This window comes from Dryobates pubescens, chromosome 6, assembly GCF_014839835.1.
Source record: "Dryobates pubescens isolate bDryPub1 chromosome 6, bDryPub1.pri, whole genome shotgun sequence".
In the NCBI taxonomy this organism is placed as follows: domain Eukaryota; kingdom Metazoa; phylum Chordata; class Aves; order Piciformes; family Picidae; genus Dryobates; species Dryobates pubescens.
In genome coordinates, this window is record NC_071617.1 from 21,467,410 (window position 1) to 21,599,370 (window position 131,961).

Consider the following 131,961-nt stretch of genomic DNA (forward strand, 5'->3'; position numbering starts at 1 on the left):
ACACAGCAGCCCTGTTACCAACCCTTTATGTAGGTTTCACTGCCTGTGTTTCTAAAGTTATCTAGATTCTGAAGCTTGACCAGGGAATGAATATATCACATACTCATGCCATACACTCTAAAAGCCAAGAAGTGCACTTCTCCCTTCCTGCTAAAGAGTAAAATAATCACTTTGTTGGGTTGGTTGGTTGGTTTTGTTTGTTTATAACAATGGAGATCCCTGACAAAGACAGTATGGAAATGTATAGTCATAAACCATCATCCAAAATCACAGAAGGATTTTGTTTGGAAGGGACCTCTGGATATCATCTTGTCCAACGCCTCTGCTAAAGTAGGTTTGCCTAGATCAAGTTGCACAGGAGTGCATCCAGGTGGGTGAACTACCCATGTTCACAATACAAAGCTTAGCCTTACTACACAAGTTTTCTGATTTATCTTCGATAAGGAAAACAATTCAGCAGTGAAAGTTACATCTACTTCATGCTTCAACATGTAAACCCTTGAAACCCTACCCTTTAAAAACATGCAATGGTGACACGACAACATACTGGTATTGACTTGAAGGAAAAGATAATGATATAGATGACCTGAAACACAGGAAGAACACAAAATCCCTGAAGGTGAAGAGCTGTGGGACAGATAACACTGGAGATGCCATTTCTCTTGTCCCACTATTCCAGGATCAGTCACTGCAATACTGCCTGCCTCATACACTCTCATACTGATGTGCTGATGGCTCTGCAGAGCTAGCTGTAGCTAGGATGTAAACTTTTTTTTTCTCTAGAAAATAAAAGCCCAAATGTGAGGAACAGCTCAATTACACATTTGATAGAACAAGCAAAAATCCATTTTACCTCTTTCCCCAAACATGTTTTTTCCACCCCAAGGCTGATTGGAGTTTATTTGCTTTTCAAATACAGCAGCCCTCCTCACATAGTCAATTAAGGCACACCAGTTGCTCAGCCTGTGTTAAGGAATGTATTTTGCTGGATGTGCAGTTCATCTGTTTATAGATGCTTCCCCAAGGGTTTCTACATAGCATCACTATGCCTCAGGAAAGCCCGAGCCCACACAGCAAATGTCTGCCTTGACAGGGTCCAAGAGGGAAAGCTATGTCCAGGAACACTCCACAACTCATAGTACTACAATATACATGGCACCAAAATACAGTTTAACCATATTAACCCTTAAACTGTGCTTACATTAACAGTACACAGAGTATAGCATCTATCACCTTCAACAAAGTGGGCACTCATTTTTAATTGTTAAAATATTGTTAAGATCATAAACCCTTAGAGCACAAAGTTAAAAAGTACTGTGTGTAGCTTATTACTTTATGAGTAAGTGAATGGTTCCCTGGACAGCTCACAACCTTGTCAGTGCCACTTTGTGGAATACATTCTTTACACTCACTTCGTAAGGATTAACTAGAGTAATACACGGGAAGCAAGACAAGCTTCAACAGAACAAAGGCTTCAGTAACATCTCCGGTCGTAAGAAACCAGCCCACTTTTAATATTGTTAATGCTTGCTGTTGAGTATTCTGCTGCTCCACAGATTGGAAAAAGCAAACAAATCACAAAACCAAATATTAGAATATTTTTTTTTTTTTAATTTTTATAAATAACTTATCTGTTACAAAGGCAGTTTACCCAGCTAAATCACAAAACCATCAACTCAAGATATCCAAATTAGGTTTTATTAATAAACAGGTAAAAACTGATTTGTCAATCTTCACATAGAACTGCAGATGAAGCTAAAAAATAAGGCCTCATTTTATAAACAAGATGCATTGGATGCAAGTGCTTTGGGTCTACTGCCTAATTACCTGGGATTGGCATTTTCTTCCCACATTAAAAAAAATGCAAAGCCTTCAAAACAAAGGCCTCTGTGCATTCACATAGATCACTTGTAAAACTCCTAATAAAAAACGTGTCCACTGGCAAACGTTTACAGTGGGTGACAGTCAACTTTGTCTCTTGCTACATTGTTAGCACTCCCTTCAGCCTCACACTAAGTGCTGCTACATAATTCTTTGCGTGCCATCTTTCATGCATACTGTACTGGAATTCCATTTTCTCGATCTTGGTTACATACATCCCCGATCGTGTGAGTATTTTCCTTTAAAAAAATAGATCATCAAAATAAAGAGATGCTTGAGGTTGCTTCAGTGTTCAAGTCTGTCTGATTTCTCTTTTCCAGCCTTTATTTCAGTTGTCCTAAATGCTGCTATCCTTGTTTCCTATAAATATGAGACTTCATCACAAAGTCAGGTTTAGAAACCGGCTGCCAAAACAGGAAAGCATTTAAAGTCCTTGAACAAAGCTGCATGATGCTGCTGCTGTTGATTTTGGCACTGTATGTACTTCCCCAGCGAACCTCTCTTCAGGAGTCTGCAAGATACCCAGCAGATGAAGCAAGCTTAAATCGGATGCTGATCTGTTGGTGGGTCGAAAGTTTCTCAGTATAAAGTTTCCTCATGGCAGACAAAATGCTACTTTGTGTCACCCACCGTAAAACTCAGTGTACAGAGTGAACTATATGCATAACTCTCTCAATTTTTTCCTGCATTTTTACCATGCTGCATCTGCAGGTCTTCACAGATCATCAGCATTTACAAGAGCAATGTACAGAATGAACAGAGGAAAGCTATTTTGTGCATAGTTTCTTATTAATGCTCTTATTTTAAGGCATCGCTTCTTTCAGATAAAAGCTTAAAAAAAGGGACATGATCGTGCTTAATCACTTAAAAGGGAAAAAAAAAGAAAGTTAACAAAAAGACTATTATTCTATACATACAGAAGTACAAGAAAATAATAAAGGTGAAGAAAAGAAATCACTTAAAGCAGGCTCTAGAGCTATGTACAGTAGGAAAAGCTTTGGGGTATTTCACCGTGTGTATTGTACAGACAACGCATGCAGTTTTTCCTTTTCATCTTTAGTGATTGTACTGATTTCTGGCTTCACAGAGATGTTTTTAGGGAAGACAAGGCAAAAAGTACCACTGATTTGTAAAGTTCTTCCCTTTATAGAAGGCACTATCTGGCAGCAAACAGTTCAAACAGTTCAACCTTTTTCCTTTTAGATCTCCTATGTGCATGTAGTGTTTCACTGAAAGCTCTGAAAACAAAAACGCTAGCACTCTATTCCTTTCCCCTGTCAGAATTCAGTAGTGACACTGGGGCAGAGAAGAAGACGGGCAACACCCAAGCACTGAACATGGTGTGTGTTACTGGGATACTGGTAATACTGTACATGGTTTAGGCAGCTGGCAACTGAGTCTTTCAGCAGATTACCTTTCAGCCGATCAATTTCAACTGCCTGTGACACAACACTGAGGTATTACTAGCTCTGTGGGCTGACATTTAACATTAGAAAAATACCATCACAAAATCCTAAGCATAAAGGCTTTTTTGCCCCCCCAATGACTGGATAGTTCCTGGTACATTTGCTATGGTTTAACAAAAGGAAATGGGCCTGTTGGCTCAGAAATGCCTGGGCATTTCACACTGTTCACAGCGATTTAAGGCTGGATGATTTAAGAAAGTACAGGCAGTACAACTCCACTGAGCTCCCTCATCTTCGTCTGTGTCCGGAACAGTCTTTGGTGCTTTCACAATGGACCTCTGATCTGTGACATGAAAGAGATAAGATAAACAGTTACTAATCAAGAAAAGCATGGAAAGAATTTTGAGATCATTTTTTTCAGTAACTGAGAGCTGTATCTTGCTCATCTGAGAACAGCAGAGTCATTACAAGTGACAGCTTTTTACCACCCCCTTGACTACGGCTTGATTACAAGTTAGCCAAATGGCACAAGGTGAAAGTACAAAAAGCAAGTTTCCCATCCTTTCCTTCTGCTTTCTTCCCTTTTGGCCTCAGTTCAAAGTTGTTGCATGAAAAGGAGATAAAGTTTAGAAATTAATCGGCACAGCAAATACATGTCAGGTTTAGACATCTGAGGTTATGGCGATGTCTAAAATTCACCCTGGCAAGAAATGAATGCTCTGTAACCTTCTGACATATTTACTATTTTGACCCTAAAATGAGTACCTGCAATTCTTTCTCAAAACAGATAAGCAGACACGTGAAAGAAGAATTCTAGCTCTGTCATACTATAGACTAGTCCTCCCAAGCATACAAGTGCATCTTTTTGCGTGCTGTGTTGGACAACAACCTTCAGCTATTATAAAGAGAAAGGATGAAGAGAGATGAACAAGATGAAAAGAGAAGGGAGTGGTATCTTGAGTTAAGGGTTTCCAGTTCAGGTAATTGCAGTCTTCTAGTCTTCCATTTCAACCAAAAAACATGTAATTAGCAACTAGCCAACTGCGACTGCTGCAAAATGACAGCAACAGCTTCAGGAATTAGAATCACAGCTGCAAAAAGAATTATTTTTCATTCTTTTCTTAACAGTGATAAATCTGGCTTAAGTTACAGTCCACATTATAGTTAAATGGAAATTTAAAATGATCTGGGAATTAAAGACAATGGAGAACTAAGATATAATAGTGCTACTTCTTAAAGAAGAAAGAGAAAAGCATGAAAGGACCTTCAGAGGCTTGAAAACCAGCCAGGGTTAACTTGGTATTTCAAGATAGGCTGTATCAAATTATGGAATGCATGTATTTGTGAGCTCCTAGAAGACAAATCAATGTAAATGTTAACTAGTCACAAAAAAATCTGTATTAGTTTTCTTTGTTGATAGTTCAGCTCTTATTTACTGTCATGAGAACTTGCGAGTTTCTTCATGGTTCACTGGTAAAATAGGTCAAATAGGACCATGCATGGATTTACCTTTACTCGGTATTTTCACTAACAGCTTGGATAATTAAGGACAAAACCCAAACCAACCAACACAAACAACACCTTATAAAGCATGAAGAACAGTATCAGTTTGGAGGCGCTACAAACAGAATGATGGACAAAAAAAAAATAGTACATCCAAGTCATCTTGATAACTTTGCAATACAAAATGGTCAGAAATCCCAAGATGAGATTCTGTAACAACCACATACACATGTATGTTGTCTGGAGAACGTCCTGGACAGAAAGAGTGCAGAGAAACATTAGAGTATTATCTGTTTAATCTGGTGGTCTGCCTGTAGGTCATAGTACGACACTACCACACACGAGTTAATTTCGTTCTCTGCAAACCATTCTGCTTTGTCTGACCTCTGATTAGGAAAAAAAATAAAATAAGTAATGTGCAAAACTTCAGTGATAAGCAGAATGTTCAAGACTGACTAATAAATTCAGCAATACTGATTGCCCTTTTGGGCAGTAATCCTTTCCTCTTCAACTACCTAAAACTGTATTTAGTAACAGTCAGAAGCAGCTTGTAGGTACTGTTGTCACCATTTGTAATATCAATTTTACAGTAGCCAACAAGTCTAGTCAAGATTAACAAAGCCTGAGTTATTGTAACATGTAAATAAACCTACTCTTCACCAGGGACAATGATGAAGTGATCTAAGCAAGTTTCAGTCTCCAAGCACTGTACCTCATATTTAAAGACAGAAGTTTCCATGTACTTAAACTACCTCCCAAATTATCATCCTTCTTCAGACACATTCCATTTACTATATTTCTCTTTCCTTAATGTATGAATGGGGAAGAAATGAGAGGAAACAGAAGAAAATTTACTGCCAATACAAATAAAATGCCAGGTTTGCATGCTTTGGAAGTAATCTATCTTATAATTACTATTTAAACTACATTCATAGAAAATAACTGGGTATTAGATACAAACCATTAATTAATTTATTAAGAAAATTAAATGATTAAACCCCTTTAACAAAGCATTAATATTAATAGAGTAATAAAGTATTAAATCCATATTCTACCAGTACAGTACCTTTGGGTTTTGGCGGCACCGGACCAAGAAATCCAATATTATCGTAAAAATTATGGATAGCGCTGGGATTAAAATGTGGTCCTAAAAATAAATGAGGAAAAAAAAGTGCAGCAGTTTAAAAATCCCAAACAACTTGGCCAGGAAAACATGTCAGGTTTGTTTTTTTTTGGGCAGGAATTCTGAAACAGTACCATTATTCAATTATTGCCTAGTCTATTAAGGTGTCAATAGAGACCTAAGTGAGATATTAGTTATGTCAACAACATCCTTTAAGAAATTTACTGTCCAAAGCGTGTATAAAGTAAATTCAGAAACAGAATCCAGCAGACCAAACTTCTCACATTTTTTCCTGCCACACCTACAGCATATTATTAGTAAATTTTACCTGAGGTTTTTTTTCTATTGTAACTGTATTGAAAAATGTGCTATCTACTATGCAGTATATTACATAGGCTTAGATTTAATACTTAGAGGAACTCCTAATCCCAATTTACTATAATAAACAGATGGAAAATCACATGCAATTTGAATATTCAAGGTGAAAGTTTTAGTGCAGCCTGAATTCGGTGCACCTGTCTCCTTTTCTCTTTATCTGCAAGTACATTGCCTGAATGAGACCTGCCATGGCTCAGGACTGCTCTAACTGCTCTTTGCTGCTTGAAGTGGAAAGCATTCCTCCCTTCCCCCTCACTACTTCAGTTCTCCCTTCCCAAGCCTCTCCCTCACATCAGCTGCAGCAAGCTTTTCCAAGAATGCAACATCTTTTGCTTGGCTAGTGAGCAAGATCATCTCTGCAAGGGTCTAAAAAGCTAATAGAGAGCCAGAGCACAGTTAAGTCGCAAGGACAGGGAAGCAGGAAAAGAAATGGACCTCTTGTTGGCAGCTCTTGAATTGGCTCAGCTGTCTCATACTTTCACCCTCATAACCAAAGGCTGTGTCTCTGCAGACAAGGAAAGTGGAAAAAGGAGAGCACATTTGAAATTACAACTGCTAACTCGAGAGGCTTAGTAAAAGACAGAAGTGGAAGACAAAGAGATGGACACCTATGTATGGCTGTATCATTCAGAAAAATTGTTTTCTTCCTTCTTTGATACTCAACCTAATTTCCCCCCACCAGCATTTATTAAATAAATGGCGTCACAACTTTCTCTTTTCTGAGCCAAGTATGAGATAGGAATAACTGTGGGACTAGGAAAAGCCAAACCAACAGCTTTAGAGGACAACTGCTTCCCTGGTTTCACCCAAACTAATGTGATGATTTTGCAAATTGTGTGCATACCCATAATTTATAACACAGATGCTTTTGATACATGCAGTGGGAAAAAAAATGATCAGTCAACATTTACAATGGTTGATGTACTAAGACATACTGTACCTCTTGCTTGAAAAAGATCAATCTCTTTGGTTAGGCAATCTATGTCTATCTGCAGCTGTCTGTTACAACTTCTTAACTGCTGCATTTCTTCCAGCTGAAAAAATAAATCTGCCTGTTAGACTAAATTTTACCATTTTATTATCAGTTGCCATTCACACACAGGTAGACAGCACTTAATTATTTCAGATGTGAAGATAAAATAATTTCCCTTTTCTTTTAGTTCAAGCATAATTTTACAAAAGGATTAGACTTACTGAATTCTTCCCTCTCTCCTTAGACTTCAGACCTGACTAAACAACTCCGGATTGTAGCCAGGACACAGCCCATGGTGCACCAGATTAATGACTGATCTGGCACTGAAAACTGGTGCATTACTCCGGTTTTTAATCATGGATGGAGACTGAAAAACGCTTTGTGTGGAAAGTGGTACAAGTTGTAGTCCGGAAAGTAGGTTATTATGCCTTTAATCATCTGGAAGGAATACCAGGTCAAACCTTTTGCAACTGCCTTTAACAGCAACACTTCACAAAGCAATCAGTGAACTGAAAGGTGATGGTTAAATAATGCATATTTGATTTTCACTCTAAACTACGCCGTTTACCAGTTTAATTGGAGCTCTACTGCCTGTCACTAGTATACTGTCAATATATAAGCAACTGTTCCTTGAATTCATTGTGAAAGACCACACTTGTGATTGAGATTTATAACCTAGAAGTTTCAACTTACTGATGGAATTTGGGAAACAGAATTCGATCTTTTCAGGCGCCTTCGTGTTAGATTATTCTCCATTTCATTGACCTCTGATTTTAGTTTATCCAACTTTTTCTTTTGAATCTCAAGTTCTCGCTGAAGTCGCTCCATCCTGGCCTTCTGGTGTACCAGTAAAGCTGCAATATATAAAGTCCCATTTTACCTATTCTTATTATCCTTCACATGGCAATAGCAGATAAAGATGAAAGTTTGTAAACTCTTTTGGCAATACAGATGAAAACACTGCGACAGACTGCTTTTCCATTCTCAAGAAAACTCCTGCCATAAACCAGGAAAGTGGTAGTTTTTTGAAAACAGCACAAATTCATTACAGGCAACAACAAAACACAATGAAAAAATCATACAATGCAACAGATAACCATGCAAAATTTAGTTGTAATTTGCAACAATGTTTTTCAAGAACCCGACTAATCTACAGGAACTACTACCAGAAACCAATGGCAAATGTTCCCTTGCATTGTATTCAGTCCAACAGGTAGTACAAAGATGATTTCAGAGATGGCTGCAATACAGAGCACTATATATACTAGACAGACATCACAATGTTTACTTTTATTGCTGCTTGGATTGGAATATAATCCGGTGTTCTTGTCATGGAAGACAACACCAGATGAAGCCAATACAGAAAATATTACAAGCAACACCACTGGCAAACACCAGTTTATATAGTATAAATAAATGTGTGTGCATATATATATGAATTCTGTATCTTTACCATAGAGGCTGGATCATATGCCATTTGATCCCTAAACCATAGCACAGAACCACTAACCCTGATCACTATTAGGTACAGAAAATGGCATGAGAACTAATTTAGAAATGATGGTTAAGTGTTACAAATCAGAAGCTTTTTAAACCTATATAGAATGTAAGTAGCAGAAGACACAATCAGATTCACACAATTCAAAGAGTGTATACTATTAAAGGTAGGTATACTATTGAGTATCACCACTAGGAGGTAACACTGCTCAAAGCAATAATCACCTTCTATAAAAATGAAAATAATTTTGTTAAACTAAATAATTTCAACTTCTGCACAGACATTCATCCATCCATTAAATTACTAATTCATAGCAACTGGGATCAGTTTCACAAACTATAGACACTTTAATAGCACTGTGGCAATAATAAAAAAGAGTAGCAATAACAAGGTATTTGTAAAAGATTGCATTTGCCTCACAAACTGTTGGACAAAAACTCAGGCTGGAAAGTGGCATTTAATTCACCACGATTTCTTTAGGTACCAAAAAATTAGAAGCATTTAAATTTGTTTGGTTAGGTTACCCAAATAGTAATAGAGGAAAAAACAGTACATCACAAAGATGCAACTTTCTAGATCTTTGGCAAGCAGAACTGCCCTCTGATGCAATTTTTGCCTGTTTATTTATTCACACATCCTATTTTGTTTTCCAGAGGTTCTCCAGAAGAAGCAACAACACTTAACTATTTTTCTACAGTGTTGCAGTGGCAAGGCCTGAGGAAGAAAACCCAAACGAACAAGCCTAAGGCTTTTGAGTCACGTGTACAAAAGACACTGAGATGACAAAGTTGCTTGAGCTTCTGGTTGTTTTCCTTAAATTTAGGCACATTTGCATAAGCAGGCACCTTTATTTGGGGTAGCCACTAGTCAGACAACAGCTAAAGCTGCAACACTTATGACCTGTAGGAGCACAAGTGTAGATGCATCTATAAAGAAAGGAAATCAAAGACTACTTTGCCTCCGATCTTGCAGGGAGAGTACAAGCTCTTTTTCCTTCTACACTTCATCTCTGGTTTTGGATAGCCTCTTCACTGCCTGGGCATCACCAATGAGACAAGTCACTGAAGCCCAGTGCAGCAACAGTGTGCTTTACTGATCAGATTCTGAGCTCTTCGGACCTGTCAAACTACGGATGGAGGATGCTAGTGAGCAGCCAGTATGCTAGACAAGGTAAGTGAAGAGCATCTCCAGGACACATAGTACGGCACATACTCAAGAGTAAGACTACGAGCAAGACTGCATTTCTAGAAGACTTTGCCCTGCCCTCTCTCTTTTTTTAAAGCTACTTTTGTAATGGGAAATAACCCAAACTTCTCATTTAGATGTTCTCCTACTTCTGTGGTTTAGATATTAAGCTATCATTACAGAACCATACAAGGAGTGGAAGGCACTGATGAATGCCCACAGCACTATTACATGCTCTTCATTTTCACATCATTTACCAGACACAAGCCATTTATTTTCCTAGTCACTTTATGACTACCATTATATAACTTCAAATCCTGTCTGATTTAAAACATTACAAAATCACAATTACAATTAAAGAAGACTCACTTCACATTACTATGCTGAACTACTATTAAAAATAACTTGGATAAAGGACTGGCAAGACATTGGTTTAAGTGACAGATTTCATACGTAATTTGGTAATTTTGCTTAAACATCAATGTGGCAGCTGCAGAAAAAATGGGTTGGCAGAGACAAAAATCTCCTCGTGTCCCACTGCATTATTTATTAATGGAAACTAGCAATTTAAGCATTCATCTCCCTCTAGTGTTGATCAGAGCAACTGATAACAAAGAATCTCTGATTCTAATGCTACTAGATCTAGTTTTCACTGTCCATAAGGAGGTATTTAATGGTCTTTTTGATACTCCTGTGCTTCCTGCAGGAGAAGAACTCCTCCTATGCAGGCAACACAGGCAGACCCAATTTTACTCTCCAAAGACTAACCTGGAGTATAAGGCAGAAAGCCACAGACATCCACTTGAAGTGTGTGAAAGAGGAAAGGGGAATAATGGCAATGCAACTATTCTATGGTTTGTGAAATGCTCTTGTTTGTGCACCTTGAAGCTGCACAAGAGTCAATCATTTCAAATGCATTTAATATGCAATTTTAACAGTTTGCATTGATTTTTTTTTGTTGTTGTCCCTTACACTTTTGAGTTTTTAAAACGGGGGTCACTTGACTGGGGCCTGATACACAGAGCCAAATATAATCGAAGCAAGAACTGTGCAAAATGTCAAGATACTAAATTAACTTATCAATTAACATGTGTATTAAAAACACAGAGTAAGAATTGCTAAAAAAGTGTACATTCACATAAATATCTACAGTTGGCACCAATGATTAACTCTTAATTGGGTATACCATTCCTCTCCCCCCCAGACTACAGAGGACTGTATGATAGTTGGTCAAAACCCTAGTAGTACTGAACTAAGGAACTTAAGTCTCTAGTACCATAGAAAATCATCTGTTTTCTTCATAGGATGCCTGCCCATTATACAGATGGAAACCTATATACAGAATGAGCAACTATTAAATAGTTTAGCCTCACTATTGCAACACGACTGCATGCATAGTGAGTATACATTACAAAAACATTTGAGTACAGAATTTTCAGTTTCTAATAGGACTTCACTGGTTTTCACCCATAACACACTTCAGTATAACGTAAACTATGTATTTACATCTCAAGTAATTATTTCCTATTAATAAAACAAATTATAAACTGAAATCACTTAAGTAATAGAAACTGATACTCTTGCACACAACCTCTTTTGCCTGTTCACGTGGGCATGCACCTAGCGTTACTTTTCTCCTCACAGTACTAGTAATTCTTAGTGACTTCATCAGTAGATGAGTGTTCTCACTATTTCCACAAGGAATCCCAGAGTATCTCACACTGGAATCGCAGAAGACACCAAATAGCAATTAGGAAGCACTTCTGAAAAGTTTAGTGACAGGGAGTTTCTTAGCATCATCTTAGCATTACAGAGTCAGTGGTGGAGATAAAAATCTAACATTCCTGAGTAACTGCACTGACTTTCATCTGAGTGGTACCCTACTCGGTTTCACATCATATAACCTCCAGCTCTGGCAGCAAACAAGACAGATCTGTGGTAGTCTACTACTACCCACTGCAACATACTTGGAAGGAAAAATAGAAATCTAATCATGGGAAAAGACTGGAGCGCCTACACACACTGTAACTGAAGCCAGTCTTCTCAGGTGGCAGGCAGCAGCATTTGCAAATAGGTCCAACACACCATCTATTCTCATGGGTTAGACTACGCATATGAATGTATTTCAACTGGAACAAAGTAAAGGAAATCTCCTTTGACACCAAAGCAACTCCACCTTCCACATTCCTTCTACCCCAAGCCAGTTTCAGGTCTCCCTGCCAAGATGAGGAGCATTCTGGGCAGAAATGGAAAAAGCTGATTAAAACACATTTTTCTCTAATCGTGGCCAGAGAAACTACTCATCTGTCCTGGCTAAGATGAAAACAGTACGTTAGCATGGAAAGCTTTTCTGCACAGACTGTGTAATCTATAAGCAGCTTAGAACAGCCTCCCCTCCCAATTGAAAGCATTGAGTAACTCAAATATGGTTTAGAAGTGTGTTATTTTTCCCCATTGCACACTAAGATTCAAGTTCAGAAGCAACAATTAGGACTTGCAGATATAAAGATCATACATATTTATTTAACAAACCATTTTTAAATGCTGCACTTTTTGCAGGAGCGATAGAGCAACACATGCCAGAAATCCCAAACACTTCTGTATGTGAAGAACTCCAGAAGCATGAGTGTGTTTTGTATGAACTAGTGAAGGATACAACAGCATATTCTACATTCTAAGGACCCTAGGGACACTAGGGTCCCTAAAGCTGCATCTACCCACATTATGTATCTACACTGTGTCTAAAACCTACATCTATGTCTTGGCTTCAGGAAGAACAGAGAAAGAGTGACTGGCCATTGGAATGGGCTGCCCAGGGAGGTGGTGGAGTCACCATCACTGGAGGTGTTTAAGAGGATACTGGATAAGGCATGGTGCCATGGTTTAGTTGATTAGATGGGGTTGGGTGATAGGTTGGACTTGATGATCTTAAAGGTCTTTTCCAACCTGGTTAATTCTATTCTATTCAGAGATTCACAGCCAGTCCACACTTTTGAGCTCCAGGGTGAATAGCAGGAATGGAAGCCTTGAGCTTGCCTCAACCTGACAAAAGTAGCTGCTGGTACCAATACAAAGTGCAGGGTGCTTGAGAAGCAATTTCATCATCTAGAAGAGTATCTAGAACTTACAGACAAGATTGTGATCGCTTAATTTTTAGGTATCTAGCCTTCTAGGACTAAAACAGCCAGCCAAGTCTCCCTTCTGAGTAACGAAAGGGAATACTACTTCTGGAGGGCAATTTGTTTTGCTTATCTACAGCCGAATCACTTTCTGAAGTTCTTTATTATTTGCTGATTGTAGAGGACAGTCCAAGATGATTAGTTTTTTTGGCTTTGACACCTAGTCTTGAGACACTTGAGTTAGGGTGAAAGCTGAAACAGTGCACAAGCTAAAATCAGGTTTTTTATTTACTTCATTACTATAGTACTCCAGACACAGACCAGGCTTCAAGTCCTGACGTCCTAGTCACAGAAGAAGCCAGTTTTTAAATGCTCAACTATTTGCTAAGTCCAAAGAGAGATTGTTTTGACAACCTATCCTGAATACTGCTTAAATATCCTAAGACTCACTCAGCATCTTCATACAAAAAATCCACAGGAGGGTTAAGAAATCATTGAGCTGGTAATAAAGGCATACAAACCCAAGAGAACAGAAGAAAAAGGTTAACAGGTTGGGTTGCTGTATCACATATATTACATTTTACCCTCCCATCACAACTGATACTAAAATAGCTTTCTTTGGTGTGGGGTGTTCCTTCTCACATTTTACAACATCAGGAAATATCAGGACTGAAAGCATTATTTTTGTCAGGCACACATTAGGAAACACGGAGGGCAACATTTCATCCCACTGATTGTTTTTGAAGTCTGCTTTTCTTCCTTCTTAAAATTTTGCAAAAAACAAAAGAAAAAAGGGAGCATTATTCAACAAAAACAGTATGTAAACTGATTCAAAAACCTGCCAGTAGACTTGCAACTTCAAATTGTTAGGACAAATTGAACAAGCTTGTATGTTTTTTTCAGAATAACACAAACATGAAACACGTAACATATCTACTTAAGACAAGCAGAAGAATTATCTCCAAGTATTCCATCAAATGTTTTCACCATAAAAAGAAATCTATGATTTCCTTATGAAGCTTTTTGATTTATTTAGGAAATTCTCATGAATGAAGCTGAGGACACTGTATTACCATCACAAAGGTTATCAATTGTTTCCTGTTCTGTAATGTAAAAATGAATTGACAACCTGGCTGAAATCTCTACTACTTATATTAAGAATATTACCTTGCGTGTAGGCAGCATCATCAGATCCCATACTCAATTTCCGTGCATCACTGATCCTATCCACATGTGCTAAAACAGGGTCAGTAAGATGCTGGATACCCTCTGGTTCAACATAGTGATCAGGAAGGTTTAGGAGGTTTGTAGGTTCAAATGTTGGGGATACTACCCCTGGGGAAACTGCAGGGGGCTTATTTGGAGAAACTGTAATTTTAAAAGTATATTTTGTGTTAGGCTGCGTAACCACCACTCGAGGAGAGGTTGCAGTGGTGCTGTTGCCCACTGCTCGACTCTTGGGTGGATGGTGATGAATAAATGCAGGACCCATGCTTACTTGACCGGACATATTCCTAGAAGTGGCAGATACTCCAGGATTTGTCGATATGAAAAGCGTGGGCTGGTTCCGCACAACTTGGTCATCTCCTGATGTGGCATTTGCTGAAATGTAGACCTTGGGCTGACCACGTGTGATCACTTCATCAGTATTTGGAGGACTGGCCGATATGTAAACAGTGGGTTGACTTCTACTTAATGTCTGGCTGTTGAGGGAAGAGGGAGTAGTGGAGGTGCGAGGGCCAGATGAACGCAACTTAGAAGAACTGTTTCTTTGTGGTGGTTCAAGTTTGATTTCAATTTGGTTTTTGCGAGGTCCTGTGGATATATTCTGAATGTTGTATTGGCTATGAGCAGAGGATTGTGAGCTACCAGATGAATGAATCATAGGTGCTTGTGGAGTAGTAGGAGAACTGATAGGCATATAGACATGAGAAGTCTGGTGGCCTTGCTGATTTGACTGTGTTGCGTGTTGTGATGAGGTATGTGGCGTAGTACTGGATGCTGGAAGAGTAGTCCAGGGACTTGGCTGCGATGGCTGGTAGACTTGCTGAGGATGCACGGGATTAAACTGAGATGCCCAGCCTGGCTGCTGCTGTGTCTGTCGAGCAGGACCACTAGGAGTTGTGATGTAAGGTCTAATATAGATAGAATTTCCCTGTGGACTGTTAAGTACAGGAGGAGGTACACCATGTATGTGCAAAGATGTAGGGGTATTGCGACCAGGCTGAATATTTGGGGCTAAAGTTACCATAATGGGGTTGAATCTGGGTGTTTGTTGAGACAAGTTAGATACTCCTTTGCTGCCTAGGTGAAATCCAAGATGCTGCCCTGGATTAGAAGTACTAACTGCATTAGCCATCCCAAAGACATTAAATCCTTGTGGAACCTGTGCAGGTGCTGTCTGTGGTTCCTGTTGAAACAGTTCATTGTTGGACTGACTGGTTTGAAGGTGTCCATCACTAACGCTGTGAGCTAGAGTCCTACTTCCATTCATTCTACTTCCATCTCTTCCATGGTGATACACATTCTGCGACTGCAAATCCAAATTAAGAGATGTCATGTGATTTCGTAGTCCAGGAATCCCAGAATCATCCGAAAAACTTAGGTCTCCTTCACCGTAGAGATACTTTGTGCTCTCCTGAGAGAGAACTGCACAACAGGCATCCAAATTATTGTTATTCTATAAAAGACAGATAAAAATGTAACATTACTGATACAATACTACCACAGTTAAGATATAGATGCATCTAATTATCATTGAAAAATTAACAATGCAGCATCAAAACAAAAGCATTAGGTAGCTGAGATAGCTACACATTCACAAGGGGTGTGTGTGTGAAGCTTACTATTTTGAGAACAGCAACTCAGTCACTGGCACCAAGAGCAGGGGGGTCTGCATTGCTTCTGAAGCAATGATAGGGAGATCTTGGACTTTGACAGGTAACACCATACAGTATAATACACAATGGGTGCATATTTTTGCTATTAATGCACAATTTAAGAACCATCTTCAGTAATGACCAAGTCTGTGGTTTGAGGGGAAAGTGACAGAAAGAATGAATTCACAGCACCTGAATATTACTGGTTAATAATTTAAAAACAAAAAATCAAAACACATTTATTTCACATTTTCCCAAATACTTCAACACTCATCATGCATTACCTCCTGCTGAAAATGGCAAGTGAATCTTACATAGAGAATAAACATGCCAGCTGACAGAGTTGTACATGACTTCAGAAGAAATGTAAAAATTCAGTTTGTACAAATGACTCTTTTGCAAGATGAAACTATTAATGGAAAACCCAGACGATATTTGTATTTTCATTTTAAACCACTGCTCACAAAGCTTTTAAATACTCCTATCCGCTCAAAGGTACTTTGTAAAACAGGATGACTTAGAAGAAAAACCGAAACCTAGCTGATTTTAAGAACATTTTGGAAACAAACTGCTAATCCCTCTTCTTTTTCTACATGTTTAGTTATTGTACTCTGATGTTCCCAATTTAGTTTCTGGTGTAAGGAGTTTTAGAAAAGAATGAACATGAATTAGTGACTTAGTTTCTTAATACTTTGCTCTGTCCGTATCACTTCTCTTACAAAGCACCCACACCCTCCTACCCCTCTGGAAAAAAAAAAGAAAAAGAAAAAGAGGAGCATCTGTTGAAGGTCCAGGTGTTATTAAAACTCATCTATCACGCAGTAACTGGTAAGTATGTGTACGATCAAGAACTGTGTGCACCAAGAAGTAACACCAATTAGTTAAAGGAATAATGCAAGCAGGAAAGCAAGATAAGCTGATCCATGCTACATGCTTTGTATCAAGCTACTTTTGTTAAACTAGCAGATAGTAGTTCTCATCCTTCAATCAAACAAGGTCAGAGAGTGTTACAGGGACAGCAAGACTGTCTGTACCATACAGATAAAAAAACCCAAAGCCCCCAAAAAACAACCAACCACCAAAAAAACCAAAGAGATAAAAGGAGAGACAACAACAGGAGAGTGAGACTTGGCTGAATTCCACTCACAAAACTAAAATTACATGTTCATATGGGCCAGATGACGTTCTGCATTTTTAACAATAAGATCCCAAAATAAAACCCAGCCGCAAAACCTTCCAAAATAACGGGATTCCCTACGGACTACCTGACTAAACATCTATGAGGGTTGTTGCAGAAAAATCTTGAGAGATAAGAAAATGGGTCAAATTGATGGCATACATATCAGCTCTAGTTTAGAATAAGAGCCAGAAGACAAAGTGATCAAATTGTGTTAGTAGTGAAGGAATCACACATGGACAAAATACTGGGTAAGACAAAACAATAGCCTTGTATTTGTTACAAATGAGAAAAGGAAGACAGAAAAAAGGCAAATAGATGGGATACCACATAAAAGCAAGCTAGAAAAATCTGAAAGGCAGATTTTGCATGAACTACAGTGAATTCAAACTATTAACAGAAAGGCCAACAGGGCAAGCTTGCAAGGCCCTTAAATTCAGCAAGAATGCATTTCTTTTGGACTTTTGTTTTGTTTGTTGTGGGCTTGGTGGTTTTTTTTAAGACTGCACCAAATCAATACCTAAATTTCAGAAATGTCAATGACCAAATTGGAGAACTTAAAGAGGAAATGGGGGCATATGGAGTCCCTGGCATCTTCTGGCTGGCAGAGTTTTAACCGCTTCTAGCTCTTTATAGATCACAGAACCGGTTGATGGCAGAACTGAGCATATTCCAGCAAAACAATACTCCTCATCTTAGCTCTGCCCATGTCCCAAGTGAGTTTAAAATGTTGGCACTCTGAAAGAGAAGGAAAAAAGAAGAAAAAAAAAGAAAAAAAAAAAAAACACCAAAAAAAAAGAAGAGAAGAATGTTGGAGGAAAATGAGGAAGTAAGAATAGGCAAGCAAGAAGGCTCAAGGAGCAGGTAGTTATAGGAATGCTCCAGACAAAAAAGAATAAAAGGAGGATGATGTCCAGACTGGGGATGCTGCAGTGACTCCTTTAAATGAGGAGAGCTGAATGCAGGGGGCTTGTTGGGAAGAATGGAGGGATGTAAAATTTCTCAGGAGAGCTCACTGCTGTCAGCCCAACAAAGCACTATAACCTTTTACTCCCTAGATTACAGATTTAAATTTCATCATATTGGATGTGTCATGGTCCTCTGTTTTTAGTACACTAGAAATTGTTTAGACATTCCAACAGTGGGCTATTCACCTCAAGACATGTATATTCTGTTTAAGTTGCTCATTATAAACATATAATGCTATAGAACTTCCTTCAAAAAGGAAGCTGAAAGTGTTTGGCTAAAAATAATCTAAAGAAGAGGACTGCATTATCTGTATACTTTTCCTGCACTATTAGCAGTGATCTATAACTTGTGTTATAAAAACCGCTTGTCTTTTCTCCTGGGATCTCTTATACTTCCTGACTTGAAAAAAAACCTTCACCCCAACACATGATACTCATACAGCAACTACTGTGTGGGCAAGGTGAATGCACCATTTCTTATAACATCCTTACCTTTGACCCAGACAATAGTTACTGCAGTTATTGGAAATTCCTTCCACTATGCTCAACGGCAAGAAGGCACAACTCAGGATTCAGATGCTGTTCCAGCAGTATTGCGAACATATTCAGAAGTATTCTCAAATGCTGTCTTCCAAACTTTACCACCAATCCAAGTAAATTGGTTGGCTTAAAGAGCCATCAAAATAACTAACCCAAACCCTCACTATCTCAGTAGCAATGCTAGAACTGAACTGAATCACAGAAACCAAATCTCATGAAATTTCAAAAAAAACACCAACACGGCAGGATTTTGTTGGCAACTTGTAGAAGCTCTCAGTTAACAAAACAGGCAGCTTTCTAGTGCAGTAAATTAGTGTAACATTGCACATATGGAGCATTAATTACACTACAGATTTTTTTTTAAAGTCCCTTAAGAAAACTGCCCAAAACACTTCCCTCAAAATCTAAACCCTTTTCCCTTATCTGTAAGTATTGGATGTACAGTAGTCTTTTCTTCAGTTATGAAGCCTGCTGATTGAATTACATTCAAGAGATGATTACAGATGCATGCACTCTGTCAAGTTCATTGATCTAGCTCAGCAAGCGGTTCTCATGTGTGAAGAACAAAACTGTACTAGTAGCGTAAGAACTAAATTACACCTAAAGAGAGCTATTTAAAAAAAAATGGCAATGTACAAACCTGAGAACAACTACATGCAGGTCTGGTTTGGTTTACTCTTCAACTAAGTAAACAACTGGGGAAAGCTTGTAGCCTCAGAACTTTGCCCTCTTGGAAAGCAAAACCAGTCCACTCACCAAACTGCACTTTTCACAGCTTCTTACTCTAGTAAGAGCACCATGATAACGTGTTGAAAATATGAACACTGACACAGTCACACTTCTACTCCCAGCAGTACAAGCAAGTGTATGTAACTAGATACACATATTTAAGTATGTATCTATGTTATAAATAAAAACACATACAACAAGCAACACAAACCATTATAAGAATGCTGAATCATAACCACAGATATGCTAGCCATAATCCAGGGACACCTAGTTTCTGGGAACTAATGACCCATCTTTTTTCCAATCAAGCTGTGTATACTGATGATCAGTATGACTATTCACACCATGCTCTAAAATCAACCAGAATACCCAAAGGTTGACTATATTAGATAATGAAAAAAATCCAATCAGTATGGATGCTTTGAGATCACTAGAAAATGCAAAGTAAGCATGTTTAAGCCTCATAGTTAGTCTATCAGAATTTAACTCTAGGCATTTAGGTATCCCTATGTGACACTTTGGATGGGCATATTAATTTATCTGCTTAAGTAACAAATGTGATGTTACAGAGCAAAACTTGATATGCAATATGGTCATGTAAGTATTCTGATAGTGGCAGTGCAGACTACAGATAGGTGGAGGTAGAAGTTAGCGATATGGCAGTCCATAGGCTTAGCACTAACTGCAGTTCCCATCAAAAATGCTTCCAAGCCTAACAGCAGCATGGACTCCAAAGCTACAAAAACCTCCAAGTTAAGCCTGTGTGGTAGCCAAAGCCTTGGAAGTACTGAGCAGAAGCACACACACAACATAGTGGATGCCAGGCTACAAGATTTAGGCTCAGTGAGCTATCACACTTCCAGTGTCCATATTACACTCCCAGGTTCTCTGCTGCAGAAGGTAAGTAGCACCACCGACACCAGCTCTGCAGGCCAAGGGAGCTGGGAGTTAAAAGTAGTGAGGCCAACTGCTAATTATCTTGAAATGTGACGGAATCCAGGTAGCAAAGCTGCTTCAGGACCTAGCCTAACACTTAAAGCACAACACTTGTCACCATGCCCCCCTCCAACAACAAACCAAGCTGAAAACATAAATACCCGCCCCACACACCATAGCAGCTTTTTTGGTACAGATTTATAGCACAGCTTTAAAATGTCACTATGGGACTCAAGCTGGCTTTGCATCTCTCCTTTTGCCACAGTTAGTTTTGGCTCTTGAGATGGTGAAGAGGCACAAGCATACTGATTGTAGAGCTGGTACCCTCCAGATACACACTGATTTACGGGCTAATTTTCCTTGGGCCACCCCTGATTAGACATGGAAAAAGAGAGGCAAATTTAACACTTAGCTTGCTGTGCAACACAAAACAATTGACTGTATTTGTCTCAGGAAAAAAAAAAAAGAAGAAAAAAAATCTGCTTTCAGAGGTGACATCCATACATAACAAAATAAGCAATGCTGCTTACTTGTACATCATTAACAGAACACTGACCTGTAACATGCATCTGGACACAACACCTTCAGGTACCTCAGGAAACTTCTGTCGCAGGTCATGTAAAACCTGAATATCAATTTGCTGGCTTCCTTGGGCCATTCGTATATTGCCTGGTCAGGATTGTTTTTCAACAGGCAGTTTTAGGCCTTAGTAAAGGGAGTACTCATCTCTTCTGTCCCAGCATTTTCTGGAAGAGGAAGGAAAGCCTTAAGACACTGAAGCAGGCACTTTTGATGTAACAAAAAGCAAGGAAACAACCCCAAAAAGCACCACACAAAACCCTTCTCCAATTATTAAATGTAAGTCTGTATTTTATGTCAGTGTTTTCCCATGTGACATCTCTGGCAACCTAATTGCCCTTCACACACCTAATGTTGAAAACTGACCATTTACAGACACACCTTCATCTATTATAGTTTAAGAGGAGCATTTTTACTTATATGAAATACAAATAAACACAAGGAAGTCCACAACAAAAATAGGAACACAGCCTTTGTTGCACTTTTGACTGCACCTACATCATTACTATCATTGCTATTGAGGATATTGTGGCTAGAATTCAGTGTTTCTAAGTGTCAGGATTTACAAGCAATAGTCTATTTTTCATTTAACAACTATACCTCAGAAATATTCTGAAATTATAATTCTGTAACACCTCGAGCTTCTTCACTTAATTCTCCTTCTGTTTTGAAGGAATTATGTATACTTATGAATAAGGTATCACAATTACCCAACTGACATGTGCATAGAAATGATCTGTCCTGATCATACAATAACCATAGGCTTTTACCAAGAATTTCTATCAAGTACATTTGGAAGAATGCATCTATGTATTAAGTAGTGGAACAGTATCTCACTCATTTAATACTACAAATAAATCAACTACATGGCTAATAAAAACCCAAACCAATCAACTCCACTGTTAGTTTACCCCTTCAGTTAGGAAATCTTATTTGAACATTACTATCAACTTATGCACTTTCTCCTCTCGTACCTGCTTAATTTTTTTCTTTGCCTCATTCAACACGCTCTGTTACCACACCTGCTGACTCATGGCAACCTGCAGCAGAGAACTGCTTCCACCACCACAAGGCACCTGTACATGCTGCTCCCTGGATCCCATCAGCCTGGATTCTCTTCCAACAATTACACTGGCACCCAGGCTTTATAAGTCAGCCTGCGTGCTTGTGTTTCTGTACTTCTATTCACAAAATGGAGACTACTGGCAAGTTAATTGGGGAGCATTATTCACAATTTTCTAGAACATTAACACCACTTCCAAGTCAAATGTAATTTAGTTCAAACATTTAACTTCTCTTAAGACTGAAAAGATGGGAGAGAAATTGGCAAAGAATTGACAGGAAGGCACAAAGCACAATTTTCAGCAGATATGACAGGAATAATATTATTCCAAGACCACTGAACCACTGTAAGACATGCTAGTCCTGAACCACTCTATTTTAAGACTTTCAATGCCTGTGTCTTCTCTGGAGTGATAAAGTTATCAGTAACTGAAATTGACCCAAATCAGAACATCTCCATTAATAGCTTAACAGCAAATCTGAGGAGTCGCAGAACAGTATGAAGCTTACACTTTCTTTTTAACCAGCTATTAACAAAAAACCTGCCCTGTTTAAGAAGAGAGGAAAGAAAACCACAGCAAATTAAGCAACAGTACTAAAAAGTCTGTGTTTACTCTTCATATAAATTTCCATCTTTTGTTGGCTGTATCAGTTTGGCAAAATAGCACGTTCACAGCTCTTACAGCCAAACCTGTTACTGAAAGCGTTTAAAACAAGGAGAACATTCCATATTGTCACTTGTGGTAGTTTTAGGATATGCATTTAAAATTTTTTCACATATCTTGAACTGAAAGTAGTAAAATGTAAATAAATCACTATTGCCTGTACAAAGGAAAATAATGATAATTCTAAACAATCCCATTGGAAGAGGTTAAGGACTTAAACTAATTGTACCAAATAATGTCTTGCTCTTCTCTCGCTTCTTCGCTCTGGGAGAGATACTAACTTGCTTCTGCTTGATCTTGGCTGCATTGTTTTGGCTAAGTCTAACATCTCTCTGCTCCTTTCTCTTGTCCCTTTTATGTACAGGTGGGTAAAGGGAGTAAGGGCGGTAAGGGGAGCAGGGGGGCGTAGGGCACAGAGGGAGAAGCTATTAGCTTCCCCTGGTCTTTGACCGGGGGGGATCCTTGTGCTGTTCATTACTTGTAAATACCTGTAAATATTGTAAATACTGTATGTTTTGTACATATTCATTGCATTTAATTGTAGATTGTAGTTTTGCTTGTAAATACAGCTTTCATTTGCTTCCAACTGAGCTGGCAAATTCAACACTGGGGGCAATTTTCAGCTCATCACATCACTCCAGCACTTTATTTCAAGAAAATATTTTTTTCAGTGTCTGCAGTCTTGATAAAACACACAATGATCACAGTTTACATTTGTTATTACGAACCAGCATCAAAATATTACAAGGGTTACCTTAAAATTAAAGTGAAAGTGCTACAGAGGCATTTTTATGCATCTTTATGAGGCATAAAATGACTTACGGGGCACAATCCAATGTCTGCAAAATCCAGTTATTTTCTGGTAGTGTGTGATACTGGGGAGACTGCTTATTTTTAGTCTACTACTGTACATCTCAGTTTGGGTGGCTAAGCAACAAGAAGATGCATGCAGTTAGTGCAGGAAGAGCTAGAATTAATATCTAATCTATAATTTTATTGAAGTTATTATAAAAGCTTTGTATGCTTCAACATGGTAGAAGATGATTATAGCATAATATGGGAGAAAAAAACCCACAATAGGCTCTGCTCCCACTATCTTAATTCACAGAAAAATACATTGCCTACAGGGCTTCGGAAAAAAAAGTGTGGGTGTCAGTCTCTATTACAATAGGTAACTAAAAAAGCTTCACTGACAATATAGCATATTAAAAATGCACTTGTGTCATATGAATATTAAGATCTCACTCCAAACACTACTTAAAGAAAACCCTACTGCAGAGATTGAAGATATTTAGATTATTAATATACTGAAATTAACCTTAAGGAAGTCTGAAGTAACAGTCCAGGGGGCTTCTTTACCCCACAGTTCCTGATGTTGCAAGGAACTATAAAAAAAGTCACAGCATCCATCTTGCTAGAGCAAAGCTTAACAGAATTAAAAGTTATTTTGACAGACACTTGCCTACAGAACCAAAACACAGCCTTGTCAGCCACAGCACTCAGAATCTGGCAGCAGAATACCCAGAAAATTGTTAGGAAGTTATATATACACCCATGGAAAACAATAGGTACAAATGCAAAAGTAAGCAGAGCCAAGACAGCCAGTAAACAGGCTGTAGAAGAAAAGGGTACCAACAGGAGGCAAGAGAAACTGCTGACAGCAAATTTTCAGCTTCATTCAAAGACTCAGGCACAAAATAAGGGCAACACAGCATTACAGAAGTAAACTGAGAAGACTATTCAATAAATTAATTATCAGCAGAAATTAAATCCAGCAATAGTGATCCTAGAGAAAGAATTCTTCCTAAAAACATCAAAAGCAGAGTTTATTTGCAGAAGAAAACTTTTAAATACTGTAGTGCAGTACAATATAAAGTTATTGTTGTGGCAATGCCCATTTACTAATCCATTTACATACTGGCTTTTAGCTATTTCAAAAAAAACCTTTAAGTGTGACTTTATACTGTTGAAGAGAGACATGGATAATGAAGATCCTAGTGCTCACTTATGCCAGAAATACTAAGTAACTGGAAGAATTAATTAACTGTGTTCTTTTAAAGACTACTGGCAAGATCCCCAGATAACTTAAAAGGCTTGGCAATTGTAACATAATGGAGCTCCTTTAAAGCTTTATTCTGTGAAAACTACTGATGCAAAAGTAAACAATGTGTCTTCCAAAGGCTACTCTGTCTCATGAGACCCAATTTCTTTCCAAAAACATTCAAGGACGACTCAACGTAAAATACAATTCAGATGCCAAATACCAGTCTGTTATAATGCTAGAGCAATAGCTAGTTAAGAAATAAGTAAATTTTAAAACGCACACTCTGTCAGATGAAAGGAGATTTAACGGAGATTTAACAGACCAAAGCCAATTCTTCAACACAAACCTTAAGCTCAGTGTCACAAAACACTTTTCACTTACAGTGCAAGTGTTCTTCAGAGTAAATTCTGCCAAATCTGGTTTTAGGAAATAATTCTACCTAACAAAAGCTAAACAAAGAAGCTGACAATCTAAAACGTTATCTGCACTTTTTCATTACTAAACTTCTCTTGCTACAAAACTTCACATACAGTCCGTGGCATGAGAAATATCAGAAGGTAATTGGGCTAATACTAACATAACTGCTGCATCAAACAACTCCAGTTGAATTTATGATGAACTCATAATGACTGAAGTCCCATTTATGGTCAGCTACCACTCTGGAAAGAACCTTTTTGAGTTCAAGAGAACAGCTTTTGGGAACAAAAGAGCACTACAATAGGAAACAGCATGTCATTAACTTTCCCCAAAATAAAATGAATGGAACCTTCATATCTGTCTTTGTACTTCAGAAACATCTAATAAGTAAAATTGTTGATGCTCTTCTGTAGTGTTAATTTCATCACATCTTACCTGTGTTTTCCATATGGGTAAAAATGCCATTAAATAGTCAATCTAAAACCTTGTTTTAGAAGCCTGGCTGTAAATATTTACTAAACAGAAACAACAAGCCATTTTCTTGTAGTATTAATGGTGCAGATTACAGATTTTGTGATAGCAAATTAGATGCAACAAGTTGCAACACAAGACTGGCAGAGGTTGATAAAGTGCCTGTTGAGATAGAAACCAAGTACCTGGCACTTTGACAGATTCAAAAAAAGAGGTAAAACTCCCAACCCAACAAAAACTCAACCACTGTACACTTACCTCAGATTCCTTCAGCAGGACTAACTAGCTCTCCAACTGTCCCAAACTATCCACCTATTGACTGGATAGCTCAAAAACCAATAAGAATGTTTTCTCATATCCCCAACTCCAAGCTTTCTTGAGCAGCACAAACCAAAACACAACACCAAAAAAAAGAGTAATTTCTAAGGGAGGAAATATAAAAACAAGACTACTCTACCATAGTCCTATATTCTCTCCATACAGGTGGTAAAGAAGTGAACTGGTAAGAATTCTAAAGCTTACACTCACATCAATAATGCTTTAAATGCATATTTTAAAAGAATGTGTGAGAACTAGATGATAGAAACAGGATTACTAAATACTCCTAGCAGAATATAGTTTCTCTAATACATTACTCAGCTTTTCTGTGGCTATTTTGAACCATTTCAAGTCACTCAGCCTCTTTAATTAAATCAGAATAATCATCTTATCAAAATCACAAGTTATTTTCTACTTGCTACAATCCATCTCCTAAATTAACAAATAAATGGTTAAAAAAATAAAATAATGTAATTGTAATTAGTTTCTGGTCTCATCCTCAACCAACTAAACAGTGATACTTCTATTTAAGTATTTGCCAGATCTCTGCTGTGCACTATTACAAATCCAAACAAAAATAGGAGAGAGTATAGAAACCTAATTTCATCACATGACCATAAAACAGGGGGGGGGGGGGGGATAAATTAGAATTACAAATAAGCATGACTAAAGAGTTCTCCCCTAAACAAACTGTTGGATTTGACCAAAAGACTTCTAGCAAACAATTAACAATGAGAAAAAAAAAAATAAATCATAGGAAGACAGTAAACTCTGCAACTGTTCAAAGAAATCTGTTTCTATGGAAAAACCAGTTTTTAGTGACCATACCTTGGAAGCACGAGTTTCTCTTTTTTTTTCTTCCTCCAAATTCATATAAATATACAGAACATATGCATATATGAAACCTTTAAAAGAGGTTTAATCTGTCAGGTATTTCCTTGGGAAGTATGAGCATTTACACTATTTCTAAAGGAAAACTAGGTAGTTGAGGTTGTACTTCTTCATGTTCTACAATTAAGAAAAAGGAGGGGGGTTGGTTGGGGTTTTTTAAAATGTGAGTTACTTTAACTCATGCTAGGTCAAAGATACTAATGTGTATATTAATAGATGCTATTAATTGATTTGACCTAAGTTGGGTTTGTTTTTCTTTTTTTTTTGTTTGATTTTTCTCCTTTAGAGAATGTGATGAAAAACAAGGCCATTTTCCTGTACTGTGGGCCAAAGCATACTGGGTATTTATTTTTGCCAAACCCCACCACCACCTGGCTCTGCACCCTCAAGTTTCTGCTGTATCTGCAACAAAGTTTTCAAAAAGATAACCCTCTATGAACTCCCTGGAGTCTACCGTCAAATGTAGGTATTGCTGTTTCAAAAAGTATGCATTATTTCTAGTACAACTGTTCTGAGATCAAGGAAGAGGGAAATACCATTAGACAAAAAAAGTCAGTCTGAGAAAGATGCCAACCCATATGATCTGCTTTTTTAAAAAACCTGTTTTAAAACAATGACAGAGTCCACATGGAAGTAATATTTGCTTAAACTTGTTATTTTTCTCTTCAACACATTTGATGACATGTCCTTTAAACTCTGTTTTTGATTGATGATTGACAAATAGGAAAAAAACCCAGTTCCTGAAACTAAGTGATGATTTTAAACAATCACTGAAAAGCTAGATGCTATAATCTCTTACACGCTCTCTGACTACAATGGACATTAGAAGAAGAACACAATAAATACCCTGCTGAGTCAGACAAATGGTCATCTTAGCTCAGTATTGTCTGCAACAGAAAGCAATATTCAGGAAAATATGAAAGCCTGAGCCTTTTTATTGTACATTCCTCTCATTTTCTCAGTGTATATAAAATTGTGTGATTAAGGCAACTCAAGAGCAGATGTGTTTTTTCTCTTTACAGACCTGTTGACAAAGTATCCACCAAATACCCTTTCTTAACTTCCTGAACTCATCTGCCTCCACAATACCCTGGGGCAAAGGACTGCAGAAGTTTACCTCTCTGTGCATTTAAAAGGAGCAATAAATAATCTTTTTAAAGCAATTAAAGAAAACCAACCAAAAATCTTCCACAGAGTTTGCAAACAGTTGTCCTATAAGCTTTGAGCACTACGTAGTGCTATGATTGCAAGATCTGGTGAGCAGTGGTTTTACATTTACCTTAATGAATGTGGAAGCTTCACTCATAAATCCTTCTATAACCCTTGCCTCTCCAAAGTGGTCAGTCATTTAAGTCCCTCCTTGAAAGGTGAGAGGTGCTATATTGATTCTTTAAAAAAAAAACCCACCTAAACCTGTTCTTGCTACTTCCTCTGTACCACCAAGATATCTTCCCCAAAACATGGGGTGATAGCAGTCCCCAAGAGGATGGGTCACCACAGCTTTTCATAGGAACAAAAGGACACTATTTCTCATGTCCTCAGATATCTTTCTGATGATAATGAACACCACTGCATGCTTTTTTGGCTGCTGCTGAACATTGAGCCAACAGTTTCAGGTAACTGCCATGAATCTTCTGAACTTTAATCAAAAGTTCTGAAAAGAAGTACCTGTAAGCACCACCAGGCCTATTACACAGCATAAGATTGCATACTGGAATATTAACTGCCTAATACTTGACCTCACTGCCACCTATGCTTTTCCCTCTCTATATCTGGTTCCCCAAACATCACTAACTGTGAAAGTTTGAAATGTTTTCCAGTGTCTTACTACTTCCCAGTTTAAGTAAGAGATAGGTTAGCAAAATCTGCAACAGAAAGAAGAGTCAAAGCCTTTAGTAATGCAAAGTCAGAAACACGTTAATCTTGTGATACAAAGCCTGTTGTACGTGCTCATTACAATGCACAGTAACAAACAGGGCAAAGAGCACCTGAAAGTATTTGTTTATTCTATCCCCTGCTTTCAGGAATTTTTGCCACCACACTACACAGAAGAATTCTAAAAAGAGCTAGCTCCAGAGCAGCTTGTAAAGTTCCAGTTTTTATTTCTGACTTCAGTCCAAATCAGATCAAAGTCTTCCTTGAACATGCTGCCCCCTAAAATGCTCTACACATTCAGGGAATTTGGCAGTAACCTATTGCCAACAGCAGCAATAAAACGGATGTGAATGACAAGTTCATTCAATTGCTTCGGGAACCTCTACAATAGTTGACTTTGGGCCAAAGGAGACTACCCTGCAGCCTAAGTACACAAAAGCCCATCTCAGAATCTCTTGGCTCCAAGTACCCTCACAGCATTATGAAACCACACTCCAATTAGACCTAGAACTGCAGTTTTCAGACTTCTGGCTCTGCTACTGAAGACTACACTCCATCATGGCTGCTTCAGAACTGTCAATCTGATCTCTAGTCACTAGTCCCATAGCAGGACCATTGAATCTCATTTAGCTTAGCTAGGGTTTATCTTACTCTTGCTAAGCCCATACTCCTCTTAAAAATATCCAGCTAAATACTCTATGTATTTTGCAGTACTTTTGGACAGTGATTTCCTAGTTTAAAAACAAAGCAAGACAGCACACAAACTAGACACAAAGTATTTCAGAAGAGACTGAGGCAAATGATTACTATCTGAAAAGCCACCACGAGACACTACCATATAGGAGGCAGCACTTAGGAATAACATGATACTTTTTCTCTTAAAAGATCACACAAGGGACATATCAGTAAAGTGCTATTAAAAATTATATGTAAACTATATTCAGAAAATAGAAATGTGACTTATCAGAGAAAACTTCAGATGGAAATAGTTTGAAATTGAACTGTATTTCAAACCCCCCCCCAAAATATTCAAATGCACATTGAAATACTTACAAGAACAATTGTTTGTTTCATAGCAAGGAGCCAATAGAGTCTGTGAACCAATGCATGTATCCCTTAACATACAAGCACTCTAGAGATCACCCTTCACTACAGCATTGCTACAAAGTTTCTCACAAATCAAAGTTATACATAGTTTGCTGTTATCATGCACATCTTAGCTCTCATTCTAAACAGAGCAGCAAGAAGTGTTACCACTTCAATCCAGAACTAAGTACTCACTGAGAAAACTGTTTTATGGGCATGTCAAACCCAAGTGGTGCAAAACTGAAGTAACTGTCAGTGTTTTGGAAAAAAGCTTCAATTTAATAACTGAAGGTACTGTAGTGTTTTCCCTATACTGCCAATACAAGGATGAAAACATGCAAAAGGCTGAAGATGTGCTAAGTTATAAGCAAAACATACAGTGGATTTACTCGCAGCTACTGGATGTAAAATTATCCCATTGTCCCATCTCCCCAACAGGAAAAGTCTGACAGTGAACTTTATGCCCTTTTAGTAGTTTCCTGATGACAGCAATTACCACATTCTCTTCAAAATTAACATGAGAACATAAATAAAACACTCTGTTGTGCCATGCTTTAGCTCCTTGCCTGGTAGTTCCATTTCTGATATGTGTTTTGAGTTATCCAGTTCACAGCAGGAAGCTCTGGAAAGTCTCCACACCCAGGCGAACACCTGAACTTCAGCAGTTCAATACAGAGGTCAGCAACAGCATTACAAATCTCAAAACTTCCATTACATAAGCCAATCTTGAGTAGTTTTGCGTATGACTGGACTGGCATTTGAAAGACTTGTGCCCTAAAGTACCCCTAAAGTGCTAATAAGTTCCAATATCCTACCACTGTAAGCCAGAAATAAAGATAATTGGAGATCAAGGCACATGACAGTATTTTAGGGGCAACATTCTAGAATCAAAATATCTCAATAATTGCCCATACCTACAGACAAACAACTTTGAGGAAGGAATAATGGTTTTAAACGACAAGTGTGTACCTTTATATTGGACATAAAGAAGAAATTCTTTATGATGAGGGTACACACAGGAACAGGCTGCCCAGAGACGCTGTGGGTGTCTCTCATTGGAAGTGTACTGGTTGGGTGAGGCTTTGAGCAACACAGATCTGTGAAAGATGTCACTGCTCACAGCGGGGAGATTGGGCTAGATGATCTGTAAAGGTCCCTTGAACCAGAAACCATTCTATGACTGTAACAGTGATGTTCAAACCTAAGATAACTGCTGTTCTTTTAACTGCAAAAACCTCAATGTATTCATAGAATACAACAGAATAGAATTAACCAGGTTGGAAGAGACCTTTGAGATCATCAAGTCCAACCTATCACCCAACACCATCTAATCAACTAAACCATAGCACCAAGCACCCCATCCAGTCTCCATTAAGTGATGTCTTAAATTTTTTCCTACGATCAGATGATGGTGCTCAAGTCAGGCTGTATATAACATTAGAAAAACATATTCACAAAAATCCTAACAGTGACAAGGTATGTGAATTATTTTCTTATTTACATTCCATGCTGTGTCTTTTTCTCTAATCCCTGTGTAACATTTGTCCACTGAGGAATGAAATGTCTTGTTTATAATATTGGCCTAAAAATTTGTTTATAGTACATCAACAGCTATCAACAATGATATTTGCTGAAATAAAAGATAACTCCAAATAGATTTTAAAATTAGGATGAAGTTCTCTTGCTGCTTTGACTGAAAAAAAATTAATCTATGGTGAAAAAAACTCCTCATAAATCACCTGCATCTGACTCTTAGACATATAACGTACAGGCTATTTCCTGTTTTTTATGAGGAAATTTTACTAATTATTTCCCTGATTTCATTAAGCCAGTCTCCATTTTTTGCCTTTAAGTTAAATTTCTTCATTGTCCAACCCCAGCCCAGTGACTAACTTTGGCACAAGATGGCCACTGATACATGGCCCAGCAAGACAGCGATGTCCAATGTCAGGAAATAACGCCACAGAAAGCAAAGATCTGAAAGTCCTACTATTCTAACAAAACCTGGTCTCATCTTCAGGAATGTGAAGGAGGGAGATAAGCCAAACCACAACAGATAAAAATGTATTTTCACTGACCTTCAAACCATAGGCTATGATGTATACCCTTCTTCCACATCTCACTGTTTTCTTTACTTGTTTTTTTTTTGTACGGTTAAATTGCAAATGTTTATATGACTACAGAAAGAAACAGTTAGGCACAGGCTTCAAGTTCAGGAGTAATTGCACCTCTGACACACTTTTCAGTTCTTGAAATTTCAAAACAAAATATGTATGTTCTTATTTGGAACACATATATGTTCACCTTTGGCAAGTTCACAACCCTCTTCTACCTTTATGTCTCCTGAATCTGGTACAACCAGGTAAGTACATAACTCTATGGTTTAGACAGAAAGATGGAACAAATTCAGAGGGTGTTAGTACAGCTCCATGCAAACTGCCATTAAGAGTGGTAAGTGGTTGTCTGAAGGTTCAACTCTCTTACTGAAGATGAAAAGTAAGGGTAACTATATGGGTATAAGGGAATAGAATACGAAAGACACAAGACTACCTCCTTGTAATAAAATAAATAAATAATATTTAATTTCTGGCAGTGTTATCTTCAAATGCCACCATAATTTATTTACAGAGTATATTTACAGGTTCTGTTATTTGGTTGTGAGTAACACATTCCACATATGAAGACAGTTAAATGATTTAAGCACCAACCTAAGAATTTTCAATACAGTGATTTAAATTGGAAATTCTGGTGCAGTGATCTGTGTTTCTCACAAGGGGGATTCTGTAGCAAATTAGTCAGGTACTCATGGCTTGCTCCTTTGTCTGGTATCTTCCCAGATGCTCCAACTATAATTCAAGTAGCTCTTGGCTCAGAGAGGGCTAAGAGGCCTCTCTCCCTTGTGCCCAGTTCACAGTCTGCAGCTTTTCCCCGACTTAGAAGGGTCTAAGGGGCCCCTCTCTCTTGTGTGCTCTGTTGCCAGGCAGTAGCCTTTCCATGGCTCTTCTGGGATTCAATCCCCTTAGGGCTTTTCCCTTTTCTGCCTCCAGAGCAGGGCTCTTGGAGTGTTGGTTGCCTTGGTCCAGGTGCAAGGCCCAGGTGTGGTTTGCCTGTGAGGATAAAGTCTTCAGCTGCAACTTTGGCAGCACTTGGCTCTTGGTGCTTTCTGGGTGAGAACAAGGCAGACTGCCTACCATCTCAGCTGGTTTAAATAATGTCCAAAGACAATTAATGCCCTTTCATAACAGAGAAACCTGATAGCTGAAGCTATAGGATATGGCATATCCAAATATAGCCAGGGGCACACACAGTTCACAGATGTGTTACAAGGTTAATTGCATGTGCTACACATTTGCCTGGACATCTGGACCCCAGGAAGTATCCAGGTTTGCACATGCACAGGTGCTTGGCCCATTGTTTGGGTTAGGGTGTGTTTTGGGGCTTGTCTCTTCAGGACACTCCTCTTGCCATAAACAGAACCTGGAGAAAAATAAAAATCCCAGGTCTGGATAACTGGAGGGAATTACTGCCTCTGCTCTACGACTCACAAGAATCTTCTTGTAATGCTGCAGCAAGGGCAACACTAATGCTAATGATTTTGAATGCACTTGTCATGGAACAGTACCAAAGTGATAGGATGATAGGGGTTATAAGGGATCTTTGGAGAGCATCTAGTCCAACTCCCCTGCTTTTAAAGAAGGTTCATCTAGAGCAAGTTGCACAGGATCACCTCCCAGGCAGGTTTTGAATTATCTCCAGAGAAGGGGAGTCCACAGCCTTCTCTAGGCAGCCTGCTCCCGTGCTCCATGACCCTCAAAGTAAAGAATTTTTCCCTTATGTTCAGATGGAACATCCTGAGTCCCTGTTCCAGAAATGTCAAACCATACAATTAGGGGGGAAACTTATTTTATTATTTCTAACTCAGCCAATGAAATGCATTAAAATTTCACAGGGCAAGCAAGGGAGTTCTCTATAGTCTGAGTTCTCATTACTAGATTTAAAAAAAAAAGAGCTTATTGCAATAAGTTAATAACAATAATAGTAATAATAGAGCTTTAAAATTCTCTTTTCCTGATACAATAACGCTATTATGAACAACAAATTTGCTATGAAGCTGAGTCTTCATCCTTACAGCCATGTTACCTACTGCTCTCCATGGTCTGACTTTTAATTGGTAGAGCAACACAGTAACTCAATAAAAGGCCTTGAAAGCATGAATGTACCAAATGCAAGTTAAATCTACTTGTCATACTCTGTAATACACATAAATTTAAGAGTGGTTCAGTCATATCACAGAATCATCAGGGTTGGAAGGGACCCCAAGGATCATCTCGTTCCAGCCCCCCTGCAAGAAATACTACCTACTTCAAATACAGAATCACAGAATGGTTTGGGTTGGAAGGGACCTTAAAGATCACCTAATTTCAATCCCTCTAACATGGGCATGGACACCACCTACTAGATGGGACTGCCCATCAATCTGGCTTTGAACATTTCCTTTTAATTATCCATTTGTCTCTTAAATTGGTGCATAGTATTCGACAGCTGATACACCTGCTACCGAGGGGACTTAACTCAGCAAAGACCTTAAATACACATCCACACAAACCCCCACTACATTTGCAAAAACCCCAAAAAACCCAAAACAAACAAAAAAACCCCAACAAAACCCCCCAACAACCAGACAAACAAAACCCCAAACAAACCCCCCCCCGCAACAACCCCCCAACCCTCCCAAATCACAACAAATCAAGAGCTAGGAAGTTGAGTAAAGAAAATAAGTAATCAAGAACATTACTATTTAACCACATTGACATGTATTCACATAAGCATCACTCAAGTCTTGCATAACATCATACAGTAACTCCACAGTAATGTCAGGAATAGACTTGCACACTCTGATCTTAACACACTTGAACACAACCAAAGACAATTTCTCTCATCCTGCTGAAGATGATGAATAAGGAGGAGTATCTCACTGAATACAACACTGCACTTCTGGACTACAATATCATCCCAAAAGTCTTACCAACACAGACTCTTAACTGATCTCATTTTAAAACACAGCAACAATTCCAACTCGTAAAACAATTTCTCCAGGTTGCAGTCAAAACCTCTGACTTGCTAAGCATTAGAAATTAATATGAACACTCAAGAATTTATAGCAAGGGCTCTTGTACCTGTGGCAGTCATACAACCAGGAGCTGCCAGAGCTGGTATATAAGTGCACAAATCCTCCCTATTCAGTTTGCTGAAGCCACATCCATGTAGCATTTCACTGCAATTCAGACTACTCTGAGAATGCCTGGTTTATCCAACACACTTCTTTCGAGTGGTGTTTTGCAAGCCAAAAATTCCTGAGCTGTACTACTGGCTTTAAAGGAGTTGCCTGCCAAAAGAAAAGCAGAAAGACACCAGGTATAGCTTGAGCAATAGTTATTTTGATCAAGTCTGTAAGCTATTAAAAGTCACAAATTGTAGGATTTAAGAGCCAAAGAGAATAAGCACATTACCACCTTCAGGGTTCTATCCTACACAGTACAAACAGTTGCCTGCACGTAAAAATGTAATTATATGCCATATACAAGTGGAATTTGAAGCTGTGGTGGTGGAATTTGTGATCTCATTTACATGAAAACCAGTGCTCAGAGCACTAGAACGGATCATCACCAACCCATAGCTGTGTGTTTGGTCTGCTAGTGCACTGCACTAATAGAGGAAGGAACAAGCTGTTTTACTTCTAGTTCTCATGCATAGTCATGACACCACACAGTTTCCTCCTGGTAGTCATGTATAGTTCTTAACACACAAGTTTTTGTTTTCCAAGCAACTGAATTCACATTCACAGTTTAAGCCTTCATTACCACAAGCCAACTCCTTTCACTTATGTTTCAGTGAAGATGTAAATGAAAATTAAGCTGCTTGACTTGTATTCATAACTCTCTATCATTAATTAACCAAGACAATTAAGATTACACTGTGGAACTCTCATTCCTGGTACAAAGTTTCCTTACGAAACATGAATATAAAAATGGTTCATATGTTGTTGTGGTTTTAGGCCCAGCTACAGCCAAGCCCCACATGGCTGCTCACACAGCACCCCTTCAACCTGGTAAGACAGACAGGATAAACTGGGGGAAAAATGCAAAACCCCATGGGTTGATGTAAGGAGAGTTTAGAAGAACAATAAAAAGAAGTAAGAAATTAAGAGGAATAACATGAGAATGGCTCACCCATCACTGCCAACACTTAATACCACTGTCAAAAACTGACCTCATATGGGGGGCATGACAGTTGTGTTGCATCAAACACCACTGGCTGGTTCAGCTTGTGAAGAAAATTAAGCCTTTCCTAGCTGAACCCAGAACATAGATATAATTTAAGGAGATTTACACCAGGCACAGTATTTCTAGTACAAGTCAGGATGCTGTTTGCCCTCTTAGCCATCTTAGCACACTGCTGGCTAATGTTCAGATGACTGTCAACCAGGACACACAAGTCCTTCTCTGCTAGCCAACTTGCCAGCCACTCTGCTTTGTCTGTATGGAGTAGTCTGCATGGAGTAGTTGTGACCCAAGTGCAGGACCTCACACTTGGCCTTGTTGAACTTCATACAATTTGCCTTGGCCCCTTGATCCAGGCTGCCCAAGTCCCTCTGCAGAGTCCTTCTACCCTCAAGCAGATCAACACTCCCACTCAATTTAGTGTCATATACAAATTTACCGCGGGACCACTCAATCTGCCAATCTAGATCAGTGATGAAGATGTTAAAGAGAACTGGCCCCAAAACTGAGCCCTGGGGAACACTACTTGTGACCGGCCACTAACTGCATTTAAGTCCATTCACTACCACTCCTTGGGCTCAGTCATCCAGCTAGTTTTTAACCCAGCAAAGTGTCCACCCATCCAAGCTATGGGACACAGTATCAAAGGCTTTGCTAAAGTCTAGGTAAACATCCACAGCCTTCCCCTCATCAACCTTGTCATAGGAGGAGATCAGGCTCATCAAACAGCCCTTCATGAATACATGCTGACTGAGCCTGATCACCTGGTTGTCCTGCATAATAGCACTCTCAATTATCTGCTCCGTGACCGTCCCTGGCACCAAGGTCAGACTGACAGGTCTGTAGTTCCTTGGAATCTCCTTTCTGCCCCTTCTTCTAGGTGGGTGGCACATTTGTTAACCTCCAGTCAATGGAGACTTCCCCATTTAGCCAAGACCGCTGATAAATGATGGAAAAGTGGCTCAATGAGTACCTTTGTCAGATCCTTCAGTACCCTTGGGTGGATCACATCTGGCCCCATAGACTTGTGTGGGTCCAAGTGGTACAGGTCAGTAACTGTTTCTCCTCGGATTATGGGAGTTTTGTTCTGTTCCCTGTCTTCCAGCTCAGCAGTACAAGTATGCAGAAAATAACTAGTTCTGCTACTAAATGCAGAGGTAAAGGTGGCAGCATTAAGCACCTCAGCCTTTTCCTCATCCTTGGTCACTATGTTTCCCCTTGCATCCAATAAAGGATGGAGATTCTGCTTAGTCTTCTGCTACTCATATATTTGTAGAAATGTTTCTTCGTATCTTTAACAGAAGCCAAATTAAATTCTAGCTGGGCTTTGCCCCTTCTAATTTTCTCCCTGCATAGCCTCACAACATCTTTGTGGTCCTCTTGAGTGGCCTGCCCCTTCTTCCAGACGCCACAAACTCTCCTTTTTCACCCTGAGTTGCAGCCAAGGTTCTCTGTTCAGCTAGGCCAGTTTTCTTCCCTGCCTGCCAGCTTTTGGCACATGGGGCTGGCCTGCTCCTGCACCTTGAAAGCTTCCTTCTTGAAGAATGTCCACCCTTCCTGGACTCCTCTATTCTTCAGGACTGCCTCTCAAGGTACTCTGTCAACCAGCCTCCTAAACAAACCTAAGTGCCCTCCTAAAGTCCAAGGTGGCAGTTCTACTGACCTCCTCCTTTCCTTCTCCAACAATGAAGAACTCTACCATTTCATGATCACTGTGCCCAAGATGGCCTCCAATGTGAACAAGTTCTTTTATGTTCAGAAACATCATGTCCAGCAGGGTGCCTTTCCTAATTGGTTCCCTTACCAGCTGTGTCAGAAAGTTACCTTCCATAAATTCCAAGAACTTCCAGAAATGTTCCCTCTGTGTCATATTGTATTTCCATCAGATATCTAGTAAGTTCAAGTACCCCACGAGAAGAAAGGCAAGCAACCATGAAATGTCACCTAGCTGCTTACAGAATATTTTATCTGCCTCTTCATCCAGGTTGGGTGGTCTATAACAGACCCCTAACCATACTATCTGCCTTTCTGGCCTTCCCCCTGATTCTTACCCATGAACACTCAACCTCATTGTCACTATCATTAATATCTAGACATTCATAACACTCCCTAACATACAGGGCCACCCTCACCACTCCTTCCTTGACTGTCCCTTCTGAAGAGTTTGTAGCCATCCCTTGCAGCACTCAGTTGTGCAAGGCATCCCACCACATTTTTGTGATGGTGATTGTATCATAGTTTCCCTGTTGCACAATGGCTTCTAGCTCCTCCCATTTGCTGCCCATGATGCATGCATTACTGTAGGTGCACTTCAGTTGGGCTGATGGTTCCACCACCCTTTTGTGGGGAGAAGCCCTAATTCCTGCCTGACCATTCTCAGGTATTTCCATAGTTTCTAATCCATTAATAACCCATGTCATTGCTGCCACCTCTCTCCATCCCAAATCACCAAGATGGAACACCAAAGCAGCTCATTACCATGCTGTCCTACAAAGATTAGTGTACCACCAACAGGCTTATCACTAGGGAGCCTGGTTTTATGCCCTTCTCCCTCTGAATCTAGTTTAAAGCTCTTTCAATGAACCCTATCTCCTGCATAAAGATTATTTTTCCACTTTGTGTCAGGTACACCTGGTCTGTTGCCAGCAGTCCTGGTGTTGTGCAAACCAACCCATGACCACAAACCCCAAAGTCCTACCAGTTACACCAGGCTCAGAGCCATCTATTGATCTGCTGTCTTTTCCACTTTATTCCCCTGCTGATCCCTGCAACTGCAGGTATATATAACACTATTTGTGCTCCTGATCCCTTAACCAGTCATCCCAAGGCCCTGATGTCTCTCTTGTTGCCACCTTGTCTCTGCCCACTTGAAAAATCAATGATGGATAACATTCTGAGGGCTCTATCAGGGTGATAAGTTTTCTCTTTAGATTTTAAACTTGGGCCCTGAGGAGGCAGCAGACTTTGCTGTGAAGTGGGTCCAGTCTTCATACTGGGCCTTCTGCTCCATTCAGAAGGGAGTCACCTATGACAATGACCCTCTGGTTTTTTTTCAATGCAAGATGCAGTTTGACTTAACTATGACAATGCCTCCCAGCTAGTTGAATCCTCATCCTTGTCCTTGCTTGGTATGGCATGCAGCACATCATACCTATTTTTACACAAGCATCTAGGACAGTGGGGCAGCCTGCTGCACTGGGCAGGAACTCTGCCATTGCCCCCCATTCCTTAAGTCAGCATGCTCAGCTAGGCAGGGAGAGGATGGGGAATTCTCCATATCATGTGCCCTTGTTGGCCTGTTGAGCCTGTTCCAGGGAAGGTAGGGTGTGACTCCAGCTCCCCTACCTGGGCACACCTCCTGCAGACCTGCTTACTGCTGCCATTTGATACTAACATATGAACAGGAGACACCCTGCAGCCTGACACTTGGGTGGCTCCCACAAGAGCGCTGTCTGGAAGCTACATCAGCCCTGGTGGGTGCAGAGCTTAGGCCATAGCTTTCTGTTGGGTGGACACCCTCTTTCCTGGTTCAGCACCCTCCATGCATGCCCTCCTATGCAAACTGTGGTGCAAACAGCTGTGCCATGCCCTGTTTGCTGCATCCCCCCCGCCGAGCTGCATTTCATGGGAGTGAGGGGTGGCTATTGCTACTGCTGGTTCTGCTCCCACCTGAACATCAATCCTCCTGCCAGATGCTGCCTGTGTTTTTCTAAAGAAAGCAACAAACAACAGAACAAAGTACTATTTCATATATACCAGACAATACAGTATTCAAACACTTGCTAAACAGCAGCAGGTTATGAGCATCACATAAGATTTTAATGTTTCACTGACTATATATTAGAGAAGAGTTTGCAAAAGAATTTCTCAAAGTAACTATTTATCCAGATTTCAACAAAGTATAGTTTGAACACTTACAGAGCAAACATTAAAACTCACAAAGCAAATGCAAATGCTGTTAGGGTCACAAGTGAGATGCATCTGTATTTCAGTCAAGAGGAAGAGAGAACCAAATAGAAGAAAAGATTTTAGATTTTGGCAGTGACTTTTACCCCTGTGGACAGAACAGGCTGTCCCCACAAAACTAGCATTTACCAAATGTGGCTCAATGATCAAATTACACTTTCTCTGGCACTCGCCAAGCAGTGAGTGAATGTGTCACAAAGCCACAAGCAATCCAAAAAGTTTAAGAGTAATCTCAAGTGTTCCCTTTGCTTTCCAGATATTCCTTTTAAAAGTGCTTTCCAGCTCCCTGCTCAGTATGCAAAAAGTTACTCACTTTATATATTCAGATTCCAAAACCAAATAAGTTCAATCAAATCAATGAAAGTAATCTGAAATAATCAAGTAACTTAACTCATGGGTCCGGGATGGTAATTACAGTGATCATAAAGTGTCAAAAGCAGGACGTCTCTTGCAATTCAGACTAAAAGTATAATTTATAGCAAAACCAATAACATGGGAAAAGAACAACAACAACAAAGATAATTAACCTCATTAAGATTAAAGACTCCACAGATAACATTCATCACACTCTTCATGAAGATTCATAACTTTCCTATTCTTTGTTAATTATATAACAATATTTATTTGAACATACTAATGCTATTCAATGCCTTTCATTACTTTCCTGTTTCCCACCCCAAGAGAAAACACAACTTCAAAATATTTTAGCTGAAATCCTCTAGCTTCAATACAAATGAAAACTAGCTACTTTGCAACCCAGAAGTTTTGTCCTTTTCAGCTATTCAAAGTAATTTCAGAATTTGTAATGTATCCCACTTTGCTTTTGGAGAAGGATTAAGAAAAAGCTGTCTGAATAAATATGCTTCAAACCTCTATGAACCTTTTCAAACCTAGTACAAGGTCACTCATTGTTGCAGATACAGACGATGAAGCTCCAGCTGCTTCCTGTAGCATAAGTCCAGAATACAAGCAACCTTGGCCAGGAAAGGACAGAACCATCTTGAGCTGATTTGGATATTTTAGCTTTTATTTCCAATCTGCTTATGAGGGAAACTCAGTAAGTCCACTATCACTATTCCCATTCACTGTTTAGGTTGGTAAATGAATCAAGTGATTAACCTAAGACAACATCCATCTTTTTGATGAATTGGTCTTTACGTTTCATCAGTAATGAGGTGCTGTATAAGCTCAAACCATCTTTGGTACACTCTTAGGACCAGTCTGAAAAGCCCTTTTGCCTATGGCAAGTACTTTGAAGACCATTTAGATTCACAGTTGCTGTCTGAAATATGCTTTTCTTTAAAAGCAAGGTTAATTAATTTGAAGCTTTTACAGTGCTACTGTATCAGCAATTGTATTCTAAATGAAGTGAAAACAGTTAACTAAATTAAATTCAAACCTCCATGCAGCAGCTGGCAGGTCTTTCTCTTTGTGGTTAAATATAGGATGGCCATTTATCAATGAGAACAGTAAATCCTGTCAGTGAAATAACATATAGATATAAGAAGGGCTACTAAGAGTTGCTACCAGCACCAGTCATTACAAAACTGAGAACACCCTCCCCGCCCTGCACAAAACCAAAAACTACCACCACCACCCCTGCCAAAGGAAAACAACCAAACCAAAACAAACCCAAACCCCCAAAACTGAAATGAAACATTCTCAGATGGACACTTAAACTCAATTTTGCCCTCACTGCCTTGAAAAGCAGCTTCTTTAGGTTAAGGAGTGGAAATTGCTACACTTCCCACAGAATAAAAAAGTTACCACCATGTTGCAAATGAAATGTTAGTTATTTTAAGGAATTAACAATTCTGCCTCATTTATGTGGAAAAAGATTAGAAATATTCAGAAATGCTGTGGTTTCCTCTTATCCTAGAGATCTTCCAGAGAGCCTAATGATTAGTCTTAACACAGACAGACATGCAATCACTATTGGTCACTACATGAGAAGTCGTCAGAACAAAAGCAAAGGCAACAACTATGAAATAACATTGAAAGACTACACCTTCATTGAGGTGGTAGAGAAGGCAGTAATCTGACGTTAACAAGGTCACATTCTCATTCTGACATTGTCAGGGTACTCTCATAACCCCCATTTTGGGGGTTCTAATCAATGAGCAACTGAATATGAGCAAGCAGTGTGCCCAGGTGACCAAGAAAGCTAATGGCATCCTGGCTTGTATCAAAAATGCTGTGTCCAGTAGGAGTATGGAGGTAATTGTTCCCTTGTACTCAGCTCTGGTGAGGCCACACTTCAAGTATTGTGTCCAGTTTTGGGCACCTCAATAAAGAGAGATGTGGAGGTGCTGGAGTGAGTGCAGAGGAGGGCTGGGGAAGGGCCTAGAAAACAAGTCTTATGAAGAGTGACTGAAGGAGCTGGGGCTGTTTAGTCTGGAAAAGAGAAGGCTGAGGGGAGACATCATTGCTGGCTATGACTGGGTAGGTTTAGACTGGACATTAGGAAAAAAATTTTCCACAGAAAGAGTGGTCAGGCACTGGAATGTGCTGCCCAGGGAGGTGGCTGAGTCACCAACCCTGAATGTGTTTAAAGGTCATTTGGATGTGGTGCTTGGGAATATGGTTTAGGGGTAAATTTTGTAGAGTAGGGTTATCAGTGGGACTTGGTGATCCTGAGGGTATTTTCCAACCTGAATGTTTCTGTGATAAATGATTTTTAAAATGAGCAGTTCTACTGATTGGGCAAATGAGACAATCAGCATAAAATTCCAGGCATCTGGGCCTCTCACCTCCTGTTATTACAGAACAGTATTATTAACACTGACCACGACACCATAACCATTTCACTGGGAGCCACAGAAGACAGAATGAGCAGCTTGGTTCATTGGTTTTTAGGAATGAGTAACTAAATCACATCTACACAAATTTGAAAGACATTGAAGCATGAATTTTGACCATACTGTGAAAGGTTTAAAATACATGACTAATTTTGGTCCTTACAAGACAGGCTTAATGAACACAGATAGCATCCAAGGAAGCAAGTAAAACACAAAGCAAGTCTTCCACAGAATCCACTGAGTATCATAATGCTATACAGGCTATCATAAATAAAAGGAATAAACCCACAGCCATTCAATTTCATAATGTTACAACATATTTTGAGAAATGGACACTTGGTTTGTTGTTTCATCACAGTAAACTCAATCTCTTTTTACCATCAGTGAATCCTAACAGGATTTGATTGTTCCAGCCAAATCAAAACTAAATGTCAGTATCAACACCACCAACTTGAAAGGCAAGATACAACTATCTATCTTTCAGGAAAAAAAACAAAGCAATGTACTCCAAAATAACAAATCTATCCTGAACACTGCCCTTTTGGTTGTATGTATTTAGAATGATGAATTAGGAAATGCTCCTAGGCCTAGGTTGATAATAAAGTGAATAATCCTAGATTAAAATATATCCTACTCAGTATACTGTTTTCTAGTAAAAACTAAGCTAACAATAAATTACTTCAACTCCACAACAAATGCAACTTGCCTTTTCCCAAAGGTATTCTTTGTGCCTCAATTTATACCATAAGAGACAAAAGACAGTTCTCAAAAGTCTGTAAAGAAACTTCCTAACAAACAACACTAAGTTAGAAATAGATCCTATAGATTCAAGAACATGGAAGCTACTATTACAGTGAAATGATTTGCCTATGTCTTCTCCCGACATGATAAAGAAAACTCACGCAGAATTTCTTCTAGCTTATGAACTGCTGCATACTTTCCTCCAGTATCAATGATTTTAGCAATTTCACTTTTGCACAGATCAGTAGGTTTACCCAAATATTAAAATTTCCCTTCAGTATTTAGAAAGCTACAAAGAGCCAGCAAAAAAAGTCTACAAAGAACAGATTTGTGTTTCCTTTCCAAACCACAAAATGTGGAAGTTTTGGAGCTGCTTTCCTACCCGCCTCCATTTTAATGAAACCTTAAACTTTGAATAATTAGAAAAAGCTCTTTGCAGTTGTTACCATAGATACAGTGAATTCTTAAAAGAATTACTAAATTAAGTCAGTGAAACTGTTTTATAGTCATGTATGAGCTTAGATATTAATCAACTTAGAGAGTAAAACTATTAACTACTATAGCATTAAAAAAAATTCTATTAAGTATCACAGATGATTGAAGGAAGACTACTTTGGCTAAATGAAACCTGAATAAAAAGTAATGTAACCATTTTAGAACAGTTTTAAATTATTCTTCACTGTCATTTGTATCAATATGCAGTATTACAATTTTGAAAAGCAAAGCATAAAAAAAAACCCCAACAAATTCTTGAACTATTCCAAGTAAGGGAGAATACTTGCTTTTTTATCCCCATTTATAGCTTGAGACTGAGAACTGAAGTGAACTGACACCTAAAACGAATGAACCAGATTAGAAAATAACGAATCTAATTGCCTGGATGTAAGAAATTTGACAAGTAACAGAACAATCCAAATTTCTTGATGAAGAGCCAAACATTTTGATGCTTTACTTCCCAAGTGGACATAACAACCTTTCTAAGTGCATCATGATTTAAAAGGGAAAAAAAATAAATTCTTAAGAAATCTCATTAACTCCTGAAATCTTAAGCCTCCTCTTCAGAATTTTTAGCTTCTTACAGTATCTACAAAAGAACTGTGAATTTAATTTCTTGTAAGAATTCCTGCTGCCCTCATATTAAAAAATAAAGGTTGCTATTAATCTTTCATCATCTAAAGGAACGTCAACGTGGTGAAAGACAGAAGCAACTATCTCAACATTACACATATTCCAAGCAGACAGCAAAAATAAACAGAGGATGCCTTGATTTCATAGTCCTTCCATTTTCTAATGGCCCATCGCAGTTCAAATCAGGTTTTTTTCTATGCAAAGAATTAACAGACATGTGTTGTATGTATTACATTTTACCAATACTGTAGTAGCAGAGCAAATCCCACAACTACCCTTTTCTCCTTTCTGCAATCAAAATAAACTCTACTGATGAAAGCAGCACCTGTGTGAGGAGCATTTTGTCAGCAAGTATAATTGTCCCAGAATATACCAACACAACACCTAGAATACACAGATTAAGCCATAGGCTATAGTTTCACAACACTTTTTTCCACCGCCGTACCAGTTTAAGCAGTCTGCATCCTTCAGCTGTGCTGGCACAACTGTTTGTGCAGCTGAACAGTGAGGCCAGTCAGGGAATCGATCCAGGTTAAAAATAATATTTTTCTGATGGTAAATTCCACAACATGCCTTGCTGCATAGCCACCTGGAACATTAACTAGTAATACCAGTGCAACTGAGAAGCAAGTCGAGAATAAGAAGCTAAGGTCAGGGCAGATTATGCCAGTGCTGACATGGAAAGAAATGCTCATGAAACTACACCCCTGGTTTTTAAATGTTTGGCATTCCCTGATTAAATACATTATCCAAATAGTGCATAACAGAAGAGAAGAATATTACCTCACAAACATGTAAAAATGTAGAGGAGGCTTCCACCCACTTTTCAGAAAATGCTGTGCAAGGGGTATTAAAAAAATTTTTAATTACCTTAAGCTCCATAGTTGCAAACTGCTCCACTTTCCCTGTGCCCCCCATCATCACTTCATTTGCAGGGAACAAGTGTATTTTATCATTTATTGTTTCTTTCATTATTTCACACACAAAACCTGTACTTGGATCTCTGCCTTTCAGCGAAACATGCAAGATGCTACTGCATTTGTTCTTGTAACAAATCCTGGACAGTTGGAAAGGAGGGGAAAATAAACTGTAAGCTAGGATAGTAAAAATCTGTTTTCTGCTGCTTTACATGTAAGCACACTTTCTGTGTGAAGATGAAGTAAGATCAAGACAAAAAAAATTCATCTCACAATACTAGCTACTCTGTTTGTACACTACCACTTTGATCAGACTTTAATTTTCAGCAGTAACAGGACAATCCTTTCTGTTAGTGATCAGCTTTATCCTTCCAAGCTTTTCAGTCCCAAGGAACTATTAGATAAACATGTACAAGGAAACAAAAAGGTATGAACTCTTGCTGGTTGTGCACTGCAGATATGAAGACTTTCTACTCCTGGGAACAAGAGCTATTGGTGTACAAAATACTGCTCAGGTTTATCACAAAGTGGATAAGGCTTCCAGACAGAAGCTGGTTTATGCCACATTAACACAGCACGCAAGACACAGGGAGCACACACTTGTGTCTCTGCCATGTTCAAAAGCAGCACTCCTGGCAGACAATCTTCCTCCTTCTGGTTACAGCACAGTTTTTGAAAGGATTGCAGTTAATACCCAAAGGCAAATATACGCTTTTACTTAAAAGAAAGAAGAAAATAAAAAACCAAACCACCAAACAAAGAAAAATCACCCAAAACCCCAAACAAACCAACAAACAGAAAACACCGAGCAGAAAATGAAAAAACAACCACCCATTTTGGCAGCAGTCATCTTATTTAAGTTCATATCTTACACATACACACACTCGAAGGCAAGCTTCCATATACATCTCATAAAAGTTAATAAATCAACTTGAATTTTCCATTTAAACATCAAACAGCTAGGTCTGACTGCTATACATTAAAAAAATAGAAAGATGATACAGCTTCAAAGCATTCATGAGACATTTTCCTGCTGTCAACTTAAAGAATTAGGGAATAAATACTTCTTTTTTCACCTGTTACCTTTAGATGTTTATCAGCAATTTTAATTCAAAGTACATTTTAGAATTTCAAGGGAGAAATACTGTAATTAAAGAATGAGTCATATAAAAACTATTCTGAATCAAATATTAACATCAAGAATACGTTGTAATCTTTCTAGCCATCATTGGGCAGAGGTTACTTCTCAGAGATGGACCATTCTTAACACTTTTATTACATTGTAATATCTGTTGGAAGTTTAATATAAAATCAACCAGTAACAATAACACATGAAAATTAGGACTTTATCAGAAACAAATCCAAAACACCTCAATCAGGAATGAGTGTAGTGTGAAATACTGACACAGGCTTAATTTAGGTTAAGATAGTTGTTCTCCATCTTTAATAGAACTTATGCCACCATAGATGCTTATCCTGCCAGCAGAGTTAAGGTTGTGCAATTCCAAATCCATACCCATAAAACTACTAAACAAAAGTGTGTACTTCTTCAGCAATTAAGACACATAAAACAATCATAAAGAGTGTATTTGTCAGCCCTACACCAAATAATCTCAAACTACTGATCATCCTGTAGCATAACTCTGTGGTAGTCTATAGAGTAAAGGAAAAACCACACTTATGTTCTACAACAGGAAGCTGTTTTTTTCATCTGGTATGAATGCACCTCTTCAGGGTCAGGTTTCACTGCACCACTGTTACCATGTGAATTCTGATAAACTAACAATTAAACTGAACTGTAATCTGCAGGAGACAATGAACATACGACTTCATTTAGGTTCCTATTCCAGGACCTTATTATGACTGCATAAAACTAGGTTATGAGTCATGGATTTTGATATGCCCATATATATGTCAACATAATTATTACCTGTTTACACAATACCTTTTATTTTTCGTGTACAAACATGGTACGTTTCCTTACCATATTATTAAAGTAACACAGATGCACCTAAATCTGAAGATCCTACAACAAGCAGAGAACAGCAGCTTGCTGCCATGTGGAGGGTGTTCTTTATAAATACTACTGCAGAGCTCTTTGGTAAGTGTCCTCAAGGTAAGTGTTCTGCACCACAACAGTTTTCAGAGAGAGTTCCAATATAAATCCTTTACCAGGACATCATTTATTAAAAGCTGGGAAATCCTCTTACATGAACTTTCTTCATCTATTTATGACACACCTGTCTTCATTTTATTGTCCTCTCAAGCCTCCCATTCAACCTAGCTCAACAGGTTGCTGCTGCCACCTACCGGCAGAGGTTCCACTCGTCTTTCCCCTCCATGGTAACTTCACGGGCATTTCCACACACTGGCTGCTTCAAACAGGCAACTCCATTTGCTAGGACACCAGATATTTGTTTTGCTGGGCAAGCAGGGAGCCTGAGCTAGTCTCTAGCCTGAGCTAGTCTCTAGCAAATTGAGTTGGCTAGATGAGGGATCCAAGAAGTGCCAGCACAAACCCACATGTAGGAGAAGAGTTGGGGACTTTTGGATTGGCATTCTTTCCTGTTACAGGAACTGACAATGACTATAGATAGAGCTAACAGCCCAATAGGATCTTCCTAGTTATAAGTAAAATGACTACTTATACTGCTATCATCAGCAAATATCTAACCATATCTAACCTTTGCTTACACAAATCATAAAAAGTTGGGTTTCTCAAGTTCACCACTTTCACACACACAAAGACACTTGAACCTTTGAAAAACAAACAGATGACTTTAGGTACCTTCTATAATCCTTAATCTTGAATAACTTCATGATTAAAATATAGTCTGAAATAATGAATTAATATGAAATAAACCCCACATATATTTGATTCCAAGCCTCTGATAAATCTCCAAAGAGTCAACTCCTTTGTTATCAACTGGGCTAATACCCTTCAGACTGGTAAGAGAACAGAAAGTAATCTCCAAACACCAATTAATCTCTCCACTACTTTTCTTAAAATTTTAATTAAGTCACCTGAAGCTGCAAGTGAAGGAAGACAAACTAAAATGAAGTCATCTCAGGTGTTAAATATTCCATGAATGTATCCACAGAACAGTTCTACCTCAATATGAATCAATCTGTTGTCTACATCATGAAGCAAGCACAAAGCAACTGTAACTACAGGCATCTAACAATTCATAAAAATAACAGTTTCAAGCTTGGCACCAGACATGTAATAGTGGCAATTTTGCTCAGATCTGTATTCTACCTCTAAAGTCATGGTATTCTGAAGGATTTTCAAGTTTTGACTTGGATACTTCTACAATTTTAACTTGCTGGCTGGAAGTGTTTTCAATTCTAGTTTTAAAAGAAATGGTCAAAAAAAGCCATAAACATAAAAAATAGTTTACTTTTCTGAAAGGCTTCAGGGAAAAAAAGATAAAAATAATTCTAAAAGCAATTTCTTTTTCTTTCACTTTGTTTCATTCAAAACAAAGAGCAGTTACAGCCTTCAAGCAAACAGAAAAAGCATTAGAAGCTAATTTTTGGAAAATTCTAAGGTGTATGGGAAGACACTAGGCTCCATAGAGTCTCTGCCTGAAAGCATGGGAGATGAAAGAGTAAAACAAGTCTAGAAGATTTGGACTCTGAGCCACAGGCTCCTTCACATTCAGCAGTAATGCTTTTCTAAACATTCTGACAATTTTATGACAGCATGACTTGGAAGTGAAGGAACTTGTCTGACTATTGCAGCCTTGTGCTAGTTTCTCTCCTGCTTCCCCCCCATCATCCAGAGCTGATCCATTCAAATTATCACAAAATAAAAAAAAAAACCCAGAAGCATTCATAACTAATCTAGAAAATCCTAAATTCTTGGGGTGGGGGTGTTTTGTTTGTGGGTTTTTTTTATGGTTTTTAAAAAGATTCTCCCTCAAAATGTTTAGCCTTCTATTTTTGTATGTGCAGGCTATGTATGTTCCACAGCCTTGAAGGACAGAAGCTTGAGTTTTAAGAACATTCAAATTCTAGCTTCAGAAGCTGGAGTTCAAAGAACACTAAGTATCATGGAGCTCACTGAGGGAAAAATTAGAGCAGAATACATATTCCCTCCTACAACCATTCAGAAAAATTAAGAACAGAATAGAATGGTCCTGAGAAATGACAAGTAATGGGAAGAAAAACCCTCAGATAACAGTCTAAACTATGGACATTTGGAGTGGGACAGGTGAATTAATACCACCTACTAGAAACAGTCTTTAACCACCCTCTGCAGTAATGCTTTAGCTTAAGTTACTGATATAAATATTTCCCAACATCCAGCCTAAACCTCCCCTGGCACAGATTGTAACCATTTCTTTCAGTCTGCTCACTTGTCATCAAGGAGAAGCTGGCCCACTCCTCGCTCCAACCTCCCTTCAGATTGTTGTAGAGAGCAACAAGGTCTCCCCTCAGCCTCCTCTTCGCTAGACTGAACAACCCCAGCTGCTTCAGATGCTCCTTGTAGGTCATATGCTCTTGGCCCTTCATGAGCCTTGTTGCCCTTCTCTGGACACACTGCAGCACCTCAATGTCCTTCCTATAGTGATGGCCCAGAACTGAACACAATAGTCCAAGTGTGACCTCACCAGCGCTGAGTACAAGGGGGATGATCACTTCCCTGTTACTGCTGGCCACCGTGTTTCTAATACAAGCCAGGATGCCACTGGCTTTCTTGAACACCTGGACACAGTGCAGACTCCTGTTCAATCAATAATCAACCAACACCCCAGACCCCTCTCCGAGTTGCAGCGTACCAAGCACACATCCCCAGGTCTGTAACTTACCATGGGGTGGTTGTGACCCAAGTGCAGGACCTGGCATTTGGCCTTGTTGAACTTTACACAATGAGCCTTGGCCCATCAGTCTAACCCCACTGTAAAGCTTTTCCTACCCTCTAGTAGCTTGGTGTCACCTGTTGTTCACCTTAGTGTACTCAGCCCCCCCATCCAGACCATTGATAATGAAAAGGACAGGCCTCCAGCACTGAAGCCTGGGGGACATCACTGGTGACTGGGCACCTGCCACATGTAAATCCATTCACCACCTTATTCTGAAGAAGAATGTTGAGGGAGACATGTCTGTTCTGTAAAAAATAAATACCACACATGAAATAACCAAATTATTTAAGTTACTAAGACTTTATGGCAACTACCTGAAAACTATTATCACGATCCCTTAACACAACAAAGATGCTTAGAACACCACTATATCTATCTGTAGAAGGAGGATGAAATTAAAAAATCTCCCTTACAAAGATCTGTAATCACCAGCCTTTTTTCAAAAGAACCTACCAATTCCTCTCCCTGATCTAAAAATTGAGTAACAAATCTTCAGTATGAGATTGAACAAATAATTTAAGCCTAACCAAAACCCATTTGTTAAGTTCTCCAGCTTCTCAAAGCAAGCAGTCTGTCTTGCTCTATAGACCTTCCACATACAGCAGGCTTCTTTCTGCTCAAGAGCTTCAAGTAAAATGTTTCACTGCAAACAATATTTCAGAACCCTCACATTATGAGTCAGAAAATATGTCAGCATATTAAAATGTTTCAGCTATCAATTAAACTATGCCATGCAAAATTATTATATGTCAGCCTAATTTCTTTATCAAAATGAAACGATGCACAATAACCAAACGTATGCTTAAAAGATACATCTAAAGATCTAATAGCAATCATCTTTGTTCATTGCTGTACTTCATTTTACCTACACTTTCCTGAGAAAACTACTACTATTATTAAAGAAAAATGCTTGAACTTTCTTTTCAAGGCTTATAATACTTAATAATAAAAAATAATCTCATTTTTTTCATTTTACCACACTGTAAAGCTTTTCCCGTTAATCTTGGAACTGGTATAGAAGGACAAATCTCAAGGCAGTATCAAAACCAATTCTCTTACTTCCCTCAGGTATGACTAATAATGCCTCATTCTGCAAGCTCAAAAATGGTGAAGACTTATGGTTAAGTCCCATTCCATAGCAACTTGATCAACTAAAAGGTGGGTAGGTGGAAGGAGGCTAATAAGCAAAGAAATAAAAAAGAAATCTACCCACTCCTTGAAAGTATGCTAACCCTTCTGAAAACACTTTGACTTTTGGCAATCAATATGACAGTATTACCTATCACTTCCAATTAGTGAAAAAGAGTAAAATGCATGACTGATATCAGACACTTTGGTATTGGTAAGAAAGTCCCATGTCCTACTTCCCACAGAAACAGAGTCAAGCAGAATGAAAGGCCTAAAGCAACAGAACAGCAGGTGTGTAGTCAGACAACTAAGCAGCCATGTACCATGAGCTCCAAATTCTCTCCTGTTCTCTAATCATATACCAAGCAACTATAGGGCAACTTCTACTCCCTTCTCATTTCACCCTGGGTGACTCACCTGGAGAACCCTTCCAGTTTATTTAATGAACTTTGAGATTCAATTTCCCAGCAATCCTCATGCTACTCTCTCCTGGTCAAGAAGCACAAAGGATTATGTCACGCACTTTCACTTCTGGGCTGGTTGAAGAGTTTCTTTTCCGTTTTTCCCCTCTTTACAAAACTCAAAATATTTCTTTAATTGATATGAGAGGTGTCACTGGTAAATCCAGCATTTGAGTAAATACCTACTAAATGTCAGATGGTTTAATAAATGTATCAGTTGTTCATGTTTCAGTGACAGTAAGACTGGGTATTTCAGAAACTACTTGAAGTGCAGATCCTAAACAATTCAATACTGCCATTGTTATTCCTCCTGCTCCCAAGCATGCATTCTGTCACTCCTGTGATTTGAACAAAAGGGTGAGGAAGTAGTGTTTAGCTGGTTTAGCTTTCATCAAATGAATGTTGCCATGAGTACAGGAGAATGAACAGAGCCAGCTTACATAGATTTACTAACCCTCAGTTTTTCCTGAGGGCAGTCTTTTGGGGGGAGTGGGGGGGAGGTTGTACACAACACTAAAAGAAACTTCTCTGATTTTACATTACTTTAGCACTAGAATAAATATTTAGGAAGTTAAACATCTACTCCAACCACACATGGCTGTATCTGGCAGCTATTATAAACAATCAACAACGTGGGTCCCTAGGGTAAGAGAAAGAGACATACAGGTTGTACATAAGCAACACAAGAGGAGTTAAGAACAGGAAACCACTTCCTTGAGTTGTTAGCAGCTAATTAGAAACAACTGTTAAGAGACAGCACCTGAAGTGAGAGCAGGTGGAGAAATTTCCAAAAGATTGGTAGGACACCACCAAGAAGAATGGTACCACCAATAGACAGGTAAGACAGACCTTCAGCTATGAAGGGTATCAAGGGGGCCCATAAAGAGGCCTACAGCTGGACTGCCACAGTTTTAGGCTAACAGAGCTTGATTTTGTATCTAAGTGCATTGTCTTCACCTATGAAACTACACTGACTAAAGGTCCTAGGCTAATGGAGGACTTCACTAAATAGCTGCCATAGAAAAGGGGGAAAGAAAGGGAGAATTGTGGTCACAGAGACTAGATTTGTTTACTCTTTCCGCTCTTACTTCCCAAACTAGCATATGTAAGGACAGAATCAAGACCACTGCTGCAACGTTTGGGAGAAAGCCTCTAGTTTCCACTTACTTTCTGCCAGCTTTATGGTAGTATGGAAAAATAAATAAATAACTTTAGAAAATAAATAATAATCCATTAACCTGGAAAACAACTTGACACCAAGACTGTGACAGGCAAGAGTCATACAGAAATACTCATGGGAGTCCAAATACAACTTATTTTGCTGTTGCTTTTCTTCAAGGAGCATATTGTATACATAAGGAGTGAAAAGTAACAGACAGATGTCTAAACAGCTGCTCCTCTAGCTCCCAAATCTTTCCCCCCATACCTTTCCTCTAGAATAAAATACAGCTTTCCTACCTAGGAACTCATCATACATAATTTTTAAATTCATTCTTTTCTCCCTATATTTCCCATCTCCCAGGAGAATGCTACTTTTCTCCACCCTTCTTTAAAGAAAAGAACTACCACCATCTATTACCACCACCCACTGTTTCTTTTAAACTGAATTCAGAGAGAGGACAACAACAGGGTAAGGGGAGAGGAAAGCTATGAAGAGCTGAAATGCCTCCAGTATTCAAGGTTTCTCAATGCTTATTGTTTTCTGCTGTTATAACCTTTAAAACATGGCCACTAATCCTTTTACAATTTAACCTACCTTCTACCTTTTCTACCTAAACCAGTATCTCCTTACAAAGGTTCTGACACCAGATAAAGACCAAGACAATGATATAGGCAAAACCAAAAAACTTAAATTAACCAGCTCTGAAAAAGGCAGATAAGGAAAGCAAGAGGAAAATTGAGAAAGAATAGAAAAGATGCGTCATAGTGCAAGGCGAATAAAGAGCTTATACTTAGTAATGTCCTCCAGTTTTGATGCCGCTTGGGAAGAGAGGCTTCCACAACAGCAGCAAGATTTACAAAAGACCAAATCTCACATTAAAATGGAATGGGGGGGGGGTGGGGGTGGAAAATCCAGAACATTTGCAACTTGGGTTCTGTCTTATCCCTAATTCTAAGGCCCTTTCTTGCTTGGGTGTAGAAATACACCATTGTTTAAAATACTAGAAATCAAGATTATATTATGACCTAGCAGAAAAAAAAAAACAACAGAAGAGGGTTCTCTCTGCAACTGTCATACATGTCTTATTAAAACTACAAAATCTAACAAACCTTTTAAATAACAGATCTGACATTACTTTGTACATTTTAATACAAAAGCAAATGAAAGTTAATGTTTAACTAATTAATAAAATGCCAAATTCTATTATTAACTTGCCAATAATTTCAAACTGTTATTTCTCACACCTTTCATTAAATACCTAATCTTACCACGCACTTCCTCTGTATTTTCTGGATATTTTATCACCTTATAGTCTTCAGCTAAGAAATTGGCTATATTTATCTTTCTCTTTAGAACTAAACATTGAAAAGTACATACACGTAATAAGAATCATTAAGACTTAGATATCGAGTATTTTCAGCACACTAAAGAGAAAGCTGAGATTCCATTTCTTACAAACAAGTATTATACAACTCCATGGAGGAATAGCAACTCTGCTAGTTTGGAGAGCTCTTCACAGCTTATACTACAACATTTCTTGCATTTGCAATGAAGATAAGAGGCCTGTTCGTAGAATTAGACAGACTTTTGAAAGATAAGATGAACAATATCATGAAGATAAAGTGGAAAAGGATTCATAACTATTATACTTAGTTCCATTTTTCACCCATTCAATTTTTTTAATGCTTGTCCAGCAAATATCTTAAGCTATGGGTTACAAAGCAGGCATAATTAAAAATATCTAGACTTCTATCATGAGCTGGCAAGAGCAAAGGTATGAAAAAAACCATCCATTTTTCCCCCCATAAATGAAAAGCAAAGTATTATTTCTTTGAATTATATATCATTTCCTTCTCACAATAGGTTCAGAAAGGATAACAAAGCAGTGGCAACAAATTCTTAAGTTCAGAAGGCAAACTAATCCACACTACTATAATTCTCCTAAATCAATTTAAAATCCTAGTCAACACGTGTACATCAGAAAACAATGCCACAAGAGCCAGAGATGCTGTACTGCAACAGTAAAACATGAAATGATAAAGTGCTTTTGAAATCAGTGAATTTTGACAGTCTGAACTGTCACTGTAGACATTCTGCAACATTCATTGACAGGACAGCATAATGTGATGACTTGCCCTTATCACACAACAGGCAGCAGCTTGAAGTCACACGGACAAAGCTGAAATACTATTTTGCTCTAAGATTCCTAAAAACTTCAAAACAGAAGATAACTGTCCTTTAATTAACAGGACCTCATGCTAGAATAACTCTGGATATTTTTCTAGCTAAAGTTTTGGGTTTTTTTTCTTCAATATTAACTGTAGTTGAGCCAAGTGGCGAGTTTCAAGATGTCATTTGTGTTGGCAAGAATTTCCTAACTCATTGATGGGGAGTGGAAAAAAAAACCCACAAACATTCAGGAGAGTTGCAATGGCTTTACCGCGAAGAAACACGGGCTACAGTTTGGCCTGTTCTTTTGGTCAGTTTCAACAGGAAGCCAGTCTGTAGCGCCATCAACTCTGCTAACATCATTATGTGGTACTTTGACTTTCAGATACTCTTTCACAGGGAATTCACTTGAAACTAAAATCCCCAAGAAAAAAAAAATCCAAATCCAATATAATAAACACAATCAAGAAACAAGAAAGAAGTAATGTCAAAATTCAGCACCTACATAAGGCTTGAACACTTGCGGTTTGTACAGCATTTTGTACACAGACAGCCACTCATTAAACTCGAGCTTGAAAATGTTGTTAATATCTGCCAGACTAGAATGTGAACGTGCAGGCCAGATTAGCAAATACTGTTATGTTCCTACACACTAATTTTAATTCACACATCTTTAAACGAAGCTTTATATGCATTAATGTATCAGATTATAATTAAAGATTCACCAGTTTCATAACAATTAAGTTACAAAAGGCTGGAACGCTAGGCCAGCTCAAACAGTATTCCTGAGTAGTACACAGATGAAACCAAATTATCTTTATAAAATATCTGTTTTGCTATCCCATTTTAACCATTTTCCTCAAGTGTCAACAAGTGCTGCATCTCCATTCTAAATGATTCTTGTCATCTGTCTCGCTTTCCATAGTTTACATATCTCACTGCAGTTACACTTACCTATTAGACATGCTTTCACAAGTTTCAATGGGACCTGAATTTCCTTAAAAAGGACAATAACATTTAAAGACTAAACACCTTGTGGGCAAAGAGAAGGCTGCTAGGGTTTTTACAGGCACCATCATTTAAAGCTAATTAAAACTTGCCTGTTGAAAGCATTTAAGACTCCGTGATTATCTCCAGATGATAGGGGATCTTTCACCTAGGAGGGCCACTAATGAAGATTTCACATGATGGCAGAATCCCCATATGAGAGTTCTGTGGTGAAGTCAGTTAAACTAGTTCCTGTCCTACTTTTTGAAGGGCTAGCTTCTAATTTGCATCATTTTGGCAATTCAGCTGGTGATCCTGTAAACAGCTGCAGCGTCACAGAGGGAAGAGACAAATTCTTCAACTGGTCCTGTTGCTCATCTATCATAGCACCACTCTTAGGTCTAATGTTTCATGACAGGCTTTCATCAGCTTAATAAACTGTCATCTCTCCTACTTCACCATACCTCAGATTTGCAGAAAAAAATATTTCTGGAATCATACCCTAACTCACACCAGTGAACTAAGGAGAAAGGATGGCAAATCCATGCACTGTCACTATTGTAGTGCAAATCATTCCCCTCAGTGAGATAATTGAACCATTGATCTAACAGCTCCTCAGCATCAAAAGATTGTGTTTTGTTTGTTGTTTTTTCCCCCCCCTCCCACTCTGAGTTCACTTAAGACAGTTAAGTAAGAATCAACTTCTGGTTAGTTCTCTAACCCCCAGTACAGAGTCACCTGGCTCACACACAGATGAGTAGTACCAGGAACCAGCTGCTTGTGTCAGTGAAATCTTCCCTGTCCAGCCACAGCAAACCATCAGTGGCCCCTATTGCTCACAAATTCTTACATGTTGTGCTTTAAACCTGATGTCTCAAAGCCATTTTGTTGTATTACTCCAAAAGTATCTAATTTACATAGAAATACTGTCACAGGTGTTATTCCTTTCATGACAGCAAAAGCATATTTTGTATCAATAAACCAAAACTGTTCAGCCAAGTCAAAGCTGAAGCTCTTCCAGAAAGATACCACCAATTTGCAACTGCAACTGTATCAGCAATCTTTGCATGCTACACTAAAAAAGGATGACTCTATTCACAGCTTTGACAAGACCTACATCATCAGAAGAGTGAAGATTATCTCATTGATTTCTTCCCCCCACCACCACCTTGCAATACATACATGAAAGCATTATCAGGGGAGCTGATATTTCCCTTTCAGTCTGGAAACCACAGGGGTTTTCAGCCCCACTAGGGGTGGGGTGGGGTGTGGAGTGGCGGGGAAGAAAATTCATCAGTATTTTCTCTGAACCTTACTGCTTAACACATCATCTGCTAGAAACAAGATGCTGGCAAGGAGAGAAATTTCCACAACCCAAGCGACAGTTCTCTCCTGGTGCCTTCAATGTATTTTATCACACTTTGCCAAATACCATGAAAGAGGAATCCAAAAAGTATTGCACTTTAGGTCTGGAAAAGGAAAATCAATATGTGATTCTTGTAGAGGAACAGGAAGTAATTCTTGAGCAACCCATTTAACACATACATGCACACTAAATCCTAATCCAGATACACAACAAAATGAGTTGTATTGCTTAAAAATTTACTATGGTCAAATTTCTCCTTGTAGTCAACTCATTGAAAAAAAAAAATAAAATCCCATTCTGACTGAGGCCCTGGGTGTAAGCATCATAGATGCTTACACTGTCAGAACCTTCAAAAGAATACCCAGCTTTGATAGACCTACCTCTATCTTAAGCAGCTACCAATGAATACAAGCTAGGGAGGGTCGTTCAGGCAAATCTTTAAAGTCACCAGACTGAATCACAGCTATCAAAGACAGTTTTAATCAATTAATTTTTCAGGATGGTCAGAGTTCAAAATGACTGAAAAAACTAACAGGCGTAACAGATGAAAGATAATGCAAATACTTTGCTAAAGGTCTTTGTGTGATCCAATATATGCATCTTTGTAAACAATCTTTATTATTCATGGGACTGCAAACTCTTCTGGTAATGACTTATTTAATAAATATTTACACAGTGCCTTGTAGAAAAGGGCCTAATCCAAGTCAGGCGCTCTGGATAATACCAAAACACAAATAAAATATAATAATCTGGCACTGGCAATTATTCCAGCAAGACAGTTTAAAATACACAGTTTGAGGCGTATACACAAAACACAAACAAACAAGTCACCATCTTATCCCCATTCGCCAAAGATAAATATTTTTAAAAGCAGGAAGACAACATCAAAATTTTTAGTGAAGCAGCTTCATAAGCCAACACAAAATGCAACACTTTGTACTTAGCAACCTGAAATGCCTTTCTAGGCACACTTTTGCTGGGCCGCTGAAGAGTCTCTGTTCCCAGTCTTAAACCAGTTAAAGATGACTCTCTAAGAAAAATAAGCTACCATTCTCTTTCAGAAAGCAAATGTTTGTCCAACAAATGGAAAGCAGCAGTTTGAATGAGTTAAACAAATTCAAATAAAGTCAAAGTACAGAGCTTGTGACTTTTTCATTCTCTAAGGAAAGTTTAAATGGAGCAGGGTCAAACTTCACAATTGATATTCCGAAGAGAAAACAGAATGGGAAAGAAATTACAAATGCTGAACTGGTTTCTTAAGAAGGAAGAAAAGTTTCCAAGAAGCAAGACTAGAACAAAAAAGAATGCCAAAAAGAAGCATAAACAAGAGGGCAGTACTAATGCTTCAGTTGTAAAGATCATAGATCGTCTAGGCAAGGAAAAGGGAGAGTGAAGAACGGATATGAATGAACAGATCTCCCCTTTTCTAGCTCGCCTACAAATATGATAGGATGTCAATAAAAAGGTGGCTGGAGATCAATTCTACATGGAACATTTTTAAAGAATCAAGAAAAATACAGAAAAAAAAATCATTATGGCTGTAGAAGGACAGAAGATGACTATAAAAAAGAGGTAGCCCAGCATGGGCACAGAAGGTGAAGCCTTTGCTTAATTGTTTAAACATAGTATGAATTGACATAAGATACAACTCTGTGCCACTTTTTTTGAAGTGTCCCATCCCACCATAGGTAAACCAGTTAATACCTGGGGAAATCAGCCTTAGAACTTACATGGAAAACTATTTTTCTGCATTTCTAATCTTCATTTAAATTAGAAATCACATAACTGATTTCCCCCCAATTCACAAGCTGCTTCAGGAAGAGACAATTTATCTGGATGTATTATGAGTCATAGTTTATGGGGTATCAGATCAGGTATTAATGTCCTGTGGAGTGGTTTGATTCTAAAACTTACTGTATTTTTTTCTTCAGTTAGATCACTCTGCTGAAAAAGACATTCTGAGAAAATACCGATAAACAGATGCACCAATAAATTATTTTTTGGGGGATACATACAATTCAATGTCCTTTGAAAAACTCAGAAGTCCTAACAGACAGCCTCTAAGATTTTTCCTAGGAATTACTCTCTAAACATATTTATGCTTGATCTTTCTATGACTAACCTACAAAAATACCCAATAACAGCAAAACATCTGAACACAAAAAAGAAAAAAGCTGCAAACAAAATTTAAGTTTGTCCTTAGAAGTAGTTCTCCTATCTGATTAGCTTTTTATCCGTTTTGACCAGCATTATCTACAAAATACAGGTATACCAGATAAATGATTATTTCAAAATTCAATGAACTCCATAAAATCTTCAGCCTGTAATAAAAAACCAAATAATTTCAGGTTTATTGAAGCAATTTGATACTACCATGGCTCATCTTCACCAATAAAGCAATTAAACCTGGGAGTATATTAAATATACCATTGCATGCATAACAATAAAGCTTTTGTTAATGTATTTTGAGAATAACCTGTATTTCTTATGCAGCTTCAGTATCTACTTCTTATGCACATTCTTGCCCCATGCTGCTACATATGCTGTCATTTAGGTGTGAGGGCAACCATGCCAAATCAGGCTCCCTATAAACACATATGCAGGCACAGCAGAAGAGGCTCTGCACGCAGAAAGCAATAGGATCACCAAACACCTAAATCGCCTCACTTTAGGAGTTTCTGTCACCATGGGCAAAAGCATACCACTCTTACAACCTTCAGAGGCCTGCAGTCTTCTCAGCTACCTTACGTAGCTCTTACTTTTTAGTCATCTTGTTAACCTAGTGTAACTAGATTTTTGTTTAGTAAACTGTAACTGGCAGCTGTTGCTAACCTTCCCCTTGAAGGCAGTCCCATGAATAGCAGAACTAACAAAGCCCTGTTTCCCATACATTTGCATTCTGTCTCAGCCATGCCTGCCACACTCCAAGCAGTTACAGTCCACCTGTATCCCAGATGCCTATTATCTTACCCCTCTCTTCCAAGCAGTAGCCACTAAGCTCCCATGTTCTCTAACTACTGCCTAGAGAAGAGTACTGCACTTCACATTTAGTTCCTAGTCCACTGATAACTCTTTGCTGGCAGGCTAAATACAGGTAGCTCCTAAATTCAAGGAAAACTTTACCCTAAAGAGACGCACTCTCTTCCTCAATGAGCCAAACAATTCTATCCAAGCTTGTGAAGTGTCATTAAAAATGTAAACTCTTTGAGACCGGCTAATTTCTTTGCTGAAATTAGCTAATGAGCTCAAAATTTATGGAGATACAGGATTAAAGAAAACAAGTGATCAAGATTTAGGTCTTTAGAAAGGTGAATTAAAGATGGAGTTTTACATATTTGCAGTGTATAAACAACAGCAATTCTATTTCTTTAAAAAACACACACAGAAAACAGGTGCATCTCAACACTTTGGGACATGGTTTAAAAGTCATTGCTGTCTTCGGTTGACAGTTGAGCTCAACCTTAGAGGTCTTTTTCAAACGAAACAGAATCTATCTTATCCATGTGAGAACAGTCAACTGAACTGCCAAAATGCAAAAATTTCTATTCTTAATCAACTAAGGTTTAAGAAACCACATTTAGACGTTGTGCTTGTCTTTTTAATGTTTTCATGGTCTGGCCATTGTCAAGCACATGGTAAAGCGTAAGAGTCTGAATGATAGAAAAAGGCTTCTTTTTTGTGAAACCTAGTTGCTTTTAAGGAAAAATAGACTGTAATTTGTGTCTTCAATGAGGAAAAGAAGGTGGAATTCTGTTTTCTCCACCATCAGCCCCAGCAGACCAACCAGACAACATCAACATAGCACCAGGTTTGATTAATTTTGAAAGAAGCTTTAGATACTCAGTATTTGAGGGTTTGACTTAAGAAAATCATCAACTAGTGAGCATATAGTAGCTTGGTCCTGTGGCAAATTCTAGCAAGCCTAACAGTATCATAACTAGTAAGTGCAGCTTTGGTTGTTCGTATTTTTATTATTATTAAAACCCAAGAACAAACAAACAAAACCTCAAAGCCAAACAAAACCCCCCCAAAACAAAACCAACAAACCAACACCATATGTGCAACCTATAGAAAAGGCCGGGTTTTCCTACTACCATGTGTTCCTAAGTTAATGCTTTTCTAAAGGCAGTACAAGTTTTACACCAATTTTGAAACACTGATTTTAATAATGGAAAGATTAAATTCTTCACAGAATTATTGAGGCTGGAATAGACCTCTGAGGTCATCAAGTCCAGCCTATGACCTAACACCACCACATCAACTAGACAAAGTGCCACATCCAATCTTTCCTTGAACACCTCCAGGGATGGCAACTCCACTACCTCCCTGGGCAGCCCATTCCAGTGACAAATTACCCTTTCTGTGAGGAAAGGCATCCTAACATCCACCTAAACTGCCCCAACACAGCTTCAGGCCATGCCCTCACATCTTGTCACAAGGTACCTGGGAGAAGTTGTAGAGCGTGATATGGTCTACCCTGAGTATCCTCTTCTCCAGGCTAAGCAACCCCAGCTCCCTCACCCTCCCCTCATAAGACTTTCCCTCCTATCCCTTCATCAGTCGCGTCACTCTCCTCTAGACCTGCTTCAGTGCCTCAGTATCTTTCTTAAAGTGAAGGACCCAGAACTGCACACAGTACTCGAGGTGAGGCCTCACCAGTGCTGAGTACAGGGGCAGAATTATATCCCTAGTCCTGCTGGCCACACTATTTCTGATACAAGCCAAGATGCCATTGGCCTTCTGTGCCACCTGGGCATACTGCTGGCTCCTATTCAGCCAGCTGCCAACCAGCACTCCCAGTCCCTCTCTGCCTGGTCACTCTCCAGCCACTCATCCCCCAATCTGTAGTGCTGCATGGGGTTATTGTGGCCGATGTGCAGGACCCTGCCGTCAGCCTTGTACAATCTCATGTTGTTGACTTCAGCCTATTGACCCAGTCTGTCCAGGTCTCTCTGAAGTGTCTTCCTACCTTCCAGCAGATTGGCATTCCCCCCCAACTGGGTGTCATCCATGAATTTACTAATGGTAGACTCGATCCCTCATCCAAGTCATCAATAAAGCTGCTGAATAGAACTGAGCCTAGTACTTATCTCTGTGGGACACCACTGGTTACCGGACACCAACTGGATGCAGCACCATTCACAACCACTCTCTGTTCCCAGACATCCAGCCAGTTTTTAACTCAGTGAAAGGTACACCCGTCCAAGCCATGGGCAGCCAGCTCTTCCAGAAGGATGCTGTGGGAGACTGTGTCAAAGGCTTCGCTGAAGTCTAGGTAGACCACACCCACAGCCCTCCCCTCATCTACCAGGTGGGTCACCCAGTCATAGAATGACATCAAACTGGTTAGGCAGGACCTTCCCTTCCTAAACCCATGTTGGCTGGGCCTGATCCCCTGGTTGTCTTGTACATGGTGTTTGATGGCACTCAGGGTGAGCTGCTCCATAACCTTGCCAGGCACTGAGGTCAGGCTGACAGGCCTGTAGTTCTCTGGATCCTCCTTTCAGCCCTTCTTATAGATGGGTGTCACACTGGCCAACATCCAGTTATCTGGGACCTCCCCAGCTAGCCAGGACTAGTAATAAATGGGGAGTGGTTTAGCCAGCTCTTGTGCCAGCTCCTTAAGCACCCTAGGATGAATTCTGTCTGGACCCATTGACTTGTTAGGATCTAAGCAGGATCCAGGATCTGAAACCAGGGTCTGAAAGAGTTTTAAGCCACACATTATTAAGGACAGTGAAATTTGATCTGTGATCAGAATAGGAAAGACATGTAAGTTTTTCATAGCATTTTGAAAAGGATATACTGCACATATTACACAAAAGAATCTCTTTTTTTCAATAAAATTGTGGGCAAATACTAACTAAAGTTTATTTAGCACATTACTTCATGCTTAACTTCTTGCCACAAAAAAAATTAAAAAAGGAAATTAATCTAACAGAGACTAAAAATCTTAAATATTTAAGTGTACCTTAACTGCACTTATGGCAACAAGAATGTCCTGACTGATGCCATTCATTCAACAACAGACATGTCCTAAAAGTATTGAGATATCATATATAAACAACACAGATCTTTCAACTTTTCAACTTCAATTATGTCAAGCTATTCCACTTGGGTCTCACTGGAACCCCATTACTACCAATTAAGGAATACCAAAATCCAAAGTCAGCGTAACACAAAGATAGAAAGAACTCAGTAAACATCTGTATACTGTTTAGAATACTTGCTTGCATGAAAGCTGAGTTTGTTGATCAGTTCAATGAAAGTTCCTAATTTTACTGTAATTATGGTAAAGGTCCATTAAAATATTTGTCAGGGAAAGCATTACTATTAACCCAGTGATTTGTGGCAAGCATTCTCAAAACAGGGTAAAACTGAAACAACTATTATACTAAACCTCTCTCTATGAGTTTTTGAAAAATATTATCCAACTGTGAATCTGACAGCTTTCTCACTCTCACAGTTGCATTGAAGTATGTAGAATCCAATCCAGACCAGTTTGTTAAGCGGGGTTCAAGATGTTTTAGAACATCCACCAGCATTTCTCATATTTGAAAAAGAAAGCATATACTTTTCCATTTGAGATAACCCCTATGCAATTAAAGAGGGAAAAAACCCAACTTGAATCACTGTATACATTAGTGGAGAAAAAAGTTAACTTTCACATCAATCAATTGAACATTTCGGTTTTGAGTATAGCTTTTAAAAAAAATCCATTTCTGAATCACTGAAATTTTTGTTCTATTTCCTGTGAAAGCACCACCAGCAACACAGTTCAGCATTCTGCCTGCAGCAGCTCAGAAAAGATCATCCTGATCCCTCAGTCCTAAATTTACAGTCATTTCATAAACTTGAGGTCACATCTGACCAATTTATTTCTTCCAGTGTTTCCAACCATGGAGATAATGAGGAGGCAGTACTTGCAACAAGATGAAGAACAGTCTAGTTCTGTGTTTCAAAGTATACTCTCACCAAAATAATAGTGTGCCAAAAGCTCTTCAAGTGCTCCAGAAAAAAAAAAAGATGAGAATAATTTCCTTAACATGACAGGTTTAATTCTCAAGTTTGTAAAACATACCAGTTATCTATGAAGGCAGAGCCTATTACAAGAGAACACAGTACTTTAGCCTTCAAAGCAATGCCATGGTGAGAAAACCCACTATCTTTCATTCTGTCACTGCTGGGAAAAGCTTCTACCAAGACATTATCATAGAAAGAATGCCCTTTTTCAAGAACTCTGTTTTTATACCCACAATTTTAAAGGGAGAACCACCATTTGATTTTTCTTTATGATGAAAATGGTGTGCATTTCACGAAGTCTTTGAACACTGTTGTAGGAAAGGGGAGCATAGCACAGGAACAAGATGACACTGCCCCCACATGTAATTATAGGGATGATGCTTTATCAAACATCTCTCAGAAGCAAAATTGAGATGATCCAAACTGAATATCTCTTTCCATAGCCTTCCTCTCCTCTTCCCCTTTGCAGGCTCTCCTTTAAAGCAACATGAGAAAACTCACATAGATCATCTCAGCTTTTAAAAGAAATCAAGAATCAACTCAACATGTGTTTTGCTGCAGTGCAAGCCAAGCTACTACCTACAGATGAGCACTCACAGGTATAAAGATAACAGCCACAAATGACTAAAGCTTTCATTTAAATCAAAGGGTAGAACTTACTCAAGATGATGACATGCATCTCCTAATCTGTCAGTGGAACTTCCCTCTTGCCAAAAGCAGGTTGATCAAAATTCGGAGTTCTGACCAAAACCAATTACAGTAATACAGATAAAGAATAAAACTGAAATATATGAAACAAAAGTCTGGTTATCCAGTTAGAGATTATTCCTGGTTTCAGCAAATCACAGCAAATCATTCATACACTGCTACTGCTATAGTCACAAGCCTTCCTTACTGTAGTGCACGTGCAGTACCACTTTGGTGGCTAAAGTTACCATACAAAACAATTTCAACAGTCTACAACAGACTCTGTATTTAACATAAGTCTTTCAAACATCTATACAACTCAAGAGTATGGAAGCACTATTTTCAGCAACACCCTTTCCAGCATTCTACAGCTGAACTTCAGAAGCAGCTTAATTCAGTCTGTATCAAATGTCCACGATACACTGACTACAAAACCATACTTGAAACCCACTTATTGCTAAGAAATATTATTTCAGAACTTTTAAAATTGTGTTCTTACTATTATTAATAGAAACACCCATAGGTCTTGGGCACAAACTAGGCTCAGCTGAGCTCCCAGGTGAATGACAAAAACCAAAAGGTCCCTGCCCTGGAGGCCTTGCTACATCTAACAGGACTGAGCAATCAGACTTTTCATATGAGCCTTTCAATGAATGAGACAAAGTACTACGCAACTCTGCATAGCGTTCTCGGGTCTCTCAAAGGGACAAACAGAGAAAGGGAATAAAAAAATAAACCGTATGCATCTCTTCCCTTCAAAATCTCTCTCATCAGAACCATTTCAAGAATTTCTACTCAACAATTAAACTGACTTGAATAATGGAAACTAACGTCCTAAATATACTATATATGGAATCGAACCCAGCCAGCCCCCACAAAAACACCAGGCATCAAAAAAATCGCACCTCTGACACTCTGTTACTCATCCTCAAATGGCGGAGTCTCGCTCAGCGAACTCACACCTGTCACCTGCTAGGCGCCAGGCCAGACCAGTCCCCCTCTTCTCCCTCCCTTCCCCAGCCAGGCGAGCCCGCTGGCAGGCTGCTTCCGCTCCTCCTGGGCCGCTGCAGCCCCCCGTCGCGGGGCAGGCCGGGGCCGGGGCCACCGCCACGCACACCGTCCCGCGCCCTCGCCGGATCCCTCCCCACACGGAGGAAGTTCTAGCGACTCACGAAGGAAATAAGTTTCCATCTCTCGCTGGACGTCCCGCTGCGCGACGGTTTCCCGTCCCTGCCATACCCACCCCGCTGGGGAGGCGGACTCCCCTCCGCCCCACCACACCGGGATGAGCGAGGTGCCGGGGGCTGCTCCCTCCCCTCGCACAGGCCTCCCCTTCTCTCGTCCTGGCAGAGCTCGGGCGTAAGGAGAGAGGCTTCGGGAGAGCCTCGGGGCCCCTGCGCCTCTCAGGCCCCCTGCCCCCCTCAGGCCTTCGGGCCGGGCCAGCCCTCCGCGCCTCTCCCTGTAGCCATCCCAGGGATGTGACCAGCCTTGCCAGGAAACCAGACCAGGGAGCTGCCACCAGGCCCGCCTCGGCGGGGGTCAGCCTTACCCTGCTGCTCTTGCTGCTGCTGCTGCTTCTGCTTCTTCTCCTTCTTCTTCTTCTCCTCCTTCTCCTCCTCCTCCTCCTCCGCCTCCCCCAGCACGGCAGCAGCCGCCGCCGCCACTACCGCCTCCACCAGCGCCGCCGCCGCCTCCGCCCGGCAGGGGGGACCCCGCCGACCCGACCCGCTCTGCAGCCTCCCGCCGCCGCCGTTCCGCTCCGGGGTGGGGGGAGGAGGAGGAAGGGAAAGGGGAGTCCGTGCTGCCGCCGCGGGCTGGAAAAGCGGGGAAGCCGGGAGTGGGTGGGTGGGTGGGTAGGTGCCTGCGGCGCCGCTCCCGTCCTCAGCTGGAACCGCTCCGGCTGCGCGTCGCTCCCGGCTCCCCCCCCCCTCCCCCCTCTCGCTGCGCTCCAAATCAAAATAGTGTCACAATATGGCGGCGACGACGGCCCAGCATCGCGAGACCTGACCCCAAGTGCTAACGGGATGCGGAGCGCGCCAATGGGCTCCGGGGAGGGGGAGGTGCTGTGGGGTCGATACTGCCACCGCCTACGGGGCGGGGCGTAGGGGGGTAGGGCTGCGCCGCGCGCAGTGGGAGCGGAGCGGGTGTACCGCTTCCCCTATAGGTCCGCCCGCGCTGTGCTCCGGCTGCCCAATCCCACCGCTCGCCCAACGTGCGCGGCGCGGGTAGGGTAACGGCCGGTGCCTGGGCGACGATGGGCTCCTGCCTCCCCTTCGCGGTCCCAGTGCTGCTGCCCTGGACGCCGCGGTGTGTGGACGTTTGCGTCCCGCCACGAGCCCTCCAGCCCTTTCTCTTCAGTTACCCCTGCTTGTCCCACCGGCAGCCGTTCCGCTTCCCGTCTGGCTGTGACCACCGTTCTGCCGGGCCCGGGGCCAGGGAAGGGAGGCGGCGGCAGGGGGTGGGTAGATGGGCTGCCTGCCTGGGAAACGAAGCAGCGTTTAAAAGAGCTGACGAAGGATGGGGAGCCACCACAGAGGGTAGCATCTGCTAGGGGAAAAGGAAAGGCGGGAAAGGCACAATTTGTTCAAAAGAGTTGTTCTGAGCAAGATTTGCCATATGCTTCTGCCACAAATACTGGTACTCCTTCTAAATTTTTTCACACTTCATACAATGTACATGATTTCCCTCATACTTCTTGGGTATAACAGCCTAGTTCTCTTCCCAAAATGACAACAGGTGGGCAGTGGCCTGTATGCTGGCCGGTGAGGCCTCCTTCCCTGATCAGCTCAGCAGTCACCAACATCTGCAGAAAGGATCCCTGACCCAGTCAGGCTGCTAAGCCTGCGAGGTTGTGATCCTTTGGAAGGGAGCCTTGCCAGCCTCTGGGCCAGGAGACTGCATGGGTCCTGATTTGAAAATAGAGATCAAATTCCTCCTATGAAAGAAAAACAGGCATCCTCGATTTTGTTGGGATGTTTAAATAGCTCTTTGTATTTCCATAATGCTTGAAGTTTTGTCTTAAATGAAAGGACAACTTCAAGATGAATGTGTAAAATTACCCAGCAAATCAGTTGTGGTTTGGAGATGTGATACTTTACACCACTTAGTCTTTCTCACTTTTCCTGTACTTCCTTTATTCCTGCACCTTTCGGATCCTCATTTGGCCCTGTGGTGAGCAGATGCTGCTCATGCTGTCTAACAAAGTCCATTCATCTATTCTTGGGTAATCCGCTCTGCAAAACATAGTCAGAAACAGCAATCTTCTAAAAGTCATCTTTATTACCTGTAACAGAAGGAAACTGTTTCAGCCTTGGAGGTACAAGAGATGTGGTGGGCCTTTCAGATTTCCCCATATGTCAGTAGTACTGGTCAGGAATCAGTAGGCATTTTTTTTTGCCCATCTTCACCCCCAGAAGCACTAGTAATTTCCAGGGCACTCCAGTGAGGAAAGGAACTACAAACCTGCCAGGCTGTAGTCATCCCAAACCCTAAAAGCTGCACTATCCATTTCAACAGTGTGACAAGCAAGGGCTGTACTTTCTTCACAAGGTATCAGTTGTCAGACTGCCTGATTGATGACTGTGGGATAAAATGACATAAACTAATAAAACCCTAACATGCGCTAGCCAGGAACAAAACTATTAATGACAATCTAGGCTAAGTGTTCTGTTGCAAGAAATAAAGTTGACTTTGCCATTGCAACAATAGACATTTTCAAATGTTATTGAAAGCACATTTTCCAAATGAAAGTATTAACAAGTGAAAAAAACCCTCTCAACTTCATTTAGTTAAAATTGTCAAACAGAGACAATCCCATGGTAAGCAACTGCAGAGACTAGGTTTGCTTGAAAGATGCAAGGAGAAAGAGAACATGACACAAGTGAGTTGTTTGTTGGGGGGGGGAATAGACTGGAAAAAGGAAGACAGGCTCTTTCCCTTACAAAATGTGGAAATATAGGGGGGGGGGGGGGGGGGGGGGGGGGAAGAATATGTCATTTCATGTCATTTCCATAAGCTACAACACAGAAGGCTGCAGTTCTTTTTGCATCAGCAACATGGCACACAAAATGCCTGTGTCCAAATTTTCTCACTCAGCCTGACTTGAGTCAAGGTTGTGCAGTGCTGAGAATCTGATAAAATTCGATTGTCAATTGTAAACAAAGTAATATCTCCCCAAATGCAGCAGGAAATGAGTATAGTCCCTTACAAAAAAGAGAGAGAAGGACAACATGGCATCTAGAAAGAAGGTGCAATAGAAATAACAGATCATGGACAGGTGTACCAAGGTTGCTTTACTGTAGTTGTTCAGGTAAATTAATCAAGGCTGACTTTGCAACCCATGCTATAGACACTTCATGAGCTGCCCAATTATCTGCTCAAGCACAATGCTGCTCAACTATCCCAGCACAGCTGTTTCAAACTTTGTTAAGCTGTACCTGACCTTTCAGGCAGATAGGATAGCATACTAACATGAATATGCTTTGTGAACTGGAACCTGAGTTTATTTTATTAAGTTTAATACCAAGTTAAATTTTTGATTCTTTTGCCTACAGTTGCAAAAACAGGGATTTGCCATAGCAAAGTGAAAGCCCATCTCTCACTGCTCCATCAGCAGTGGTTACTGCAATGCCTAAGCACTGGAATTTTGTGATTGAACTGCACTACATGGTTCTTTCCCTGTTCTCCCAGACTCTCCATACTGCTTCTATGTCTGAGCCCACTGCTAATGTTGCTGGTTCTCTATAGCATCTAATTTTGAATCATTCTTTAACATCTTTCCAAAATCAAAAATATATTTAGGAAAATAATTCTGTGTACTCGGATTTGAAAAGGAGCTCTTTTCATGTGTATCTCTAGGAGTATCTATTCAATATTGAAATCTGGGTATAAATCTTATCATATTGCAAATCAAAGCTTCCGTCATCAGTGATGCACAGGGAGCTGCCTGCCCAGCAGCCTGGTCAATTTGCAGCCTTCCTTCTTTCCCTGCAGATTTTATATATTACCCAGGTTTTGTCCATACAAGGTATGAATTCATGTTTTTAAAACCTTCACCAGATTGTTTACATTCTTCAGTGGCAGAAAGTGAGATTCTAAATAGAAAGTGAAATTATACATAGAATTGGGGAATTATACTAAACACATTGCACAGGAAAACTGTTTCTGCAGTTTTCCTATACAATATCTTTCCTCCAGGACTGTCAGTTTCTTTCATCTTGATACTGACATTTCTGATGCTGAAATTTCCTGAGAATGCTTTATAGAAAAATTAAGAAAACAAATTCAGTTAGAAGCAGTCCACAACAACTGGCATAATTATTTCTGAAATAGAGTTCAAAATTAGTTTTCTGCAGTGGAAGAAGGGGTCATTGGAAGCTTTAAAACCGCCACTTTTCCCTTGAACATTCACCTGGTAGTTTCTTTTTCATTCTTCTAGATAGAAGATCTGTCAGTTTTAAGGCTGATAAAAATAAAGGTAGCATTCACTACAAAGGACAGTCCTTTAAAGCTCCCAGTCTGAGGTTACACCCACAGCTTCTCCTTCAAAAAAAATATTAAGCTTAATAATGTGAAAGGGAAATACAGAAATTTGCCTTAACCCACAAGTTTTGTGCACTGGACTTTCCCTGTTCTATCTAGACGTTATCAGCTGTATGGCACAGTACAAGAATTTGATCAGCCTGGTGTAGAGGAGTAGATAATGCTGGGTTTGGAAGTAGATCTAACTGTAGAGCCTCAGTGTAAAGTCAAAGCTGTGATCAGTGCCCAACACATCTGCACTTGAGGGAATGTTCTCAGCACTTGTCTCCCTCACCCCAATGTGGGTGCTTATACTTTGCAATAACTTGTTAAAAAGCTTTCATTTCTAATGTAAGTGTAGTCCAGCTATTGATATTTATTTGGAGGACTGTGTTGGAAACTGTAATGTCAATATTCTAGTTTACTAATTTTTTTCCTTCTGTCAGGGGAAATTCTAAGTCTGGTTTAAAAAAACCAAACCAAACCCAAAACACTCTTCTTTAATCAGAAACACCAGCTCTAGGAGCTCAGAATTTATGAACAATCCTAAAATAACAAACAAGTATAATTATTCAGAAGAAGAAAATGTTTTGATAAAGGAATGGGTTTCAAATGAAATTATTCAAAGACTATAGTGAACTCCAGTGGTTGCACACATATGCAGTTACAAAAAACTGTCATGCCCTGATGTTTTTCTTTTCAATCCACAGTGCAGAAACAGTTCTGCTATCACTGTTGAGACTCTCCTGGTTTTCCAGGTTGCTCCCTTCCTTTCTTCAAGATAGCACCATCTTTTTCACTTACTAACAGCTCATCTATTAGGAGTAGAGAGCAAACATGACATTTGAGATAAGAGTATGATTAAGAGGTGCCTTAGTGGTTCATGAGTTCTGGCAGCCTCACAAGATTTGGGAAAGACCTTTGCATAACAGAAATCCATGGAAAGAGACAGCATAGCCTGGCATTGCAAATTTAAAAGCATAGTGAGCTGTGTTGCAGTGGAGCGTTATCATAGGCTATGTATTAATCTGACACACCAAAATAATGTGTTTGTGGACACTTGGTATGACTTTATTTTTTCCTCCCAATATCTTAAACCCTCACTAATAAAATTTTATAAATTATTATAATTTATAAAATTTATAAAATATTTTCTAAAAATAATTTATAAAGATTAAAAATTTATATTGATCACAAGTGTCTTAGAAGACCATTTACACTTGAAGGAAAATAGCCTAGCCAAAGCAATCCTGATTAAAGCATACTTTTAAAACTGGGAAAGACCTCCAATCCATCTTTTGACTAAAGGACAAGCAATTTATGGATCTCTCAGTGCTCTGAATAAGAAAATTAAATATGCATGAATAAAAGCTCGAAATATGTATGAATAAAATCTCATCTATGTTCACGTGGCATACAGTCGAGTCGATACCTACTAGGGAGACAAATGTAGTATTAATGCTACCATATACCTCTTTTATGATGCTGGTTTTTTGATAGCTCAGTACCATAAAATACGGAAAGCTGAGACCACCTGAGGCTCCAAGGTGCTTCAGTAGAAATACTGGTTATGTTTCTTCCTAAATCCACTTTTTTCCCCCATGCTTTGTGGGAAATGAAGTAGAAAGTAACAATAAAAAATAAATGTATATAATCCTGGTATGTAGACACTGCATCTCTTTAACATCTTCATTCAGCACGATACCTAGTCTTTCGCAAAAGTCCATCGTTATTCAAGACACCTTTCAACCACTTGCTTAAACTTTACACTGTTGAATTCTGAAGCAAAGAATGGGCTTAAGTGTTTTTCTGAACAGGTATAACTTGCTGATTTGAGACAGGAAACCTACCTTGACCTCCAAACAAACAACTTTTCTATTCCCGATTCAAATCGGGCATGAATGTTTTCATAGTAAAAAATGTTGCAGAACATCTTGCAGATTTGTCATTTTCCAGCTTCCCATTTTGACCTCTGTGTCTCATTGACTTCAACCAAATCCTTTTACACAATTTTGTAAATGCGAGAGAGTGCAAACTTCAGTACACTTAACTATTGCACTGTGTGTGCAAACATATAATAAGATTATGTTGTGTCTAAACTCCCCTAAATGTTGAAGACATTATTGGTAGGTGGCTAATATATTTTGTAAAATAACCCAAAGTGCTCTCTACACATAAATGGTTCCTAGTATTAGATTTCTTCATCATCTTCTGGCCTTCTGCCCTACCGCTGTAATTACCTTAACTCCTCACCCAATAATAAAACACTCTGAACAAATCCTGTGCCTGCTATTAAGTAAAATGAAAGCTTAGTACAGATTCTCTGCATTCTTTCTCCACTTCAGCTGTGGTGCTTGACAGCTTGCATGGTACAACTGAAACAAGCAAAGACTTTAAGCCATGCCTTATTATAAAAAAATGGAACTCAGAGCATTCTAATAAGGTTATATATTAGAAACAGTAAATTTTCTTGAAGAGCAGTACCATATTCTCCATTTCTGTAGAAAATTCACTGATGTAACAAAACAGAATCAGTCACGTAAGCTTATATACACACTGTACCGGTTTGTTTCCTCCTGGAACACATGCATGCCCTTGTAAGGACAAGGCAGCTCAAATCCCAGGACCCTTCTGTCCTAGATTTGCCTAAGATTGCCAGCAAGAGTGAGAAATTGCATAAATTTCATAAGGTAACCAGCTATCCTCTAGCTACTCATCAAAATCACCACGTTCCTGTTCTACCTGTATGACTTTCAGGTTCCAAGTTGAGCTACTATTAAGTCAATATCTCTCAAGGTTTTACCTTTTCTGTGGGAGAAGACCATGTATATTACCCACAGTTAAAAATGCTTCAGTATCACAGGGCAAAATATTAAGAATTATTGAACTTCTAACTCATCAGCTTACTAGAATTTTAAAAAGGTCATCTTGCCCCCAAGCTAAAATGCTCAGTAGAACTGGGAAAAGCAGTACAGAAAATAAGGTCATTATTCACGAAAACAGTTAGCTAGTATCTCAGCTGTTTGCAGCTACTGCACTATCACATGGAGGTAGAAGAGGAAATTGTGTGAAGTTTGTTAGGAGTTGCATTATGTACATATTTAAAGGAATTCATTAGTATCCAAAAGGGTTAGTGTTTGCTTTGTGGTACTTCCCCCCACCCAATATCTTCTGATAAATAACAGAACACCTTAAAACCCCCTTGAAAGTCTGTTCTTCCAATCACGAGGGAGCCCATTACATGAAATACACACAATCCTCAAGAACATAACCCAGAAACTATAACCCCAGCTAAGCCAAACACAAATTTGTGCTTTAATTTAGGCATAGGAAAGTTCTGTTTGCTTTATTCACATGCTTAAAATTAAGCATATGTTTTAACACTTCGCTGGATTAGGGCCCATGTCAGCAAAATAAACTTCTTGGGAAGAAGTCATAAAAATGTAGCTTGCAGCGGGGGACAGCAGAGCCATTCACAGCCACAGAAGCTTTAAAACACTAGCTGGTATTTATATATTTGAAGAAGAAATAAGGCGTTAAACAAAACATTTATTTTAGATAGCTATCTAATTAGGCTGCCACAGAAGCACTTTCATTTTTCTTAATTTGATGGAAAAAGAAAAAGAGTTTTGCATCCTTGCACCCCCAAATGCAAAATAATCTACACATCAAGAAAAAATATCTGCAAGCAAAAGCTTCAAAAGCCGTTTTCCCATTGTTTAGTAACAGCCTGGTTGCTCCAGAGTTACCACTGCATTCCCTGGAGAGGGGGAAAGACAGGAGGCCAAGTGTTTTAAACACTGAATTTCATTACACCTCAATTTTCTCCTTCAAGTGTATGCAATTGTATATAATTGCATATATACAATGAGTGTCAGCTAACTAATTCTCTTGTATGCATCGTGCACTGATTGTGCATTTATTTTTAATGCTAATAACATCTCTAAATGTTTGGTATTGTACATCTAACCCTTAAAGTGAACTTAGACCATTTGCAAAGCCAGAATGGTTACAATTTTACTAGACTGTGTCTATGTTAATTTTATTTTTTTCCAGTAAAAGCTTTCTGTTGCTAACAACAATGCAGCAAAGTATGAATTCTTTGGTGTTTTAAGTGCAGTGCTATCTGGCCCTGTTCAGAGGAGCTCTCTCTTGTGTATTGAGATGCCACTGGTCACAGCAGTTTATTCTGCGCTAGTGCTTTAGTTCTCCCCAGTAGCAGTAGAGCTGTAACAATGAGCAATCCTGTCACTAGTATCCTTACACAGAAAATGTGTTAAAGTCTTTCTGAATAACAACTTAATTTATTCCTTTAGCATTAGTTCACACCTGAATCACCAGGCAACATATGTGCATTGTATTTTCTGCTTTTTCAAAACCAAAATCCTTCATTCAAAAGTCAAGACATAACAACTTTTCTCCCACCTTTAGAAGCCCACTCCTTTATAGCAAATTTTCTGAAGCGGACAAGTATACATCCTGCAAGTGTTTGTGCTCATTCCTTTTTTCCCCAGCAACAGCCTCAGAGCTCAATGGACAGTTCCAGACAAATACATTTGTAATTCTCAAGTATTCCAGAAAATTAGTGTTTCTGGTGCAGAGAGAGACAGTGCTGCAAAAGATCACAGATTAGAATCAAAGTAGCTCCAAAAGAATGTGCTCTCTATTCATACTTATGAACAGTTATGGCACTCTAATTAATAAGATTTATTTTAAAAATCCCATTCTTCATCTTACCTCTAACGTCAGAGGTTGACTTTTCTTCAAACTTCACCCCTTTACCCAGACTTCTGAGGTCCCATTTTGATTGTGACAGTAGTGATGGATACCATTTTGCAATGACAGATACCATTAATTAGGTTAAAGTTTTAAATGGTTTTTAAAATGGCACCCTTCTGTTAAAGCATTATACTACCTGCTCAGGTGGAATAAGCACTGTGGAAGCCACAGCACATAGCAATCACCTCTCACTTCCATTGTATGCCCCTCATCTACTGAGGGGCAGGAGTCTTAAGCACAAATTGAAATTGTGTTGTGCTCTGTGTGTGCAGGTTCTGTATGGACACAGTGCTGGCAAAGAACCCTTAACACTCACCTGCACATTGGGGAGAACTGTTGGAAAAAGGAAAGTCTGATTTATTTGCAATAGCATCAAGTTTAGGGCTAAGTCAAGATGGCCATCTAAGCCAAGAAACCAGCACCATACACCAAACTAAGATACAAGACAGAATGGCAGTTCAGATTTACCAACAGTTAACTCAGTGCTGTCTTTTTAAATAGCTTTAGTAATGGAACCATGAAACTCCCATCAGGTTGAGATCTCCAGTTTGGGAGGTTTTTTCCTAATGCACTACATATTTTAAAGCTTAATCATCAGCCCTTCTCCTGGCAAACTCCTACCCATTTCAGTTAATCTTTGTCAGAATCAGTCCTGGTACAGGGCAACAGGCTGCAGTTACAGTAAAAATTAAAACAAAATTTCTAATCACAGAAATTAAGAGCAAACACAAGTTTCAAAATGGGACAAAACTGTATCATTGCAGCTCGCTGGAACTTTGTTTGGTGAACTACAGAGGTCTCATCTGGTTCAATTTCCTAGCTACCAAAATCCAGTACGTGGAAGTAATCTGAATTTGCACATGCATTGAACTGCTACTAAATAAAATATTTGTCACTGAGAATTTATTTTAGTTACACTCTGAGAAAAACAGAATATTTCATATCCTGTTAGTAACAAGTTTTTTGTAATAACTGAGTTGTCAGATCACTTGTAAACATCTGATGCCCAACACCATAAACAGACTTTGGTTTTAATTTGGAGAGCTTTGGGTTTATTTTTAGGAGTAGTATTTCCATCCAGAAATCTTGCAACAGTCCTATGCACAAATTTTCATCCAAATAATTTGTATCTACAAAGGCAATAAATATATTAAATTACAAAAGCATCTGTGCATTCCCAAGGCAATAAATATTCAAGTAGTAAGTGTGTTTCAAGTACAATTAGTGCTCTTAGGAGCTCTGGGATTACAAATGAGTACTTTTAAAGCTAAAATAGCTTCTGCTCATCAGCTTACATAGGAGAGAAAAAACAACAACCACACCACCACCACCACCCCCCCTCAAAGAAACAAAACACAACAAAGGACTCAGAAAAGAAAGTTAGGTCTTGGTTATTATTTCAATTATAATTATCCTAAACCTGAAAACAAGCAGAATCACAGAATCACCAAGGTTGGATGAGACCTCAAAGATCATCAAGTCCAACCTGTCACCACAGACCTCATGACTAAACCATGGCACCAAGTGCCACGTCCAATCCCCTCTTGAACACCTCCAGGGATGGTGACTCCACCACCTCCCTGGGCAGCCCATTCCAATGGCAAATGACTATCTCAGTGAAGAACTTTCTCCTCACCTCGAGCCTAAACTTCCCCTGGTGCAGCTTGAGACTGTGTCCTCTAAACAACCAACCAACCACCAAAATGAAAGGATGATCACAATGAAGGAAAAACAGATGTGGAAAACAATTAAGACATGTTGCTGCTGAGACTCATAAGGTAGTTGTCTAAAGAACAAGTAACACAGCACAAGAGGAGGCCAGAGGTGATTTTTAAAGTGCCAAAGTCAAGATGCCCTAAATAACAGCTTTCCTTTTGGTTGTTCATCTGTGATAAATGAATAATTTAATTGATCCATTTTTAGTTTAGGAATGTATAAATCATTCATTTTGAGTCACAATTCTATCTGCTTTAATCTACAGCCTATTTTTCTTTTACCTGTAGTATAATTTGTAGGATGCAGCTCAGATAATACAGCTTCAAAATAGGAATGGCATAGACTGTATGGCCATGCAACTGTGAAATATAACTGCAAGTACTGTTTGTTTTAGAGGCATGATGAGTTGTACAGGAAAAATATATATATCTAGATACCCTGAAGCAAGTTTGTGATGAAAAAACCAGTACTTGGTATCATTTCAGAATGGAAATGTTGTAAAAGGAAAGGGAAAAAACGTTGCAGTACAGTGTGTAATTTTCTGCTGAAATGAAAGGACATCCTGTCATAGATAATACAACAAGATAATGGTGTGGAACACTAAATCACAATGCATTTCATTGGAGGAGTTGGCTTGCAGAAGGTATACATGTATTTCCTGTAAGGTGTTTCATATTGCGGTTGTTTTACTAAAATTAAGAGCTCTTTCATGGGTATAGAATAGAATCTTGGGCTAAACATTGCCTTTTATTAATTTAGAATTGTAGGCACTGAAATTAGGTAGAAAATAACTATTGAAATATAAGAGAGTTGCAGTAGGCCAATCATCTTACATCTTAAGATAATCCAGTGTCCTGCCTTTATACAATGCATATTGGATAATCACTTAAAATATTTTGCCCAGCTCCATTGGCACTATAATGCTGCCATCAGAGACACTTTCTGTTCTGGTTACCTGGCCAAGCATTAAGTTAATACAACTTTCAATCTCTGTACTTAAGGAAAAGATCAACAGTTACTTAAAACTTGTTTTACAAATCGGTTATGTATTTTAAGAGGCCTCATTGCTGTGACTTTGGTACAAATCATGAACATTTTAAACTCCACACTGAAACCCTGTTGGACAGTTGTTGGGCACTGTAATTCCTAACCTTTTAATTCCATTGGAAGATGCTCACCTGTAAAATATTTATTTTGTAGTAAGGAAAAAACAAAAAAAAAGTCCTATCCACCTAATTCTGGAGACATTACAAATGTCTTAATTGAAAGGCAAGCATGTAGAACAGCACAGCAACAAACAAATCTACATGTAGAAAAGCCTCTCCAAAAACACAAAGAGCAGCAGAATTACCCAGGCAAAGGATGAGTCGTTCCACCTAGAACATGGTCCTTGGCACTCATGAAGGAAACCCAGGCTGAAGGGAGGCACACTGGGATCACAGAGCCATTGGCATGTGGCATACATACAACACAAACCAACCAAAACCCATGGAACTCTCTCACCACAACACCAACAAAAGATGAGAAACAGCTCAAATGCGTCACTGAATTACTTCAAAATACAGAACAGTTCCACGACAGGGATGTATTTTCTCTTCCACAATACTATCACCGTAACATTTCTGCCTTATTTTAGACAAAATTCTAACCATTATTAGAGTTCCTTTAGTTTCAAACATTCTTAAACAAAAGAAATAGAACATTCTACTGATGTGTACCGGTTCCTTTGTACCAGCATACTCTGCCTTGTCAAAGTTGTACCCTTATTACATTTAAACTTATGAACAAGCAACTCTTCTTGTTATTTGTGCTTCTATGTTGTTGGGGTTTTTTTTTAAAACTCAAACCTTATGCCTTTTAATTGTGTGTGTGGTTTTTGGTTGGTTGGTTTGGTTTCAAAGCTTATTAAAAGTGATTTCTACTACAAGTCAGTTCTTTGTCATCATTCACATTAGTTTTATTTTCAGTTCTTTTTTTTCCAGAGTGCGTGGCTGACATGTTCTCACCTTCATGAAATGATCCTTTTTTTACATCAGGAAGCATTTCCAAGTAAACAATATTGTGTTAGGCTTCATAAACAAGAGTAAAGTCAGCAAGATATAGAAAGTAATTTTGCCCTACTCAGCCCTGGCTTTGAGAAGTTATTATGGCTTTAGATCAGTTTTATTGAAACCAGAGAAAAGTAACAAGGAAAGGTTAGAAGTCAGAAAAATGCAACCTGTGAAGAAAATATTGATAAAACTGGTGCTGATTGAGCAAGAGAAGGCTGAAGACAGATAAAATAACAGTATTCAAATATGTAACCATTGCTTAAAAAAGTAAAGTTAAAAAGTTTTCAATTTCTGTAAGCTTTGTGGCTAGACCTTAAGTGAACCTTTTGAAACAATGAATGCAACACAAGCACTGCAATAGCCAGGGGAGTTCACTTAGTTCCATCTTTAGAGATTATGTACAGGTTAACGTATAAACTTGCATCAGGAATGCTGCAGGGTGTTGTTCATCCCACAGGGGATGGATTAGATTACTTTAAGTCTCTCCCCAGGCCTATTTCTATTATACACAATTCTGGTTATACAATCAAAATGCGTAATTCAGATGCAAACATTTTGTTAGCTTATCATAACTTTTTACTCTTGTGATTAATTCCTTTATCAATGTAAAACATCACCATGTTAGACAGATGCAAAAAACCTGCTGTTCAGTGGAAACAGAAAAAGGATCTGCATTTTTACAATGCATGATGGTTCACAAAAGGCTCTACCCTCTCTTCTTCACCTCTTTCCTCAGACTAAGAACAAGCAATTTTATTCATTAATGCTATTTGGTTTAGAAATCACAGTCTTGTGCACTATCAGTAAGCAGACTGGTCCACAAGTATTCCAGCTGCTGTATTCCATAGGACTGGAAAGGATATCCTAGGTCATCAAGGCCAGGTCCTTGTTATCAGTCCACACTGCAGTATATAATTTATCAAGCTTAAATTTGTTTGCAAAGTTCTGTCTTAAAACACTGCTTCCATTAAACTATCTGGGCAGCTGTTCCAGGCCTTTCTTGGATGTTTCAAAACTCGTCAAGTTTCTCAATGTAAATTTAGTTAGGGCAGTTTATACTGCTTCACTCTTGTGCCAGCACTGATTTCTACCTTAAATATCTCCTTTCTGTCCCCTAGTCACAGCAATTCTACTCTCTCGTGGTTTTTCAGGTTAAATTTCTTTTTGTCTCTTCTTCAGCTAGTCCCTTAGCCACCTTTCATTTTCACCTACTAATTTTCATCTTTACTAAAATAACTCTTGTTTCCTTGTGTTCTTCAACATCCACATGGATTGAATTCAATGCTTTCCTCATCAATAAGATCAGTTGTTAAAGATGTGCAGCTCTTCAGTATGGCATCATGTCCTCCTAAAGTATATGTTGTGGGTTTTCTTATTCCTATTATTTGTCAGCATTTTCAGTTACATTTCCTTCAATATTTATGAGCCCTGCATAGTGTTGAGATATGATCGATGGATCCAACTGCTTGTTTCAGTCTTATTTCATCCTAATCATAGGCACAGTATATGCTGCTTATGTAATTTCCTTGCTATTGACCAAGTCTCAGTTATTTATTCAAAATCTTTACTTCTGGATACCATTTCAGGTACTATTTCTTCCAAATATACTGATTATTTACATGTATTATCTCTGTCCCACCCTTGAAATGAGTACATTCAAGTCTTTCAACTTTGTTCCAAAGGCAGCAGAAGCTTTAAAAAAAGCTGTTTTGCTCTAAACTTACCACTGAGATAATTCTGAGATGCTCTGAAAATTTCATTTCTGTACACCCCCTTCTCTTTTGCACAGACACGTTTTCACAACTCTCTTATCATGCAGTGCTGAGAGTAAAGCAATTATGGAGTCTCTAAAATGCCAGCAAAGATGACTGCATTTGCAAAGACAAAGTGCAGCAATAAACAAAACTTTGTAGCACACTTCAAAGATTTATTTGTGCTCTTCATTTGAGTGTTTTCTTTTCCTGATCCACATAAAATAAATATTAAAAAAAGGCCAGCAAGTACAAAATTAGCCTCTGTATTCCACTTGAACAGAATAAAGTGGCTCATAGGATTTCTGTTTAAGCAATTTGCAAAGCTCTGGTTAACAGTAGGGTTTTCAAACTTGTAAATCTGGCAATTTCTGTTACTACCTTCATGCTTGTTTACCTTTATGCTTATCTCCAACCCCCCTCCTCACCTTAATACATGTCCTGCTTCTGTATTCAGAATTGGCTTTTTGCATAGTTCTTCTGAACATAAAACACAACTTAACTTACCACCTGTAAAGAGCTCCATCTGCTCCAAAACAATTTGTATCTAAAGAGATAAACAGAGCTGCATTCATCTTGGTAGAAGGTGGTCACTGGCAGTACTTACTCCCTCTTCATAATGCTCTGGGAAGACACTAACAAATCAACTGGCCATTCTCTTCCCCTTAATATAGACTTTACAGTCCACTTCTTTTCTCAGGTGTCTGTCACATTAGAGCAGGGGATGGGAATCCAAAGGATGGATGAAAACATGGACGTGAGCCAGCAATATGCACTCGCTGCTTAGAACACCATCCTTATGCTAGGCTACATCAAAAGAAGTGTGGCCAGCAGGTTGAGGGAATGTGATTCTTCCCCTGTACCCTCCTCTGGTGAGTCTAGCTCTGGAGCCTCCAGTGCAACAAGGGCAGGGACCTGTTGGAGCGGGTCCAAGGGAAGGCCACAAAAATAGTCAAAGAACTGGAGCACCAGAAAACTAGAAATGCCTAGAGCTCCTCAGGTGCTAAAATGCAAGGTGTGTTTTGGTGATGGCTCATTAAATTCTACTTCACTAATGTTTTAGATTTCTGGTTTTGTAATTGGCACTGTTCCAAGGAGCAGCAGTTTTAACCTAGTCTGGAAACTGCGGAAGAGTGAGGTAGAAGGTGGCAGCACTACTCTGGCTTCTTGTGCCTCACGTCTTTTACTGACGTGCACTCAGGAGGGGACAGTTGGTGCCACAAGTGCAACAGTCCAGTCCCCTGTGGATACATTAAAATCAGCTCTTCTGAAGAGCAACTGGATACTTCAGTTGTGACTCACAGCTAAATTAATAATTACCAACAAGCTCAGAAACCATGCAGGTGGTTCTAAACCTGTCTTTTGAATATTGGTGTAACCACTGCCATAGAGGCATTGACATGAGCAGAACAAATCGAGATTCTTCAGGGAAGTTGGATATCTCAGATCCAGTGCCTCTGGAATATCACTGAGTGCTTATAATCTTCTGTCCGCTAGCAAAAGAAATAGTGATCATCTGTAATGCCAATAAACCTCTCTGTATCAGAGGTTTCTTCTGCCTCTAAGATTCATCACAATAGTTTATTCTGATGCTGACATTTGGTGGAAAGCCTTCCTCTTTGCAAGACAAACCTTCCTCAAATTGTGAGAGGATCTAGCTCTGTGCTTTATTCATTTTCTATGCTTTTAGAATGTAATACAGCACCTGTTTGATACATTTTCACTCTTGAGTGATCAAACATGAATTTATAAAAGGGAGCAGGGGTAGTGTTGTAGGAGATGAAAGTAAAGGGTTAAACTTCTTGATTCTTCCAGTGCCTTGCAAAAGGTGATCACTACAGTATAGCAAAGTATTGCCATTATAGGCAGATGGCCCTCTCTCTTCTAGAATAAAAGTGACAAGGAACAAATATGTGAGGTGAGGTGAAAATGTCCAAGACAATTCAGAAGAGAGAAGTCTGGGGAAAAGGAGAAGACTCCATGCAGAGAATGACACAAACTCACATACCTGAGTGCTGGATTTCATCTTCAGAGCTCTGATTTAGTGTTGGCAATAGCCCAGGTATTCTACTCCCAAAGTTCTACCCCAGTTCTCAGGAAGCATATGAACAACAGGCAGATAGGATTAAAGCAAGTAATATGTAATGAAATACCAACTTACTCTGTTTGCATTAGCAAGAACTCAATAAAGAAAGATTTTTATCTTGTTTGACGAACAGGTTTTTTTGCCTGAGTTACTTCTAAACCGTGAAATGTGTCTGTATTCTGTACTGAATGTGTGTCTGTAACCAAAGGCCAAAGTATTTAAAAGAGAAAAACATAAAGGCAGTAGTGTGAAAAAAGGGACTGAGGAAGTAGGAAAATAGTTTTCTTTCCATTTCTAGAGGCACAATGAAACTAAGTTCTTTGCATGAGCGACCTCAATAGCTTAAAAAGACCAGGAAAGGGGCAGTCTTTTTGAGCATATGACCTTTTCAGCAGAATGGCAAACAACAAATAAAGAGAATAGGGCAACCCTGGAGGTGGGTTTATATTGAAACACAAAGTTTACATTCAAGTTTTTAGGAGAAGAGTTGGAACAACGCGAGTGGCAAATATGATTGTCTAGTTTTCTTAAGATTGGATTGTGTAGTATTTTTAGACTTTAGTCTAAAACTGTGAATGTTTTGAGCCAGAACGTAGTTAGAGTCTTCTTTTGTATTGAATCTATTGTGAATTATTAGCATTTGACATTCTTTAATCTGAGGCTGGCATAGACTTTTGTAGACATAAACCCACAGTTGGAGTGAGGTTGTCAGGCTGTTGTTTTGTCTTCTTTTCAGTAAACACACTTAAAATGTGCCAAAAATTCTACAGATTCCTTAAATCAGAAGTCAAGAGGAAGGGTTTCGAAACATTCCAGCTTTTTTGTTTGAGCCACCTTGTAGCTTTTTGTGCAGGCATTCCTTCTCATCAAATGGCACAAGAGCTAGCATGCTTAACAAATAAATATACAAAGGTTACTGAATGTACAGCTCTTTCCCTTCAAGCAACTTCCTTCTACCTTACATGCACACACTACAGGTTTAGATTGCAAGCATAATTTAATTCCCTCAATGGAAACCAATCCTTTAAGTATTCAGAAAAAAAGATTGACTCATGACAACTTGTTTAATGTGTGAGCTTAATGAAGATCAAAACTCTTGAAAAACAATTTGTTTGTTGAGACATTCATTTAGACTTCACCTTAACATTCCATGAGGGGCTTCTGTGCATTCCAACCTCTCCAGAAGGAAAGATGTGAAGATTGCTCATGAGAAACACCAAGCTCATCATCTTGTGAGATATTCTGACTTGCAGCAAGTTTCTAGTAATCATAGTATAGTATCATAGTATCAGTCAGGGTTGGAAAGGACCACAAGGATCATCTAGTTCCACCCCCCCTGCCATGGACAGGGACACCCCACACTAGATCAGGCTAGCCACGGCCTCATCCAGCCTGGACTTAAACACCTCCAGGGACGGAGCCTCAACCACCTGCCTGGACAACCCATTCCAGGGCTTCACCACTCTCATGGTGAAGAACTTCCTCCTCACCTCCAGCCTGAATCTCCCCACCTCCAGCTTAATTCTATTCCCCCTAGTCCTGTCACTACCTGAGATCCTGAGAAGTCCCTCCCCAGCCTTCTTGTAGGCCCCCTTCAGATACTGGAAGACCACAATTAGGTCACCTCAGAGCCTTCTCTTCTCCAGACTGAACAGCCCCAACTTCCTGTCTGTCTTCATAGGAGAGGTGCTCCAGCCCTCTGATCAGCCTCGTGGCCCTTCTCTGGATCGTATGTAGTCCTAGTGGCATCTCATTCAGTGTTCTAGTTGTATACACAGGGTGAACAGGACTTAAAAAAGCAGTCCTGTGGAGTAAGGTAAGATTTTTCCTAATCTCAAATACATAAAGCAGACTTAATCTCTTTAAAAGTGCAACAACCCAAACAGCTGTCATGAAAGAGTTACTTTGGAAACGCTTTTTGCTAATAATGCCTCAGGCTTCACTTATGGTGTTACAAAGCTGCACCTCTTAGTCTCAAAAAGTATGTCTAAAGCTCAGTCCCAAGCTACCTTTTTCATTATTAGCCATCTGTGAAGCAGGTAAACACATACAAGGAATTAAACCCAGCTGCTAGTTAAGATAAGTGGACTGGCTCACTATAGTCAAAGATGAACTTTTGTGCCATAGAACTTACATACTTTTGGGTTCCCAAGGATTACACCAGCATTCTTGGGGGGGGGGGGGGGGGATGGGGGGTTGGAAGAAAGGTACAGAAGCACTCTTATCACAGTATTTCACAATACTGTATCAGTACACAAGATTCATATTCAGTCCAAGTCCATTGATAAGGGTTGAGCTGTAACAAGCTCTGCATTGTCATGCAGCAAAGGCCACTTCCACATATGCATTCCTGCAGCCAGGCCAGCTGCTTCTCCTGTCCCAATTTGCACAGGATGGGAGGTGAATGGGTTAAGCCTCTATTTCCACTGCTTGCTCTTCAGGTCATATGAAGGCTGAATTTCTTAACGATGTTTTTCTAAGGCTGCATGTCAGAACTTGGTTTCTTTCATTTACATTGTTTGCAAACAGAATTAAATCTTTAGAAAAATATATTTCCACAGACCTTAAAACACACATGGTTAGGAGAATCTGATCAAGAATCCTATGTTTCACAGAGAACTGATAAAAGCAGGCTCCTTTTGCCTTTTCTTATCTCTCTGAAAGTGATATTAGAGATGTATTAGATGTCAAGAGGCATTAAAGACCCTTTATCTATTGCCTAAAGCACATTCACCACCTCTTCTTTCTCCAAAGAGAAAGCCCAGTTGTTTGGATGGTGGACATCATTGACAGGGCAGCCATGACTGGCAGAGGAAATTCTCTATTACAGCAGTCACCTGATGCTATACATTCAGTGATTGCCTTGGGGAAGATGGTTGCATACACAGGAAATCCTTAGTGTTTGTTACTACATTTTCCCACAAAACCAGAACTGAAAGAGGCTCCAGTTATCAGGACCCAGTCATCAGAGTGTTTCTCTGGGACTCAAAAAGCACTAGTAATATATCATGTGATCAGGCATATAAATAAAACCTACCCTTTTATCTCTGAATTCAATCTTACATTGCAAACTTTTCAGAGTAAGGACTGCTTAGGGGCCTGCTATAGTGCTACACAGCCATTCAGAAAACGTGGTAGCACTGGGTAAGGGCAATAAGGACATAAAATCATTTTCACCTGTCAGCTAAGAGATCTTCCCCAGAATATTAGTGGTCATATTTTCTCTCATCTCCTTTGCCATGTTAATGTTCAGGGATTTCTCACACTACTTTCTTTACATGAGTTTTCTGTTTCGTTTAGTCTCTGTGTGTTTCCCAAGGCTCAAGCTGTGTATTCTTTCTTTAACCAATGCAAATACTACTTTTATTTTATCTGCTTTCTCAGTTAATCTTGTGCTCACAACTTTATTTCATACTGTTGCATTTTCTACTTCCCATTTCTGTATCTCAGTTCCTGGCCTTTGTTTCTGCCTCCTCTTGGTCAGTCTGCAAACTTGGTTTCTTTTCCTTCTTTCACCCTTTGTTTTCACAGTCTCTCTTCTTGACCTTATGTGGTGGTTTTAGGCTATGCCTTTAAAATTCAGTTACAGAATTTGAGCAGAAAAGTAATAAATAAATAAGTATTGGGTGTAAAAAGGAAAACAAAAGATTATTCCAAACACATTCATTGGATAAATACCTAGAATAAGAAAGGCTATACCTAAACAATTCTTTCTTCTGCCCTGATCTCTGCTGTTTTGCTTTGCTCAGGAGAGATTAACCTGCTTGTCAGCTGGCCTTGGCTGAAATTGTTAAGTCTAACCCACTGCTTTCTCTCTGCTTCTCTTTCTCTTGTGGGATGGGGGGGGAGGGGGGGAATACGACAGTGGAACAGCTTCCCTGGTCTCTGACAAGGAGGACTTTCATGTTGTTTGCTAATTGTAAATATCTGTATAATATTGTAAATACTGTATATTTTGTACATATTCATTGCATTTCATTGTAGAGTGTAGATCTTGCTTATAAATAGAGCTTCATTTGCTTCTAACTGAGTTGGTCTGACAAAGTTAATGCTGGAGGGGGGGGGAACTTCAACCCATCACACTTTAGCACAGTCCAGTGTCACTACAAACCATACTTGGTAGTCGTATGATTTTAAATGAGGCTTGTTCCTTAGCTAATTGCCTTGGGCTATCTTTGGGGTCTCCATCATTCTTCATAACTAATTCAACTGCACAGATACTCTCTAACTCTGAAACGTGCTATGGTTCTGAAAGCGTCCATAATGAAAATCTCCTTCAGCTTTTCCCCTTGCAGAGAATACAAGCTTTTGCCTGTCACAGATGTCTTTAAATCTGAGTACCCAGATGGTCTGTTTCCTGATCTCCTACACAGTGCTGCTAGAAGGTTCTTCTCACATGCTAACCTGCATGTGACTCTCACACTTTAAGGAATGTATGAGAAACACTTGTTCCCCAGCTGAGGTCATCTGGGGTTTCTGATCCATGTAGAGTATACAGTAGCTGTGACATAGTCTAGTTGATAGTTCACATCAGTTCTCTCTCTCAGATCCACCAAGTCAAATGTTTGGGTTTGTCCACCTGCTGTCTTGATGTGTCTTCAAGCCCTGGATTCCCTGGGAAAGGCGATGCAGTGCTCCCCAGATGCCCCACAACATCTCTACTGCTATTATTAGAAATGCCCGTCACTGTTTTGTCACCATGTTTATGTCAGCTATTCAGAAAAGAAGGCCACCCCAAGAAGAATTATAGAATCATCTTAGCACTGATGGCTAGGCCCTTATGCTGTCCTTTGAACTCAGTGTCAATACAGCCTTGTTTGAGTGAGAGCTGGATCTAATCCTTAATCAGGCAGTGAGCACAGTAGTACGGCTAAGTATAGTAACCACTTAGTTTACAGTACAGTGACCCAATAATTATGCAAGATAATACTGTATGCACTTAGCTTGCCTGTACCATTCAGAGCACTTGCCAATAATACATGAGCACATTTCATTATCTCCTTCCCCAGCTCAGGGCTCTTTATAAACAGTCTGTTTGCTCCTAAGATCATCGGAGCTATGTCATGGAGGACCGTCTAGGTATATTTAACTCCATGGATCATTCCAACATGCTTCTTTAAAAGAAGATCATATTGTTTTTCCTGCTTTCCATTTTTGAAAGGCCAGGCTTTGGCCAGAGGGTACTCTACATATCTGGCTGCAAATAGACTGCTTGGAGCCAAGCAATGAAGTGCCTTGACTAATTCCAGCATTCATTTAAGCTAAATTATTTATGATACTCTCTGCACAGGCCTTTCTCTGTTGTTGTTGTTGTTTTAATGTTGTAATCTCTACCAGAATAAAAGGATAATTTGCATATGTTTTCAGCTACTGCAGTAGCTCACACATGGCTCTGAAGACTGAAGCCAACTACAATATATTCAGTTTGAACTGAGTGGCCAGAAAAGGGAAATTTTGATGTGCCAGTAAATCATGTCCCTGATGGTGAGAAAGCTTAATATTTTTACATAAGCAGCTGAAACAACATCAGAAACATTTTCCAATGATACAGTTATTCACTTGTATCAAAAGCTCATCACCTTTGCTGCGTAACATAAATCAGAAGGATGTTAAGCTGAGAATAGTCTATTTTCACCTCTGAGCTGGCATTATGAGTCCAAGTTCATTGCTAGCAGAACGTGGCTCCACTGTAGTAAGAATGTAAAATGCTGCAGACAGAGGGAAGAAATATAACAGTGTTTTTAAGGAACCTTCTAGTTTTCAGCAGGCACGAGGCACGACAGATAAGAAACAGAATAAAAGTTACAAGGGCATGCAGAGCAGAGAGGCACCCCCTGCTTCACCAGCTGGTAACTTGCCAAAGAAAACAGCAGCAGTGGGGATTAAAGCTTGTGATGTGTGTGTTAGAGCAGCACTACCTATTCCTTGACTTTTCTCCTCTGAAAAGCTGCCATGTGAGGAGAAACATTCCTTTTATTATTTATGGGGACAGCCACTCTTGTTTATTATGCTCGTGTTACTATGCTACATGCCAAGTACAAACCCTCCTTTTACAAAGAGAGGTTTTTCTTTGTACAGAGCAGAGGGGGGGAGGAGGGAAGGGAAGAACCCTTCCCTCCCCATTTGCAGGATTACTGAGGAAATAAAAGCCAGGGTAGAGAAAGGTCTTTCTACATAGCTGCGATTTTGCTTAGAAAAGCAGTAGGAGCAAAGTACTGCAGTGCTCCAAGGCCATTGTGCTCTGATGGATTAGCAGGTCTGCCTCAGAAGCTTTCTGCTTGCCCCAGCACTGCTCATGCACCCGCATCTCTCAAGAGACCAAGCAGAGAACTCGCAGCAGAAGAATGATTAAGCAACCAATAATCCGAACATGGGTATTTGCACAGCTTGTAGGAGATGGATCTTTACCCTTCCTCTGGGTTTATAACAATGTTGATAGGCAGAAAAGAGAAACAAGTTTATTCCCCCCTTTTCTTCTTCCCCCTTACATTTTTTCAAGGCAGCTGAGGGACAGTTGACCTATTTTCTGAGTTGACTGCCACAGGAGGGTCCCCAGCACCTGATCACTTCTTTGTGCATGTCCCCTGAAGCATGCATAATACTGAAAGGCCTGGCCCTGGTCAGTGATTGCAAAGGAGGAAACCCTTGGCTGTTCTTGGACTGTGGCCTTCATACAGAATGCAGGCAAGGATTTGAAACAATCTACTGAATGCACAGCAAATCCCAAGACAGAGGGAAGGGAAACCAAGGAACAGTACTTTCTGTGGTAGGTGGCAATGGATTTACCGCCTGGCAGTTTGCAAACCGCCTACAGCTGGGGGAAATTGCTAGTTCAATTCTCCCATGCTTAATGTGATTACTGGTACTAGTTCACAGGCTTAATTTCATTCCTTTGAATTCTTCTCCACTAACAAAAACAATTGAACAGAAAAAAAAAAAGGCACAATAAAAATCCCTTCCAAAAGCACAGAATACGAAATGCATTTTTCAAAGCAGGAACCTTCACTCATTCTGTCTTCAGAAGATTTTGGCCTTTTTCTTTAAAATACAACAACAACAAATTCGACACAGAGCTTATTCTGGAAAATTAATACGCTGTGTTTTATGGAAAGAAGAGAACTTTTTATCCTTTCCAAATGGAGTTTTTAAAGACGACTCTGACTAATGCTGCTTGTGCGTATAATCTAGGAATTAAATATTTGTGTATGTGAGACAGCAGAAAGGCAACAGATTGCAGGGACCACGTGGAAACTTGACTCAGTTGGATGGTGAGAAGGTATAGCTAGAAGACCTAGAGAAGTACAAAGCTCCAGACTTCAGCACCACAGCTCCTATGCAGAGCCTTGGCTCTGCCAGGAGGGTGTAAGAGAGGGAACACATAAAAAGAACAACATGACTCCTGGATTACACATAATTTTTCATATTTTAGCCTTAAAATACACATTACAGCAACTTACTTATTGCTTCTGGATGGCCTTACACTAAGATGATGAGCAAATATTTTCCTGTTTATCAGTAACACAAATACCATATGACAACCTCAATACTTCAGGTAGAGTCTTTTTTCCCTTTACTGGCATGATGTGAGTTACAGGACAATTACCAACAGCCAAAAGAAACATACCATAACAAAGCATGTTCCAACAAATTGGCTTTTTCACCATGTGAGGCTGCTAATACAAACACTGTAAGCAAGCTATAGGTTTAACATATCCATTTACCCCTTGCAGTAATTTGCTGAGCTTGCTTGGATTTCATCCTTAATATAGTATTAATAGATGTTGCAAATAATGTAATGAATGCCTTCCCAGGGCATTACTGAATCAAAAGTAACAGTAACTTTTCATGCTCTTTCAGATTTGCCTTGGTGAATTTTGTGGACTGAAGGTGGATCTTTTATTTTCAATTTTTCTCATGAAGAGGCAGTAGTCATGGCCAGATTATGAACAAAACATCTGATAGAAGACAACACAGTACTGCTCTCCTAGTGTCTATATTATTCTGAGTCCACTGCAGAATATGTTATAGCTCACTGATTTTACTACCCATTAAGCATATCTTCTCTGACACTGAGGCTGTCCATTTAACGTAATTTGCATGTAGCTTTACAACTACTATATTGTTTAAACTTTTACAATCACTCTTTCCAATGATTGTCTACATATCTCTAATTTGTTGAGTAACATTTATTGAATATCTGATTATATTTGACACATAGTTGGCTTAACTTGCATTGAATAAGCCACAAGCAGGCATATTACCAGTTTATCTCATTACAGGATTAATGTTATGCTATTGTTGACATAAAACTACAGTTAATAATTCACTTCATTCCCTTCAGTCTCAGCACCATGGCAAGCACAGGGTTATTCTCCTTCTGTTGGTATTCCTGACTGCACAGCCCTGCCCAAGCCAGATACTACCCAGCAGATTTAGAGATGAGTTGTGTTCCAGAGCTGTCTTTTGCATCATCACCTTCTTTCATCCCTTTGCTGTCCTCACCTAATGAATATCAAAATGAGTCCATTAGCTTCAAGGGAATGACTTATTTATAGCATGAGATGGCCAAGCTTAATGAGCTCTTCCTCCTGCATCCTGGCAGGAACATCTCACTCCAGTGCTCTTGCAGCCTTGGTTTCTTCTTCATTTTCCCCTACTTCAAGGCTTACTTCTGTCTCTTTCATCTTGTACTGATTTGGATGTTACCAGCTGAATCCTCCAAATACTGCCCAGCACTTCCTTTACTGCAAAGCCATTGATCCCCGTGCTACTCAGTCTTCAGCCTGCATTCCTACCACTTGATAACATCTTTAGCCAGCATTCTAGTTTTATAAATGCCTCTGTGTATTAATAAACCCCACAGATCTCAGTTCTGGTGTACTAGTTGAGATTATTCTCCCTCCAAGTGATTAGACCATTTCACACAGAAAGAGAAAGTAGGTGAGGAAATCTCAATCTCAGTGGACCTGGTATCTTCCTTCCTTTCACTAAATTTCATCAGTCCTCTCTCAATCCCTCCACTCTCTCAAATTGGTACAAGACCACACATTTCTCTCTGTCTCAAAGCCCTCTTAAACCCTGCCAAACTTTATTCACTGCCATGACTGGTTATCTAACTGCTCTCTCTCTCTCTTTTATTTTATCGAGACTTCAATCCAGATGTGATCTTGTTTTACCAAACCCTATCCCTTATCAAGGGCCCTGTGCTCCCCTTTTGGTGACTCCTACTGAAGTCCTCAGTAGGGAAGAAATGCACCCAGGCCTCCAGCCTGGGTTTTGGCTGTACCTTTTCCTGTCCACCTGGGTCCATGACCCTGAAAGAGGGGTGACACACTGTGAGGTGGCCATCAACTTAATCCCTGCCAGGCCCCAGACTGGGTGCCCAGCTGGGGAACTGCTCACATACCCCAGAGCTGTAGTCTGAAGGCACAGGATAAGCTTCCTCCAGAATCCATCTACTGGCTGGATCAGCAAAAGCCTTTGTCTGAGGAATGCTTCAGGATGGATATGTTGGTGTCCACAAGCATGCAGATCTGAGTCATCCAAACTGTCCCTGCCTGTGGTGGTTCAAAATACTCCCTGGTTGCATTTGCTCACAATGTATACCTCAGAGCCTGGACAAGATTTTATTATGGCCCTCTTCCTAGCTCCAGGTTGGTTGACTGTGTGCTGGGATTGTAAGATCTTGGTGGAAGAAATGATATTAGCTCATCTGTTTGTAAAGCAAGCTGCAAAGCGTAGTTATGATCATTACGGGGAGGCTCTGAGCACCACTACTATTACTAAGTCTTTGATAAAAACTAAAGGAATAGGCTAAAACCAAAAAGCAGCAGCAGAAGCTGCCAAGAGCCCCAAATATTTTATCTTCTTTGCCTTTCAGTAAAAGTGAGTAAAAAACTTTGTATATAAGAAGCATATACAGAAGAAAGTGTCTCTCTTTTTTTTTTGTTGTTTTCTTTTAACCACAGAGTGAAAACTCACCAGCAGGAACAAAAGTTTCTACAACACTGTAGACAAATTTACTTGATAAACATAACCATATGCTCATTTACTGAAATAAACCATTTTAGGCAAATGCAAATACTTGATAAGAAGTAAAAGAGGACTCTTCAAAAATGTTTAATAAAAATTACAGAAATGATGAAGAAACTGCAAAATGTAATCATTTTGAATAGAATAAAGCAGGTTGGAAGAGACCTTTGAGATCATCAAGTCCAATCTATCATCCGACACTATCTAATCAACTAAACCATGGCACTAAGCACCCCATCCAGTCTCTTCCTAAACACCTCCAGTGATGGTGACTCCACCACCTCCCTGGGCAGCCCATTCCAATGGCCAATCACTCTTTCTATGAAGAACTTCTTAACATCCAGGCTAAACCTCCCCTGGCACAGCTTGAGACTGTGTCCTCTTGTTCTGGTGTTGGTTGCCTGGGAGAAGGGACCAGCGCCCACCTGGATACAACCTCCCTTCAAGTAGTTGCAGACAGCAATAAGGTCTGCCCTGAGCCGCCTCCTCTCCAGGTTAAGTAACCCAAACTCCCTCAGCCTCTCCTCATAGGCCTTGTGCCAAATAGTGTCATACAGATCCAGTTTTGCAATTTTTTTTGCTGAAAAAGATTCATAACCCATTTGAATATATTATATCTATGAGTGTGTGTGTGTGCATGTGTTCTTACATGTCTATAAATACAGGCAAATACCTACATGTGCTTAACTGTTTCATGGCCTTACAAAAATGTCATGACCCTCTCAGGTGCCAGCATTCACTGCCCTTGCTCTGAAGCAAAATTTCTGGACAGACAGTACCAGCTAGTCACTCACACTATGACTATCAAGTGGTATACAGAGCCCCAGATGGGTTGCTATTTGTCAACAGTTCATCTGTGTTGAGATGGCAAAAGGTAAGGCTTCGCTACATTGAAACAGAAGCTACTGTTTTCTCACTCTGCTTCTAAAAGTGCCTCGGTCTCCTTTGTTGGGAGCTTTTCTTGCAGTGAAACACTGAAGGCCACCCAGCATTCATCTGCTTCTCTAAATAGAGTGGGACTTTTGCTTCTGAGGTGCAAGAAGTCACCAGCTTTAGAAAGTTTGACATTCTCGCTTTGAGTGAAGCAATAACTTTTCCTTGTTATAAATAATGTCATTATAATTTGGGTGCAAAGTAAGAACCCTGACGATTAGTTTCTAATATTTGTTCTGCATAGCCAAAGGGGGAAAAAAACAACCAACACAAACCAAACAAAACCAAACCAACAAATAAAAAAGACCTGGTAAGGAAAACAGGCATCTAATAAATCACTTTTGTTGATTGAATGAGTTTACTATTATTTCTAAAGACTTAAGAACACATGACCTGTGCTTCCATGCTTAGTTTTATTATTCCTGACACTTCTGAACTTAATGCAATTCTTTGGAAAACTTAGCTCTTATAAATAATGTTCACTTTCTGATTAACTGGTGCAAGCTCAGACAGTATGACTATCTGTATCAGTCAGGCTGATCCAGTAGCCTATTTCTTATCCTGAACCAAAGCAGACACTTCGAGCAGAAGTAGCATAGACAGTGTGATCCTTTTGCTGATACACCTTTCCAGCTTCCAGCAATCAGCAGGTAGCAGGTTTCTGGAGCAGAAGATGGCATCTGGATTCTTGCATTAGTAGATTTTGATTGAGCTGTTCCTATAAACTGCACAATCTTTTCTTACTAATTAATTCATTCCTCTGGTTGCCTTTGGCATCCAACAAGAATGAATTCCATGGCATAATTGTGCTCTCTGTGTATTGACTTAAATCTGATGACCAATCATTCAGATGACAGTTTTTCTGATATAAGATGCAATGAAAAAGTGTTACCTGTGCATCTTCTCCCCTGCCTTCTTCACCTATCTCACAATTATATTTTTAATTTTTTTTTTCCAGCAGGCTAAAAAATTGGGAACCTCTTTGGTTTCCCCTCTCGTTCCATACCTCTGAGCATCTCGTCTCTCTTTCTTGACCCTTCTCTCATTCAATTAAGTCTTTCTGAGTCAGGGGAACAGAACCGCCCACAATAAGCACAGTGTAGGTGGATGATAAATATATACAGTGAAACAATCCTGTTTTCTGGGTCGCTCTACTTTCTTTTCTTAGAGCCATTTTGACTCTGAGTCCCATGCAACCATTTTCAGAGAATTAGCCCCAGTGACTCCAAAGTCCCCTTCCTAAACAGCAGTAATTCATTTAGTACACAGTATTCCGCACAGGTAGCTCAATTACTTATTCTCTATATCCCCTGGTTTGTATTTTCTCATCACTGAATTTCATCTTCCACTTTACTCCCATCATCAGTGAACTTTTTGCATGAAAAATTGAATCCTGAATGTGTGGAATGCTAAAAAATAAATATTGCATGCATTTTTTGATGTGTGCATACCTCTTGCCTTTTCATTAGCTCTCACCCTGTTTGAGCAATATATTCCCTTCTTGCTAACAAAGCTATGCTGATCTGTCACTGCCATTCCCACATCAGAAGGAATTGCTTTGTTTTGTACTAGCACAGGCTTTACAGCATGTCACAAGCTCTGCTGTTTATTCTGTCTGGGAAGCATCAAGCCCTCTACCCAGTTCCAGCGCAAACTAACCCTGAGCAGTGTGAGTTTGAGCAAGTCTTTACTACTCTGCTGTGGAATGATTATCTGGACTTAGTGTTATTACACTAGTTGTACATAGCAAGAAGATACATCTTGTGTCTTTACAGCCTTTCAGAAAGATTCTTAAAGCAATTTATGAACATTGAGTTTCCAGGCGGAGCAGTGAAATTCCTGTTAAGTGTTTTGGCGATGAATGAAGCAATGTGCTGTAAGTTTAAAGTACTCATTCATCATCACACAAGTTATTTATCAGCAAGAAGCATAAAACCCAGAAGCCCTTCTGGTGCTTGGTAAGCCCATCATAAATGTTATGAGATGACAGAGGGTTCCTGAGGCAGGGGCCAGTAGCTGATAAGGCAAGAGTCGCATTCCAGTCTTCTATCTAATGTTTACTTCCATCTGATCACTGTGCAACATTCTTTCCAGTGAAAGGAATAAAGTGGGAATCTCCTTTCCTTCCTTCTGGAGGGCTAGGCTCCGTTTCAGAACATGAAGGTTTACCTTATCAGGAGAAATTCCTGCACTACACAGCCTGACAAACAGCTCAGCCATGTGCAACGTGCACTCATGTGCTGCAGCAAGAGGAAGAGCTGGTGGAAGGTGCACTACTCTGCAAAATCTTGGGGACAGATAATACTCTAATGACAACACGATCAAGCCTGAAGGGTCTGGAGGCTTTGATGAGCTGTAATGGAGCTCTCGCATTGGGATGCATGGTGACGGAGGTTGCATGGTCTGCATAGTTCAGAGCATTCACCAGCACCTCAGCCTGTCAGGCAAACTTCACAAGTTTTAAACTCTCTGGAAAATGCAGGACAGGATGGAAGCTCCTGTTGATAGCAGAAATAAGTCTAAGCCTTAAGAAGAGCAGTTTTTCTTAGGGCTGTTAGGAAGTGCTAGGAAAGGCACCAACAGCATGACATCCTGGAAAGGCCTGATGTGCTGTGACTCGTGTTTAGAATGACATTGCCAGCCTCTCACATCACAAGAGGCACTGGGTGCCCAAGTGTCTCAGGATAGGAGTAAGAGGACGAGAAGGCTCTTACCAGTTGAAGCACAGCCTGTGACCATGTGGGATCTATGGCCACTGCCTGGTCACCTGGGCAAGCTTGGTTAGCAACTATGGTGTTACTTTTATTTCAGAGTTAAAGCTGAACGAGATCAAAACATCCACTGGCAGGGCAGTCTAGGGATGCTTCTATCACAGCTGTGTCTGCTATATATGTCCCAGGGGTGCCCAAAGGATTTCAGTCTGCTTCTGGCTTGTTCACCAAACATTACTTCCAATGCAAACAATTTAAAAGAAAGACTTCTGGAGTCCAGGGATGCACTCTGCATGCAGTGGCTCCAGCGAGCTTGGTTGATCTCACTGTAGCATAATCATAGTGGTTGGAAGGGATCTTCAAAGATCATCAAGTCCAACCCCCCTGCCAGAGCAGGACCATAGATTCTAGCACAGGTCACACAGGAACACATCCAGATGGGTCTTGAAAGTCTCCAGAGAAGGAGACTCCACAACCTCTCTGGGCAGCCTGTTCCAGTACTCTGTGACACTTACAGTGAAGAAGTTCCTCCTCATGTTGAAGTAGAACCTCTTGTGCTCTCGTTTATATCCATTACCCCTTGTCCTATCACAGGATGAAGCAGGGAAGAGCCTGTCCCCTCCCTCTTGACACCCAGCCCTCATTTATAAACATTTATTAAATTCCCTCTCAGTCTTCTCTTTTCCAGACTAAAAAGCCCCAAGGCTCTTGACTTCTCCTCATAGGGCACATGCTCCAGTCCCTTAATCATCCTGGTAGCTCTCCATTGAACTCTCTCCAGCAGATCCTTGTCACTCCTGAATTGGGGAGTCCAAAACTGGATGCAATATTCCAGGTGAGGTCTTACCAGGGCAGAGTAGAGGGGGAGGAGAACCTTCCTTAATCTGCTGGACACACTCCTCCTAATGCACCCCAGGATCCCATTGATCTTGGCCACAAGGACACATGGCTAACCCAAATCTCGAAGAGCTTTTGCTCAGCTGGGATGAAACTGTCCTGATTGAAGCTCTGTTCCAGCTCTTTTTCAAGACCATCACTGGAAGAGTCCCTGCCTGCATTATGCCACACTGCAGCCATGTCTGTCCATCCTGTATCAAAGTAAGTCCCTGTATCAACTGGTGTGGTCCAGTCAGAAAGGAATGGTGTTTTGGTTTAATGAATGCATTAATGGATTTTTTGGTCAGATGACCTCTTCAGAAGGAGGTGCCTAACTTGTAATCTGCATTTGAGACCATGCCAATATTGGACTGGATTTCAGCAGGAGCCTCTGGACTCCTGTAACTTTGATAAAAAAATTAGGCACATTGGGAAGGGCAAATAACACCTTTCCCCCCCCTCCCCCCCCAGATTGTGAAGTGGTATCTGTAAGGGAGGTAGGATGTTTTCCAAATGCAGAACATTTTGTCTGCAGGCAGGATGCCCTACAGAGACAACTGCGTATTCCTAACATCTTTTGCAAAAGTCTCCAACATCATCTGTTAAAAAGTGCCTGGAAAATTCACCTTCAAAAAACCCCACGCCAATGAAATGACCTGCCAAGCTGCAGCTTCCCAGTCCTTCCATTAGAAAGAAATTTGCTTATGGTGCAGTTTGTGTAGGCTCCATATTCCAGCAAAAATACATCACGTGGTATCGAGTTACCAGAATCAGGCCTAAAGCAACTGTTTTCTAGAGGGGGAGGAAAGAAACCCAGAAGCAGCAGCTTGCTGCACGTTCAGTAAGCCGCTGTGACACAGAGTTCTCAGGGAAGTACAGGAACATGAGAAATGAGGGTTGGTTTTTATTTGTCTCATGAAAACCTAATATGGTAACTAAAACCAGAGGAAACACTCACTTTTCAAAACTGAGCCATAATCAATTTTCCAGCCAGGGTAGTGTCTCCAGACAGCAGCCTATTTGCTACAACAAAGCAACAAAAATAATCCCCCCCTCCCTTATCTTTCAGAAATTTCCTGGAGAAAAATATCATTTTCTCTAAATCTTTAAATGATGTAAACCATCTTGTTCTGGGGGGCTTGATGGCCAAAATGCTTTCACCATGATGTTTCGGGTCAAAGAATATTAGACCTCAAAGAAGGTCTAATATTATAACCTCCTGCTCACTAGAGATAAGCTTGCATTCTGTCTTCCAGCAGAAACTTGTGTTTCCAAGACATGATTTGAAATGAAAATGAAGAAAGGGGTTTCATCTTTTGCTGAACTGCTTAGGTTTTTCTGTAAGGAAAGCAAATATCAGGTGCCAATGCAGCATCTACAGAGGTCTCTTTAATAAATAATCTATATAGATGCATGAAACAAACCTAAACCACATATTCAATCAGTAGGCATTAGAATAATTTTACTAGAATCCACAATCATACATTTATCAGCTGAAAACACCAGGTTTTATACAGGGAATTTATTTCCCTTACTTTCCATCACTTATCTGGAACAGAAAGAGCAAGCACAGAAAGAAATTTGAGCCCAGGCAGTTACTTATTCCAGAGGTTAACCTAACTACTAGAAGAGTGCTTTTACACAAAGTGGAAGTGACCTATTTAATGACTGTGACTCATTTTCCTCTTTCTTTAGCTGGTAGTTAGATGCCACGCTCCTGTTCCCCTCACCCCCGAGGAAGAGATCCTGTTTTGTTGACCACATGTGCATAACTGTGAAGCATTGTAAAATATGCTCTGGAGACAAAGGTGAGTCTGAAGTACCTGGTTCTACATCAAACTTCAGCTCTATACAAGTCTTAGTTTGGTGAGCAGTAACCCTGCAGAGTTACACAGCTGAGTACTGTATTATCTTAATGCAGATTTGGGCAGGCACATGCTTTAGAACACACACACAAACACACAAACTTAGATCTGCAGAAGATATGGACTTGTTTACTTTCTTAGCTGAAGTGATCACCTGCTCCTATTGTTTGATGTTTCTAGCTGTAAAAGGTGATTCTGAAGAAGTGACACCCATGTGAGGTATTTCACTTTCATACCGTCAACATCAATTGAATTTCTAGAGCTGAGGCTGCATTATGAGTTTGGATAAATATAGTTAACAGTGTGACATGAAGTATTTGATCTCTTAAGTTTATTTTTGGAAGATGTGAATAAGGTTCCCTCTTGCTCATGCAATCCAAGTTGGCCTGTAACTTTCATTCATGTACCCACAAGGTCCTAAATATACCATTTAGTTTCAGAGCACCTTACAGTAATCCTCTCATGGATAGTCACTATATGCATGCAGAGGAAGAGATTAAAAATCAAATGGTTGACTCATGCCAATCTAAAGACTGGCATGCGGCAGACTCATTCAGGAACAATTCTCTGAGCTTCCTACATGCACACTAGCCCTGAGACACTGCCCCTTCTGAGAATCCAACCTGCCACAGAGAGCAGCAGCTGGGTACCATGTCTTTACCCTCAAACCCAGACCTTCCACCTGGTATAAGCTGCTAGGAACCCACCATCTTCTTGGCCTGACCACCTAGTTGTATAGCATCTGTTCTGGCAAGCTGTATAGCTGCAGATCTGTTATTACTAGCAGACTCAAGAGGTGGGCCTAGGTTCTCCTTTGCAAGGTTGTCTGCAGCTCAGACTGGAATGACCAAAATATCTGCACCATTTTCTATGCACACAGTCCTTTTAAAAGCAACAGAAAGGTATTTGTATACTTTTCTCCCTGTCCATCTGTGAACCATTGTTTTAAATAAATATTGTTAGAGTCTTTAATAGTTTAATTTCCTAATTCCAGATTAAAAATAGTTAAGAACCAAAACTTGGGGCTAGATCAGTCTTATGAGTGGCATTACACAGTATTAAACTGAATTAACTCTTTGAAAAACATCTGTATGCCTCTTGCATTTTTCCATTAAGAAGTGCTTGTGAGCAAAGCTACTTTCATAACATATAATTACCAGGTAATTTCCATTGCTAGAAAAAATACCATGTACATGTGCTGGGTTACACCCATCCCGGGTGGAGGACTGTGAGAGCCCTGATTCCTCTGGCAGACAAAAGAAACCTGAACCAGGTGAACAGAGAGGGACTTGGTTTCCCCCTCCTAGGAGGAGCGGTCCCCCAGGGTCAAAGCTGGTCTATTCCACTCCCCCTTTCTGTCCTGCAAGCCTGTAAAAAGGAGGACACTGCTGCCATTTGCCCTCTTTCTTCTGCCTCGCCTGCTCTAGAGGACCAACAGCTGCAGACAGTCTCCTAATTCTTCCATGTGCTCAGGCCTGGCCTCTTCCTGCTGCATCCACACTTCCGTAAAGGACCGAAATCCACATACATCCAGGGAAATACAAGGCCATTCAGGCTTGGTTTTGTAGATTTTCCCATTTATCCTTATTCCTTACCCTTGTAAACCCTCCCTGTTACTGACATATATATATTTTGTTAAAAAATTTACTTATTCTACTTGCAAACCAACTCCAGATTATTTTTGGTAGATTTACCTCCTTCTCTCTCTCTCCCCTCTTTTTTCCCCCCCCCCCTTTTTTTTTTTGCTACCCCTTTTTTCCCCCCTCCTCTTTCTCTCCTTTTTCCTTATCAGGGATAAGGGGGTGAGGGTGGGGGAGGGGAGGAATTCTCAGTTTGCTACCATCTGAGCTCTTAAACTCCAGTTATGGCTCAAATCACAACAGTACAATATAGATTGAAATTTCTTATGGTGTTTACCATATCGCTGCAAACCAACATCTTATCACATAGTAAACTCGCCTCTCCATCTAATTTTCTCTTTCTGTCAGTACTTGATGCCTCTCTGCCTCTTGTAGCTTTTCTTGCCTGGTGTCCTCTAACCCTTTCTGGAGATTTTAATTATTCTGTCCTTCCCTGACAATTATAGCAATCACCTCTGAGGACCAGTTCTTCCAATTGTGCCATGTATAATTCAAGTAGGATTAAGCCTTAAAGCTAAAGAAGAAAACAAAGAAATCAGCCTTAAAAACTTGGCCAGACTCCTATTCACATGGTGTTCTTTCACCCCATAAGTTCAGTGCCAGGTTGGTCTTAAAATAAACTTCCTTTGACAGTTTATATCCTCCAACCCCTCCTCCTCAGCCTCTTTCATTTCTCAGGTGATTTTTTTTTATAAGATACTATATAATCTTAGAATCCAATTAAAATACTTCATCACTGAGTAAAATGTGCAAGGACTCATGATGAGGATGTGAGGAGAGCTCAGCAAGCACAGAGCAGAGACTGGCAGACTGCTCAGAAGAGAAGATGAGCAACCAGACCTTGATGATGGGGTGAAAGATTTCCTAGACTAGAAGGTTTTGTTGCAATACAGAAAGTTCCTGCTGAACTGAAATGAAGCCTGAAAACAAAAAAGGACTCTTCCTGCCAGGACATAGCAGGCAAGAAGGAATTCAGTTTCCAAATGCTTTAATTTCTGTTTTGTCTCACTCTTAAGTTTTATCTGTTCTAAAAGCTCTGGAAACTAGTTCCTGTTAAAATAAATCTTATGTCTGAGTTTAAAAGCTCTTTTACAGCCTTGCCCAACTTAAGAGAAAATTGGCAGATCTGCCTCAACATTCTAACCAGCCTGGAGTTCCATTGTACCACCTTAGGCTGTGATGAATACACCCATTTCAGTAGAAATAAGCATTCTGAAATGCCATGCTTGGTCAGAATGTCTTGCAATATTGTGACAGACAGGTATGTCCTGCCTTCAAAGGCCTGCATGTTATTTTTACATGGGGAAGAGACATTTTCTTCCTTTAGTGAAACAGAACACACCAACGGTCTCAAAACTTTCAGAGTAACTAATGTACAGTACTGTACAAAGCACACCTCCACCATTGTATATGCATTTGCTTGCATGGTTCTTGCTGATTTTTGCAGTCATGAGATTTTTAACTTGATTGCATTACAGTAGGGAATCAGAATAAGCTGCATAGGAAAAAAAAGTCATTGGAAGAATGAACAGATGAATCACATGGCTTGCTCAGACAGTTAAAGAAAACGGAAGGGACTGGGTTTTGTAATACCATTTTTGCACAGAAATGCAGAAGAATTATTACTGTTACCTAATACACTACACGATTCCTTGGTTTGCAAACATAGAGGCGCTTGTACTGGGCTCATTACCATGATATTCACGCATCAGACAGATGTTTGTTTTTTAATTAGCAGCATCATAGCCAGTTTGAAAAAAGGCCAGAAGCCTTCCATTTGTTAACTAAGAGGATATCCCTTTTTAATCCATATCCATTAGGGCACAGCATAAGCAAACCCCAGAATGATTGAGGTTGGAAGACACCCCTGGACCATGTCACCTCAGCCACACAATGCACAGATAATTTTCAGGTTGTTCAAAGCTTCATCCAGTTAAGCTAGGGAAAAACCTCAAAGGACACATTTTATTTCTGCCAGGAGCTCCCTGTTCCCAAACCAGTCCTCTGCCAGGATTGCTCATTTCTTTGTCCACTGGAACGGGCTATTGCATGTTCTAAGGAGGCTGTTTTCAAAGATCAAACAGATGTGAACTTCCTTCACATAGCTCTGTCAGCCTCCTGTAATAACCTGAAAAAAAGATTGAATCTGCTCTCCTGAAGTCCAGAATTATCACCCTGTCTTCCTTTCTTTCCTTGGGAGCTCAAATTTTACCATCTCATGGTCATAGTAGTGTCAGATTGTGATGTAAAGGCAAGTTGTCAGAAACAGCAAAGCAGTAAGAATATCAGCTTATTTAATAGCAAACACTTTTCAGACAATCCTTTGTAATGCAGATATGAACCTCAGACAAGAACGTTACTGTGATGTGAGGCCAAAATGTCAGCAAGGATGACTAGTGTCTATCTTCCTATTACTCATCATCCTCATTTTTCCTTGCAGGTGTTTCCCGGCAATGGAACAGTTAACATTGCTAATGCAACTGCTGCATGACTTAAACAATAACATGCCATTAAGATGAATGGATAAAGTTTGTATCTCCAACACTCTTGCTCTGCCTGCCTGTGGACACCTTGCTTCTCATTACTTTACATTTTCAAAATCATCCTTGCACTCATTTGAAGGCAAGCAGGATGTTTGCAAAATATTAGTCAGGAGATAGAGCATAAAGTTGCATCCTCTGTGTGTAAGACTTCTCTGGTGCTGCCTGTGAGCCTGTTCAAACTCTCCACACAGTAGGTATCCACATGATCTCTGTTTCTCTCGGGTTATATACTCCCTTGCTCCTCCCTCCATCTTCTGTGTCCCTTTATAATTGCTTTAAGAGCCCTTGGTATAGATGGAACAGCAGAAAAACAATGTTTAGAATAGACATGGCATTATCTCACTTGTAAAAATAAACACAAATGGGTATATGTATGTGCATGCATGTGTACACACATTAAGGTTTAGTTTAGCAGTTCTTCTTCTTCTGCCTTCCCATTCCTGTCTTGTTGGCATCCAGAAAGAAGTTGCCATTAACAATAGTTTGGAAAGTAGTGAGCATGAATTTTAGAATAGAATTTCATTGCAGTGCTATTTTGTCAGTCATTAGCACTTCATTTTAAATGCCAACCATAGCATCCCCCAAACAGAATCTGATTGAGTGAATATGTTTTCACTTTAGCTAATAATAACTATCCTATTTTAGAGAGAGACATAAACCATTGCTGTTAAAGTGTGGCCCTAATGAGGAGTTTGTTTTTGAGGAAATCAACAAAGCACTTTTAATCTTCTCTGTAATTTGCCAGACAAGATGTTGCTCTATTTAAGCAGCCAGCCAAAGAAAACTCTAGAATTTCAAGTTACTTCTGATGCATATACCACATGTAAAACAGAATTCAAATGTTATGAAAGAGTAAATAAAAGCATGAGAAATCCCCAGTAGCATGAACATCCTGAAAATATTGACAGCTCAGCCTTTCATGGTTCCTCTCAAAATAGATGAAAAGTAGTCTGTCAAGAAGCAGCTTAGTAGACTGCCAGCTCCTTTTCTGTCTCTCCAGACTGTGGCTGAGATATTAAAAATTATTCAGCCATCTGACTCTTCTTCAAACATCTTGGGGGGGCTGGGCCTCAATGCTTTCTGTCAAGGTCACGCAGATAGAGTTCCCTTTACTCAAGGCATTACTTTTCTTTTTTGCTTTCTTTACCCACTAAATTTCTGATTAATGTCATTTATATTTATCACAGCAGCATTTAGGTTAGTCAGTATAGAGCACTACTGAATATACAGAGACAGGTTCTCTTTATTCCTTCATCTGGTGCCTGTGGCTTTTAGTACTGCTCCTGCACCCTTCTGAAGTCTCATAACAGTCATGGATGGATTGAAAGCTCTAACTTTAATGAGGTGTCAGCTGCCCCCCACAACTCACCTCTGTCCATGCAATAATCTGGACCTGCTTTGCTCCCAGCAGTTTACAGAGTAATTTAGCTACATCACAGAATCAACCAGATTGGAAAAAACCTCAGAGATCAAGTCCAACCTATTATCCAATACCTAACACCTCCTGACAACTAAACCACGTCTCCAAGTGCCACACACCCTTGGTTCTCATTTGCTGTATAGCTCACAGTGTAAGCTTCCTAATCTATTAATGCAATACAATCCTTTTAGCAATTGCTATCACTTTTAAAACCAATTTGTTCCACACTCAAAGGCCTCTAAGCTCCCATATTAGGATTGGTGCCTGCACACTAAACTCTGTTTGCTAACAGAGATCACGGAAAACTATCTGGTTACATATCAGGCTAGTACAGACACAGCAGAAAGAGAAAAAGAAAGGCAAATTTACTTCACACTTACCAGTCTTTCTTCCAGAATTGTAAATTTCCCTCTGTTGTAGATGAATGAGTAGTAGTTCCTTACTTCTGCAGTGTAATGGCTATTCAAAACCTCTTCCGTATCACAACTCAATCTGTAGCTCAGGGTTAAGATCTGGCCTAGTGATGGCTTGGATGGTCCAAGACAAAAAACCTGGGTCAAGGTCTAGCCAGGATATCAATCTGCAGATTGAGTTCTGAATCAACAAGGCTCGTGGTGAAAGAAAAGCATGGACATAGACAGGGACAAGCTGAAGAGCAGCAGTCTTCTAATACAACTCAGTCAGGGACTGAGAGCCTTGGGCTGAGCTAAAACGGGACTTATGTGCCCATGGGTGTGACTGGAAGCCCCAGCTGAGGCTGATCAAGGCCATTAAGGCTTGTTAGTGCACTCAGGTGCCCGACATATACAAACTTGATAAAGAAGATTGGGGTGGCTCAGAATGGTGGTATGGGATATTTGAATCTATTCAGCAGTTACAAAGAGCCTGTGACAATATCCAAGAAACAACAACTGCATACTTTATTCTGGCCCAAAGGCTAGAGTGACTAGGCTAAAAACGTGTACAGAGGAAGGCTTGCAGGAGGCGTGGGAGCTGCATTCTCTTGCTTATGCTGTTGTGGTCTTTGCATTTCCCCTGTGAAAACATACTGGAAAAAATAGGACTAGCATCTTGTTAGCCTTAAGGCTTCCTCCTACCAACCTGAGTCTTAATTGATACAAACCTACCAGAATACAGCTTCAGAAGGCAAATATGCTGCAAACACATGCATACAACACATGCATGCTCTCACTTTTTATTGAACTTAGATCTACAAAAGCAGATCTCATGTTAAGTAAAGCAGACAAATGTCTCTTTTTGGGGACTGCCTTTCTACCACAATTAATTTTGGCATCTGCTGAAAGGATAAGAATTATATTAGTACTATGAGAGTGATTATGCCAGCCAGATGATGACGTGAAAGCGACTACTTTAAATCTTTTGCTAGGCCACCAAGAATTCCTAGTTTGAAACACTGGCAAATTGAAGCTGAACTGAATTGCTGATTCTGTTAGTAAAATTGCCATGCCTCCTTGTCAGCCAAACTTGGTGCTTAGCAGAGTGTTCACCATCTGCCCCCCGTGCAATACTCATAAATGTTGCAATCAGTATACAATTTGGGATGTGTGGGCAATGCTGGAAGGTAAAAACTATCCTTTCTTTGCCAGATACATGTTAATTGGTTGTTTCATTTTGCACATATGGGACAGTAAAACGTATTTGTTTCCTTGCCAATACAGGAACATTTTCCTAACGCTCCGTAGTCACATCATATCTACAAAAGGAGAAGGGTCTGATGTTTCCTGCTGGGTTTATGGTTTACATTACCGTTCATACACAAATGTTTTTTGGCATCTAAATCCTGAGCTAGAAGTATTTTTAAAATTATGTCCTGAAATAGGAACTTCAGAAAACTGTGTCAGCATCTGGCAGATATCTCAAGAGTGTCATGAACTGTTACTACTTGAGGAACTTGGCAGGCACTCCGTGAGCCCTGTGTACCTTACAAGGGTGTAGGAGTCCACTAATGGCTTAATTGTTGAGCATCTGTATAGCTGGTCTGTGATGGGCATACATCCACCTACCAACCTCAAAAAACCCCATGGTGGTCCATGCAGATTTCACAGGATATATCTGAGCTCCTGAGTGATGGAGGCTGCTCAAACACGATAGCAACCCACTATTTAATAAAAGCAAGCATTTCCTCAGGGCAAGCCTTGAACCACTAATCAGTCTCACTGCTTGAAGAATTTGCCGTGTGTATTTCCATCCCTGTGGTTTTACAAAGTGCTGATATGCATTCTAAGCCTGAAAGCACTTTATAAAGTGTTTGGGATCTCATGTACAATAATATTTCCTGGTAGGAGAGCCCGAGGAGCATTGCTGGGACCCTAGGTGAAAGACAGCGATGAAGCCAGTGGGCCTCAGAGTATGCACACATGGCTGGTGATGACCTGTGTTCTTGCTCCAGGATGGAAAAGAGAACTACTGCTGGTAAAAAGGTGGTGCCATATTGGGACCCAGAGGACACTGGGTATTTTTGCAGGACTTTGTCCTCAGTCTAGTCAATATAGCAGCCATGCTTTGTGACCGCTTAAGAGCAGTAGCAGCTGTACCTGTACACCAAAACTGGCCTGGAAAGCAGATTTCATATCCATTTGCTTAGCGTGGCCTTTGCAGAGGCCTGTTGGTTAGAGCTGTGTATGTGATGTCAGTCAGAACATCTTTGGTTTGCAAACACATTCTTTCTGGACAAACTGTAGCTCCTTAAGAAGACATACATGCACCATATCCTTCCCTATGGTTAGTGACAAAGCAAGACTTTTGCCGTTTTTGAGGGTCTTCATGGAAAAAAAGTTGCATAAGCCTACACAAAAATGTCAGTATTTTTCTTATAATTCTGGCACAGAAACCACATTGCTCCAGAACAAAAAAAACAATGGCTTTGGCACTGTCTGAGTCATGGAACTAAGGGCTGGCAACACAGGAGCCCTACTGGTGTGAGCAACACCACCAGAGATGTAGGAAAGAAAGCCAAAGGAGATTGCCATTTTCAACCTGAGCGTGCATGCAACCACTACGCGTAAGAAAGCTTTTCCCAGGTGTCTTGGTGGCAGTTCACTTGCCTCCTGTTTTTCAACAGAGCAGAAAAATCCCCTGAATTGGAATGACTATGGAGGGAGGTACAAACATGAAAGTAAAGACCATGGAGTCAGTCCCACAGTCCACCTCCCACAGAGAGCAGAAGGGTAGTAAGAAAACTGTAGTGTTGGAAGAATAGGGCCCTAGGTGAGAGGCAAGTGTGCCTCTGAGGTCTGTTCTACACATGCTTATTTAAGACAATAGCTTTCCTAGAGCTGAGTGCCTAGTCAGACCTGTCCTCTCCAACAGGAGCTGGTATATGCCCTGGGGCTGTTAAATTTTTACCACAGTTGAAATGAAATAGAATACTCTGCTGTTTGTCTCTGGGCCTGAGCTGCAGGGTCTGGGCAGGAGGACTTGTCCCCCCAGGCTCTTGGCTCCAGGATTGATTGCTTCTTGCCACACAGTTTTGACATTTGTAGAACATGTCACAGGACAAAACTTCTAACTCTGGCCTTTGACACTGGGTGAGGCCTTTATTCTACATCTTTCTTTTGCAGTTAGAAATGTGTTTGGTCTATATTAATTTTTTGTTCGGTACTAATGGTTGGCATCAATTGATTTCAGTTGGGATGGGGTTTTGGGGTTTGGGTTTGTTTTTTGTTGGGGTTTTTTTTTGTGTTTGGTTTGGTTTTTTTTCACTGTGAATGTCAAAATAAACAAACCAATGTCCCAAGTGATGGTCAGGGATTTTGCCAGACCATGGGAAATAGTGGGCCCCAAGAGGCTCTGAAAACCACCCAGAGAAATACAGTACGGTACAGAAGATCTGCACTGAGCAGGGATAATAATCTGTTCCAGAAGCTAGAAAATATTTTCCAGGAGACTTGGCAGTTGTGGCTTGAGATGGAGAAAGAGAGATGGATAGAGAGAAACTGCCCTTTTTCCAGGAAAAAATGGCAAAGTGTGAGAAAAGAAAAGCCCCTGCTATTACAGAGCATTTAACTACGAGGGGAGATTTACTCCAGAGATGCAGAGACAGTTCTTTGCCCACCTGGGGTGTCCAGGCAGGTGAAAGCTGCAGGAAGCTTTTGTTTACAAGAAAGATGACAAATCAGGCCAGTCAATAAGAATTAAAAAATTTTAAACTAACCCATACCAGTCTCTGAGACCCACAGACATCTGGTCTGAGCCCTCTGAAGTCAGTTACGTTTCAGTCCTTGGGATAAGCCGCTATGTTTTAGACAGTCATTCTCACAAGGAGCCCAACTGCTTGTCTAACAGAAGCTGCTTGTTTAGAAAGGTCTGGAGCTCCGATGTGACAATAGCTTGACATAAAGAACTGATCTCTTCCTTTGGCAATTTTAAAAAAGCTTATTTCCACTGGTAAATATTTACGATTGTTTCCTCATTTGAATTTGCCAGGCTTCTGCTTTCCTCCGTTGGCTTTTGTTGCACAATTCTCGGCTAGATTAAGAGCTTTTTAGTCCATGACATTTTCTGACAGAAGGAAACATCCTCTGTAATCAAGCAATTTCTCATTTCTTACAAGTCTTTATTAAACTCAACAGACCCAGTTCTCCATGTCTTTGCTACGGTCCTTTTCTCTAGATCTTCCATAATTTTTGTGTCTCTTTTCTGCAGTCAGTCCAATATTTGAATAATCTTTTAAAAGTGTGGGCATTGAAGCAATCTCCCCAATACCATACACAGGGATAAAAGCACATCCCTGCTCAAGCTGCATTGAGGCAGTAAAATTTTGTTTCTTAATCTAAGGTGATTGTTTTCAGTCACTGTCAGAAGCTGACCTGGATTTCAGTCCCTAGTGAGGTCCCACTCCCTTAGATACCTTGCTGGTGTCACTTGCTCCCAAACTCAAAGTCATACTGATTGCCTGACTTGGCTTCAAAAGGTTAAAACACTGAGGACCTTTGTGAAATTTTAGCTCTATTTAGAGCAGAGATCAGTCATGTATCTCACACCTGAACAGTCCCTTGCCAATGTGGCTAGATCAGTTTTGCTTTGGTATTACTCTGACCCATGGATGATGACTGAGACGCTGTAGTCAAAACTACAATCTAACTGCTTTTTGGTTCAGTCAGGTCATATCTAAACAGCACTGAATAACCTGCTGCATACAGATAGATATCTGAAGGGAACAAGCTAATGAGCTCTTTGAAGTGACTTCAGTCCCTACGTTAATCCCTTTGGAAGAAACCACACAGACCTTGTATATCATCAGTTTCTTACAAGAATGCTATGTTGTAAACCAAGCACTTCTAGTGATTGTGTTTCCATCTAATGTCATTAACAACTCATTTTTCTGCTGCCTAGGATCCCTTGTCAGGCAAACTAAGCTGCAGCGCTGTCAAGTGTGCTGGTGACCTACTGTGACTTTGGCTGAACATTCTGCATTGTTCTAGTGTCCTTCTGGTGTTTCACGATTCACTGAAAATGAGTCTGTCTAGGCCAGGACCTTCTCCATCATCTTTGTAGTTCTCTTGACTGCAAGTTATCCAGAGCTGCTGATTTTCAAAATATTCATTCTGAGTCAGTGTGGTTTAATATAGTCATCTTTTACGAGCTGAACAAGGCGTTTATGCTCACTAGTTTCTGGTTTCCAAATACACGTAAGAACAGAGTAAGTCTGTCTTTTCTACATGACCATTGATCATTTTATCATCTTTATCTATTAAGGGACCATTTCCTTCTTCTAGTATTCCTTGCATCAAAGTAGTGATACTATTGCTTATCACGCAAATATGGCTGCTGCATTCTTACCTGTCTTCATCCGGTTTTTACATCTTTCACATTACTAAAGCTACAAACTTTTCTACCTCTCTTATTAATGCATAGTTAATGTCACTTGAATATTGCTCTTGATGACTAGAGAAAATTTTCTAAGACCCTGAAATATTTGTATGATATGCTCTGAATTTCACTGAATTTTGAAAACTTGAATGAGAGTGACTGTGTGGATTACTTTAGATCAGCTTTTGGTCCTAGTTTACCTCATTGTAATTTAAGCTTTCTTTCTCTTTTCAGTTTTACCAAATTACTAAATCAGTTTTATATGACTGTCAAATACATTTGTCCTTAAGTTAATAATAATTAGTCTTCTATCTACTTTTTCTTCCATTTCTCTTCCATTTCTCTCATTTCCAGAAAACTGTTTTTATGAAAATATGCCCATGACTCATTAGCAGTGTATTCTGTTTGCCCCTACTGACGGTCAAGCTGCTACAGGCAGACTACTATCAAGTTTCATTTCAGTGACTGATTGTCTTTATTGAGTATAAGGAAAACCAAAATATATACCTGGATACAATACCCTTTTGTCAGAAATTCTTTTCAGACACAAGGCAGAGGCAAATAAAAAGAGTAAGGCTAACTGAGAGGTGGACACATCAGTGAACTTACTTCATGGATACTCTTCTCAACCCTAATCTATTTCTGCTGCATTAAGCTGTATGCTTACTTTTGATCTCTGGAGTGTCCCTGCCTCTTTTCTGCTTAATGAGACATAATTAACCAACACTTTTATTTACCCCAAACACTGTTTGACACTCTGCATTATTAAAAACTGAAAGCAGTATTGCTTAGACTACATTCAGTCTTGACAAGATTTCTTCTAGTGTACAAGATTCTGATACTGGTGCAATTAGCTACCATGTAGGATGCAGCATTCTGATTATGAGCCCCTCAATTTCCCTATGTGTAAGATTTTCAGTTTGTTTTGGTTTGGTTTTTTTTTCTGTTACAAAATGTTCCTATCACAATGGAGAATGATAAAAAAAAAAAGAAGTTGTTGTTTACTTGTGAGTTTTAAGTCACCACTCCAGAAAACAGAAGAACTGTTCAAGTTTCCAGGGCAAAACCTAGTGGGACATGAAGTAGGTTACCCCCCTCTGCCCCTTCCCACTGCCTCCCACCCAGGGAAAAGGTAGGCAAGGGAAGTAAAAGGGGTAACAAAAGATGAACAAAAATTAGGAGAAAGTAATTTTTTACAAAAAATAAAATATATTAAAATATATTTAGTGAAGAGGAAGGTACAGAGGAATCATGGAAAAGGATATATGCACAGGTATATACAGAACCAGGTTGGAAGGCCAAGGAAGCAGTCCTGACCAAGGGGCAGGTAGGCCTGACCGTGTGGTCACCAGCTCTCAGCAACAGCCACAAGCTCCACCAGGCAGAGAGGTGAACGCAAGAGAAAGAGCCTGGAAATTGCTCCCCCTTATATAGAGTGTAGGCAGGAAAAGGGAGGGGATAAACATGATCCAGGAACCCCTTCCCTGGGGGGGGTGTGTGTGAGTGTGCGTGTGCGCTCGTGTGTGTGTGAGAGGTTTCCCACCCACTTGGGTCAGATTTCCCACCCACCTTATGGTCCATCTAGGGAATCAAGCTTCCATCCGTTCCCCTCGCAGGCCTTAATCTACAACAAAATAGAAAATATTGGCTGATGGCAAGAAAAGGCAAATGTAGTTCAACCATTCCTTTGGGGCTAGACAGAATAGACAGAGCTGTTCAGAGATGTCTCTGTGCAGTTTTCTTAGTTTCTCTTGCAACTGAATGATTGCCTCGTGTCCCTTGCATATCAATATTTTCTCTACTATGGCAATAATAGTTAGGGTGTTAAGTTCAAAACCAGGAACATAACTGGATAAATAAACCTAAGAGTTCCCAAACTCTTGTAGAGAATTGGTATCCAGGTATTCAGCCAATCCAAACTGAAAATGTTTATGTAAGAAAAGGACTTATATTTCCTGTTCTGTAACAGGCCCCTCAACGATTAATACTGCAATACAAAACTCTTAATTCACCAATGCCATGCGTGTGTTGTATGGAGCTCTTGAAAAAGTCCCGAGCAGTCCTAAGATCAGTAACAAGTGTAAGCTTGAGTTGTCCAACACAGGTTTAATTGGAGCCAAAAAAAGCAAGAGTGGGTAGGTAGCAGAAAAGGGAAGGCAGGCTGCACAAAACATGAGAGGTAGCTATTTGTAAAGAGCCTGCAGTAAATCCAAAGAAACAACCTTAAATCTCAGATCACGGTCTTCTCTAAAGGAGTGGACTATATCCCAGGCACTTGTTTATTGATGATTCTCATTGAAATGGTCAGGGAAAACTACTTGAACACTCACACCCAGAAAACTGGCTGGTTGACAGGACTCCACAAAAGGGAAATCCAAGCCAAGAATCTCAAAGCCAATTTCATATGTGAATTTGCATTCTTCCCCCAGCCTCCTTCTTAAATCCTGAAGGCAGCAGGTCAGACGGTCAGGGGGCACCATAGAGCACCATCTGAGATGGCTGTTCTATTGATGAAAACCTGAATGGTATTTTGAAGCATAGATTTTGTTTGGGGCTGGCCAAAACTGAAGACAATGAGGAGACTTTTCAGAGTCAAGGAAACTGTCACAAGCTCTTATACAAAGTACTTTGAACTTCTGAAGTAATCACAGAGCTGTACCCATAAACACACATAGAGTGTGTGCAGGGCCTTGGAGCAGGAGTAAGGAAGGAAGGGCAAGTCACTTACTGTGTGACCAACAGTGCGAGCTGCCTGGCAGATATGGTCTAAAACAAGCCTGGAATTGAGAAATCTATCTATTGTGCATTTTTTGTTTGCTTTAAGAAGCTTTTGCCAAAGAAGATGCCATGTTACAGGAAATTACTTTTTGACATGACATATTTTTTGCTGAGTTGTTCTGGACAAGTGACTGGACTGAATGTCTAACTCCCTGAAAACAATTGAGATCAGGCCTCTGATACAAGGGAGCTGTTTTTCATTGACACAGGCTGCTTCTAAAAAATATTTATGGTGGCACAGTAAGCATAAACAACACAGGAAAGACTGGTGCCATGAATATTTCTAAACTCTCTACACATTGATACGCTTTTCTCAACATAAACTTCTAAATCACATCCTGAAGCAATGGCAATGTGGGAACAACTGGTCTCATTTCACACAAAGATGCTTTCTGAGCTAGACCACAGGCACAGGGTGGTCCTGGCAAGACCATGGTGAGAAGACCTTTCCACACTGCATGTTGGGCAGAATTTGGCCCGTTGAATAGGGAGGGAGAAAGATGGACAAGCACATAGGCACACCTTTGCTTGGCGTTTTAATCTGGCCAGTTCCTCGGATAAGTGTAAACAACCCCAGGCCAAGATAAGCATGAAAAGAAGAAACATGCTGATGGGCACATGGCTGCATCTAGGCTGCTGGTAAAGGAAGGCAATGTGACCACATTCAGTGTCAGACTTATTTCTACCATGTATGGTTGAGCTGGTGAGCCCTGGCTGTGCTTGTAGAGAGTCCCATGTGGGGCATGTGGATGGGCTGCACACTGTGCTGTTTGTGGAAAGACTACCCTACAGGCTCCACATATGTCGTGGCTTAATCCCAAAGCACCTTCCAATCTCCTGGTTCATGGGCCAAATCCAGCTATTCCTATGGGAATGTGGGCCACCTGCAAGCTACTGTCTACAAGGAGGGAAAGACACCTTCACTGTAAAGGAGTGAAAAATATGTTTGTTACTCCTTTAAAGATAAAATACCGAATTTCATTAGCAATGCATGTGTGAAAAGATTATGTATGAATCACTGCTTTGCAAAAAAGGAACTGAGTTTCCATAGGATCCATTTGGGGCATATCTATCACATTTTCAGGAAGTTATCAAAGATATATCTATTTAGTGCAGAGGTTGGTTTTGACAGAGTTTGTTTCCCACAAGTCAGTAATCACTTGGGGAAAAAAAATATCCCACCTAAAAAAATCACTTTTCAAAACTAGCACAATCATCATGGCCATCAAGGGAGCAGCAAGGGGAAAGCTTTAAGGAGACTGGAGACTGAATTGGCATATACCAACAGTAAGACTGACAGTACCTGTGTATATTGTTTGCAGTGAAAGCTATTTGCTTTGTTTCACCATAGCTTCATAGTTTAGAAGTTAAAAGATGGTTAATTGTGACCTGCTCCGTCAGAAGTCAGCTCTTTCTGAAACATTTCTTTGGATAGCTTGTTCCAGTGGCTTATGTGGCTCACTACTCAAAACAATCATTCACACATGATCTTAGTGAATGTCAACTGCTTGCATTCCAGTTTGGGAAGTTTTATTGCACCCTCTCAAGAAGAGTGGCAGTTGTGTGAATGAGGCCCTTTAAGTCCTATTGGCAGTGCAGAAGGGGCTAAATTTCTCCTGATACAAAGAGAAGTGATTGCTATGATTCTTAGAAGCAGCTCTCTCACTCAGTCTAAAAGCCATGTCCAAGAAATCCTACTGGGCTATTTGTTCCAGATTCTGAGATAATAGCTTTAAGGTGGTGGCAAATGCCTACTGGACTGGAGCATCAATCAGCAGTGCATGGCAGGGACAGCATAGGTTGGGCACAAGGAGCAGGCTATGTACAGCCACGGGCTCCAGAGGCAAGGGAAAAAAGTTCACAAAACAATGGTAGAAAAATATTTTGATTTCAGCAACAACTGTGAGCAGGGGCATAAATTTGTTAGTCTTCTAGGATAAGAATGCCATATCAAAATACAGTGATAAAAACTTACTGACTGAATTGCTTGATGTAGTGCATGGAGAAGGATGAAGACAAGAGAGGTAATGTTAATAACTGTCCAGTGGGCTTCTATTATTCAGAGAGAAGGGCAATTACCAAGGCATGCCAGTAGCCCACTTTCAAAGTTTAGCATTCCTGTTTGATATCTGATCTAGCAAACAATGCTAGGAGGTCTCCAAGCAGCATGCACAGCACTTGAAATGATTAAGGGTGCAGGGTACTTGAGCACGTTGGCATTCTAGGCCATAGCTCTCCAGCAACTAAAGACATGCATACATATGCATCTCCCTATATACTTGTGGATTTGGCCCAAGTTTGGTTTCACTGAGCAGGGGAAATTACATTCCAAGCTTGGTCTTACCAGTGTGAGGCTGCCGCATTGCTGAAGCATGTGTGCTGATGCTGTCAAAACCAGAAGCTGCCTTCATTCTCTTCCTTTCTAGAGCGATGGCTGTGGTCCTGTCTGTATCAAGTAGCATTTTGTTACAAAGCTTTTGAACAATACATGGCACAGTCCTACAATCCAAGTGTATTTGACTGCACTCTACCCAGGATGCTGAGGAGCATTCTGTTCTTAGAGAGAATGTTTTGTTCCTATAAGAAAAAGCTAAGTGGATCAGGTTGCTAACAGAGCCTCCATATCCTTTGCATTTGCACCTTTTGATGACTGTTTCATTGCCAGCTGAAACTTTTTACTGAGCTATCAAGAGGAAGTACTAACATGCAGCACCTGAATGGGAAGGTTTCATGATCCTAGAGACAAAGCCACGGCTATAGCTTCTCATATCCTGACAGTATATGCAGTCTAACCCAAAGCAACCTCAAAAGATGGACTGTCCAGGTCAAACCTTTATGTTCAGTGGCCACATTCATGCACTCACACGTGCATGCATCCACACAGTGCTAATAAAACAGCATTAGTTCTCATATAAAACACTAAATTGAAGAACAACCCTTTCATTATGCTTAGGCTCAAGAATCAAAACTCCTTGAAAGACCTAACTGTGACTAATACTGTTCAAGACCAGTTTAACAGATTCACAGATTGTATTGGGTTGGAAAGGACCCTCAAAGGTCATCTTGTTCAACTCCCTGCAGTGAGTCTAAAACCTTTGCCCCTTGTCCTATATCTACAAACCCTTCTAATCATATCTTTCCCAGCTGTAGGTCCTCTTCAGAACTGAAATGTAGCAATAAGATCTCACCAGAGCCTTTTCCTCTCCAGGCTGAACAGCCCCAATCTTCCAGCTTGTTTTCTTAGGAGACATGCTTCAGCACTCTGATCATTTTTATTTGGCCCTCCTCTGGACCCACTCCAGCAGGTCTATGCCTCTCTTATTTTGGGGGCCCCAGAGCTGGACACAATACTCCAGGTGAGGTCTCACCAGAGCAGAGTGGCAGAATCACCTCTCTGGACCTGCTGGCCACGCTTCTTTTGATGCAGCCCAGGATGCAATTGGCTTTCTGGGCTGCAAGTGTGCATTGCTGGCTCATGTCCAGCCTCTCATCCATCAGTACCCCCAAGTTATCCTGCAATTGGCTATTTCTGTGTTGCAGGGTGGTACCACCTTTGTCACTCTGACTTGCACAGTACAGTAGCTGAAAACCTCTTTCTACATTGCAGTAAATTGCAGTTGTTCTGTGCTCACTTGCTTAGAGCATGTTCCTGAGTGCTGGCCAGTGAACAGCCCTAACAGAACTGCATGTATTTAAACAGAAGGCAAACTGTTCAAGCTCTTGAGTTGTCCTTCATGCCTCAGGAAAAAGTGCTCGTTTATATCTCATTTTCTCCAATCAAAAGGGTTGTTCTGCAAACTGGCCTCTGAGTACTTCTGTTTTAACCACTGCTGACTCCCAAACTCCAGAGTATTCACTCAATGGATGTTTGAAATGCTTCAGGGAACTGCACCTAGAAGGAATGCAAGTACGGGAACTTCATTCCAGGCTTCAGAAAATTAACTGGTTTTATGCAGCTGACATTGGCACTTTGGTTTTCACCACTCAATATCTTTGCCTCAGAAGAACAAATGCATAAATTAAATTTCAGCAATGTGCTTCATGGCTCCATTCCAGAAGACATTTATGAGCTATCCTACCAGTGAAAGAGCTGAAAGAGGCTTTTCACAGAGGTTGCATCCTGTCCTCTTGATCGTTCTTGAGTCATTATCTCAGGATCTCACATTTAAAATACTGTACTAAGTAGAACCATTCATTAGGAAACTGGCAGTCCACAGTCACCTTCTGATATCTCTAACAGGATTCTTGGAGTGGACAGGCTTAGTGAAGCCAGTTTGGATAGGGGAACCTTTTTCCACAGTTGTAGTAGACCCATTGTGACAGTGAAGATCTCTCCCAACTGCCAGTATTTTCTGGGGCATATAGGCTCAGTACTTTCCATACAGTAGTGAAGAATTCCCTGTGAAAGATTTGGAATGCACTGTGTCTCTAACATCCTGGAGCTTGGACTCCTGTAATTCACCTTTACTTTAGATTGCCTTATCACAGCCTGATGAAGTGACACCACCAGACTAGAGTTTGCCAGGCACAGGTGGAAGTTTTTCTTGTCCCAGTACTTGCAGATCACCTGTCCTGGAGAGACCTGAGGAGGAAGGAGGGGCATGCAGTGCCTGAGACCTGCTTTTGTCAGAGAAATGTGGCTGTGAGCCTGAAGCCTGCGAGAGACATCTGGGTCTGTCAACCTGCAATGAGTACTGATGCTCTGAGCTGCAGAGGTAGCTTTGATTTGTCTATATAGCAATATAAACTACCAGGAAAAAAATGGTCATTCTCTCATTTTATGGGTGTAAAGAACTGACCTGCCACATGTATTAAATGGCTTCATCACCATGGAGGTCACACCATGTTATTTATCATCAGCTTTGGGAGAAAACATAGCAAAGTCAGGAATATAATTGGCAGCTGATGTTCTGGCTCCTGGAATACCTGAAGCATGCAGCTTGAGGCAAGGGAGGAATCATAGAATCATTTTGGTTGGAAAGATCATTTAAGATCATTGAGTCCAACCATTATCTAATTCTATCAAGTCCAGTGCTAAACCATGTCCCTTAGCACCACATTTATGTGTTTTTTTAACACCTCCAGAGATGGGGAGCTAACCAGCTCCCCAGGGAGCCTATTCCAGTGTTTGATTACCTTTTCAGTAAAGACGTTTCTTTTAATATCCAACCTAAGCCTCCCCTGGGGCAACTTGAGGCAGTTTCCTCTTGTCCTATGACTTGTTACTAGGGAGAAGAGACTGACACCCACCTCACTACAACCTCGTTTCAGGTAAGGTCGTTCCTGAGCCTGCTTTTCTCCAGACTAAACAATGTCAGTTCCCTCAGCTGTTCCTCATAAGATCTATTCTACAGGACTTTGTGGCTTCCTTCTGACTATACAAAAATCCTATTTTTTATTTTTTTTCTCTGAAGAGAGGATTATGGGATGACTTGAGTGAGGCCAGAATGATACCCTTCTGCTTCTGGGAGCCATAAAAGTAGCTGCAAGTAAAGTGCTCAGGTGAGAGGTAATGCTACCCTACTACTGCTCTTGTGCCAGAGATAGCAGCAAGCTGAGGGCACATAGTTGCTTGCATTGGACTTCAGCAGCTTGTTTGGACACCAGCACAAGGTTTTTTCTGTGAAAGGCCTGCAGTCCTGAATTCCTGCTGTGCTGTGGTGGAAGATGCTGCTGGGCCTTGCCATGCCTGTGTGAATCTGATCATCAAGAGTTCTGACTTTCTAGCTGCTGCATGCATTTGTGCTCTTCTTTCCAAGGTTCTTTCTATTCCTTTCCCCCTGGTGCTCCTGTACCATATTCTGACTCTCACACATTGTCTGTGTCCAAGAAAACTTTTAAATCCATGTCCAGGTGTACCAACCCCCCAGAGTCCTCCACCCTTTGTTTTAGATGCTTCTGTACCCCACCTTTCAAATCAAAGCAATCCTGTTCAACTCTTGTGGTCACCTATCCCCAACTCAGGCACATCATGCTGCTTCTATGCTGCTCCTTGGTTCATAGTCCCTGAAAAGACTGGCAGCAGAAGTACTTTGTAGGATGTGCTCCCCGTCAAACAATAGAGCTGGTCCCACAGGGCATCCCTTCCACCAAGTGGAGTAGATGACAAGAAAGAAAAAACTAATTCTCTGTAAGACCTGCACCCTCCAGAGACAGAACCACTGACAGCTCAGGTCCTGTCATTCCTGCAGGCATGGAGATAGGCTGCTAGAGGCTAATGGAGAAGGAGAATCAAAGCCCTTTCCCCCAGCTCAGGAAATAAATTCTGTGTATCCTAGAGGCCAATAAATATGTATCTTTCAAAGGCAGTAAGTGCTAACACATCCGTGCCTAAACTAGGCCCCATTACCATATACCAGATTTTCCTGATATTCAATATATTGTACCAGCTTCTGCTTCAGTAGAACTCTCTGAGGCCTGAGATACTGGCAAGCTGCTTTTTAGAATTCAATATCATTGCTGCTTAGCATGGTGGCAGACATAAATGGCTGCTCTACCTAGATGCCACCTCACTTGCATTCCCATAGCTCTGGCAAGAAAATTACAGGCAAAACAAAACATCTTTCAGCATAAATACCTTTTGTTAACAGGCAACCATAGTCTTCCTGTAATGTCTGAGCAAGAGTCAATCACTGCCACAACTGCTTGGGTACTGCCTCTGGAATTTGGAAGGATGAAATCATCACACATCCCAACACGCCATTAGGCATTTCTGACTAGGCTCATATGATGTGGTTGCTTCCAATTAGAAGGGACTGGGACCAGTGATTCAGAAGGTCACTTCCAGTCCTACAGCCCTTAAATAGCATGGAAAGAGTTAGTCTGAGGTTGCCAGTAGAAAGCAATAACAATTGTTTAAGATGTCTTAGGGCCTAGTAGTGTGTGGTTAGGGCAAGAGAGGGGAAATTCTGGTCCCAGCTGTTGCTTAACTCCGTTAATGAGTTTTGGCAAGTCTTTAGCCCCACTGTCCTTTATGATCTGAGTAAGTTTGTCCCTTGGGAGCAATGGCTCTTCCCAGTCTCTGTAAGGCCCTGTGATCTATTTGTATCATTGACTCGTGCTAGCTACTGGCAGTCAGCTTGGGTCAGCAGCAATATGCTGAGTGACAGAATGATTCAGTGTCATTAGAAGTGGCCAGCATACAGTGCTGTGCTATATACAGTTCTCTATTGGTTGCACCTAGATCACACACAATCACAGAATCACCAAGGTTGGAAGAGACCTCAAAGATCATCGAGTTCAACCTGTCACCACAGACCTCATGACTAAACCATGGCACCAAGTGCCATATCCAATCCCCTCTTGAACACCTCCAGGGATGGTGACTCCACCACCTCCCTGGGCAGCACATTCCAATAGCTAACAACTCTCTCAGTGAAGAACTTTCTCCTCACCTCGAGCTTAAACTTCCCCTGGCGCAACTTGAGACTGTGTGCTCGTCATGTATGCAATTATACCTTTCCTGCACTCCTGTTCCATCCTGGGAACACCTCCTTGCAGGATGCATAAGCACTGTTGCATCTTCTAGTCCAAATGTCTGCAGGGCAGTTAATTAATTCAGGATTATGCTTTTATAATGCAGCTAATTGGTTGGGAAGGCTGCTTCAAGAACCTTTGCTCCTTTAAAAAACCAAAAGTCAAGCAGTCTGCCTACCACAAAATAAAGCCCTTCCCTTCTTTCCCACGTGCATATCAAACATTAAATAACATCCTCTTGTCCAAACTGGGACATATCCCTGCATACCTTGGGCACAAAAGGCCTTGAAGGAACTTTCTTACACAGAATTTTCTCCTTTGTGCAGAAATACATTTATGTGGATGTGTTTATACTCAAATGTAATTATGCAGCAGAGGAGGCATTTTACAGGTTTGTCCTTCCTCTGTTTCCAACAAAGTCTCAGTGATGCACCAATTCAATGTTTACATCCCCTTTTTTTATTGTGAAGCGATTGTGTGATGTTTGACAGCAGTATTTACTGTCTCTCATAAGCAGCACCAACAACTGATTTTCATTTCCTCTGAAACTGCTCTCTGAAGGCAAAAAAATAAAGATGTATAAGACGTGTTTCCTGAGGAGTAATTTCAGGGCATGATGTGATACCAGTCTCAATCCCCAATGCTGAAAAGTGTTGTTCTGTAAATTATTAGTGCTAGTTCCTCCTTTAGCCTGCAGATGAGAGTGTGCATACTAATAACTCAGCAGAATAATACATGTGGCAAGATATTCAGTAATATTAAGCTGTACCCATGCATTCTTTCTCCTATGTTTTTGTACAGAGTTCCCCTTCTTCTTACAGTTAAGCCTAGACATATTTTTTCTATTTTAAATTTTCCAATGATTTGTACAAGAGAGTATTAAATTGCTAAAGGGCATATTAAGTATTACAGTTCTGTTAAACCTGAATGAAGCAATGCAAGTCTGGAACATATTTAATAAATCTGCAGCTTGATAAGAAAACTTTCTGTGCTGAATCTGACATTCTTTTGCACTAATCACCTATGTGAAAGAACTGCCTCTAACTCTTTTATTCTTTTCACTTTCTCACCCCAGGACTAAAACTAGCTGCAGGCCTCTTGGCACCATATAATTTAAAACCACTTACATAGCTTTCCGAGGAAGGTGTGCAGGGCACTGCAGAGGCTGTAGGGCTCCTCACATAGCCTTGCTGGATCAACCCTCACATAGATTTTTCCAGCCTTTTCAAAATATTAACTTGGAGAATGAGCATCCACCATGTCCAGCTCTGAGGATAACTCACAGTGAGCATGTGGTAGTTGTATCAAGAAAACACTTATGTCAGTGAAAGCAGAGGGAAGAGGTCAAACCAGGCCACCCACAATTGCCTAGGAAAGCTTGGAGTTTGTAATTTTTCCCCCTCACTTGAAACGCCTTCAGGTCATCTCCAAGGTGATTCACCTCTTTAATTTCACTCACAGGGGCAGTGCCTATTGGATTAGGCTCCATGAGGAAAAGCTTGTGAAATGTGAGATCATTAAAGTGGTGATATAAGGTGGCATATTAGTATTGATGGATAACAACCCTCCTGGAAGGCTTTGCTTTGCGTTTCAGTTACTGCTGGTGCTGTATCCACCCATCACATCTGTCCTCACTTGCTGTACCTTTTCATCTCAGAGTTGTTCTCACCTATTTGCTGTGTACTACACTTACATTTACCATATTAAATTAATTAAGTTGGGATGATTATGAAATCCACTTCAACAAAGATTTCACCCCTTATGAGAAGCCTATATAAACTCTCAGACCTGTTGATAAAACAGTAAAGAGAAAAACCTCTGGGCCTCTGTGATGCAAGTTTCTGCTTTCTCTTATCATATGATAAATAGCCTTATTACAGTCAACACTGCTTGCCTGTGTTAGGCTCTTGCACAGCCCTAGACTCACTTTTGATCCTAAACTAGAGGGGAAGGCTGGCATCTTCAGAGCATGTACACAGCTACATCGCTGCCATGCTCCTGGAAGAGCTCCTGACAGCAACTGCTTTACTCTCAGAGATGCACCTGTGGCAAGTCAGTAAGCTGAACAATGATGAGATTTAATTCCTCTATTTCACACCCTGCTTCAGAACACCTTATATCAGCTTCACTTTATGAGATGTGAAGAGTAACAATGAAACACATAAGCACTGGGTTTGTGGCCCTTCAGCCAACAGTGCTTCACAAACTAGAACCACTTTACCTTGCTCTGGTTTCTTCTGGTTTCTGTTGGCTTTGCTGACCTTGGCTGCGATACTTTGTTGTGGCTGAGTATTAAGAAAGAGCTCTCTGGCTTTCTCCTTTCTTCTTGCGTCCTGTGTATGGGGCTGGGAAGGAAGGGAGCAGGAAGGGGGAAGCTGTTAGTTGCCCCCCGAGTTTGTCCAGAGGGGTTCTTGTGTTGTTTATAAATTGGACATATATGTAAATATTGTGTATTTCATTGCATTTCATTTTAGATTGTAGTTTTGCTTGTAAATACAGCTTCATTTGCTTTCTAACTGAGCTGGTCTGGCAATTTTACGTTGGGGGGAATTTTCAACCCACCGCATACATCTGCAGAGACTCCCAATTCCTCCTCACCAGACTGTCTCTGCAGCAGCCCATTTCCCACTGCTCATCCACTTGACAGCCTGCCCAGCTGTGTGTCACTGTCCCCAGGTACTCACTGGGCACTTAGCTTCACACCAGGAGAAGCTGGGGAACAAGACAGAGGGTGAGCAGGCAGAGGAGATGATGGGGTACTTGCCAGGTGGCTGGCAGGATAGGACACAACCTTTTAGTCAGGAGAAGGGCAAATGGTGATGGCAAAAGAGTAGTTGCAGAATTGGTGGTTGAGACCTTGATCTCACTGGGAGGAAACCGAGTGCCCTTCTCCTTTAAAGTGAATGTACAGTAAAGAGAGAGGACAGAAAAGGAAAGCCAGTCTGTGTGAAGAGAGCAAGTACTGTATTGACAGTAGGAGCACAAGGCTCCTCATGCTTTTCTGATGACACGTTACAACCTAGATCAAGCTCTTTAGGAGTGAGCTGCCTCATGTGTCATAGCCCTCAAATCCTTGGCCTCTGCACTGAGACTACCAAAGAGAATGCCAGCTATGATGGTGGGTTTATTTTCACCAGACTGAATGGACTTCCCTCTCATTCCACAGAGAGCACGAGACAGCTGTAAGTTAGCAACAGCTTTTCCTTGGAGAGGGGCCCAAGGCATAAGATTTAAACCACCTAATCTCTCCCTGTGCCCGTGTTCCAGGATCTACATTCTGGTCAGACCAAAATAGTGAACATGGCACAACGGCTGAGTTCACCTAGTGATGTGCCCATACCCCCCATACAGTGTCGCTGGAGGAAGGGAGAAAGCATGGGGAAGAAAGCTCCTGCTTAAAGCAAAGTGCTAGAAAGAGACCTACACTCCATTTCCTGAAGTGCAAGACTGGGTAAGTCTTTGGGTGGCTCTTGAAAGGAAGGCGTATATATTATCATTGCAGTAGGCAGTAAACGCTTCCTTTGTCTTCTGCGCTCCTCAAGCAAGCCTGTCGCTCCTGTGATCTCCCCATTCCACATCATTTCCCGCCTGTAGCTTCTTGCCTCTTTGCCGGTGCCTGGGTGCTCGCTGCCTTCCAGAACGGCTCGTTCGGCAGCCCCGGCTCCGTCCAGGCTCCCCCAGGCAGCTCCCTTCTTCCAGAAAGCCGGAACTCCCCCTTTTCCTTCCCGGCTGCCCCGGCTTGCCGAGAGCCTGCAAGTACCGGGGGCCCAGCAAATGCAGAGGGGAGGGGGCGAAGCAAGCCGGAGGTCCTGTTGTCACCAAGCCACAGCCGAGTAAAAGCGCTAATCCGAAACCGTGATGCCAGCTCCGACAGCAAGTTTCCGGGGTCGCTCTGAGAGCGGGAGCCCCGGGGGCCGGAGCCGAGCCGCGGCGCGTTGGGAAGGGACGAGGCCGGGCAGGGGCTCCCCCTAGCGCCCGCCCGCCGCCGGCCCGGGGAAGCCCTGCAGGGACCAGGACCGCGCTCAGGGGAGCACCCCCGAGAGGCCCGCGATTCTGTCGGGCTGCGGCTCGAAAGGCAGAGAGCACTGCGTGTCCCAGTGCGGAGAACAGTGCTGGGCTCATCCACTGGTTCCTCCAGGCAGTAACCCTGGGGAGAAAAATGAAAAAGAGCTCACCCCTAAAACAGAAAACAAGCTAAGGGAGAAAGGAGGATGTTCACTTCTGCATGAACAATCACTTTGTTCGCTTTCCCCCTGCTTCTCATTACAGAGGCTATTTTCCCAAAACAGGATGTTGGGCCAGGGAGAGGTAATCTAAACAGATGCATTCTTTGAAAGCTTGCAGAGCATTTTTGCAGAGCACAGGCTTTGCACTGAAACAGACACACATGAGATGTGGGAACAAGGGACTGCACCAGCAGGAGGAAAAACCCCTCCTCTGAGAAAAGTGACTCAGTCCACAGCTTCCCTGACTTTAACCTTTTCTTTTTTCTTTCTTTTTTTAAGCAAAGGGCACAAAGTCGAGATTGCTAGGTGAAGAAAATCTGTAAACAAAGCTGATATTGACTAGTTGCTAGAAGAAAGCATGAAACAGCAATATAAGCTGCCTTGCTTCCCTTTGAAAACCACACACTATTAGTTAATTTGCACCAGCAGTGGCCTTCACTGACGGGAACCAAAAGAATCAAAGATCCTGCTTCTACTCACCTTTCCTCAGATTGGCTCCAGCACCTGAAAGCCAGTGACTTTCAGGATTATTAAACAACTTCAGCTGGACCCATCATTATGTCTGGATCCAGGCTGACTCCTTTCCCTGTTGCTCTATGCTTGTCTTTTATCAGGTGTGGGCTTTTCACCAAGCATACCCTTAGCAGCAGGGGCAGGGAGAATAGATCCAGGGATGCTGTGATTGGACTTTCTGCCAGCTTGCTTATGGATATCCATCTGCTTAATACCTGCACTGTCAGTCTCTGTCCTCACCTCCCCTTGTACAGAATTCTGCTACTTACACCTTGCCATGCATCTCATCTCTTTTCTGGTTTCTCTGCTCTGGTTTCCAAACTTCTTTCAAACTTTATAGAAGAAAACCCTTTCTGCCCTTTGTGTTTAAAACCCCTGTGTGGCTCCAGAGGGCTGTGATTAATGTATACACATATATCTGCCTATGTTCCTGCACAGAGCAGAAACCTGACACATGCTAATGGCCTAACTGCAGTGCTATGCTAAGAACTTGCCCTTGCTCCATGTGCCACTTGGTAATTTCACATTGCAGTTCCCTTTAGGGTGGGACCTTTGCACAGGCTCCACTGGCACTGAGCAGATAACAAGAATAATTTAGACTGTTTCCAGGTCTGAAGTCACAACAGCTAATGTGGCACTTCCTTGAGAATGAACTACTGAGTTCCAGTGCAAGCTTCATTTCTCTGCTAGGTCTCTTCTTGAGCAATGTAAGTGGGAATGATGAGTAAGGTAGCAATACATTTTGACTCACTGGACTAAAGCAAACTGCTTCCAGAGGGACAGGCTGGAGAAAACAATGGATACTTGGGTTTGGTGAAGCTTGCATTTTTTTTCCTTAAAGACGGTTCAATCTAAACTGAAATGCAATGGAAGGGAAGGAAGAAGGAAAACCTACCTACACCCAGGTGTTGAGCACTGCAGTAGGCCTCCTCAGCAAGTGGCTCCTGCAGTTTACCCTGTACTCATCCGCCTCCTTCAGAAGGTTTCCTCTAGACACAAAAGCATTTTTTGTCTTCAGTTGTAGCATCTACTACTCAGCTGAACATGAATACTCTGAGGCAGACACAGTATTAATATTAGCCATTACTATATGATCCTAAACATCGCCTGTGAGAAGAATCTAAAAAGGATATGATGTGACACTGGTAGCTTGACCCATCAGCAGACATGATGGGTTTGGATAACCCAAACCTGAGGGGATATTTTTGGGAAGGTGAGCATTACCTGTTCTGTTTCACTCTCTGGCAGGAAAATGAGGAGGTTTTCCCCATGGAAAATTTCCACAGGGAAATTCCCAGTGCCTTCTTTTTATTTCCAGAGGAAGAGAAACTTGTGCATAATTTCCGAGTGGTTTAGAGACCTACATTCAGCTGCCTTCCAGTGGTATCTGGGCTCCTTTCTGAGCCTGGGACTGACACAGGAGAGGGAGGTGGAGGCTGAAATGCCTGAGGCACACTAGGCAGTTGTACCTCAGCTGGATTTTGTGTAGTCCGGGGCACTTGCTGCTGGGATTGGTGGAAGGCAGAACACTACAATTCCTGCCTGCAGAGACTGCATATAAATAAGGCAAACAGCACAGGCATTTATGTTTGCAAGTCTGGCTCCACCACAGCTATTGTGATCCCTGTTATTCAGGAATTCTACAAAACTGTACCAATTCTCATAAAAGTTTTGCAGAGTAGATAAATACTATGCTCCAGCCTTCAAGATGAGAGGAAACGGAAAGCCTTAAGCAATTAGGTCTGGCCACACAGCGATTCGGCAGCAAGCTGGGCCCCCAGCTGTGTGAGGCTCCCAAGGCAGCTGTGCCACTGCATCCCCTTTAGCTGGCTGAGACAGCACCAGCACGGCTGCAGCAGCCCAGGAAGCAGCAGTGATGGGGGCCAGAGAGGGGGCACCACAGGGCCACACACATATCTTTTAAGGAAAGAAAGGGCCTGGTCCTTCTTCAGGTTAGCAGGGCTGACCTGTGGATATATGCATTTCCCCTGGATTGCTCCAGTAAGCTTTGCTATCGGTTTGGCACTTTTCTATTTTGCAGAGCAGCTAGGAGCATTAACTTCAGTCAGAGCTGTTCTTGGCCAAGGTTTTGCTGACGCCTCTGTTCCCTTTCCCATGCTGAGAACAGAAATGGGTTGAGCCTCAACTTGCTTTCCTCACAGGAGCTGGCTGCTGTAGTGTCCTACCTACAAAAGACAAAAATGCTTTAGGTTCTTTTGGAGTGACCAGTACACGCCCATGAGGGATCAGAGCAAGTCTGAGAAGAGCCCTCTTCTCCCAGGCAAAAAGAGGACATTCTCTTTTGAGAAGCAAAAATGGTTTTTCCTTTGACTCAAAAGACATGTTTTTGAAAATCAGAGCTGACCACATCTTCCTTCTCCTTCTCCCAGCTTTGGAGTGATAAGACATGCACAATGCTATTTGACACTGTGATATTTATATGACAAAGTAGAGGTCAAGTTTGCTGAATGTTTTCCAAATTCCAGTGAGGTTTATCACAAAGAGCCCCATGCATGGACCCCAGTGGTGTGACTGACAAGGGTTGGTTTGTGGAGTCACTAGAAAGCTCAGTTTCCAGTCACACAGTGGTGATGGGCCAAATCATGTTCTTTGGGGCAAAACCTTCTGGAAAGCTGCAATTATGTGGAGACTCCAGGGGGGCTCTGCAGCAGAGTTTATGAAAAAAAAACAAAACATCACAAGGAACTGGGTTGTCAGGCTTCAAGGAGTAACACTGTCCTCTATCAGCATCATCCCTGTCTGGGTCTGGTGAGAAACAGCCTGGATCTCAATCACCCATGGGACAGGCAAGCAGGCAGAAGGCTGCTGCCTGCCCCCCCCTTGCACCCTGACATCTCGCCTGAATCCCTCCAGCTGCCTTCTAGGAGAGGTGCTGCTGGGCTCTCCTTGCCAGCTTTCTGTCCCAAGAAGTGCAGGAAGAAAGGTTTTTCCCACAGCAAGTGCTGACAGGACTAGCACAAACTTGTCCAACTGAGATTTGGCAGAAATGCCCACCAACTATGACTGAGAAACTGGCTCTGTTTTCTTCATGCTGCTCAGACACTAGCCTCCAGGGCTGCTGCTGACACTGAGTGTTTCTGCTCACACTGGAGGACTGACATGGTGGAGACTTCTTTGCATCCTGATATGCTCACCCACCAGTGCATTTCAGCCTTCCAGTCCAAAGCTAAAGGGAACAGATTTGACACTGCTAAGTCTCAGTTATTTCAACACAGGCAGGCCAGGACTTGTCCTAATACTCAGACCAGAAACTAGATCTGAAGCAGGAACAAAGTTGACACTTGCAAAGTGGGCTCAACCTCAAAAGGCTTCCCCCAGTGTCAAAGTTTAGAGCAAGGCTCAGCAGCTCATGCTATCCCACAAAGCCCAGACACTTGGATAGAGGAGTTTAGATTATGTCTACATTTTCTCAAACTTCATTAAGGTGCTTCCCAGAAGACACAGGCAAAAGCTTTAATGATGTATACTGTCCAGGCAAGGGAGTGCCTGGAAGGAGATGAGGGGGAAGCACCAGATATCTCAGCTGAAAGGCATATACCCCTGCCTGAAAGCTGGAGAAGCTTTCTGGTTTATGGATAAACCAGAAAAAAACCAACTGATCAGTGAGCTAAGCGAGAACCGTATTTTCACTCCATGTTGGTGTTGGTTGCTGAGCAGTAAGGCGTTGCTTCAAGTTTTGAATTTCTAAGCACTGTGGAAAAAAAGGGAAACACAACTTAAGACTACATCAATACAAACACAGGTGTGACTTTTCAGGTAGGCTAAAAATGCCACATACTGCAGAAGAAAACACGACCGTATTCTTGCAGACAGCTAAATTTACAAGATCTGACTTCAGCCACCCATTCACCTGTTTATCTGTTCTTACTACTACAGAATCACATTTCCCAAACATGAAGCTGCCTTACAGCCAAGCCATTTCTGCAAGTGTTTGTTATGTAATTAAACAGATACATCTAAGAATTAACCTTTGTCCTGAAGGGACATAAATGGTCTGACTGAAAAAGCCATTCATATTTAGGCAGTTACCTGAGAATTTTGCTGAGTTTTAAAGAAAACATAAGGGGAGAAAACTCCAAGTAGCCAAAATTTTTCCTGATACTGGTCTTTAAGCAAGGAAGAAAGTTCAAGGATTAAGATGCTTGGCTAAATTTTAATTAGTGCTTTTTCATAACCATCCTGTGTGACATTGGGAACATCATTACCCACTTCGCTGTACCCATTTCTGATGTATGAAATGGGGTTATAACACTTCTTTACCTCCACTGTAGACCAAAAGGTTAAAGATCTTAATAATTTTCTAAGCTGTTCAGACAACATGGTCAGTAGAGAAATACCTACAGAGACTGACTTTGGGGGAAACACCAAATACAGTGTGCGGTTTGGTCAATTACAAATGGAGAAAGTTAAACCAGAAAAGGTTCCCAGTTCTTCAGTGCAGCTTCTAGTACATCTCTCCAGCATGATCTTGGGAACCTTCCTTGTGAAACCAGAGACTAACAACTATAGTTGATTTCCCCTCCCTGAGTTTATTGCTGCACAAACCAGACTGGAGGCTCCTCAAAGAGAAATTCTTGTGTTCCATGGGAAGCCATACCTGGACTACCACTCTTGTATCTGCTATGGACTGTAACCACCTTTGTTTCTTTCCTGTTCCCAAACTGGAGATGATCATGAGTTCAAAACTGGGAGATGCCATTGGCCTTTGCTCCCGTATCATCCTGGCCTTGTAAATAGCAAAACTGTATGTCATGGGTTGAGTTGAATCTCCTGCTGATATTCATGGGTTGAGTTGAACCTGCTGCTGCTATTCAATGCCATGCTGCTGTCATGCCACCTTCAGAAAGGAGCAATGTATCATGGGGCTTGAAGTTCAGATGGTAACATGAGAGGCTTCCTGGGCTGGTTGCTGTTTTCAGTTTTTGGTTCTTTTTGGGGTGCTGGTTGTTTCTGCTGGGCAGGCTGCAGGTTGGGGGCAGGTTGCTGGCTTCTGCTGCTGCACATTAGATACAGGAGTAGGCTACGTGCTTATTCTCTGCCAGTTTTCTGGGACGGAGTGGCAATTTGGAAGTGCATAGAAGAGGGGAAAAAGGAGAAAAGCTAATGATACAAATCACACATTTGAAGCAGCACTTGATTTTGAAGCATGGTCTCAAGTTTTCCAGGTAAGCCAAAGCCATAAAGACAGCGTGCAGGTTGTGCTTTACATTGTCCTGCTGCTTAGACCATTACTCCTAACCCTGAACAGCATTGCCTCCGTGTGTTCCTGCTAATCTCTACTTTTCACAGTACCAATTCCCCTGCGGTGTAGCAGAATTCTTTGCCAACAGCCTTTTTGCCCATCAGATCCAAAGAAGGAAACATAAAGATGGCAAAAGCTTGCATAAAGCACACTCCTAACCATGCCTGCCTGACAGCAGTGTTACTAACTTACCCTGTCAGCCACAACCAGTTAAAGACAAAACCAGACTTGCATTCTTCCTTTACATACTCAGGAAAGGAAATCCACATGTTTATATTCAAAATCCACATTCAAATATACCACTGGTCAAATCTTACCATCTTATGGCATCCAAAAGGCCAAATTTGTATTTGCAGAAAACTTCCCCCATTTCCCCATTCCCTTTTTTTTGCCCAGAATAAGCTTCCACCCCACCTCCAGGCTCTTGCACTAGCACAGCATCAGACATAGGTACTGGGACACAACCATTATGGTGTGCCCACGCTTCCATTACCACACACTTACTTTCTAAAGCTTACAGCTGAGCTTTGATGTTCACTTCGTGCTGCAGCTTGGCATGCAATGA

At 40.6% G+C, this 131,961-nt stretch overlaps 1 protein-coding gene across 3 annotated transcripts; it reads right to left on the bottom strand.

Moving 5' to 3' along the window:
- Positions 1 to 1,624: 1,624 nt before the first annotated feature.
- Positions 1,625 to 66,991, bottom strand: TAB2 (TGF-beta activated kinase 1 (MAP3K7) binding protein 2). 3 transcript variants are annotated; one of them, XM_054162721.1, is made up of 7 exons: positions 66,935 to 66,991; positions 20,852 to 21,041; positions 14,234 to 15,746; positions 7,958 to 8,118; positions 7,232 to 7,325; positions 5,857 to 5,937; positions 1,625 to 3,630 (listed from the first exon to the last, which is right to left on the bottom strand). In XM_054162721.1, exons 2-7 carry the CDS (start codon positions 20,951 to 20,953, stop codon positions 3,485 to 3,487), a joined length of 2,097 nt encoding a protein of 698 aa, XP_054018696.1. In that variant the 5' UTR covers positions 20,954 to 21,041; positions 66,935 to 66,991; the 3' UTR covers positions 1,625 to 3,484. The 3 variants fall into 3 exon arrangements, with proteins under 3 accessions (XP_054018696.1, XP_054018698.1, XP_054018699.1); XM_054162723.1 differs by lacking the exon at positions 66,935 to 66,991 and adding an exon at positions 66,558 to 66,586; XM_054162724.1 differs by lacking the exon at positions 66,935 to 66,991 and adding an exon at positions 66,291 to 66,309.
- Between the last annotated feature and the right edge of the window lie 64,970 nt (positions 66,992 to 131,961).

Excerpts from the sequence above, each read along its gene's own strand:
- TAB2 (XM_054162721.1), bottom strand. The coding sequence starts at position 20,953 with ATGGCCCAAGGAAGCCAGCAAATTGATATTCAGGTTTTACATGACCTG. Across the intron at positions 7,326-7,957 it reads CTGTTTCCCAAATTCCATCA|CTGGAAGAAATGCAGCAGTT; the intron begins GTAAGTTGAAAC and ends TTATTTTTTCAG. Across the intron at positions 5,938-7,231 it reads TGATCTTTTTCAAGCAAGAG|GACCACATTTTAATCCCAGC; the intron begins GTACAGTATGTC and ends ATTTATTTTTAG.